The sequence below is a fragment of the Heloderma suspectum genome, chromosome 2, assembly GCF_057233095.1.
Source record: "Heloderma suspectum isolate Gila_16-S chromosome 2, 16-S_ref, whole genome shotgun sequence".
NCBI classification, from domain to species: Eukaryota; Metazoa; Chordata; class Lepidosauria; order Squamata; family Helodermatidae; genus Heloderma; species Heloderma suspectum.
The window spans coordinates 394594284-394702145 of NC_139459.1; the positions used below are offsets into that span (position 1 = coordinate 394594284).

The following is a 107862-nucleotide window of genomic DNA, read 5'->3' on the forward strand; positions in this document are numbered from 1 at the left end:
TCTGTCTTGATCTCTGATCACTCTGTTCTTAAGGGTGCAGTACGATGCATGTTTTGACAGGAAATGGTCCTACAATTCCCAGCATGCTCCAGCCGCACAGGAGGGATGCTGGGAGTGGTGGAGGTTTTTTCTGCCTACACATGCATTGTGCCCTAAATGCTTTGTTAATGCGGGAGGTGTATGACATCTGGTGGAGGAGAAAATCATTGCAGTACGGAAATGTCTTCTGCGCTAAAGAAGGCACTCTGGTGTAAAATCCAATGTAAGTCCTACTTAGAGCAGACCCATTGGGATAAAAGGGGCTTAAGTTAGGCACGACTAACGTAACTCCCATTCACGTTAATGGGTCTGCACTAAGTAGGACTTGCATTGGCTTTTACGCCTGGTTTCCCCCAGATGTTTTGTACAAGTCCCGGGCAGCAGAACCAATAGTTAGGGATAATGGGAGCTGTAATCCAGAGCATGGGGCGGGGGTACCATTTTGCCGACCCATGTTCTAAAATGTAATCCTGGAGAAGGTGAATACACGAGTGAGCTGTGTGCAAAGCAACCCCTGAAATACGAATGTTGTATAGTCAGAAATTTAGTCTTAATCTCTACTACTCTTTGTGTTAACAGTGTGTTCTATAGTATGACAAGGAAGACAGTCTTAACACCCATCTCAGTCAGGCATTGGTCCAAATATTTACTAAAGGATAGATTGGTTTTGAAAATGTATTACTCTGTTTATGGCTAGCTGTAATTGTATGAGATTGAGACATCAATAAAATTATATATTATTTAAGTGTGCAAGGCCTTCTTAAATGAACAATGCAAAGAAATCGAGGAAAACAACAGAATGGGAAAGACTAGAGATCTCTTCAAGAAAATCGGAGATCTCAAGGGAACGTTTTGTGCAAAGACGGGCATGATAAAGGACAAAGAAGGCAGGGACCTAACAGAAGCAGATGAGATTAAGAAGAGGTGGCAAGAATACACAGAAGAACTATACAGGAAAGATCTGAATGTCCCTGATAGCCATGAGAGTGCGGTCACTGAACTTGAGCCGGACATCCTCGAGAGTGAAGTCAAGTGGGCCTTAGGAAGCATTAGTAACAACAAAGCTAGCGGAGATGACAGTATTCCAGCCGAACTATTTAAAATCCTAAAAGATGATGCTGTTAAAGTGCTGCATTCAATATGCCAACAAATCTGGAACACTCAACAGTGGCCACAAGACTGGAAAAGGTCAGTTTACATTCCAATTCCAAAGAAGGGCAACGCCAAAGAGTGTTCAAACTACCGCACCATTGCGCTCATTTCACATGCCAGCAAGGTGATGCTCAAAATCCTACAAGCTAGGCTTCAGCAGTATGCGAACCGAGATCTACCGGAAGTACAAGCTGGGTTTAGAAGAGGCAGAGGAACTAGAGATCAAATCGCCAACATTCGCTGCATCATGGAGAAAGCAAGAGAATTCCAGAAAAACGTCTATTTCTGCTTCATTGACTATGCTAAAGCCTTTGATCGTGTGGATCACAACAAACTGTGGCAAATTCTTAAAGTGATGGGAGTACCAGACCACCTTACCTGTCTCCTGAGAAACCTGTACGAAGGTCAAGAAGCAACAGTAAGAACCAGACATGGAACAACTGAGTGGTTCAAAATTGGGAAAGGAGTACGACAAGGCTGCATATTGTCACCCTGCTTATTTAACTTATATGCAGAGTACATCATGAGAAATGCCGGGTTGGATGAATCAGAGGTCGGAATTAAGATTGCTGGGAGAATTATCAACAACCTCCGATATGCAGACGATACCACCCTAATGGCAGAAAGCGAAGAGGATCTAAAGAGCCTCTTGTTGAGGGTGAAAGAGGAGAGTGCAAAAGCTGGTTTGAAACTCAACATTAAAAAAACGAAGATCATGGCATCTGGCCCTATCACTTCCTGGCATATAGAAGGGGAAGAAATGGAAGCAGTGACAGATTTTACTTTCTTGGGCTCCAAGATCACCGCAGACGGTGACTGTAGCCATGAAATTAAAAGACGCTTGCTCCTTGGGAGGAAAGCTATGGCCAACCTAGACAGCATAGTAAGAAGCAGAGACATCACCTTGCCGACAAAGGTCCGTCTAATCAAAGCTATGGTTTTCCCAGTAGTGATGTATGGCTGTGAGAGCTGGACTATAAGGAAGGCTGAGCGCCGAAGAATTGATGCTTTCGAACTGTGGTGCTGGAGAAGACTCTTACGAGTCCCCTGGACTGCAAGGAGGTCAAATCAGTCCATCCTAAAGGAAATCAACCCTGAGTGCTCCTTGGAAGGACAGATACTGAAGCTGAAGCTGAAATATTTTGGCCACCTAATGCGAAGAGAAAACTCTCTGGAAAAGACCCTGATGCTGGGAAAGACTGAAGGCAAAAGGAGAAGGGGACGGCAGAGGATGAGATGGCTAGATAGCATCATCTATAGCTAGATAGGGGCTTTGGAAGCTCTGGCTATATAAGCCTTCCGTTTCAGCCTAATAAGTGCTAGAAAAATATCATTTTTTTTGGCTCCAGTGTCTTGTATCCTTGAGTGTGCTTTGTGAGTGAACCTTTGTACTACTGACCTGAAAGGCGGCCAAGAAATATTTTAAATACATAAATACAATAAATAAAAGGGTGCTGATCCAGCAGCAAAGTGGGCCCCAAACAGCTGCATAGTTTCCATTGCATGATCCTGTTTGGAGCCCCCCTCCCTTGCTGAGATCAACCCAGTCCCTGTGGCAGGGATGGGGTATGTGTACCCCACCCCAGACTGGACTTTAATTCCCATCAGCCCCAGGCAGCATGACGGGGGCTGCTGTCCATTGACAACTGAGGGAGGGGGGACACATTCCCCCTTCCCTGGACATGGGAGATGGAGTGAGACAGAATGGCATGTTCCAGCTACTGGAACCCTCCTCCTCAAAGGAAGGGCTAAAGTGCCCAGGGACAAACAGCACCCTTGAACAGCCCATGTCAGAAGAACAGGAGGAACCTGGGTCCTCAGGGGAGATGGCCGCAGGCCAATCCTTGCAAGTGTGTGTGGGGGGGGTCTCCACCTGTGAGGCAGGCCAGTAGGGCTCCTTTGAGGAGGAGTACTCGAGGACAAAGGAGGACTCCTCAAGAGGAAAGGGCTTCTCATGAGCAAGGTCCTCACAAGTAGGACTTTTGCCAGATGCCTGTAATGAACTGCAGCTGAACCCTAGGTGGGGCTTTGGAAGCTCTGGCTATATAAGCCTTCCGTTTCAGCCTAATAAGTGCTAGAAAAATATCATTTTTTTTTGGCTCCAGTGTCTTGTATCCTTGAGTGTGCTTTGTGAGTGAACCTTTGTACTACTGACCTTTGGACCTCTGCTTCTTGGACTGTGCATTCTATCCAAAAACTTATCTGCGCTTGGATCTTGGCTGCACCTCAGCCTCCTCTTCTGTAAACCAACTACTTGCCTGGTGATACTGTGCTTGATCGTCTGCCTGCTTAACTGACTTGTCTATTGGAGTTGCCCATGGATTTGCCTAGCATAGGGACTGACCCAGCCATAGCAGGACACAGAGCACCTTGATGTATGAGTGGGGTGGGGGGAGAAAGAGCTTCCTCAGAAGATAGGAGGCCCCCCCCAGAAACCCACCTAATCCAGTTGCAAAGTGGTCCCCAAAGGGATTTGGTTGTGCATTCAATTGCAAAATCATCTTGCCATCCCTTTTCAGTCTCCATGGGTGACCTGGTGCAGAGGAAATAACCGTGTGTGTGTGTGGGGGGGGGGGTAGTTGTGCTACTTTGCTGTCCCTGGTCTGGAGGACAGATGACTTTGAATTCCCTAATCCTGAAAGGAGTCTGGTAAGTTTCCCTACTCCTGGGGCAGTTTGAAACTGACCAGGCTCTTCTTTGCCTTGTAAAGTAGAAGTGTCAAGGCAGAGTCTGGAGGAAATAAATAAATGGCCCTCCTTTGCTGGATTTGCTGGTGCTGAGCGGGAAGGGGCCGATCTCCGGCCATCCTCCCGAGACTTTGGCTGGATTCTCTGCTGTGGAGGTGGAGAAGATGAAAGCCACCAGACGGATCTTCCTTCCTCAGGGAGATTGGCAGCTAAGTGTTGCTGATGCTGTAGGGTCTCCTGGTTTCTCACAGCAGTTACCCAATGGGTGAGTGGGTGTCGCAGGGTGCACTGAGGGGAGAGTGCTGCAATTTGGCTTGGGGAAACGCTTTCACTTGAAGCTAATAGAAGGGCTTCTAAAAACTTAATCGCTGGGGGGTGGCAGGGTGGACCGATGGGAAGTCTGTGCATGCCAGAGGTTCCTGTGCCATAGGTTAGCATGCTTGGTTTATTATGGCTGGGAAGATAAAAGGCCAGGGATCATGTTTGCCACCCCGATCTCTCTGGAGGGAGGTCTGGATAAAAACATAATCAATAAATGACAAATGCATTATCTCATTCATCCAAACAGCAACCCTGTCAGATGGGTGAGAAACTTGTTAAAGCCTCTCAAATTGTATATTAGGCATTCTCCTTAGAGAAGCAGTCAGGTTTGAGCTAATTGTGTATTTTATTTTCAATGCGTGTGTGTGAAAGTGTTTTTATTATCACTGTGCATTAATTAAAAGATTAGAAAGTGGTTTTCCCAATAGCTGTTTGGAAGAATTAGGAAGTGTGATCAGTGGTGATATTCATCATAACTGGCTGCATTTATGTGAAGCTTCCTTATGTTTTGAATTCATTCCTAAGTTGCTCTGTCCTGAGGAATGGGTCAAGCTAAAAGGGCCATTTTGACATACAGCATTTTTGGCTTTACAGTCTTGAAACAAGATCACTCAATTTTTTTTAGAAGGATGATGCATGAGAGCATTGCTAGAGTCACATCCCATAAATTGTGCTGTTTCATCATAGACTAAGTAGATAATTTTAACAAAGTAATTCCACAGACATAATTTAGTAACGCTCTCTTGGACATCTCTCTGTGAATGCAAGCGAGTGTGTGAGTGATATTTCTATACTGCCCCATAGCAGAAACTCTCTGGGCAATTTACAACAATTCATAAAAAATATAACAGTATGACTAAAAACAGTTTAAAAGTTTTATGTAAATGACCCCCAGTCTATACCCCTTTTGGTGATTAAGAAATTCAAAAACACAAAAGACAACAACTCCCCTTCCCCCTCCCTCCTCTCCCTAACCCCACCCTGATAGATGGCGAGTGTGGGTGCAGGGGCGAGAGAGTTGGGCCAAACCTTCCACCCACTTCCTCCCAGCCACCCCCCATCTATCAAGGTTTTAAATGGTTGTAATAATTTTAAAGGTTTTAATTCTTTATGTTTAGTATCATGATTTTTTATTGTTCATCACTCGGATATTTTATTGGACGTAGAGCAGGATATAAATCTTGTTGTTGTTCAGTCGTTCAGTTGTGTCTGACTCTTCGTGACCCCATGGACCATGGCACGCCAGGCCTTCCTGTCCTCCGCTCTCTCCCGGAGTGTGCTCAAATTCATATTCATTGCATCGGTGATGCTATCTAGCCATCTCATCCTCTGCGGTCCCCTTCTCCTTTTGCCATCAATCTTTCCCAGCATCAGGGTCTTTTCCAGTGACTTTTCTCTTCGCATTAGGTGGCCAAAATATTTGAGCTTCAGCTTCAGTATCTGTCCTTCCAATGAGCACTCAGGGTTGAATATAAATCTTGCAAGTAAATAATAACATGGGAAACTGAATAGCCCTTTATGTGGTCCTTTTACCACTCTCATAAAACACAAGGCAGCTTATAATCAAAGCGGAATGGAACCCATATATGTACAAGGGGTGAAAATCTTCCCAGTCTCTCCCACACTTCTCAGCTACCCCCAGACCCAGGTTGCCCTCCCTTTACCATGCATACTGGCATCTAAGGCCCTCCTCTGGGTGCCACCTCTGAGGGAGGCTTGGAAGGCAGGAAAAAGGGGCAGGGCCTTCTCAGTGGTGCCCCTCCAATTGTGGAATGATGTCCCCAATGAACCCTGCCTGGTGCAACTTTGTTATCTTTTTGGCACCAGGTTAAGACCTTTCTCTTTTCTCAAGCATTTGGCAGCATACAGTGAGTTTTATGGTCCTAGATTTGTTTTATGGTTGTTTGCTTAAAATTGTTTTTAGGTATAGGTTGTCTTTGTGTACTGTCCGTTTGTGTGTTTTTATGTAAATGGGTTTAAAAAAAAAAAAAAAAAAAGCTTTGTATACTGTAAATTTACTGGGTAAATTTAATCCTTGTAAAGTGCCCAGAAAGGTTCAGCTATGGGGCAGTATAAAATGTAAAAATAAGAAAAAGAGGTGATAGAAGGTGATAGTCATAGGAGCCTAGGGCCATGTTTCCATGACAATGGGAGGAGAAGCTAATGGAGGAGTACCGGATTTTTCAAAAGGAATCAGCTTTGCTGCGAGCAGGACTCCAAGAGCAGATTCTCTGGAACAGTAAAAATCGTTTCACAGAACATACTTCCTGGTGGGAGTGGGGGCCGGAGAGAACATCATCTGACTGGCAGGGGCTGCTCAACCAATAAGAGCCCCCCCCCCACTCTCCACCCCTTTCTCCTTTCCCCTGTTACACACCCTGCATGGTTTTTGCATGACAAATTAGTTAATCTCGAAGGTTAGACATGCAATGTTTCTTTCTTAGGCCACATAATGATGCGCCTTCTTGTACCCTTGATCCACATCTTGCAACGGAGGGATGCAAGCAGTGGGGTTCTCTGAGGATCTGTATTGGGAGAGGTGCTTTTAAATTTGCTCATAGAAGACCTAGCATTAGGGGTGGGCAGTGAGGTGGTTGGCAAATGTGACCCCGTCAAGTTGCTCTGGGTGGTTAAAGCACAAAGGGATCGCAAAGAGCTCCAAAAGGATCTTTCCAAACGGGTGGAATGGGTGTCAATGTGGCAAATGCCTTGCAGAGTTGGCAAATGTAACATGATGCACGTTGGGGCCAAAAATCTTAACTCCACATTTAAGTTGATAGCGGACCGTGTCTGCTGAACAAAGGGACCTTGGACAGTGCAAGTAAAATGCCAACCCATTTTAATCATAGCCAAAACTCATACTGCAACTGCCCTCACACAAATCTGTGATGTACTTCTTCACATAGTGCATAACTATAAAATTTGCTACCACGGGATGAAGTGATGGCCACCCATTTGGATGGCTTTAAAAGGGGGTTGGACAAATTCCTGGAGGAGAAGGCTATCGATGTCTACTAGTCCTGATGGCTGTATGATATCTCCAGTATCAGACGCAGTATGTCTCTGTACACAAGTTGCTGGGGAACATGGGCAGGAGGGTGCTGTTGCGCTCCTGTCTTGCTTGTGGGTTTCCCACGGGGAGCTGGTTGGCCACTGTGTGAAGAGAGTGTTGGACTAGATGGACCCTTGGTCAGATCCAGGATGGCTCTTCTTATGTTCATATCAGTACTGCCTCCACCAGAAGCAGGCCTTTTGTAAGGCTAATGGATCTTAGTTGCCAGCTCAAGACCAGGCTACCCCCAAATACTTTGCATCACAACTGGGAGTGATATATTTTGGCTGGGGAAATTCATTTACCCCCAGCCACCGTGAGGGCTGCAGCTAAGCACAGAGAAAACAGGGAATTCCGACATCAGCGTCCGTGCTAACAAAAAGGCGCTGGCGCTGCATCAGCCTTCACTCCGCTACAGCCCGGTGCCTGCTGTGCGCAGTAAACGCAAAGTTGCTGGCAGAAAGTGGCCGAACTGATAGGATCATTTGGGCGCCAGGGAAGAGGGGGCTCTGGGCTTCCCCACATGACCGGTTTATCCCACCACTGTACTGCCGTTTCTCATTCCTGTTCAAGCATGGGCCCTGTACACTGGCTGCATTATTAGTATTATTTACATGTATATCCTGTCCTTTTTCCTCCTTTAGGAACCCAAGGCAGCATACATATTCCTCCTCCATTTTATCCTCACAACAACAACCCTGCGAGGTGGGTTGGGCTGAGAGTCTGTGACTGGCCTGAAGTCACTCAGTGAGCTTTCATGGCTGAGTGGGCACTAGAACCCGAATCTCCTGACTCCCAGTCCAGCACTCTCGCCCCTACACCACACTGGCTCTCTTTTTATCTTGCTACATTTTGCTTATCTTTTCTTGGGCGGGGGGGGGGGAGCCTCTCATAAACATCGCTACTCTTGCATGACAAAAGCTTACACGTGGCGGGGGCATAACACAATTTCCTCCAGGGTATCTACCTGTTTCCCTCTCCTTGCAGATTACGGGTTGGTGGGTTGAGATTGACACAGCAATCCACACACACACACACACACACACACACACACGGCTTTTGGTTGCCCAGCAAACCACCAGAATGCCACCATGCCAGCCATTCCGTGTTGTGCCAAATTTGGGTGTTTCATGACCATGGCATGGCGGCATCGGCATGCTGCTCTGCCGCTCTTACGGACTTGCACCACATTGTACTGTGCCAGTAAACAATATGGAATGATGAAGAGGCGGAAGAGTGCAGGTGTGGCGGGTGACACTCCTACCCCATTGTCATCACTGCTGTCATCATAACCACACAGCCCACAACCGCCCACGCAGAGCGGCTCATTTTGCCATGGAGGAAGTACACAGGCTGGTGCTTCCATGGTGTGACCAGAGAAAATACCACATCTTCCCTGTTCTGAAATAGCGCTGGATAAACAGGGGGAAAGTGCGGCAAAACAACTGAAAGAAAAGGACGTCTTGTAAAACGGCCGGAAAATTCCTTGCTTGAGGAATGACGAATGCATAACAACACCCAAATGTAGAGACACCCTCTATCAACAAGGCCTGGAGTTGGCTCCTGGTTGCCACCAGTTCCATATTCAACACAGAGCTGCACGAGCAGCCTGAAGGATGAGCAGAGGTTTATACACCACCTCCTCTCAACTGTCTTGGCTGTATTTTTTCCTGCACGAGTCTCTGCATGTTGAGGACAGATGGGGCAGGATGTCGTGGTTTCCTCTCCCCACTTCAGCCACTCTGGTTATGTGAAAATAAAAATGCCATGGAGCGTGTACTGGAAACGAAATCCCCCCCCCCCATATTCCATCATGTCTGTTGTGTTGCCTTCTCACTTCCTCAGCCAGGGTTCATGGCTTTCGACCAGGGCCCTTTGAGAGGAAGGCATCATCTGACTGTGCCTGGCAGGATCCCCTTTTGTTAGGGATGGCGGAGAATTTCTCCCCGAAACTTCGGGGGGCTGAGCGCCAACCTGTTCGGCCTTCCAAACAAGTTTCGGGGGGAAATTCTCTGCCCCCCCCGCCCCTGCACCCCCCCCCGGGACGGGACTTACCTTTGCCGAATGTCCCTCCCGGTGGCTGGTTCGGCGGGTGTTCGTCCGGGGCGGGAGCAGCAGCCGGTCTTTCGACCAGCTGCCGCTGCCGCCGTTGCAATAAAAGAAAAAAAAAAAACGCCCCCGTGATAGGCTACGTGACGATTAATGTAGCGTATCACGGCTAGATCTGCAAAGTCAGCCGTGATAGGCTACGTTAATCGTCACGTAGCCTATCACGGGTGACTTTAAAAAAAAAAAAGCCCGTACGGATAATGGCGGCCTCCATAGGGCCATAACGCAAATAGCGTTGCCCTTATTTTCGCCGTAGTCTACGTAAATCTTTACGTAGACTACAGCGACCAAATAAGGAACGGGAATGGCGGCTCCCTATGGGGGCTGCCATTTGCGTACGCGCTTTTTTAAAAAAAAAATTAAGTCACCCGTGATAGGCTACGTGACGATTAACGTAGCCTATCACGGCTGACTTTGCAGATCTAGCCGTGATAGGCTACGTTAATCGTCACGTAGCCTATCATGGGGGCGTTTTTTTGTGTTTTTTTTAACTTTGGAGTTCGCGGCCAGGCGAGGCGCCTCCTCCCCAGCCTGAATTTCGGCCGGGCGAGGCGGGAAGCCTCCCCCCCCCCGGCCTGAACTTCGCGGGGGGAGCAGCGAAGCGCCTCCCCCCACCGCGAACAAGCTTCGAGGACAGGTAAGTGACTTTCGTCCACCCCTACCTTTTGTCCCTGCTGAACTTCATAAGCCAAATCAAAACACAGACAACTTAGGCTTCTATCCACGGCTCTTTAATCCTTTACTTCTATGGGTCATACAGATGCAAATTGTCAGTCACTCACAGTCTACAAAGGAAAAGCCTTCAGGGAGTTCAAGGGGAAGCTCCCACTGTTGAAAGTTGCCCACCGTTTTAGAAAAGGTGGGCAGGCTATCCTAACTTAAGGGGTGAGGGGGAATCTCCCTCTACTCATGAGGTCTCTACAAGTAGCTGCTCCAGCTGGCCCAATCAGGCAGCTCGACTAAGCTCCCCCCCCCCCGCCATCTCTCTCTTGGCTCTGCGTCTGCTCCTGGCATCTAAGAATTCAGGCTCTCCAAGCCCCAGCTCTCCCTGTTCGCTATCTCTCACAGGGGTGTGTGAAGAGAATCCCTCTCCTTCCAGCTGGACTGTTGAAACCTGAGGAGTCTGTCTCTCCCTGCCTGCAAGAGTCTGAGAAAGTTCCTCCCCCATGTTTTGCAGTTCCTCTTTGGAATCTGAGCTACTCTGCCACTGCCCATGCTCAGAGGCACCCCTGACAGCACCCACTAAGCAGAGGGGTTGCCAACTTCACTTCCAGGAAAATGCCTGCGTATTTCACAGCAGCCTGACAGCAGCAGAAATTTGGCACGTTGGCAGAACCATGCGGAACTCATCTCCTGTCTGGGCAGTGGTAACAGTGGCTTCAGAACTGGGCCAAGCGTTGATGCTCAGTAGGCAGAAGAGCAAGTCAGCATGGAAAGTGACAAAATCAATGGTCCAGATAACCAAGGAGTGCTAGAAAATCTGGCAGCCTCAGAGATGGGATTATCAGCTTTTCTGGCAGGGCTCATCTGCAAGGCACACGGAATGGCTGAGAGGCATCATGGGCAGGCTGCATAAGCATCTTCTGATGGAGGTTGCCAACTGACCAGAAAAACCCTAGCGATAGGGATTTCAGTCTGCTAATGCCTGCACACGTGACGCTGCAGGCAAACTCATGTCTTTTGATGCTGGCTTTCCTGAGTGCTTTGCCAGTAAGTTGCTAGCAGGGAAATGTCACCTGTCAAAATCGCACACAGCACACAAGATAGATTTGGCAACGACAGCCCATTTTCAGTTCAATCCAGCAGGTTTTTAAAATCAGCAATAAATGGGTGGATTGCAAAGAGTACCTTCCATCCAAGCCTGCTACCCATTTTTACGTACCTGTGACGGAAGCACACTGTGAACGCTCACACCCTCCACTTTAGGGATGCTGGAGAAATTCGAGATGGACTAAAATGAGTTCTGATTCCATAGACTCACAGAATAGTAGGGTTGGAAGGGGGCCTAAAAGACCATTGAGTCCAATCCGCTTGGATTTCTACGAATCCAACCTGCAGGATCCACTGCAGACTGGCCACCTCAGGCCATGCAGACATTCTGTGGACTTTCTGTGGAAAGACTGTGGACTAGGGATGTCAGAGAATTCCGCCACGGATTTTGGTGAGGCCGAATGCCAGTGCATTCGGCCCCCTGAACTCCGTGGCGGAATGGCCTGCCCCCCCGCCCCCCCGCGGATCCCCCCTGGGACGAGACTTACCTGGGGCAGATGTTCTGGATGGCGGCAGCTCCGGCGGTGGCGGCTGTTCCTCCGACTGGCTATCGCCGCCGCCATTTGCAGTCTGTTCCCCCCCCCTTCGTGATAGGCTACGTAAAGACTTACGTAGCCTATCACATCGGGGTAAAAAAAAACACACACACATACGCAAATGGTGGGGGCTATGGCCGCCGCCATTTGCGTTCCTTATTTTTGGCTGTCTTTGTCTACGTAAATATTTACGTAGACTAAGACGGAGAAAATAAGGGGGAATGCAAATAGCATCCGCTACGCTATTTGCGTTCCCATTTCTTGTCTTCGTCTTAGTCTACATAAATATTTACGTAGACTAAAATGGCCAAAAATAAGGAATGCAAATGGCGGCGGCCATAGCCGCCGCCATTTGCGTACGCGTTTTTTTTTTTTAACCCAGACGTGATAGGCTACGTAAGTCTTTATGTAGCCCATCACGGCTGAATTCAGGGACGCAAACGGCGGCAGCTACAGCCGCTGCCGTTTGCATCCATGCTAGCCAGCGGCCGGATGTCCGGCTGCTGGCAGAGCCGGCCAGCGGCTCCGCGGAATCCCCACGGAGCGGAGCCGTCCAGCGAGGATTCTGAGGGGAGGGACGGAGTGCCTCCCCCACCAGCGGAACCCGGTGGAGCCAGGTAAGCGGGGTTTCGTACATCCCTACTGTGGACTTTCAGATCTTTTCTTCTTTTTTTTACGTTCCTGAAATTTACACAAATGGGGGGGGTTTTATGCGTACCTGCAGTTCATCACACCTTTGAATAAACTTCATGAATGAGACACATTCCCTTCTTCATCCTTTTTATTTCTTTGCCTTAAGGAACAACTAGCCGGCAAGGGGAACCATGTCTGCTCAGAAGTAAATCACATTCTCTTCAATGAGGCTTACTCCTGAGAAAGTCAGCATGTTGCTTTTGGGATGCCTTAAAAAAAATCTCCATTCGTCACAGAGGCTTAGTGAATGTCCCCCCACACACACACAAAAAGAAGGAAGAAAACTTGCTGATGTCCCCAGACTGCTGGAGAGAAGTTATTAACTCATTCCTGCAATGCTGCTCCCCCTGCCTTCCCAATTGTCTCCTTTGTCCTTTTTATTTCTGCCTCAAGGAACAGCTAGCTGAAAATGTGCCAGTAAACATGTATCCTCAGAAGTAAATCACATTCTCTTCGATCAGGCTTACTCCTACAAAAGCCAGCACCGTTGCTTTTGGGATGACTTTAAAAAAAAAAACCTTCCCTCTTTCGCACCAAGCTTAATGATATTTTTTATTTTCTTTTAAGGAAGGAAACTTGTTGATGCATCATTCAGTTGCGAGACTCCACCTACATATGCACAAAATAATGTGGTTTCTCCTGATGTTTGCCTGGTGACAGCAGGTTTTTCCCCACATTAGCTGGCCACGTTTGCCATGGGAGGTGCAAATCTGAAATGATGGAAGTCCACTGTTAAACTGCATTGCCTCAGATTGTGTCTTCCTGTAGACTGGGCCAAAACATAGGAGACCTTCATCCCTGGATGTTTTAGTGGATACACCTTGGCAGGATTTCCTGGGCTATAATATAGCATTGCCAAAGCTATTGCTGTGAGCAAATGGTCTCTTGAAATTCTCCTTCTTACTTGTCGGCAGAGAAATTGGGGAGACAATTTCACTGAATTTGTGCAGGGGGAGGAGAAATTCTCAACCATTTCTCCCAGCCAGGGCTCCCCATTGACAGGGCTTGCAGCACAGCTTCTTTCTTTTTTCCTAAGGGTTGGGGGGGTGTTTCGTGCTGCAACAGCATCAACAGTCTTGGCAGGCCAGCCCCCACTTTGCATCTACCACATTGCAGGTGGGGGCAGTGTGGTATCCGGCCCTAGGGATGAGGCGGAGTTCGTGCCCTGCCAAAATCTGTCCTCCAATTTCCTGACAGTTTTCTCCCCCCATGAAAGAGGCTTCCCTTCTTCTGCCTCATTCAGGATATTTTATAATGTACTTTTGTGGTGTTTTTGAGCTGACCTAATCGCAGGCAGCTGCCCACACATCCTGATCTGAAAAAGCCCCATGGGAGGAATTTACTCTACTGGACTTTAATTGAAGTGTGGGAAGCTGTGGAGGCTACAGGCTGCCAGAGAGATGATTGCATAATGAAAAACAAGACACCTGTGCTCACTCCTAAGTAAGGTAAGCCCAAGAAACCCAAACCTGACCCATGAGAATTTCTCCGAAATTTCTTCACCATTGAATTTCTTTTCAGAAGCAGTTTCTCTTCTATGAAATGGAATGAGAACGGTCGAAAAAAATGTAGGAGAAATGTTCAGCACAGCACCCGCCAAAACCAACTTCTGTGCTTTCTTTAAGTATGGCTCTGAATGAAGATGGCAAGCATTTCACAGTAATATGAATGGAGCAAGCTGTTTTCAAGGGTTATAAATGTTCTGTAACTGGAGATAAATTGGTAGGCACGCAACTAATTTCCTCATGTGTTGAAATAATAACATGAGACTCTCTGGAGTGCTGCCATCTCCTTTGTGGGCACTACAGGGTGGGGTGGGGGTACTTTCTGGCATGACTCAGAGATTATTTCCAGGACAAAATTAGAAAGGCTCCACTTTCTTGAAATTCTCCAGGAAGGAAATTGTATACTACTTCTGTGCAATTTTTTCAAGAAACAAAACCCTCTAGTTTCATTAGTAACCACAGCAAAGGTAGTTAAGTGCTTTGCACATTAAAAGTGTTCTATAAGTTATTAGCAATAAGTCTTTCTAAGGGCATGATCCTATTGGGGATATTCGGCCACCTCCGAACTTGGAGGTGGCTGAGTATCCAATGCAGGATACTCTGCAGGGCAGAGCGTGTAGGGGATCTTCTCCTCCACACTCAGGCCACCCTGCACTCATGGCTAGATGGACGACTTTGGCTGTCTAGCCGTGGGACTTCAGAGTGAGGGGGGGGGAGGCCAGACGATGCATTTAAAGTGTCATACCGGCACGTCCGCACTTCTTGTCCCTCCCCTTCCCCAGGAATGCCCCTTTTGCCCTGCTCCGTGTTGCCTGGATGAATCACCGCAGCCCACTGAAGGTTGTTTTCCCCTCCAACAACCCCTGCCGCCCAGGTTTGGACAACATGGCAACCCCCCCCCCCCACACACACACACACACACACTGGGGGTTGAATATTCAAAATGGCGGGCCAGTGACTGAACTAAGTTCCTCCAATGAGCGTCTACCATTTATTTATTTATTTATTTTTACAATATTTATATACCGCTCCACATCAAAGATTTCGGAGCAGTGAACAGCAAGATAAAAGAATAAAATCCCAGAATTAAAACAATTAAAACATTTTAAAAGAACGGATGAACATAATAAACTGTGGCTGGCCATTCAGGGAAGGCCTCTCAAATAACATCTTCAGGAAGCATCGAAGGCAACACAATGTTGGTGCCTGCCTGACCTCCAAAGGCAGGGGATTCCATAGGAAGGGGGCCACCACGCTGAAGGCTGTCCCTGGTGGACTCCAACCAGGCCAAAGGTCTGTGTGGAACCACCAGGGACATGCCCTCTGATGACCATAGTGGGCCATAGGCCATCCACATATACAAAACAACTAAACATCTAAGGGCACAATCCTGTGAAGGTTTCATAGCTGGCTGGGGAACGCTGGGAGTTGTAGGACTTTTTCCTGTCTGCACCTGCATAGGATTGTGCCCTAAAACATATTAGGGCAGATACAACATGAGGTCAACGTCTAAAATGGTTAATACTAAAACATATTCACAATGCATTATTTAACATTCATTGACATTTGTTTAGAATATACTACTTCCACATTTAAATGGATAATTGTGATCTGAAAATTAAAACCGCTAAAAGACCATTAAAACAAGGCATCCCCCAAACGTTTGACTGCGTTGTCAGAAACTAATTTTGCATGAATTTTCGATGCTGCCAAAGCAAATAGAGAGACCTTGTGAGCTACTCTGGGATGTGTATCAGACAAAAGAGAGAAAATCTATCTATGCATACCTACTTACAATGAGCTTCTATTGTGGAGCAAGGACTTGAACTCTGATCTCCCTAGTTCAGCCTTCCCTCCCCCCCAGATGTGTTGGACCTCAACTCCCATCAGCCCCAGACAGCATGACCAATATGCTGGGAGTTGTAATCCAAAACGTCTGGAGGGCACTGGGTTCGAGGAAGACTGCCTTGTGCAGACGTAGCACGTTTAAAGGCGAACGTATCCCCCTCCGCCAATATTTGCCAGTAGAAACAGTTTTGCAATTGCAAACGAGTACACATTTCATTTCAGAAAAACTGCTTGACAGGAATCACTGAGCTGGGTGAAAGCCGACTCTGGGGATTGGATATCAGGGGCTGCGTGCGGGCAGATACTCTGCAACTGTTTACAAGTGCCACCTGCAGCTTGAAAGAGAAACGTTGCGGCAGGTGACTTTTGCAAGCTCTTCTACCGTTGCGCCAGCTATTTTTGAACTAAGGGGATCAAGATACGGGCAGCCCTTTCTGAGCAACCAAACAGCAACAGAAAAAGAAGATGCCAATGAGGCGCCTTTTCTGGCTGCCTCAGGGCCGCCTCTGCTTTTGCCTCCTACTCTGACGAAAGGACGATATGGTAGTGGGATTCCGGGGGTTGGGGGTAAGGAGAGAGGCCTCTGCGTCTTTGAAACCTTTGGGGCCCCATCCCAAAAGAGGTCCACATGCAACAGTTGTGTTGTGCACAATTAGCGCCACAGCCTTCACTGAAAGATGATTGAAACTGCAATCCTATGCATGTTTAGGTCGAAAGAAGTCCTACAACTCCCAGCATTCCCCAGCCTGGGAGTGGGATACTGTCATCACGTCTCCAAGGCCTCCATCTACAAACCTCTCTGCCTCTCTCAGATTCTCCAGCCCAACGGAAGTAGCATGTTCTCCAAGAGCCAGTAGCTCTCCGTACCGAGCACAAGGCCCATGGCTTAGGTCCAGCAGTCCATACACAACCATTTGCATTGGCCCTTTAAGTAAGGTGAACGTCCGACGTCTGTTTTGTTTGACCTTTTTAACTTCTTTTTTTGTCATTGTCCCTTTTCAACACAGGATTGAGGGGGCTGCGGAAGTACTTGGGAAAAAGTATTTTTTATCATTTCTAATTTCATTTATATCCCACCTTTCTTCCATCATGGAACTCAAGGTGGCTCCCTGTGGCTCCCAGGCAGTCTCCCCTCCAAGCACTGACCAGACCCAGACCTGCTTAGCTTCAGCAAGGTGGCTGTCTCATGTGCCTTCAGACCATGCCTGGGACCACTCCTCAACTGAAACTACTCAACTACTTCAAAATAGTTATAAAAGTAGATCCCATTACTTTTGCTAAAAATTGCCTAGGGAGGTAGTGGGCTCTCCCACACTGGAGGTGTTCAAGACGGGGCTGGACAACCATCTGTCAGGGATGCTCTGACTTGGATTCCTGCATTGAGCAGGGGGTTGGACTCGATGGCCTTGTAGGCCCCTTCCAACCCTCTATGATTCTATGTAGTTAACTGGGAATTACTGTTTCTGCAGTAGCTTGCAGTTGTAACTAAGGGCACAATCCCATGCTGGCTGGGGAATGCTGGGAGTTGTAGGACGTTTTTCTGGCAAAACATGCATAGGATTGGGCCTTACGTTACTTTTAAAGCAGTTGGTGCCCATTAGTGGTTGAATGGATATTCCAGAGCGGCAGGGGGAGCAGATATTCCAGAGCGGGGGAATACATTGAAAGTGTTTCTACTGTGTCTCTCCCGGCATGAACCTACCTGTACACTACGAACTTATGAAATATTCTCCTGGTATCAACTTGAGGAGGAACTCGGAGGAGGGGGCCTTCTCTGTGGTGGCCCCCTGATTGTTGAATGCTCTCCTCAGTGAGGTCCACCTGACGCCAACATCGTTGTCTTTGTGGCACCACGTTAAGACTTTCTCCTACTCTCCAGGCACTTGACAGCACATGATGGGACTCTCTAATGTTCGTGTTTTATCGGGTCCTGGTAGTTGTATTGTTAATTGTTTTTAAGTGCTTCAAACGGTTTTGCATTTTAGTATGTTAAAGGTTTTATATTGTGTTCTTTCATGTTGTGGACCATCCAGAGAGTTTTGGCTATTGGGCGGTATAGAAATGTAAGAAATGAAATGAATTGAAATGAAATGAAGTGGGAATGAGTGACTTCTTTAATGTGGGAAACATCTGTGTGGTGAATAAACTTTAGTGGCTCTGGGCTTCTTATTGCTACTTTAAGATCTTGCAGAATTGCAAATTGGAGTGGAAATTTGGCATATGAGATGAGAGGATTGGTTGTTTTCTCTCTCTCTCTCTCTCTCTCTCTCTCTCTCTCTCTGTGTGTGTGTGTGTGTGTGTGTTGGTGGTGCTTCTATAGAGTTATAGGTTTTTCTACCTGTAATATGTTTATGTGGTTATATGGCAAATGATATGCTTAAAAAGACGTATCACTGCTTAAAGCTTATAGAGCGCTTTTAATCTGCAAAGTGCCAAGCTATCCCTGCAGTGTTTACAAAGGAAGCTGGAGGACTTCCTTCCTCAAAGAGTCGCACAAAACTGGTGCCTTTCCCCTTTTTGCCCTGGAGATAATGGCTGAGCCCGGTGAGAAAGTTTCTCCGTGGTGCCCACAAATGAGTAGGCGTCGTTCCAGAGTCTTTCTCTCTCATGTAACCATTTTAACACATCCATAAAACTGGTAGGCATTCAACTAATCCTCTTTCATGAGAGGTGATACCAGTTGAAAACAGCCTTCAGCATTCATATGAATATTAAATCTTTGCGCTCATTGTACAGAGTCATACTTAAAGAAAACACAGAAGGTGATTGGGGCAATGCCATATGAGAGCCAAGCCGGATTTTAGCGAACTATCCACCAAAACATACCGGGCCAGAGCTCTCCCATTTCAGGACTGGGTCAAGCCATTTCATTGCCTGAGGCAAAGGAGACAACGCTCTCCTCATCCAAGGAGACAATGCTCCCCTCACCCAAGGAGACAATGCTCCCCTCACCCAAGGAGACAATGCTCCCCTCACCCAAGGAGACAACGCTCTCCTCATCCAAGGAGACAACGCTCTCCTCATCCAAGGAGACAATTCTCCCCTCAACCAAGGAGACAACGCTCTCCTCACCCAAGGAGACAACGCTCCCCTCACCCAAGGAGACAACGCTCCCCTCACCCAAGGAGACAACGCTCCCCTCACCCAAGGAGACAACGCTCTCCTCATCCAAGGAGACAATGCTCCCCTCACCCAAGGAGACAACGCTCTCCTCATCCAAGGAGACAATGCTCTCCTCATCCAGGGAGACAACGCTCTCCTCATCCAAGGAGACAACGCTCTCCTCATCCAAGGAGACAACGCTCTCCTCATCCAAGGAGACAACGCTCCCCTCATCCAAGGAGACAACGCTCTCCTCATCCAAGGAGACAACGCTCCCCTCACCCAAGGAGACAACGCTCTCCTCATCCAAGGAGACAACACTCCCCTCACCCAAGGAGACAACACTCTCCTCATCCAAGGAGACAACGCTCTCCTCATCCAAGGAGACAACAATCTCCTCATCCAAGGAGACAATGCTCCCCTCACCCAAGGAGCAATACGACAATGGAACCCATGACCCAGGGAGGTGGTGGGCTCTCCCACACTGGAGGCATTCAAGACTGGACAGCCATCTGTCAGGGATGCTCTGACTTGGATTCCTGCATTGAGCAGGGGGTTGGACTCGATGGCCTTGTAGGCCCCTTCCAACCCTCTATGATTCTATGTAGTTAACTGGGAATTACTGTTTCTGCAGTAGCTTGCAGTTGTAACTAAGGGCACAATCCCATGCTGGCTGGGGAATGCTGGGAGTTGTAGGACGTTTTTCTGGCGAAACATGCATAGGATTGTGCCTTACGTTACTTTTAAAGCAGTTGGTGCCCATTAGTGGTTGAATGGATATTCCAGAGCGGCAGGGGGAGCAGATATTCCAGAGCGGGGGAATACATTGAAAGTGTTTCTACTGTGTCTCTCCCGGCATGAACCTACCTGTACACTACGAACTTATGAAATATTCTCCTGGTATCAACTTGAGGAGGAACTCGGAGGAGGGGGCCTTCTCTGTGGTGGCCCCCTGATTGTTGAATGCTCTCCTCAGTGAGGTCCACCTGACGCCAACATCGTTGTCTTTGTGGCACCACGTTAAGACTTTCTCCTACTCTCCAGACACTTGACAGCACATGATGGGGCTCTCTAATGTTCGTGTTTTATCGGGTCCTGGTAGTTGTATTGTTAATTGTTTTTAAGTGCTTCAAACGGTTTTGCATTTTAGTATGTTAAAGGTTTTATATTGTGTTCTTTCATGTTGTGGACCATCCAGAGAGTTTTGGCTATTGGGCAGTATAGAAATGTAAGAAATGAAATGAATTGAAATGAAATGAAATGAAGTGGGAATGAGTGACTTCTTTAATGTGGGAAACATCTGTGTGGTGAATAAACTTTAGTGGCTCTGGGCTTCTTATTGCTACTTTAAGATCTTGCAGAATTACAAATTGGAGTGGAAATTTGGCATATGAGATGAGAGGATTGGTTTTCTCTCTCTCTCTCTCTCTCTGTGTGTGTGTGTGTGTGTGTGTGTGTGTGTGTTGGTGTTGCTTCTATAGAGTTATAGGTTTTTCTACCTGTAATATGTTTATGTGGTTATATGGCAAATGATATGCTTAAAAAGACGTATCACTGCTTAAAGCTTATAGAGCGCTTTTAATCTGCAAAGTGCCAAGCTATCCCTGCAGTGTTTACAAAGGAAGCTGGAGGACTTCCTTCCTCAAAGAGTCGCACAAAACTGGTGCCTTTCCCCTTTTTGCCCTGGAGATAATGGCTGAGTCCGGTGAGAAAGTTTCTCCGTGGTGCCCACAAATGAGTAGGCGTCGTTCCAGAGTCTTTCTCTCTCATGTAACCATTTTAACACATCCATAAAACTGGTAGGCATTCAACTAATCCTCTTTCATGAGAGAAGGTGATACCAGTTGAAAACAGCCTTCAGCATTCATATGAATATTAAATCTTTGCGCTCATTGTACAGAGTCACACTTAAAGAAAACACAGAAGGTGATTGGGGCAATGCCATATGAGAGCCAAGCCGGATTTTAGCGAACTATCCACCAAAACATACCGGGCCAGAGCTCTCACATTTCAGGACTGGGTCAAGCCATTTCATTGCCTGAGGCAAAGGAGACAACGCTCCCCTCACCCAAGGAGACAACGCTCCCCTCACCCAAGGAGACAACGCTCCCCTCACCCAAGGAGACAACGCTCCCCTCACCCAAGGAGACAATGCTCCCCTCACCCAAGGAGACAACGCTCCCCTCACCCAAGGAGACAACGCTCTCCTCACCCAAGCCCGATGCTTGTGTTCTCCTGTTTGCATGTGGGGCAAAAGTATGTAGGGGGACATGGGCATGCATGTAAGCCCAGCCCCCAATGTCCCTGTGCACCCAGCTTCTCTTTATACCTACACACATTGAGTGCGAAGGTCTCTATAGGGCTCTGTAAGTGTGTTGAGCTTACATCCCACAAACCTTAAATCTTCCCCCACCCCACCCCAGCTCTAATGGATCCAGGAGACTGTTGTCTTGCAGTGTTTCCCAAGGGATTCCTTTACAGTGCTGATGAACAATTCAACAACTAATCCAGTCAGTTTCTGTACATGGAAGGGAGGGATCTTGTCTTTTTTCTCAGCCTGAATCGACACATAGCAGTTATACGATTATCATTCCATTATCATAACTGTTGGTACACATGACACCAGTGGGCAACAATAGTTACAATAATGGTATGACAGTGGTATAACTGCTATGTGTAGATTCAGCCTCAGGCAGCAAAATGGCTTGGGCAGGCCCCGTTCATCTCCTTCTGATTTTGAACAAGTCTATTTTTTAACAAATAGCAGAAACCCTTTGGGCCACTGTGTGTTCCACAGCTCTTTGCCATTTGCAATGTTCATGCAAGGGATGTCTAAAAACCCAGGGAGGAGAGGTTAAAGACAGTATTTATTTATTTATTTATTTATTTATTTATTTATTTCATTTCTATACCGCCCAATAGCCGAAGCTCTCTGGGCGGTTCACAAAAATTAAAACCAAACAACACACAATAAAACAATTTAAAATATATAGAACATTAAAACCACAATATAACAATACAACCACAATAAAACCTAGCAGCAGTACAGGAGTTTAAAATACAGATTTAAAACAGCAAAGATAAAAATTTAGAAAGCTAAAATGCCTGGGAAAATAAAAAGGTCTTCACCTGGCGCCGAAAGGAGTACAATGTAGGCGCCAGGCGAACCTCACTAGGGAGCTCATTCCAGAGCCGGGGTGCCACAACAGAAAAAGCCCTCCTCCTAGTAGCCACCCGCCTCACTTCCTTTGGCAGGGGCTCTCGGAGAAGGGCCGCTGACGATGATCTTAAGGTCCGGGCAGGCACATATGGGAGGAGGCGATCCTTCAGGTAACCTGGCCCCAAGCCGTTAAGGGTTTTAAATGTTAACACCAGCACTTTGAATCGGGCCCGGAAATGGACTGGCAGCCAGTGCAGCTGGAAAAGTACTGGCATAATATGAGCTCGCAGGCCAGTCCCTGTTAACAATCTTGCTGCCCTATTTTGGACCAGCTGAAGTTTCCGGACCATTTTCAAAGGCAGCCCCACGTATAACGCATTGCAGGAATCCAGACGAGAAGTTATCAGAGCATGGATAACTGTAGCAAGGCTATCTCTGTCCAGATAAGGGCGTAGTTGGTATACCAGCCTAAGCTGATAAAAAGTGCTCCGTGCCACTGAGTTCACCTGTGCCTCAAGAGACAGTTCTGGATGTAATTACTTAATTACAAAATTAAGTAATTTTGCTTAATTTTTTTTAATCCACATAGTACTATAATTCAATAATCAAATGCTTCCACATTTCATAATAACCAAAAAGTCCAAAATGATGCAAAAGTACACCAAGGACGTTGCTTCATTGCTTTGAATTTTCAACCCAGATCATTACCCAGTCAGGCTGTGGCTTGCACTGTTTGACCCACAAACAAAAATGGTTTGCCTTCCCAGACGAACACCAGTACAGCTGCCCGTATAGAACCTAGAAGAGGCTCTGTCTCCTTCCATGAGGGCGTCATGCAACATCTAGCTAACTCCATTCATATGAGGTCCTTTTTAATCTTTCCTTAATTGGAACTAGGAATCTTGGTGCCCAGGGCAAACAACATGGAACATGCCTTAAGCCAACCCCATATCTGATGATGTAAAAATTAATAACACTTGCAATAAAATATAACAAAATATTCTAAAATCCTCAGTTTCAAATATTACAATATTCTAGTGAGAAAAAAAGAAAAAGAATAGCTTACACATAAACTTCAGGAAAAGCAGACCAGATATCCGCATATAAGTCCATTTGCAAGTTACGCATATATACCACTCTTTCAAATGTTGCTAACATTGTTAAGTCTTCAATCCACTGCATTATAGGCAGTGATATCAGTCTTCCAGTCTTGTAATATCAGTCTTTTAGCAACCAAAAGGGCACAAAGGATCCATTTACGCTGAGTATGTGTTGCATTCCAAAAAGCAGGTAAGTAATTTAAGAGAACATGTAAAAGAACACATGTTTTTAATTTGGGGGGTTTGTTACTTGTTTTGTTTGCTTTGTTAAAACTCATAATAAAAATTGATTAAAAAAATTAAAACTTGTAATAAAATGATAAACAAATACGTATCATTTCAGTAGTTATTTCAATTGTGGTAACGTTACAATAGCAATTAAGAGAGCAATCCTCAGGCTTCTAGACAGAGTCTGGGGGGATCATAGGATACTTTGGATTCCTGAATCTGAGGCCGGAGGGTGCACTCTGACCCCAGACCCAGGAGTCCGAGCTCCCTTCCCCCTCCCCTTGGAGTCGGTGTGGAGAGAGCCAAGCTGGCTGTCTATCCCAAGTCACAAAGGCAACCTCGGAGGGAAGTGAAAGGGGGGGTGCCGGTGGGCAGAGCAGGGCAGAGCAGGGTGGGTTTACATCATACCCTCAAGACTCCCCAACCTCCTTTCCTCCCCCTCCCCGATGCCTCAGCTAGACAGGCAAAAAGCCCATCTAGCTAAACTGCAGAGTAAGAGACAATGTGAAGGCAAAGATTACCACACCTCTCACTCTGCCCTGGATACTCTCAAGCCTCCGAGTTCGGAGTGGATCCAATAGGATCGCGCCCTAAATCGGGAACATGAAAAAAAAAGCATCATTATTCTAACAAGTATTACATCAGTAGAACATTTGTAAATATAATGTAGACCATTAAATAACATACCATAGTACTGATAGAATAAACTCTAAAATAGAAAATGGGACAAACAAAAAACCAGAGATTGTACTTATTATATCACACAGAATGCTAGAAAAAATAAAGACAAAATTATATTTATAAAAATTCAAATCCTAACATCCTCAAGCATGAACTTATAATGTAACCCTTTGAGTACTAATTGCAGCAACAACGTTGATGACTTGCTCAAAATGTATTTGTTCTGTAGTTTTCAGGAGAAAGGATTGCCATATTTAATAATCTCAGATATGTTTTAATGTTGCTGAAGCTTCTTTCACAATATGGTACTGTAACAAGCATATTTTAATTTTTTATTTATTCAAATATATATACTGCTTTCCACAAGGGTATCAAACAAGGGTATCAAACTTTCCACAAGGGTATCAATCAGCGAACATAAAATGCAATAGCAAAACAATATAAACAAGACAATGCAAATTAATCAGCAAAACCCCCCACAACCCTGCATACTCTGCCGTGTGCTAGAGTCCATACCTGCCTGGGTCACCCTTCAGAGAAAGCCTACGTAAAGAGATAAATTTTAAGGCAACGTCTGAAAGCTGGTACTGTGGGGCCTGGCTAATGTCAACTGGGAAAGTGTCCCAGTTAAAAATATCCTCATTGCTGTTTCCAGGTTTGGATAAGTGAATATTCATGCATATTCCATGAATATTCCATGGATTATTTAATCCATGAAATAATTCATGGATTATTTTCGGGAGGTCTACACTTGTTGCTGACCCCGGAACTGGGAAAACTAACAGCGCCTGGTGCATTTTCAACTTCTCCCATCTTGGGAGGAGGCAAAATTGCTGTGCGATTTGGCCCTGAATCTCTTTTTTTCATCCTGCCCAGGCACGTTCTGCCCAGCAACTGCCACAATGCTTCTTTTCTTTTTTTTCTATTGGTGAAATATTTTCCTCTCAGCCAATCCCAGCCCAGAGGAGGCCCCCGCTCTGCATATATCCTTGCCTGGTTGACAGCACAGCTGTTCAGCTGCCGGAGGAGTGTGGACAGAAGAGCTCGGCTCCAGAACCTTCTCCAGATGCAAACTGGTTTCACGCCTCGGGGGCACCTCTTGCTCCTGTGGGCAGCTGTCTTCCTATTGCTGGGGGACTGCTCTGGTGAGTATGCGGGGGATTTAAACACCCCCATTTCTACAGATGAGGGAGGGCAGAATTTGCGCCCCACCTAATAGAGGGGTGCTTCCAGCATGGGGATGCCAAAATGTGAAGCAGACTTGGACGGAAGAAGCCCTTTGGAATACCTCACCATATTATTATTAATTATTTTGTTATTATTTCATACCACTTACTATATTAAATCCCGAAGTGCTTCACCTTAAAAATATAGAACTGTTTTTAAAAAAAAAAACTGCGGGATTGAGCTGGAAATGGACTCTGACATTAGGGATGTAAGAACTCACCTTAGTCCGGTTTCTCCGGGCACTTCCCAAAGCAGCACTCCTGCTCTCATCCCCCCGGACCTGTGCTGGGGCCACCCACGGGTTCAGTGAGTTCCTCCATTTTCGCGCCTTTGATTTTTGCATAAAACAGGAAGTTAAAAAACGTGCATATTCAAATATGCGCAGTTTGGAGCTGGGAAAGCTAAATAAGCGCAATATTAGAGGGATTGCATTAATAATCCCAATATTAGAGGGATTGCGGTGAGTACTGGGGAGCGCGAGTGGGGGGCGAACAAGGACAGTGTCTCGGCGGGCGCAGGTCGGGGTTGCTGGCAGGGGTTGCCCGACGAATTCCTGAACCCGGTTGGGCACCCGCGACATCCCTATCTGACGTCACAGGGTGTGTGATTTGGGGTGGGGGAAACGTTCATGCTTAGGGTGCTTCCAGATGAGGCTTTTATTACATAACTGCCCTGGCTCATTCACAGAATCTGACAGGCACAGGCAGTCCCAGACATCATCCTCTTCAGTTGGCGGTAGCCCCTTTCTTCCTTACCGGGGGGGGGGGGGAACCCTGTTCAGGAAGAAAAGATGGCATAGCTGCACAATCCCATTTGTTTTGTTGAAATTTACAATTTAAAAAATTAATTAAAATGCCTTTCCATCGGCGGCACTAGGAGCATTTGGTCTGGAGGTCCCCTTTGCATCCCTCGCCCGAAGGTAGGGTGAGGAACCTTTTTCAGCCTGGGGGGCAGATTACCTTGCGGGTGACATTCCAGGGGCCAAATCCAAGCGTGGGCAGGACCGAGGGACCAGGCTCACAAACAGTGGCAGTGCCAGGTTTTTGAAGGTCCTCGGGCAAGGCACCCCCATTGGACCCCCCTCCCTCAGGAGGTCTATTTTCTCACCACCATTTTCGCCAGATGCTTTTGCTGCTGCCCCCCTTTCCCATCCTTGCTACCGCTTGCCTGCTTGACAGGCAGAGAGCCTGGGAGCGAATGGGCCCCGGCGTCTGGCGCTCCTCCTTCTCGCCACCTCTGTTGTCTGGGCCGGAGCGAGAGGCAGGCGAAGAAGCAGGTTGCCATGGAGTGGAGGAGGAGCAGGTCCAGGAGGCTCTCGTCACTGGGCCCCTGCTGGGGTGTGGCCCCTTGGCAGGGGCCCGGCCATGCTTGCCCTTGGCACCAGCCCATACACCCCCTATCATACACATCCACACCTCTGCACGTCCATACACGCACTCACACCCCCATTCACACCCGTATGCTCCTCATGCAGACACACACGTCCCGTCGCCCTATTCTCTGTCACCTCATTTCCCTTCTCAGCCCAGTCTGCCACTGCATTCTCTCTGTCTCCTCGCCCAACATTCACCCTTCCTGCAATGCCAGGGGTTCAACCAGAGGAGGCGCTGGAGAGCCCCTGAGCTGGCAGAGGCCCTCTCAGAAGCCCTGGAGCCCGAAAGCCTGGAGCCTGGACCAGAAATTGCAGACCACAATCCCAGACCCGGCAAGGGGTCTTTGAGAGTGCTAGGCCCCAGGCCAGCCTGCCCCTTTAAGGCCTGCCCCTTTGCAAGGAATGGGGCGGAGCCTGGGAGCGGGCTGTGGACGTCACAGCATAAAAGGCGTCAGTCGGGTCTTGGGGCCTGTGGGAAGGCATGGCTTACAGGAAGCTCTCCTTGGTGCTGCAAGGCCTGGGCCGCCTTCCTTTACTATGCCCTTTGGCTCCTCCTAGGGGCTAGGGACGTTGGGGGAATCTACCTTGGGAGCGAAGTTCGATGAGCTTTCATCAGGTCAGCCCCCCTGGGCTTCAGCTCACTTCCCCGTGAGCTAGTCTGACTCAGTGCAGATGCAGTCGGGCCAGCTCCTGGATTTTCAGTAGGGCCGTGCACCGCTTCAGCCTGAAGACCTCGTTCCGAGTCGAAGCGGGGTGCTTCGGGCTGCTTCGGCCTGCCTCCGAGTCGAGGCAGAGGGGGCACGAAGTGGCACAAAGTGAATCGGGTTGCTCTGAAGTGCTTCAGTCCAATCCGGGGGCCCAGCTGCCATGCTGCCACCCAGCCCCCATCTCCTTACCCAGGTCCTCTGGATGTGAGCCAGCAGCCATCTTATTGTTCCAGGGAATGGGGGGGAGACGTTTTTAAAATGGCAACTCCCTGTATTTCTGGAAATACAGGCAGTCGCCATTTCAAAAAGCCCACCCCCCACCATTCCCCGGAGCAATAAGACGGCTGCCAGCATGCATCCCGAGGGCTTTGGACCTGGCTGTGGCAGCGGATCCCCGGGCGGCTGCCCACCCTCATTACAAATGGCTGCCACTGGCCTGACTTGAGCCTTCACAGGCTCCTCGCAAGCAAGGAACCCACGAAGGCTTGAGCAGAGGCAGGAGTCGTCCTCCGACCAGACACCCTCCTCTCCTTGCCAGGAAGGGTGAGGGCACAGTTGGAGGGCCACTTCTGCCCTCGTGCTTGTCCAGTCTTCATGGAAGGAAGGAGGCCACACAGGCTTGACAGGTGGCCAGTGCCTCCCACCAATCGCCTGCTCTTCGGTCCTTGCAAAGAGGGCAGAACAGGTGGTTGGCGGGCTGCGACGGGCAGCCTTCCTTGGCGGCACCAGCAGCGGCATGTTGGGAGGGGGGACGAAGCAGGATTCAGATGTCCGAATCCTGCTTCAGCTTCATAGGCTGAGGCAAGTCGGGGCGCCCCGAATCAGCCCGAGCTGAATTGGGCCTGCCTTGGCAGCCCTGAAGTGGCTTCCAAGCCGGATCAGGGCATCCATGCACAGGCCTTAATTTTTAGTCTTTCCCCCCCACTCACAAGTTGACATTTACACAAATTGCGGCTGCAATCCGCGCAAATTGCAGCCGTAGCATGCTTAATATTACAGGCACAATTTACACAGATTAAGCATATTATGGCCACAATTTGTGCTCGCTTATTTATTTATTTATGTATTTATGTATTTATTTATTTACGATATTTATATACCGCTCCACATCAAAGATTTCCAAGTGGTGAACAACAAGCTAAAAGAACAGAACACCGCATTAGATCAAGGAAAACATTTTAGAGGAACAGATTCTGAACTTCGTTTGTGCTTGTGCAATTTTGGAAATGCTTGGTAGCCCACAGCTGCCCTTGTCAGTTTGGGGGAGCGCAGAGACAGTTCTGAGCATTGCCGAGGATCAGCGAAGTCCTGCAAGGGATCGCAGCGGCTGGGGAAGTGTTCTGTTCGCTTTCCTCTTCTCTCTGTTGCTGAGCAGAAGTCCTGTTTGGCACCGCCCAGTCACGTCTAAATGACTGATCAGGGCGGGTGCTCGCTGGGACCAGAGAGGGGGGACTGGGAAACGGGGGTCGGAGAGTGGGGGCGTGGTCTAGGTGGAAGGAATGTGGCCTGGGGAGAGCGTGGGGTGGAGTGGGCTGGATTAGGTCCATGTGCCTCAGGTTCCCCTAGCTTTCCCTAAGAGTATTCTGTCTTTCTTTCATGGGCAAGCTCCTGACGTCTTTCACCATCCAAAAAACCAGAACAAACATTTTCTGCTGCACTGCTTCCAGTTCCCCACCCAGGGAGCTGCATAGAGTGTCAATTCGTTTTCCTGGTAGGGCTCCTGTGCTCCTCACTGCACACACAGAAATGTTGCGGATAACGCTTTCCCAGATCTGTGTGCCAGCAGATCACTATGCCGAGCCACTGTCAGGGTGGACACTGAGCCCATAGAATCCCAGAGTAGTTCTGATTCTGAGGAAGAGCTGTTGTTCCTGGGAGAGGAGCGCGCTCCTCTTTCCCAGGGCCCACAGCTGACGGAGATTCCTCCCACCAGCATTCCTAGCTTAGATAGCAGTCCTGGGAGTGACAGAGCGCGGGAAGCAGACTTGATGGACGCGTGACGCCGACGCAGAGAGCGGCTCCAAATGGAGGGCGCAGAAAGGAGGCGTAGTGCCCGGTTGGCGCGCAAACAACGGCTGCGCCCAGAGGATCCAAGGGAAAAGGGGAGGGACTCTCCCTAGCCCTTAAGTTCAGGGGTCTGCCAGTGATTCCCTTTCAAACGGGGACCAACTGTTCCAACTTAGGGCAGAGGTACTCTGCTGCTCAGATCTAGTTGCTACCGGTAGAGTTGTTAAGTTGTAAAAGAGGAATAAAGCTTTGAAAGGAATCCCTTTGTCTGTGTCTGGACTTGGCTACTGGATTAGACTGAGAGAGGCCTCCAAGGAGCCCTTGACAGCCACATGGCTGCAAATCAGGCAGCTGTTCAGTGCACAGGACCACTGCCGGGGGGGGGGAGTTGGCAACCCCAGAATGCAGCGGTGTACAACTGAGCACAGGGAGGTCATCCCTGCCTGTCGAAGGGTGATGGTTGGAAAGCCATGAGCTCTGGCATAGGAAGGGAGGAAGCAAGTCAACAGGGGTGATGTACTTGAGGAGTTGGTTGTGGGCTATTATTTCCTGCAGGAGTTCTTCTCATGCTTGGCATTATTTGTTTCACAAAGTTGAGGATCAGCTGTAATGCAGGGAGAGGAAACTGCGGTATTCTGCAGCGGCTCTCTCCAACGTACTCTGATCAGATGAGTGCGGAGATGTCACTTCCCCGCCTTCTTCAGGCTGCTCCTGCAAGCCTGTGTCAAATAAAGAACGGGCAGCCAGGAAGCAACCGCCTTGTTGACAGAGACCCCTGTTTTCTAGCCTGAGCCCAGCAAATGCAAAGTAATTGGCTGAAGGTTAGCAAATTAAGCAGATCGATTTGCATAATCAGCAAGCCATGTGTGCAATATGCAACTTATGATGCTAGCATTTGGGGGGAGTGGGGTAACCCGGCTTTCCTTTGCAGAGCTTAAATGAGAGCCCCTCGCAGGTGGTTCTATTGGATGGTGGGGAAAATATCCTCTTCCTGTCTTCATGGGAGTTGTGGGGGCCGGAGGGGGGAGGATCATGGTAAGAAAGAAGTGTTCACAGCTGCTTTGGGGTAGAAGAACATTAGAATCATGCTGGGCAGCTCCATCCTATTGAGTGGAGTTCTAATCTCCAAAGAATCAGGACTGAAGGACATAAAGGATGCTGGGAGATGAAAATTCCTAAGGAGAAAAAAACGATCAGGGGTGTGAGTCATCGAAAGCTTACGAATTGTCCTCCAGATTTAGGCCATTGGACTAAGAGTTCTGAGTCTGTAGATCCAGACATTTTCCTTTTTGTCAAGCTTGCCAGCGTCCTACGTTGATTCAATTGGAAGCCATTGTAAATCTGTGAGAGTGGCTGCAGGTGAGTTAAGAGGACTTGCAACAACCATTGAAAGCCATCAAATTGTCACAGACTTACACTGCAAACCTCCAGATTCCCACCTGTTCCTTAACTACAAGTCATGTCATCCAAACTGTTCCAAACTGCCACTTTGGGTATCCATTTAACATAAGAATAGCCCTGCTGGATCAGAGCAAGGGCCCATCTAGTCCAGCTTTCTGTTCACACAGTGGTCAACCAAATGCCCACAGGAAACCCACAAGCAGGGCATGAGCGCAACAGCACCCTTCCACCCATGTTCCACAGCTACATAGGCTCACTGCCTCTGGTACTGGAGGTAGCACATAGCCCTCAGGACTAGTAGCCATCAATAGCTTTCTCCTCCAGGAATTTGTCTAGCCCCCTTTTAAAGCCATCCAAATGGGTGGCCATCACTACATCCTGTGGTAGCGAGTTCCATAGTTTAACTATGTGCTGTGTGAAGGAGTCCTTCCTTTTACCTGTTCTGAGTCTCCCACCAATCAGCTACATGGGATGATGCCATTGGGTTCTAGTATTATGAGAGAAAGAGACAAATATCCCCCTATCCACTTTCTCCACACCATGCATAAAGTTACACACCTCTATCGTGCGTCCTTGATGCAGTTCTCCTCTATCTGCCTCCTCTCTTTTGCCTTGCAGCTGCCTCCTCCTCCTCACACTCCCTGTACTTTTGCATTTCCCTGTGGGAATCCGATGAAGGGCCAGGCCCATTCATCGGCTTGGGGTTCCTGGATGACCAACTCTGGGCAAACTATGACAGCATCAAGAAGCAGTCACTGCCTCGAGTCCCCTGGATAAAGAAGGCTGAAGAGGAGGACCCCATGTTCTGGGAATGGCACACTCAGAGGACGAAGAACCTGGAGCTGAGGTTCAGAGGTAACCTGGGGATGCTGCGGAACCACTTCAATCACAGCAGTGGTGAGTAGAGGGCAGGAGGGTCATGGACCCCCACCACCCCATGTTCTTCTCCCCAGGGGAGAGGGAGGGAAGGAGGAGTTGTGCACTATACCATCCACATCCTCCACCCAACCACAAACCAAAGGATGGGGGTGCCCTGCTATGGCTGAATCAGGCTAGGTGCAAATTCTGGGGCACTCTGGAAGGCAAGGCAACAAAGCAAGCAAGGGGTCATGCACAGACGTTCCAATCCAGTGTGGGACCGGGCAAAGGCAGGAGTGGTCCAGATACAAACAAAGGTCAAAGCACAGTTAAGCAGTAAGCTACCGTACACGATCCAGAAGCAGAGTCAAACGGGAGTCCAAGGGGTCAGTAGCACAGAAGGTCAATCACAAGGCGAGGTCGGGAAAGCACAGCACCGGATGAGCAAAGGGCTGGATGCGCCTGATCTCGTCTGATCTTGGAAGCTAAGCAGGGTTGGCCCTGGTTCATACTTGGATGGGAGACCGCCTGGGAATCAGGCTTCCTGCACTGAGCAGGGGGTTGGACTCCATGGTCTTGTTGGCCCCTTCCAACCCTATGATTCTATGATGTCGAGCAAAGGGCTGGATGCGCCCAATCTTGTCTGATCGTGGAAGCTAAGCAGCGTCAGCCCTGGTTAGTCTTTGGATGGGAGACCACCTGGGAATCAGGCTTCCTGCGCTGAGCAGGGGGTTGGAGTCAATGGTCTTGTTGGCCCCTTCCGACCCTATGATTATATGAGATGATAACCCATCTTGTTCCAGCAGCACTAGACAGGCTAAAACGGAAGGCTTATATAGCCAGAGCTTAGGACTCAACGGCAGTGCATTACAGGCCCTCTGGGAAACATCCTACTTGGAAGGTGGGCCTTGATCCTGAGCAGCCCTCCTTTGTCATCGAGCACTCTTTCTCAGAGGAGCCCTATTGGCCTGCCTCTTGAGGCGGCAATGCTGTCAGGGGCTAAGTGGTTGCCCAGCCTCTGGCTCAGAGGCAGAACTCCCCTCCTCCTGCAGGGATGGACTAGCAGTGGTCTCCTCTGAGGGCCCAGGCTCCCTGAGATCTCCTGACCTGGGTGGTTCCTCGGCATGGTCTGTCTCTGGGAGCTCTAGCTCCTCCTCAGAGGAGGATCCGTCCAGCAGGGGCATGACAGGGGGTCTTATAGTGGAGCAGAGACACATCTTCTCAGGGTTGGTAATGGTGGAATAAGATTTACCCTGAGAAGGCAACTGAGCTGGAGATGGAGCGATAGAAAGAAACCCTGTGGCAGGAAACTTTAGGTACCTTCATGGCTCCTGTATGGCAGAGGTGTTGAACCTCTTTCGTTGTCACATTCCTTCGCAGTCTGCACACTCCAGGAAACAAAGCTTCAATCCAATTGCTTTATTAGCAAATGACCAGCTACTTTAAAGATGCAGATTGTAGGAAACTCTCAGACTGCATAGAACCAGCCAATCCACACATCTACGAATATCAATAGAGGAGACGAAGTGGAAGTTAGAGAAGCTGCCAGCAGCCTGGGCATGAACTTCACGGCCAGACTTGCTTCTCAGGGATGCCTCTCCCTTGGGGTGGCTCCCTCCTACGTTGGCTTCCACGAGTGGCCAACCACTGGTAGAGAGTCTGAGCCGCGCCCCTAACTTTACCCACTTCACTCTACAACGGACCCTGGCATCCCTCAACTCACACCCCTCGCCCTCCTCCTCCTCTCGCTCCGAAACTTGAGTTCTCATGGTGGGGGAATGGGGGAGCCGTTCAGGCTGGGCCATCTGCGTGTCAAGGTCCTGAGAGGAAAGTCTCGCTGTGTCTGGGCTCCCTGGGGAGGTTGCCTCCCTCTGTTCTTGCTGTTCCCATTCCGGTTCTGCATCTGAGCTGCCAGACATCTCCAGGTGCTCAGATTCATTCCTGGCATTCAGCCTGAGATCCAGATTCTGGGGCGTGGAGGCTGAAGGCAAAGGGGGACGGGGCAAAGATACCAGCGTTATTTAGCTTAATGCTCCTACTGCCAGAAACTAACCATCAGGAACGAGATTCCAGTAGTTTAGGGTGAGGAGGGCATGTGCAAAAGCTGGGACACCACCAAGTGAATGGAGGCAGGGGGAGCAGGAACCCCCCAGTGATGTGAGGAAGGGCTGTGGCCCCCCACGGAACTCCAAGTGGGCTGTGTTTGGCTCCAGGGCTTGAGGTTCAACACCCCTGCTGTATGCTCTTGGTCATTTGTTTGTTTGTTTCATGCCTTTCTTATTCCTCCACCTTCAATTTTAAAATGCAGAGTCCTTTCAAAGTATGTAGTAAAACAAGGGAGACAGCAGGAAAATAAGTCTGTAGAGAAATGGTCCCTTTTCAGATCATTCTGGAATGGTAGAGGTCAGGCCAATGTAGATCCACATCTGTTGTTGCATATCCTTTGATCTTATCTTCCGTATGTAAAATGGGCTGTAATCCGTTGTCTAAACGTGCATAGGATTGTACCTTCAGTCATTATTTCTACATTTTTATTGACCTATTTCCTTTATATATATCACCAATATGGAGACTCTATAAATGTATACTCATGAGAATATCATATTAGTAACTACACATGCATCATAAATAGAACAAATATAAATATAGTGACTATGCTCCGAGGTTCGTGGGGCTGTGAATCCATTCTGGGTTTCAGTCAGAACCAGCCAGGGCAGCAGACAAGATAAAAGAATAAAAACACCATGTTGAAATAATTACTATTTTAAAAAAGAAACGGAGTTCTGATAAAACCAAGTTCTGATAAACTGCAGCCGTGGCAGGTGAACCAGCCGAAGCTGGTAAAAGGCGCCCAAACCCACCATGACCACTTGGGCCTCCAGGGACAGTGATGGATCTAGGGGCACCCCCAGACTATGAACCTGATCTTTCAAGGGTAGTGCAATCCCATCCGGAACAGACAATGAGCCCATCTCCCAGACTCGGGAACCACTCCCCCACAGGGCTTCCGTCTTGCCAGGATTCTGCTTCAGTTTATTGGCCCTCATCCAGCCCATGGCCGAGTCTAGGAACTGATCCAGGACTCTCTCTCTCTCTCTCTCTCTCTCTCTCTCTCAATGCAGCCCTGGCACAAGCTCTCTTGGCACACATGGCACCACCACATTGCACCTCTTCCCACCCATCACATCACATGCACCTGACCCCCTTTCCCTTACATTTGCTGCTGCTGCTGCAACCACCACCACCACATCGACTCTATGAAGAACTGTTCGGCCAGAAGAAGTGCCTGCAGAGCTCATACTACAAGGGAAACAGGGCGGGTGGCTGCTCCAGAGAGCTCTGCTGGCCGCTCTCTCACTGCGGCAAAAACACAGTGGGAGAGCAGCTGATGGGGCTCTCTAGAGCACCTGCTGCAGGTTAGAGGGCAGTAGGGATGTCAGAGAAATTAGTTTGGGGAGTAGAGTTTGGTGGGTTTCCCTAAGATTCCCCCCCCCCGACTCCCTTTTGGTTCCCACTGTGGTGTCCAATTCAACCTCAGTGAGTCAGGCCAGTTCACCGATTTTCTGGGAATTTTGAGCTTTGGGGGTGAGGGGAAGGTTCTGAAATGTGCACCAATTTCTGAGCAGTTTGTAGAAATTATGGCCAAATTTCTGCGCATTATGCAAATCACACCCAAATTTGCACCATTTTTGCAAATTCAGCTGTAATTTCTGCAAATTCAGCCATAATTTGCGCACGTTGCTCAGAAATGTCTACAAATTGCAGAACCTTCACCCAAAATGTGCAAAAATGTTCCCGGAGTTCAGGGAACAGCCCACACAGCTCAGCGGATTTCCCAGCAACAGACGTCCCTCTGGGGCATCAGCAAGCCCTCCTGGCAGGGGTGGGAGGGAGCGATGCAATTTGCCCCTCCTCCTGCTCTGCTGCCTGATGTGGACACTTCATCCTGCTCCATAGGAGGGCCAGCTCTGGAGAGATGGCATGTTATGGGCAGGGTTAATCCCACCCTCTCCATGGTCTCAAGGGGCGGGGGGGAAGAAGCATGGCTGCTATTAAATCTAAATTTTCCCATGAAACACATGGATGCAGTGCTTTCTGGCACTGCCCTGGTGCAAAAACACTTATCTGAGGCCATTTAATTAGAGTGAGATACCGCAAATCCATCATCGGTCACTTTTGTGCTCACAAATTGCACAATAACAATAGAAATAGTGGGCTTGGGGTGGCGCACTTTTTTTTACAAATGATTTTTTGTAGGAACATCTTACAAATCCATAGAACCTTGTGAATTTAAATTTAGTCGAAAAATGTAATGCGCCTGCATGTAAAATTCATCACCCACTATGATTATCTATGCCATGGATCTATACTATTGTGTCTCAGTGGCACCACAACGGAAGCCTGTGAAGTTATCCGTGGTCTGGTAATATCTTGGATAGATTACTGCTACATGCTCTGTGTGGGGCTCCCCTTGAAGGCTATCTGGAAGCTGCAGCTAGTGCAGAATGCACTTACATCTATCCTGAAATGACTGTGCTCGGTGCCGATGAGTGAGTGAGCCTAATTTAAGGTCTTGCTTTTGGCATATAAAACCCTTAGCAACCTGGTACTTGAGGGAGGGCTTCTTCCATTAACAGCCAACAAGGGCGCTTTGCTCTCCTGGGCATCCACTGCTAGGGGTGTACGAAACCCCGCTTACCTGGCTCTGCCAGGTTCCGCAGGTGGGGGGAGGCGATCCTCCCCCCGGGATCCTCGACTAGGGGGGTGGTGATCCGTTCCTCCCCCCCAGAATCCTGCTCGTCTGGCTCTGCTCCGCGGCCAGGTCGCAGAGCCGCCAGCCAGGCCAACCCACAGCGGGGCCTCCAGCCGCTGCTGGGCTGGTGCAGACGCAAATGGCGTCCTGTGTAGGGGATGCCATTTGCGTCCCTACGCTGGCCCGTGATAGGCTACACAAATATTTGCATAGCCTATCACGGCTAAAGCAGGGACGCAAGTGGCATTCCCTACGCCATTTGCATTCCCTTTTTTTTTGCCGTGATAGGCTACGTAAATATTTACATAGCCTATCACAGCCATTCCAAAGACATGAATGGCGGCTGCAGATGGGGCCGCCATTCGAGGAGCACCAGAACAGCCGACCAAGGTAGGCTCTGTTCCGGGCCCATTTCACCGTGGCAGAATTCTCCGCCATGCCTATCCACTGCTCGCTTTCCCACCAAACCCCCAAATGAGGTGACGAGGGTGGGGATGCAAGACAGGGCAACTCAGTGGCAGCCCGCCCATCCCATTTTTGGAACTCCCTTCCAGGTTGAGGGGCAATTAGCCCCTAGTCTGAATACTTTTAAACTTAAGGTAAAGACTGTTTGTATTGACAAAAGCATTTGGCACCTGACTTTTCAGTTTTATGTTTTTAGGTTCCATTATGATTATGAGTATAATATTTATTTATACCCCGCCTTTTTCCTAGTACTGGGACACAAGGTGGCTTACAAAATTAAAACATATACAATTAAAACATCTGAAAATATACTTAACGATATAATTAAAATTATATTCAAACATTAAAACAGCATTTTAGCAGCTTACCCCCAGGTTCCAACTATGTCCCAAAGGCCTGCTGGAACAAGAATGTTTTAGCCTGCGTCTGGAAACACATCAAGGAGGGAGCCATCCTCGCCTCCCTGGGAAGGGTGTTCCACAGCTGTGGGGCAGCCACCGAGAAGGCCTTCTCCCGGGTTCCCACCAAATGTGCAAGTGACAGTGGTGGGACTGAGAGAAGGGCCTCCCCAGAAGATCTCAGAACATGGGCAGGTTCATAAGGGAGGATACGGTCTTTCACATAACCTGGACCGGAGCCATATAGGGCTTTATAGGTCATAGCCAGCACTTTGAATTGTGCCCGGGGTGGAAACAGACTGGAAGCCAGTGAAGCTGTTTTAACAAGGGAGTTGTATGCTCCCTGTAACCAGCCCCAGTCAACAGTCTGGCAGAATTTCTTTGAACCACCTGCAGTTTCCGAACACTCTTCATAGGCAGCCCCACGTAGAGCGCGTTGCAGTAATCCAGATGGGAGGTAACTAAGGCATGTGTCACCATGGCCAGATGAGACATCTCCAGGAACGGGCGCACTTGGTGAGGTAGTTTTAACTGTGCAAAAGCACTCCTGGCCACCGCTGAAACCTGAGCATCTAGGCTTAGGGAGCACCCCCAACTGCGAACCTGAGTCTTCAGGGGGAGTGCAACTCATCCAACACAGGCTGAAGCCCTATTCCCTGATCTGCCTTTCGACTGACCAGGAGCACCTTTGTCTTGTCTGGATTAAGTTTCAATTTGTTCTCCCTCATCCAGTCCATTACTGATGCCAAACACTGGTTAAGGACAGAAACAGCTTCCTTGGAATCTGATGGAAAGGAGTCGTAGAGCTGGGTGTCGTCAGCATATTGGTGGCACTGAACTCCAAAACTCTGGACAACCTCTCCCAGAGGTTTCATGTAGATATGAAATAGCATGGGGGACAGAACAGGACCCTGAGGGACCCTGCAAGCTAACGGCCACGGAGTCGAACAGGCATCCCCCAACACCACCTTCTGAGTTTCCCCCGCTAGGAAGGAATGAGCCACTGTAAAACAGTACCCCCAAGTCCCATCCCAGCAAGGTGTCCCAGAAGAATACCATGGTCTTGAATGCCACTGAGAGGTCCAGCAGAACTAACAGGGACACACTCCCCCTGTCCAGTTCCCAGCGTAGGTCAGCCACCAAGACGACCAAAGCTGTCTCCGTCCCATACCCAGGCCTGAAACCAGATTGAAATGGATCAAGTTAATCCATTTCATCCAGGAACCCCTGGATCTGGGAGGTCACTGCATGCTCTAATACCTTGCCCCAAAATGGTACGTTTTGGGGCAAGGTAGGATAGTTATCTAGTATGGTGGAATTCGTATGATTTTGTAGTATGAGACCGGAGGATAGTTATCTAGTATGGTGAAATTCAGGGAAGGCTTCTTCAACAGAGGTCTCACAACAGCCTCTTTTAAACATAATGGAACAATACCTTGTTCCAAAGAAGCATTAACCACTGATTGTTGTGTTTTTAAATTGTTTTGTTGTTACAGTAGGATTTGATTGCTTTTTTCTGGGACATTTTATTAACATCATAAGCGGTTCTGTGCTCCTTTTGGAGGAGAGGCAGGGGATAAGCATTTTAAAATGAACCAAAGTTGAGGAGATGTACGTTTCAGGCCGACGACTTGAAAATACCCCCAACGTGCTCTCCTCTGATGTCAGCTTTTCCTATTCTAGAAGTGGGTAATCGGGAAACAGAAGCCCACCCTGTAAAAATCAGAACAGCCATAGGAGGAGACCTCTCCTGTTCTGTGTGTCTCTTTCAGGATTTCTCACCTGGCAGCAGAAATGTGGCTGTGACCTGAGCAAAGATGGGCACATAAGAGGATATGACCAGTATGGCTACAACGGTAGGGACTTCCTCACCTTCAACATGGAGACCCTCACCTGGACGATGGCTGATGTGAGCGCGCAAGCAATCAAGAGTGAATGGGATGCTAACGTGGTCCGTACTCAGACAAGCAAGAACTTCCTGGAGAAAACCTGCATTGAGTGGCTGAAGAAATATGTCCAGTATGCAAAGGAAACGCTGCTGAGGAAAGGTGAGGGTGACCAAATGTGGGAAGGAGGGCCATTGTTTTGGGGAAGGGTAGCTATTTCTATTCTCTCTCTCTCTCTCTCTCTCTCATGCGTGCACGCGTGCACACACACACACACACACACGGCAGGAATGCTAGAATGAAGAGCAGATGCCCCACGATGATGGTGTTGGAAAGCCTGGTGTGACTTACAGCAGTGTTGCTTTATACAGAGAAAGCGTGGCAACCCAGAATGTAGAACTGGATGCAATAAACACAGCTTAGAGCCACTTTAAATGACATTCAAATCAACTAACTTCATTAGTGCTTTTGTACACATCATCAGAGAAAGCTATCCAATACTGTTTAACTACAGGCACTCCCTCAAGCTGGGTGCATGAGTGTAAGTGAGCAAGGGCGTGAGGTACTTGCTTTCCGGATAGACCGCATGGCGCTTGTTGCAGAGGAGGAAGGAAGAGGAAGGGGGAGGAGCAGGAAAAAGGAACTAATTAGACAAGGGGGATGAACAAGACATTCTCTCTCACCCCCTAGTGTCTGGAAGCATTTATTTATTATTTATTTCATTTATTATTGTTGTTTATTTTATTATTTATTTCTGGAAGCATGTGGAGTTGTTCCTATTATCTGACAGCCAGATGGGAGGGGGCAGTAATTTGTGTGCTGCACCATTTCAGGCTGTAGGTGTCAAGGTCAAATTGAACCCCAGCTACATAAAAAAGCAAAACAAAGCTCCCTGCATCTGTAAGTAGTACATTCCACTCAGCCACCTCTCATTATTACATTTTTATCTCCTCCAGTTTTCTTTGTTGTGTAACCCACCATTGATAATTCAGCATCATGTCCAATTCCCTTGTCACGAATAGCAGATGAACGTAGTTTGGTCTATGTGTTCCACGTAATCTCAGGAAACCTCAGCATCCTTCTGCAGCACAGCAAGGAGCCGTTCTGTGGTGTGGAACGCTTCATGAGATGTTCAGCCATGTCATGTTCCCCCCTTTCTGCTCTTTTTTCATAATCTTAGTAGCTGATGACAGCATAACCTTGTGATTAAGGATCGCTGAGTGTTTAATGAGCAAAATGGATTGAGATATTGCTTGATATTATAACATTATAATCAATGCAAAAGTTTTCTTGGTGCCAAAATGCTGGACTGCGCACACAGAGAGGTCAAGGGACTGGGTGAAGGCAGGATGCTCTCTCTTGCTGTCTCTGTAGCAGGTGTGTGGAACCTGTGGCCCATGGGCCAAATTTGGCCCGCTGAGCTCCCCAATCTGGCCTATGGAGCCTCCTTGAGTTCCTCCCGGGGCGGTATGTGGCCTCCAATCCCTGCCCTCGGACTAATCTTTGGTGTTATCTCTGTTCTCAGATTGGAGATAACAGCGGGGATGCAAGCATAAGAACATAAAAAGAGCCCTGCTGGATCAGACCAAGAGTCTATCTAGTCCAGCATTCAGTTCACACAGTGGCCAACCAGCTGTCGATGGGAAACCTACAAGCAGGACATGAATGCAACAGCACCCTCAGCAGTGTGGGACTCGTCTGGTGCTGGAAAGAGCAGTTGCTCTTCCCAACACTGGCTGAGTCTTCCTTCATGCCTTGTTTATTATTATATTTGTTCAGTTATTTTGGTTTTTAATATTTCTGTTGTAAGCCACTTTGGGAGGTAGAAATGTATTATTTAAAAGAACAAATGGTAATAACAATAAAAACACTGATCTCATTATGCTTTCCCCCTGGTTTAATATCCTCTTGAACTTCTTAGATTTCTGCATTGAGCAGGGGGTTGGACTTGATGGTCTTATAGGCCCCTTCCAACCCTACCTATCAATGATTCTATGATTCTCCCCAGTTCTAACCCTAGAGTTGCCTCCTACCTATGCCTCCTAAAGACCATCACTGACCTTTCCACAGAGCCCCCGGTAGTGAAGTTGTCACACAAGGCGAACTCTGGTGGCCTGGAGACCCTCACCTGCCGTGCCCACGGCTTCTACCCCAAGGAGATCAGCATCACCTGGAGGAAGGATGGGAAACTCTGGGAGCAGGAGACCTTCTCTGGGGGTGTTGTCCCCAACTCAGATGGCACCTACCACACTTGGATCAGTGTCAATATTGACCCCAAGGACAGGGACCACTACCTGTGCCACATGGAACATGTTGGCCTGCTGCAGCCTCTAGATCTGTCCTGGCAAGAGTCTGGTGAGAGCCTGGGAAGCAGGGAGGAAGGTGGCTCCTGTGTGAATTGAGGTGGGTGGATCCTGGGAGGTGAAGAAGGAAAGACTCAGAAAAGTCTCTCAGGCCACAAGACCCAATGGAAACATGCCCGTGCTTTTCAGTGCAGAACAGTGCATGAACCCATGGAAACAGCTTTCCAGTGCATGAACCCATGTGCTCAAGGCAGGTTGGGGAGGGATGTGATGGCTTGCAGGGGTGAGCAACACTGCTCTGGGAAGGATTGGCCCCCAGATTATTGTTTTGGCTTTGGGATGCCGGGAACATCATGCAAATACCCTCTGCTTCGACAGAGACTTTAAATATTTCTTCATAAAATGAGCCATATAATGTGGAGCTCTTGCAAGCTCCCTTGGGAGGAATGGCATAACATTTGGGCTAGGGATGTCCGCCACTGTCGAATCCAGTTCTTTTTTGTCTCGACAGAGTTCCACGGAATGTACAACACTTTGCATCTGTGAGCTGAGCTGCCAACTGTTCCCTGAACTCCGGGAACATTTTTGAGCATTTTGGAGGAGGTGGGGCAAGGTTCTGCAGTTTGCACACATTTCTCACAATCTGCATGGATTTTAGACTGAATGTGCACACAATTCAGCCGTAATTTGTGTAATTTGCACAAATTGCAGAACCTTCAAAAAATGTGCAAAATTCCCAGAACATCCATGAACTGGACCAACTCACTGCAGATCGAGTCGGGCATCACAGCAGGAACAGAAACAAAGTCAGGGGGGTGAGCCTAGGAAAACTTGTCAAACTCCCCCCCCAAAAGGATTTCTCTGACACCCCTAATTTGGTCCTGAAGAATCACAGCTTTATAGCTCCTTCTGTGGCCTTCTCCCTGGGAAGAGCTCTTCAGGAACTCTTGCCAGTCTTTCCACCCATGTGCGGGCCCAACACTGATGGTTGATTCTTTCTTCAGCACTGGCTGAAGCATCCTTGACCGCACTTCAAGGCAGCAGGCTAGCTTAGTGACCACATCACTCTACCTAATGATAGCGCCAGCCCTGATCTCCACGGCTGCTGTATATTGTGTTGTGGTTCCTTGAACCATTCTGTTCTCCTTCCCCCCCCCCAATTTTCCAATTTCAGCCTCAGTGGGACTCATTGCGGGGGTCCTCATGGGGGCTGTGGCTGCCGTCCTGCTGGTCGTTGGGATCATCTTCTTCATCATCAGTAAGTAGATGTTGGTAAGATAAATCTCCTTGGGAATGGGGAGCTAAAGACTCAGCCCAGAAACCATAGAAAAGAGGGTTGCCAAGTCTGGGGAAATGGGCTCCATCCTGATCTGAGTGGGGTTGCTCTCCCTCTGAAAGATTACACTTGCAATCCTGCAGCAATCAAAGATCCAGCTTTGCCACTAGAGTCCCAAGTCACCTCAGTGGCACAGAGTGCTTCTTGCTAGCTTAGGCTGCTGTGCCAGCTGCAACATCTCTTAGACAGTGCTAGTGTAGCCATGGTTGTCCGTGTTCTCCTACCCTCCCATTTGGACTGCTGCAATGTGTTATACGTGGGGCTGCCCTTGAAGACTGCCCAGAAACCACAGCTGGTATAGAATGCAGCAGCTAGAATCTTTACCATGAAATGTGATGGGAACTTACCTCGATATTTTGAAAGGGCTTCACTGGCTGCCAGTTCATTTACGAGCCAAATCCAAGGTGCTGGGGCTTAGCTATAAAGCCATGGGACCCAGGAACTGGAAGGAATCCCTTCTCCCATACCAAGCTGCCCAGATGCTATGGTCATCTGTCACGGCATTCCTCTCGAGGAGGAGGAGGAAGAGGAGGAGGGCTTTGGAAGCGAGCTGTGTGGTGACTAAAGAAGAGACATTCTCAAATGTATGCTGCCCTGAGATCTTAATGATATAGGGCAGGATACAAATGATGATGATAATGATGATGATAATGATGATGATAATGATAATGATGATGATAATGATGATGATGGTGATGACGATAATAGAAATGTGGTGTCCCACTCTGTGGACCTCTCTTCCCGAGGAGGCTCATCTGGCACCTTTGTTGCTGCCCTGTAGGCACACCAAGGAGAAATGTTTTATTCTCCTCGGCCTTTAATTATTTCATACAGCTGCCTTGGTGATCATGCTGCTGCTTGTAGTCCTTTTTAAATGGTGTTTATTTTTTGTGGGTTTCTTTGCTGCTTCATGACTTTAATTTTTGTATACCCCTCTCAGATAATTTGATGAAGTGGTATACGAACATGTAAAGAAGACCAAATAAAAATGTGCCCACAATCCTCTTCCCCTATTAACAAGGGGTGGTGGTGTTTGCATGGATCAGTCATGATAGGAAGGTCATTTAGTCCACCCAGGCCTTTCTAAGTAGGATTGTGCACTGGGTGGCATTAAATCCTCATGCATACTATTCCAGTCTTCAGGGGAGAATGCCCATACTTATGTATTCAAAATGGCATAACCAACATAAGGGCATGTCCACAGATTTTGTGGGGGACCCCAAGGTTTGCGGGAGTACAAAACATATTTAGAAAAATACACCCCCTGCCCCAATAACCCTATGATGACTGAGCATGCTGACTGAGGGGGCAGGGGAACCAGAAAACGAGGTATGAGGAGGAATTGAACTGAGCATCCTCAAAAGGACAGAAGATGAAACACATAGATATAAAAAGGGCAGAAAGTACCCTCTCATTGTCTGGATAGGTCATGTTCTGATTCACCATTTGATAGAAGTTATTTTTAAATGTCCCCAAGGATGGAAGTGAGAACTGCCCATAGACATCACTGGAGAAATTCAAGATTTCAATATTACTGGGGTTAGGTGCCAATATATACCCCCACCCAACAAAAAAATTTGTAGGGAGGGAGATACCCTAAGGGGCAAGAACCAAAACAGCCCAACGAGGCCAAGGATGATCAGTAGACATGGAATGCTGATAATCAATTGGAAGAGGAAAAAACATGGAAAACTGGGGCAAGGGTGGAATGGAATGGAATGGAATGGAGTATCCGGGACAGGGGGCAAGGCAATGGCTGTAATCCTACAGGAGCACTCTACACTACAGCATTTCACGTCCCACTTGTAATGATGATCCAAAAATCCAGATTATTGATATAGTTGGAAAGTACTTAGGGCATACATCTAGTACACACACACACACACACACACACACTCCCTCTCGCATGTCTGATTTTCACCCAGTTCCTACACACACTGAAAAAAATAAGACGAGTTCTGATGGCTCAGACCAATAGCCTATCTAGTCTAGCATTTTCTTTCCCACAGGGCACAACAAGATGCTTAATGGAAGTGTATAAGCTGGACATGATGGTAATGACCTTCTTCTCCTCTTGTTCCCTAGCTACATGCTGCCTATAATCCAAGAAGTAGTATATAGCCATAGCTGTATCTTCCATGAAATTGTCTAATCGCCTTTTAAAGCCAGCATCTCATCTTGTGGTAGCAAATTCCACAATTTCACCATCTGCTGTGTGGAGAAGTCCTTCTTTTTGCCTGTCCTGAACCTCCCACCACTCAGCTTCTAGTAGGATGAGAGAAGGAGAAAAACGTGTCTCAGTCAAAATAAGGCCCAGTGACTTCTGTGGAACTCCCGCCTGGCAAATATTTGTCTTTTTTTGTTTTTAATTGTTCATAACAGCACACATGGAGTGCTTAGTTAGAGTGCAATGGCTGGTGTCGGTTCCCTCTCCCCAGGCAAAAGATCTTACCTCTGAGCAGCAGGTGATCGGAGAGAAGACCTTTTCCCTCCTCAGTGCTGAAAAAAACGGAGTCTCTCTCAGCACTGGGCAAGGAAAATGCCCCTCTCAACTGATCTGAAAAGGTTCGCCACCCATGAATTTCAGCAAAGCCGGTATATACCTGGAAAGACTTCCCATCTCTTCTAATAACAATTACCCAGATTTACTGGATCTCCTATCCTGGGACTTGTTAGCAGGAAACTGGAGGGGCATCAGCTGGTTTGGGGGTGACCCTGCTGATCTCTGGGGTGACTTTCAGTACAACATTTCTGATTTCTGATTCCCTCTCTGCAGGGAAACGGCGGGAGAGCTACGGAGCGACATCAAGTGAGTGACCTCCCCAGGCAACTCCATGGGGCAAATGGCAGCTGGGGGAAGCAAGGTTACACTTTTCAAAAATAAGAGTAAATACGATCACAGATACCCAAATCCACATTCCTTTTGGCTGTTAGATGATCAGAAAGTATGTGTGTGTGTGTGGGGGGGGGGTCCTTGCCCAGCTGGAGCAATGTACTCCCTCTCCTTTCTGACAGGGATAACTGCAAGGGGATCCCATCCCAAAGGGCTGGTTTCATCCTTGCATAGAGACTGTTGGGGGAGAGAGAGACCATCATCGCAAATGAAACACATCCTCAATCCCAGAGGTGCGCAACTTTTGGTCCTCCCAACGTTTTGGCTTATAACTCCCACAGTCCCTCACCATTGGGTATGAGGGCTAAGGCTGATGGGAGTTGCAGGCCAAAACTTCAGGAGGGCCGCAAGGTATCCAGCACTGCTCAAGGCCTTAGGAGATTAAATGCTCTTTCTCTTTCTCTCTCCCTCTCCCCCCACCTCATATCTACACACACACACCATGACCAGAGAGCATGACTCTCCCCTCTTAGTTCAGAGTTCTTTTGGAGCAAGGTAGGCCCTTCTCCCTCGGCTGGGACCTCCAAGCCCATTTACTTATTGCCAGGAGCCAGCCTGGAAACTATTTGAGCTGAAGGGTATCTGGACCCAAAGTACTAAAGACAGTGTAAGCTGGTGGCTCCAGTTTCAGTGGGGCTGTGATTCCATTTTGGGTTTCAGTCAGAACCAGCCAGAACTCTAAAGGAGCTATCCAAGGTGCTGAACCTAGTTTGGGGATAGGGTTCAGCACCTTCTTTATTACGTTTGTATCCCACCTTTTTTCCTCCTCAAGGAACCCAAGGCGGCATACATAATCCTCCTCCTCTCCATTTTATCCCCACAACAACCCTGTGAGGTACATTGGGCTGAGAGTCTGTGACTGGCCCAAAGTGAGCTTCCATGGCCAAGTGAAGACTAGAACCCAGATCTCCTGACTCCCAGTCCAATACTCTAGCCATTACACCACACTGGCTCCCATAGGTTGACTATGTGCCATGTGAAGTCCTTCCTTTTATCTGACCTGAATCTCCCACCCATCAGCTTCATGGGATGACCCCAGTGGGTTCTCGTATTATGGGAGAAAAAAGTCTCCCTGTCCACTTTCTCCACATTATGCATAATGTTGTATACCTCTATCATGTCTCCCCTCACTCACTTTTTTTTGAAGCTGAACAATCCCTTCCAACAGCGATGCAGGATCTAATCAAAGAATGGAAACCCAATGAAAATCCAAAGTGCCGTGATAGCATTGTGTTAACGAAAGAATGAGGAACAAGAGTGCACTGGGCAATGTAAATTACCAAATTAATCAAATGTTGTAATTGATTTTTCTTTCCAGAGGAGGACTATACACATCCCTCCACCACCCTGTGAGAGGGGAGAAGTGAAGAGGACTGAAGAAAGCTGGGGGACTTCAACCGGTCTCATATATGCAACGAGAGCTTCCCACACAGAGGGTGCTTCCAAATGGGAATTGTCTACTGGCCCCCAGTGATTGCTTTTCCGCCTTTGAGTGCATGCCAGACTGCAAAACAACTGTTCACACTGCAGAAAGCATCACATTCCTTTTATGATTTTTTTTCTTCTAGTAGCATCCTGCCCACACCAGTGGGTAGATCCTGTCAGGAAGTATCTCAGGTTCACCTGGATTTTCCCTCCTCTCCCTCTTCCCACCCACAACAAAGTTCTTCCTTCCTGGAAGGAAGGTACATCTGTGCATGATTTTTGTGTGTGTGGATACATCTGTTCATGATTTTTTTTAAAAAAATTACAACAGAAATGTACAATTCTAAAATCTTTAAAATATCTGAAACCTTTCAACATCCACATCTGTTGCATGGATGAATGCATGGAGTACTAATGGCTCCAAATCTAATTTGAAACATTTTGCCCCTGTGAAGTGCAGTTCACGATGGGGAGGCTGGATTCTACAGAGCAGGGTGTGTAATCTCTTTCATACGGAGGGCCAAAGGCCATTTTTGAAGAAGAAATTGGGGACCACATTCCAGGGGTAGGCAGGGCCAAAGCCAAAGGGGGTGTTGAAATATGCCTGAACCTACTCATGTACCCAAATGTATTTGAACCAAAGTGTTGCCATCTTGTGTGTCCTCTCTCCTTTCCTGAATTTTGAACTGTGTATGTGACACAAACAACATGCCAAGAGAGTCAGCAAATAACCTGAGACGTCGCCAAAGTACCAAAGGGCATCGATTGACATGACACGTCCACATACGAGAAGGTCATGTGTACATATGTTGTGTAATCAGGATTTTCCATCAGTATTTTCCATGTCCTATATGACCTACGCATGTGCATTATATTCTGTTGTCAAACGTGTTTGTACTGCTGTATAAAAACCCTGGAAAACCAGCACTCGGGGCTGACTTCTGTCTTTGGAGACAGACAGCCTTTGTTGCAGCAAATAAAATCTTGTTGTACCTTACCCAGGTGTCTACATTGCTGAATCGGGACCCACGCTAGACACAAACTATTGAGTAGCTTTCTACTCTTACTACAGGGGCAGGGCCAACATCTCCCAAATACTAGCACATTTTGGCTTAAAGGTCTTACTGCCAATAACCAAGACTTAGGAGGGCTGGATTCTCCCCGCTTCCCCGCCCCCCGGAAGGGTGAATTTGGCCCCTGGGTCTGAGTTTCTGCACTTCTGCACTAGAAAGATGCCTCTGTATCATGGAGCTTTGTGGCAATATTCTGAGCAGGACAGAACTGGTAGCCAGGAGTGGGAGGCAGATAATGGGGAGTGGGTGTCAATTGTTACAGAGAAAGGGATAGTTTGACTAGGATTGTGTTGGTTACAAAGAAATGTGTAGGTAATGCTATCTGATGCGCTGACATTCATCTTTTGTTGGTGACTGGCTCCTAGAGTACTAAGGGTGCAATCCTATGGGGATAGTTGGCCGCCTCCAAACTTGGAGGTGACCGACTATCCAATGCAGGGAGGGTGACGCGCAGAGGGGATCTTCTCCTCTGTGCTCCGGCCACCCTGCATTTGCAGTTAGACGGCCAATTTCAGCTGTCTAGCCAGGAGGCGGGGAGGCTGGACAGGGCATAGGAAGTGTCATAACGGTGCTTCCGCCATCCACTCCCCTTCTCCCCTTTTCCCCCGCTCCGTGCTGCTCTTCTGAGTGCAGAGCCAGGGACAAACTGCGCTGCCTATGAGGCGGTGGGGGAGGGGGACGGGAGTCAGTTTTCTGGGAACCCTTGCTCGCAGCACGGGCTCTGAGCTCGGTTCCCAGAAAACAAAAATCCTATGGCTATCTAGCCACTGTCTAGCAGCCATAGGAGTGTGCCCTAAGATATTTTGGGAAGAGGGGGTTGAATTTCTCCTTTCAATACAGTATTGGTGTTTTCTCCTAGAAGAACTAGCTCACTTCTAACCTTTAACCATAATTAGCTATTTTGCCTTATTGACCAGTACACTATTGAAATATATATATATATATATATATATATATATATATATATATATAATTTTTTTTTTCAGGAAGCGAAACAATTCAGGAAGTGAAACAACCTTTCAACAATATCCATCATTCATAGAATCATAGAATAGGAGGGTTGGAAGGGGCCTACAAGACCATCAAGTCCAACCCCCTGCCCAATGCAGGAATCCAAGTCAGAGCATCCCTGACAGATGGCTGTCCAGCTTCATCTTGAATGCCTCCATTAGAGTTTGTTATTAGAGTGTGTTACATACCTTAGGAGTTGTCTATAAATGATAAAGAGACATTGGAAATATTCACTCCCTTTATAATTTGATGTGTACCATCCAGTACTTTATTGATAAACATTGTATAAAATGATCTTAGTGGTCTAGTGCAGTTCTGTAAGGTCTCTTGCACCTTGAAAGTTTGTTTTGAGCTGTTCTCGGGAGACTTTGTCTTTTCTTTTTTGCATAGTTCATTTGGTAACACTAACACAAGTTACAGGAAGCCACATTCTGGCTGAACATCAGGAAAAAATTCCTGACTGTTAGAGCAATACGACAATGGAACCCATGACTGAGGGAGGAGGTGGGCTCTCCCACGCTGGAGGCATTCAAGATGAGCCTGGACAGCCACTTGTCAAGGATGCTCTGACTTGGATTCCTGCATTGAGCAGGGGGTTCGACTCGATGGTCTTACAGGCCCCTTCCAACCCTACTATTCTATGATTCTATGATCTTTACACATGCATGCTTACACAAAGATAGAGACTGAGTGTGTGTATATTGTGTGTGAAGAGGGAGGGAGGGAGGTGTAAAGTGGCACAACAGCAAAGCAACAAGGATACTCTGGAACCAGTATGGATGCATTCAGTCTTAAAATATATTAGAAAGACGGACTAACAACAGTAATTTCAAAATATATTTAGAGCTAAATGTTTCCACTTCCACCCTCATCAGTAGCTGTGATGTACTTCCTCCCCAGCTGGATCCTCTCCGCGGCAACTCCATAGAGCCATCGGCCGCAGCCAGCCGCAGCTGGACTTCTGGCCACAGCTGGCTGCAGCCGGACTTCCAGCCACGGCCAGTCTTCAGACACAAATGGCGTCCGGCCTAGTGGATGCCATTTGCATCCCTTCCCCTTCCCGTGATAGGCTACGTAAATATTTATGTAGCCTATCACTGGAAGGGGAAGGGACGCAAATGGCATAGCACATGCCATTTGCGTCCCTTCCCCTTCCCGTGATAGGCTACGTAAATATTTATGTAGCCTATCACTGGAAGGGGAAGGGACGCAAATGGCATAGCACATGCCATTTGCATCCCTTCCCCTTCCCGTGATAGGCTACGTAAATCTTACATAGCCTATCACGGGAAGGGGAAGGGACGCAAATGGCGTAGCACATGCCATTTGCGTCCCTGGTCTTTACCGTGATAGGCTACGTAAAGATTTACGTAGCCTATCACGGGAAGGGGAAAGGATGCAAATGGCATCCGCTAGGCAGGACGTCATTCACGTTCAAAGACTGGCCGTGGATGGACCTGGCCGGACCCAGACCCAGCGGTGCCAGGTAGGATCTGGCTGGGTCGGACTTCACAGGGTGGCTGGGTGGGGTGGTCCGTTCCACCATGGACTCCGGGGGGGGGGATTCCAAGTATCCCCGCCCCAGAGTCTGTGGCAGAATTCTCCGCCATCCCTAATTTTAAATGGATACCAAGAGTGGAAGTCTGGAACACTGGGAGATGAAAATTCCTAAGGAGAGAAAAAAAATCAGAGGTGTGAGTGGCAGAAAGCTTATGAATTCTCCTCCAGATTAAGGCCATTTGGACCAAGAGTTCTGAGTCTGTAGATCCAGACGTTTTCCTTTTTGTCAAGCATGCCAGTGTCCCTTTGTTGTTCACCTAGAAGCAACTGAGAGACTATGGGCAGGTGGGTTAAAATGTCTTGCAACGATATTGAAAGTGATCCAATTGTCAACAGACTTATATTGCAAACCTCCAGATTCCCACCTGTTCCTTAACTACAAGTCATGTCATCTGAAGCATTCCAAACTGCCACTCTTGGTATCCATTTAACATTTAACCCACAAGCAGGGCTTGAGTGCAACAGCACCCTCCCACCCATGTTCCCCAGCAACTGGTGTACATAGGCTCATTGCCTCTGGTTTTGGAGGTAGCACATAGACATAAGACTAGTAGCCATTGATAGCTTTCTCCTCCAGGAATTTGTCCAACCCCCATTTAAAGCCATCCAAATTAGTGGCCATCACTACATCAGAAATAGTAGCCATTGATAGCCTTATCCTGCACAAATTTGCCCACTCCTCATTTAGAGCATCAAAACTGGAGGCCATCACTACATCCAGTGGTAGTGAGTTCCATAGTCTGACAATGCGCTGTGTGAAGAAGTCTTTCCTTTTGTCTGTCCTGAATGTCCCACCAATCACCTTCATGTGGTGACCCCAGTGGGTTCTAGTATTATGAGCTCCCTAGGGAACTCCGTCATGCCCCCTCTTTAATGAGCTTCCGTCGTACATTAAAAACGTGGTTGTTCAGGCAGGCATTTGGGGTGGGTTAGGGTATTTAAAAAAAAAATTATGGTAAAATTTTATTGTTTTAAATTGTTTTATGGTGGGTTGTACATCGCCCAGAGTGGCTGGGTGACCAGTCAGATGGGCAATTAATAAATTAAATAAATAAATAAATAAATAAATAAATAAATAAATAAATGAGAGAGGGAGAAAAAGATCACAGCTACTGATGAGGGTGGAAGCTGAAATAGAAATATATTAGTTTAGCTCTAAATATATTTTGAAATTACCCTGTTAGTCTATGTTCTACACACACACACACACACACAGAGTCACGATCCTACCATGAATATTTTGGGGGTGGGTTTGAAACCCCTTAATGTGAATTCCAGGGGAGACAGACAAGGATTAACAATTTACCAGATCTTATTCATGCCAGAATGAAAAATAAATATCAAGCTAAGTTTGTTGGGGAATGCAATGTCGTATGGACTTATTTTGTCTTACTCCTTTCTTTAAGTGCCAAATCCCAGCTACTCCTTCCCAAACATTTCACCCAACTAAAAAACGTCTCTCTCTTACCCCCTCCTAGCATTTTTTTTCCCATTCCATCTCATCCTCATTTTCCAGAACACAGTTTCAAGTGTGGTGTTGCAGGCTTTGTCCTGCGGAGTGGGGTGTTGTTGTTTTTTGGCTGTGCTTCTTAAACTATTGGTATTGAACCTTTTCCACCCTGCAGGTCAATAACTGTGCCTCAGAAGAGGCATTTCAACCTTCTGGAATGGGGAAAAAACCTGCACAATAGCTGAGAAACCGCCAAACGGTCGGTGGTTGGAGGAAACAAACTGGGAGAGTGGCCTTCTGCACCCCTGAGTTAGATCGTATCTGGAGTACTGTGCCCAGTTCTGGGCACTGCTCTTCAAGAAGGATATCGACAAACAGGAACAAGTTCAAAGAAGGGCAGCAAAGATGATAGCAGTATTGGAAACAGAGAAAACTCATGATAGCGCTTATCTGAAGGGCTGTCACATAGAAGAGGGCAAAGAGTTGTTCTCTACTGCCCCTGAAAGCAGGACTAGATCTAATGGGCTTAAATTACATGAGGCTAGATTTTAGTCAAACATTAGAAGAAAACCATCTTGACAGAAACAGTTCTTGGAAGCAATGGAGAGTGGGCCTCTCCCCCACTGGCGGTCTTCAAGCAGACAGTGGAAAAAGGAAGAAATATCACAGGATGATATTACACAACACTTACGGCACAATCCTACACATGTTTAGACAGACGAAAGTCCTACAACTCCCAGCATTCCCCAGCCAGCAAGGCTGCCAACATAGGACTGCAAAATTAGAAGGGTAAGAACTCACACAACGGCGCTTTAACATACATTCTTAAAACACACGTTTATTCCAATAAAGAAATACTGATGGTTTCAGGAAACTTAGCACTACTCTAAAGATGTCCATAATTCTGAAAAATTGTTTTGTTAATCACAAATCCCACTGGCAGCCCCTTTCCTTTATGGGGTGCAAGGTTGGAGGGTGGTAAAAGCCAAGCAGCAGCACTGTGGTTTTGAGGTAAAAATAAGCAAAATGAAGGAGGAGGTGAAACTACTCTACTTCTACTGCTAAAAGGAGCCAAGACCTATATTGCAAAGAGGCCCCAAACCTACCTCAGACACTCAGGAGAGACATGAGTGAAACCATTCAAAAGTGCCCACTATTTTCAATGAAGACATCACCTTCCTGGGGTGGGTACGTGGGTGGGTTAGATTTCACCAGTTAAGATTTTTCGCTGTTTTCAAGGCCCTCATATTTCCTAGCGGTGGGGGTGTTTAAATCGTTCTAACATGGGTTCTGTCTGAGCAACATTGCACTGTTGGACTTTTCTTAAGAATAGGAGTAGAAGTTATTTTACTAACAGGATCAAAATATTTCAGGTGAACAGGAATTATATAGATCGAGGTAGGCAACCTTTTTGGCCTGTGGGCACATTTGGCATTTTGAGAAGCTGTCCTGGGGCACCACCACAAAATGGCGGCCATGGGAGGCGTGGCAAAGGACAAGTAACGTGCCCAAAAGACTGAGTGGAGGCGGAGCCCCAACACACTAATTAACTCATTTGAGCCCACAGTTCTCTGAGCCCACAAAAACCTGTTTCACAGCAGTTCCAGTTGCTAGTAAGAAAACGTGTTGTTGTTTTAAGTGGGGGTAGCCACCTTGGTAGGTGCCAAGAATGGTGTCCGGGGTCCACTGGTACCCATGGGCATGATGTTGCCTTCTTCTGATGTAGACAACTCAGTATAACAAGAACAGCATAAATAACATATGTTTACAGTAGAATTAATGCTCAGGCTCCTATTTTCCCCCAAACCTTTCATCGCTTTCCCTCCCTCACTCCTCACTGCCCACCTTAATTGCTTTCCTCCCCTGCTTTCTTTCCTGTCTCTTTGGTAATCAGACACGCTCACTCCCATTCTATCCTCGCCCACTGGCCACTCCCGCATTAGATAGGCAACACAGAAGTGTACTTGGCATGTGTGCCGGGACACCTTATGAATTCCATAAGGTAGATTGGGCTGCGAAATTGCATTTTTTAAATAAAAACTACGAACATGTTACTCTACTACTAGGGCAAAGCACATAGTAGACATTCCCCTTGACCTAACACACACACAAAGGTTTCCCAAAGGATGCAGAGCACATGGAAAAAATGGGTGTTAAAATTTTACCCCAGCAAAGTCTATGAGAAAAAAGAAAATACTAGTCAAACTGCTGGAGGTTACTCATCAAACTTTAAATTTCTATAATAAGCCAAGTGTTACCCTTTCTATCTCAAAATTTGCACAGACTATTTCCAAAACTACCTCATCAAGACTGCCAAATTTCAGATCAATTTGTTGAGCTGTTTTATGAATAGAAGCTGTAGAACCTATGGTCTCCCCCAATTTCTGGTTATAATAGCAGAATGCATTTCACTCATCCTTCGCATAGGGCTCTAGTTTGGAATCTCAATGTGCTCTCTGACTGAAACCCTTTCTACACTCCATAGGATGTATAGAGGCTATACATTCATATGGCTTCTTTCCTGCAGTGTAAGGCTCTCTCTATTACTGAAGTCATTTCCACACTAAATTTCTCTTGTATTTTTTTTCATGTAAAGAGTATTGCTCTGACAGAAGCTCCTCTTATGCTCTTCCCTGTTTGAGTTCTTTGATGTAAAATAAAAGATGTCTTCTTAGTGAAGCTTTTTTTACACTCTATACATTTATATGGTTTCTCCCTTCAGTGAATTAACTGATGTGCAGTAAGACATCTGCTATCAGTGAAGCTGTTTCCACACTCCATTCATTTATATGGTTTCTCCTTTGTGTGGGTTCTTTGGTGTTTAGTAATGTTTCCTCTATTCCGAAAGCTCTTTCCACACTCCATGCATTTATATGGTTTCTCTCCTGTGTGCATTCTTTGATGGGAAATAAGGTTACTGTTCTGAATGAAGCGCTTTCCACATTCCATGCATTTATATGGTTTCTCCCCCGTGTGGGTTCTCTGATGTTTATTAACATTTCCTCTATTCCTAAAGCACTTTCCACATTCCATGCATTTATATGGTTTCTCTCCTGTGTGGATACTTTCATGGACAATCAGGTATTGACTCTGACTGAAGCTTTTTCCACACTCCATGCATTTATACGGTTTCTCCCCTGTGTGGGTTCTTTGATGTGAAGTAAGGTTACCACTCTGAATGAAGCTCTTTCCACACTCCATGCATTTGTAGGGTTTCTCCCCTGTGTGGGTTCTTTGATGCGAAGTAAGGGTACTGCTCATACCAAAGCTTTTTCCACACAATACACATCTATATGGTTTCTCCCCTGTGTGGATTCTTTGATGTGAAGTAAGGCTACTGCTCATACTGAAGCTCTTTCCACACACAGTGCATTTGTATGGCTTCTCCCCTGTGTGGGTTCTCCAATGTGAAGTAAGGTTATTGAAGCACTTTCCACACTCTATACATTTATATGGCTTCTCCCCTGTGTGGATTCGCTGATGTCTGTTGAGGTTTCCTCTATTCCTAAAGCTTTTTCCACACTCCAGGCATTTATATGGTTTCTCCCCTGTGTGGATACTTTCATGGACCAGAAGGTGTTGACTCCGATTGAAGCTTTTCCCACACTCCATGCATTTGTATGGTTTCTCCCCTGTGTGGGTTGTACAATGTCTATTTAAGTCCGATTTACGTTTGAATATTTCCCCACACGTTGGACACTTCTCCCTTGTCTTTCCTTTGTGATCTTCTGGGATCAGGAGTTCATGGACATCAGCACCCAGAGAAGGAGAACATTGCTTACTCCTATCCTTCGATTGGTTTCCTTCAGGCCTTTTCGGTCCCCTTTGTTTTCCATATGTCTCTTTTCCTGCTTCATGCTGGGTTGTTTCTGAGGGTACCACGGAGAGCTCCATATAATTCTCAGTGCCCTGCTCATCACCTACTTGGAAAAGAAAGGAAAAAGAAAATCCAGTTAGGAGTTCATGGCAGAACCTAGAATCTCCATTCAGGGATCAAGTAAAGTTAGCTGCTCTTACTTCAGCGTCTCAAAGATTCTTCCCTTTCTTCTCCATGCCCCCGCTGCTGAAACCCAGGTTACTTTTCAAATATGCTCCACTCCCAGACAATAACATGAATTGCGTTTTTGTCAATTCCCCCCTTGATTTTTCTAGGCACGGATGTTTTATCCCCCACCCACCACCCACCCCCATGATAGAGCTGTGGTATCAGTTTCCTCTCTCTGTAGAATGAGAAGTGAGGGGTCTGAACAGCAATAAGTCTACAGAAACAAGAGAAAGACCAATTTTTTTGGGGGGGGGGGATGCAGTGCCTTAGGTTTCTTGTCAATTTGGCTGCAGTAGAGAACATAAGAAGACCCATGCTGGATCAGACCAAGGGTCCATCTAGTCCAGCATTCTGTTCACACAGTGGCCAACCAGCTGTCGACCAGGGACCCACAAGCAGGACACGAGCGCAACAGCACCCTCCCACCCATGTTCCCCAGCAACTGGTGTACACAGGCCCACAGCCTCCGGTAGTGGAGGTAGCACATAGCCATCAAGACTAGTAGCCTTTTCTGCCAGGAATTTGTCCAACCCCCTTTTAAAGCCATCCAAACTGGCGGCAATCACTACATCCTATGGTAGTGAGTTCCATAGTTTAACTCTGCGCTATGTGAAGAAGTCCTTCCTTTCATCTGTCCTGAATCTCCCACCAATCAGCTTCATGGGATGACTCTGGGTTCTAGTATTTTGAGAGAGGGAGAAAAATGCCTCCCTCTCCACATTCTCCACACCATGCATAATTGTATACACCTCTATCATGCCTCCCGTTACCCTCCTTTTTTCCAAGCTTAACAATCCCAGCTGTTGTACCATCTCTCACAAGGGAGATGCTCCAGCCCCTTGACCATTTTAGTTGCCCTTTTCTGCACCTTTTCCAGCTCTACAATATCTTTTTTTAGGTATGGTGACCGGAACTGTATGCAATATTCCCGGTGTGGTCGCACCACAGCTTTGTATAGGGGCAGTATGATATGGGCCGTTTTATTCTCAATTCCTTTTCTAATTTTGCCTAACATGGAGTTTGGCTTTTCTACAGCAGCCGCACGCTGGGTTGACATCTTCATTGAGCTGCCCACCACAACCCCCAGATCTCTTTCCTGGTCGGTCACCGCTAGCTCAGATCCCATCAGGTTACACTTGAAGTTGGGATTTTTTGCCCCAATGTACATCACTTTACACTTGCTTACATTGAACCACATTTTGTATTTCGCCTGCAACCAGTGCACGGTGTTGTGATTAAGGATGTGTGGATTTTGTTAAATCCCTTCTGTCTGTGTTTCACAGATTGTCAGGTATCTTTCTTTCTGTTGTCTGCTCATTGACAGAATTGGATGGGGAGGGGGTATGTACAAGAATTCTGTCACTGTTTGCAAATGTGCATTAGCGCTAATGCACATTAGCACTAATGCTCATTAGAGCAAGTACACATTTGTGCATATGTGCTTTTGTGCAAATCTCCCTGTGAAGGTTTGAGGCCTACAGAGGCAAAGGGGCGAAAGGGTCAGGCTTAGAGGCCTGAGTTATTTTGTTGGGAGGGGGTATCCCTGAGAGGAGTAGTTTCATTTCCCCGTTTAGGTTTAAGTTTCATTTCTTCAGGTTTGAAGTAGTACTTTTGGTTTTGAGGGAGGAGGGTATGAAAAGAGAGAGTCAGAAAGACCAGAGCAGTATGAGCAGAGTTGGGGAGACTAGAGCCTGAAAGAAAGCAGGAAGAAGCAGCCTGGAGAAGTCTAAGTACAGCTAAGGTACAGGAACTTGCGTTTTGCAACTTTTTTCTCTTAAGGCCTTTTGTATCACTCGGCTCTATTGGGTAAATACCTTCAGGTATGATTTGCTTGCTTTAATTGACCAGTAAACTGTTGTGGTTAAACCCTGTGTCTAGAGTGTCAATCACCCCACTCCTACAGCCCCACTGTTTTGGAAAGGGGAAGGTAAAATAAGGAAGGTGGGACTCTTAAGGGGCAAGAGATGAGTTGCTCAGGGGGTCCAGGTCATAAGGGGAACCCTGACACACCCCAAAAGGGGGGGAACAGTCCACAACTCCATGGAATCCATGTGATTTGGAAAAAGCTGGAATCATAGAAATCTGAACTCATTTCAATCTGTTGTGGATTTCTCTGACATCCCTAATCAGGATCACATCACCCCAATATAGAAAGATCTGCACTACTTGCCAACTGTTTTCCGGGCTCAACTGAAGATGTTGGCTTTATCCTAGAGGGAGAAATCCTATGGCCACTAGTCAGCGGCTCAATGGCCATAGGATATGTGCCCACACTCCGAGGTCGGTCCCTGGAGAACCAACTTCCCCCACCCCTTCCACACTGCCTCACAGGCAGTGCAGAAAAGCCCCGTGCTCCGTGTGCAGAAGAGGATCACGGAGCAGCTGAAACGGGGAGTTCCAGGGGTGTTCCAGGGCGGGGAGGGCGTGAAATGCCGGTACGACACACCCTATGTGTCATCCAGCAGCCTCCTCCCCCACTCCGCTGTCCCATGGCTAGACAGCCGAAATCGGATGTCTAGCTGAAAATGCAGGGCAGGAGAAGCGTGGAGGGAATGGTCCCCTCCGTGCTTCTCCTGCCCTGCATTGGATAGGCGGTCGCCTCCGAGTGGCGATTAATCTGGGGGAGGCCCTTTTGGAGAGGCCCTTTTGGAGACACCCTCTCTTTCAGAGGCCTGCTTGTCAGCCACATGGGAAAGGGCTTTGTCCTGCATTGCTCCCAAATTCTTGACTGTGATCCCTCTGGAGCTGCGACTGGTTCCCACTCTCTGTGTGTTCAGGAAAGTGGTCAAGATGCATCTTTTTAACTTGGTTTAGTTGTTATGGGTATTATTAAGATCGTTTTGACGTTTTGCTCTCTTTACTGATGATGGTATTTTTACATTCTGAAATTTTGTAAACCACCCTGGTTTCAGAAAGGCAGCGTAAAAATGCAATCCATCAATCCATCAATCATCTATTAGTCTAATCGGGGCAGGTATTGCATCAGGGTTCAGCAGCTGGGACATCTATGATGAACTTTCCTTCACTAAACTAATTCTCCCTGTTTACTCCTCTCAAGCCTCAGCAAAGGTCAGTTCACAGGCAGGTACGTAGCCCCAAACAGGGAAAGAGAGTAGAAGAGCTGGGGCCGTAGCCCAGTGGTAGAGCACATGCTTGGTATGCAGAAGGTCCCAGGTTCAATTCCCAGTCTGTCCAGGCAGGGCAGAAAAAAATCCTACCTGAAACCCTGGCGAGTCACTGCCAAGTCAATTGTCAACAGTACTGGAGTCTGACACAGTACAAGGCAGCTTCCTGTGTTCCTATGACTTGATTGCTCAGAGGAATAAGTTCAGGGCAGGGTTGGGCAACTAAACTGGGTGGAGGGGAGAGAAGGCGACCCGCACACGCAGACTTCTGCAGGCCAAATGATGTTGGGGGCCTCTTCATGGGCATCCACAGGAATTTTTCCGGGGGCAGCGCTACACAGTCATTTATGCTTGTCATTTGTGCACATAGCGCATGCCGCTACAACGCACCTGTGCGCTTTCCTTGCAGGGATGTGCGGGTGCGCCCCCGTTCAGGTTCTTTGAGTGCCCGCCGAGCCCCTGTTCGCCAGCCCCTGGGCCCCAAGTCGAGCCCTCCCACGCTCAGCGACTGGCTCGAGGCTTTCCGGGACCCGTTCGCCTCCGCGCCGATTGCCACATTTTTAAAAAACATGGCGATTGGCAGTATATGCCCATAGACTTGTACGCAAAATGGAGCCGTGAATCTTGCATATAAGTCTATGTGCCCATAGATCATTCCAGTCTCCCCTTCCCATTCCAGACCGATGTCAGGGTGGACACTGAGCCCATAGAATCCCAGAGTAGTTCTGATTCTGAGGAAGAGGAGTCGCTCCTGGGAGAGGAGCGCGCTCCTCTTTCCCAGGGCCCACAGCTGACGGAGATTCCTCCCACCAGCATTCCTAGCTTAGATAGCAGTCCTGGGAGTGACAGAACGCCGGAAGCAGACTTGATGGACGTACGACGCCAACGCAGAAAGTGGCGCCAAATGGAGGGCACGGAAAGGAGGCATAGTGCCCGGTTGGCACGCAAACAACGGCTGCGTCCAGAGGATCCAAGGGAAAAGGGGAGGGACTCTCCCTAGTCCTTAAGTTCAGGGGTCTGCCAGTAATTCCCTTTCAAACGGGGACCAACTGTTCCAACGTAGGGCATAGGTACTCTGCTGCTCAGATCTAGTTGCTACCGGTAGAGTTGTTAAGTTCTAAAAGAGGAATGAAGCTTTGAAAAGAATCCCTTTGTCTGTGTCTGGACTTGGCTACTGGATTAGACTGAGAGAGGCCTCCAAGGAGCCCTTGACAACCAGCTACACGGGGGCAGCAGTTTGACAAGAGGAGAAAGGCAAGAGGCGTTTCCCTCTTGCCTTCCTCCTCTTGTCAAGCACCTGCCTGCATGTAGCTGGCCCAGGATGGGGCAGGGGGGAGAGACTGGAATGATCCACTCTCCTCCTCTCGTCCCAGCTAGGTGAAAGCAGCGGCTCGACAGGAGGAGGCAGGTGAGAGGAAAGTGCCTCTTGCCTTCCTCCCCCTGTCAAGCCACTGGCCTGGAATGGGAAGGGGAGACTGGAACGATCTATGGACACATAGACTTATACGCAAGATTCACAGCTCTATTTTGCGTATAAGTCTATGGGCACATACTGCCAAATGCCATGTTTTTAAAAAACATGGCGATCGGCACAGAGGCAAATGGGTCCGGGTAAGCCTCGGGCCAGTCACCGAGCACAGGGGGCAGGCGGACTGGGGCCCAGTGAGCTGGGGGGTGGCTCAGCAGGCGCAGCTTGGGGAGTGCGGGCGCCGGCAGTCCAGCAAATTTGCGGACCAAATCGGGCGCCCGCAATAGCCCTATTTCCTTGTGTGTGCTCCTAGTTGCCTGGCGCCACATTCCATGACATTCTGGAGCTGGCAGGGATTGTCCTTACAAACAACCCACCCACCTACCCTGCAGCAACTTCCCAGATGGGTGACGTTCCTGTGTTCTCCCCTGCACATCGACTCAGCTGACGTCACCTGTGGGATGGAAAACGACTCATCGGTTTATTTTAAATTAAAGTGAACTCAGCTAGGGGCCCATGCCAGGTGGGACAGGGTGGGAAGTCAGTAATTTGCGTCCTCACCGTGAGGGAGCTCATCAAACTGCAGCCCATTTGCTTTACGGCGCGGCTGTATTGGCCCCAGGAGCATTGCCCTCTATAGTGTAAGAGGGGCCTAGAGATCCACAATGCTTGCTTAAGTTCATTATTGGTGCAATGTTAGTAAGCCTCTCAGCATGTGCAGATGATTCAAAGGGCCGATAACAGCCTTCTCAGCGCATTCCTTACTAATGAGTAGAAAGCCTTATCAGTCTGGGCCTGAGAAGTGAAGCTGTGTGTTTATGCTGCACTGCAGGTGGCTGTGCTGAGAACGAAACACTTCTAGCCTATGCTGGGAATGAATGCTGGAGGTGCTTGCTAGTGTCGTGCTGCCTCATTGCTAACATGTATGGTATAAAACCCATTGTAACCCATGGCTCTGGGTTCAGAGAAGCTGTCTGATCCAACCATTGGGTATGCCTGTGTGCTGTAAGTTGCCCAATAAAGTCTCCTTGTAAGTAAACCTTTGAATCTGATTTATCACTATCTTGGCACCTCTAACCTAAGAGTTAGTATTGCCCACGGCCGGGGCAATACAGCGGCCTGAATGGGTCTACTAAAAAGCCACCCTCGCCACCTCTTCCAGGTCCATGTTCTACCACTTGCATTGCAGCCCCTCTCAGATGAGCTCGATGGAATCTCGCCCACTCCACCCCTAGGATGAATGTACTGACTTCCCCTGGCTGGGCCTTGCCTGCCTGTGTGGCGGGGAACTGCAGAGTAGAGATAGACGGGGCAGGCGCACCCAGCATGAGGTGCTGTTGCTGCTCTCAGAAGGGAGCTCCTTTGGTGTGGAGGATCCTGCTACCTCTTTTACTGACCTCCTGTCCTGTCCTGAGCCTGGCCCATGTGGCTGTCAGCCGAAAGGAGAAAGGCACAGCCATGCGGCTGTGGTTGCCGCTCTCAGGATGATGTCATGACTGGAATCCGGGGGGCGGGGGGCAGTTTCATGTCACTCTTTTCATTCATTATATTTCTATACCACCCCATAGCTGAAGCTCTCTGGGCGGTTCAGAAAAACTAAACACCGTTAAAACTGCACTATACAAAATGCAAAACCATTTACATAAAGACATCTAAGCAGACAGCACACAGAGAGACAACATACATCTATAAACAATGTTTAAACAAACAACCAAAGACAATCTAGAGCCTGATTTTTTTTTTAAAAAACACCTCATTATATGCTGCCAAATGCCTGGGAGGACGGTTTTAACCTGGCGCCAAAAAGATGACAATGTGGGCACCAGGCAGGCCTCGCCGGGCAGATCATTCCGGGATTGGGGGGCCACCACCGAGAAGGCCCTCTCCATTGTTGGGAGGGAGGAGGCACCTGGAGGAGGGCCTCTGATGCTGAGCTCCTGGTTCATGCCAGGAGAGGCGCTCCATCAGGTATTGTGGTCCCAAACCATGTAAGGCTTTATAGCTCAAATCCAGCACCTTGAATTGGGTTCGGAAATGTACAGGCAGCCAGCAGAACCAGCCAGAATCAGTGTTACACATTAGAAAGTTCTTCTCCCTATAATCAATCTGGCCACCTCATTCTGCACAAGCTGCAGCTTCTGAACCATCTCCAAGGGCAGCCCCACATACAGTGCACTGCAGTAATCTAACTTGGAGGTTACCACCCCCTTGCTCCAATGAGCAGATGCCTGTGGGCAATTATTATCACTTAAAATCTTGCAGAAATTGGACAGTTGTGCTACCACAGGGTATGGGTAAATACACACACACACACCGAAAAATCAGATGGGAAATGGACCAGGAGGGAAGATGTGATTGCCTCAGGCATTAGTCTAGAACAGGAGTCCAGAAGCTCTTTCAGCCTGAGGGCTGAATTCCATTTGGAGAAACTCTCACCAGCCAGGTTCTGAATGCAAATGGGGCAGGGACAAGAAACAAAACAATAACGCTGGCACATCTTGGCTGAAAGCTCTTCCTGCCACTAACAAAGACTTAGGAGAGCCAGTGTAGTGTAGTGGTGAGAGTGACAGACTGGGAGCTGGGAGATCCGGGTTCTAGTCCCCACTCGGCCATGGAAGCTCACTGGGTGACTTTGGGCCAGTCACAGACTCTCAGCCCAACCCACCTCACAGGGCTGTTGTTGTGAGGATACAATGGAGAGGAGGAGGATAATGTATGCCTTCTTGGGTTCCTTGGAGGAAAAAAGGTGGGATTGAAATGCAGTAGATAGATAGATAGATAGATAGATAGATAGATAGATAGATAGATAGAGTACGCCACTTTGGGTTCCTTGCAAGATGAAAAAAGGCGGGATATAAATGCAATAAATGAAATGAATGAATGAATTTCATCCTTTCAGAATGGGCCAAAAACTACACAAAAGCCGTGAAACTACCAAATTATCAGTTGTTGGGGGAAATGGGTGTGGCCTTCTGGGGAACCTCAGAGGGCCAGATTTGGCACCCAAACCAGAGGTTCTGCACACCTGGTCTAGGGCTTCCATGAAGGAAGGTTACAACAGCTAGGACTGTTCAGCTTGGATAAAAGGGGAGACATGACAGAGGTGTACAAAATTATGCATGGTGTGGAGACTGTGGATAGGGAGACACTTTTCTCCCTCTCTCAAAATACTAGAACCCGGGGTCATCCCATGAAGCTGATTGTTGGGAGATTCAGGACAGATAAAAGGAAAGACTTCTTCACACAGCGCATAGATAAACTATGGAACTCGCTACCACAGGATGTAGTGATGGCCACCAATTTGGATGGCTTTAAAAGGGGGTTGGAAAAGACCCTGATGCTGGGAAAGACTGAAGGCAAAGGAGAAGGGGACGGCAGAGGATGAGATGGCTAGATAGCATCACCGATGCAATGAATATGAACTTGAGCACGCTCCGGGAGAGAGCGCAGGACAGGAAGGCCTGGCGTGCTATGGTCCATGGGGTCACGAAGAGTCGGACACGACTGAACGACTGAACAACAACAAAAGGGGGTTGGACAAATTCCCAGAGGAAAAGGCTATCAGTGGCTACTAGTCCTGATGGCTATGTGCTACTTCCAGTACTAGAGGCAGTGAGCCTGTGTATACCAGTTGCTGGGGAACATGGGCAGGAGGGTGATGTTGCACTCAAGCCCTGCTTGTGGGTTCGTGGTCAACAGCTGGTTGGCCACTGTGTGAACAGGATGCTGGACTAGATGGACCCTCGGCCTGATCCAGCAGGGCTCTTCTTATGTTCTTAAAACATAATGATGGCCACCGCTTTGGAGGGCTTTAACAGGGGATTGGACAAATTCAGGGAGAAGGCTATCAATGGCTACAAGTCCTGATGGCTATGTGCTACCTCCATTATCAGGCAGTATGCCTACGTTGCTGGGGAACATGGGTGGGAGGGTGCTATTGCACTCATGCCCTGCCTGTGTGTTTCCCATGGGCAGCTGGTTGGCCATTGTGTGAACAGAATGCTGGACTGGATGGACCTTGGTCTGATGCAGCAGGGCTCTTCTTGTATTCTTATGTTAACAAGCGCCAGGGCGTGGTTAGCCAAATCAGTGCTTTGGTAGGTGTGCTGAGTGCTCGAGGCTTAGCGCAGCTCTGTCTGTGAGGTGAGCAGATGGAACCTGGTTTCCTGGGAGCCAGTTTGAGGGGGGGGAAACCCAAAAAGCCATACAGTCCCCCATCACAATCAACAAAGAGTCTTGTGGAACCCTAAAGACGATCAACTTCGTTATGGCATAAGCCTTCACGGACCATAGTCCACATCATCAGATGCATGGAATTTGATCCTAAGTGGTTCAACAAAGGTGATGCTCTAATAAATTTGTCTTTAGGATGCCATGACACTCTTTGCTCTGCTGCGACACAGACTACCTAGGGAGGTGGTGGGCTCTCCCACACTGGAGGCATTCAAGACGAGGCTGGACAGCCACCTGTCAGGGATGCTCTGACTTGGATTCCTGCATTGAGCAGGGGGTTGGACTCGATGGCCTTGTAGGCCCCTTCCAAACCTACTATTCTATGATTCTATGATACCACGGCTACCCCTCTGGAAATTTCCCATCGGTTTCCCTGAACAATATTGAGTAAGGAATCTTCATACCTGATTTGCATGGTCTCATGCCCGTCTTCTGGACACAGGACCATCACTCTCACTGCCATGAAATTCTCTCTCACTGCCTTTCCTCCTTTTGGATGGGTGGCCATAAAATCTTGAATATATCATCTCTGTTCCAGCAGGGGCCTCCCAGATATAGGGAAGGGTTATTGGGGATGGGGTGCGGGGAAAGATTAATCATGCCTGAATTGCATGGATGGGACCATAAAGGATGGTATCATTTCAGCCTCCACTTCCCGGTTTAGCTCTGATGAAGAAAAGGAACTCTGAAAGGCTTAAGAAAGTATTGCAAGAGCTTGTACACGAGGATCAAAGTGGTTTCCTACCTAGGAGACAGATGAGAGATAATGTTAGAACAGTCTTGAATGTGGTGGAATATCTGGAAAAACATCCAGAAAAACAGGCAGCTCTGATCTTTTTAGATGCAGAGAAAGCATTTGGTAATCTCAATTGGAAATTTTTAATTAAGACTTCAGAAGAATTGGACTTCGGAGAAAACTTTATAAAATGGGTGAAATCGGTATATACTGATCAAAAAGCCCAAATCATTATAAATGGGGACTTGACCAAACCTTGTGAGATACAGAGAGGAACAAGACAAGGCTGCCCATTGTCACCTTTACTGTTTATATTGGTTCTAGAATTATTGAACAGAGATATAAGGCAAGATGATCGAATTACAGGAATAAAGATTTAAAAGGAGAAATATAAACTGAGGGCTTTTGCAGATGACTTGGTGTTCATGCTGGAAGAACCTTTAAAGGGAAATGAAATTTTAATGAAAAAACTAAAAGAATTTGGAGCAGTGGAAGGGTTTAAAGTTTAATAAAAAGAAAATAAAAATCTTAACAAAGAATATGAATGTTCAAGAAAAAAAAAGTTGATGGAAAAGACAGGCTTCCAAATTGAAAAGAAAGTAAAATATTTGGGAATCCTTCTGACAAATATGAATTGTATGCTTTTTCAAAATAACTATGTTAAAGTGTGGAATGAAATCAAACAAGACCTATTAAAATGGGAAAAATTACAGCTATCACTTTTGGGAAGAATTGCAATGATTAAAATGTACTACCTAGAATGTTATTTCTGTTTCAAATGATACCCATTATTACATCGGATTTACCTTTTAAGCAGTGGCAGAGAGACATAACGAAGTTTATATGGCAAGCAAAAAAACCAAGAGTTAAAATAAAAAATTTACAAGATGCAAAAGAAAGAGGTGGTTTGGGATTACCAGACTTGAAAACCTATTTCTCTGCCTGCTGCTTGGTGTGGATGAAAGAATGGGTGACGCTGAAAAGTAGGAGGACATAATTTGAGATATAGATGGCATGGTTATTTGTGGTATGATAAAACAAAAGTGAATGTAGATTTTAATAATCATTATATAAGGTGGGCTATATTAAGAATTTGGAATAAATATAAATTAAGGTTTTATAAAAAAAAAATACCACGTTGGATATCCTCATAAGAAGCAATGCATAGAAGAGAATCTGAAAGCACGCATAAATGGTTAAGATATAATGATTTATTAGAATTGTCACAAGGGGACTATAAATTAAAATTAAGGGAAAATTTATTGGAAGAAGGTCATGTCTGTCAATGGTTTTCATATTTGCAAATTAAGGAAAGGTTCAAAATAGATAAGAAAATTGTGGATTTGAACAAATAGAATCTGAGTTTGAATCAGCATTGTGTACAAATGAACATGTTATTGCTAAACTGTATAAATTATTGTTAAGGTACGAGACAGAGTAAAAGATGTTATGATAAAATGGGTACAAAATGTTGGTCATAATATATTAATGGAAGAATGAGAAACTGTGTGGGGAAAAGATCTAAAATTTACCTCATGTACAAATCTTAAAGAGAATTTCTATACAGATGGTACATGTCACCATGTAAACTGTCTAAAATGTATAAGGGTGTTTCTGGAAAATGCTGGAGATGGACTAAGATGGAACATTTTATCATTATGGTGGACTTGTAAAAAAGCTAAAACATTTTGGAAACGAATACCGGACAGGAAGGCCTGGCGTGCTATGGTCCATGGGGTCACGAAGAGTCGGACACGACTGAACGACTGAACAACAACAACAACAGTCTCTAGTTCAAAGAATATTAAAGACTACCATAGAATTAAAGCCAGAGACTTTTTTTACTGGGACTAATGGACAAACACATAAAAGAGAAGGGGGAACCCTCTTTCTCTACATGACCACGGCTGCAAGGTTATTGTATGCACAAAAGTGGAAGAATGAAATGATACTGACTGCAAATGAGTGGGTCACGAAAATGATGGAGCTGGCAGAGATGGCAAAACTTACTATTATAATTAAAGAAGGATTAATAATTACATTTATGTCAGAATGGAAACCTTTTTTAGAATTTGTACAAGAAATAGAGAAAAATGATATCTATGTATGTGGATTCTGATCTTTGAGATGGTCAACTCTCTTTTTTCTTTGTTAAAAATTAGGAGAGAAATGAGATGATGTCTGCGAACTCAATGTATGATATACAACTATGATAAGTAGAGAACAATAATAAGCATTTGTTGTGTAAGGGGAGCCGAAGTGTATCCCTGTGTGTGTTGTTGTAACGATGTGTATTGAGTGTCTATGTTGCTTCCCACCCCCCTTTTAAAAAAAATAAAATAAAACTATTAATAAATGAAAAGGGAAGGAAAGGAAAGGAAAAGAAAGGAAAAGAGAAGAGAAGAGAAGAGAAGAGAAGAGAAGAGAAGAGAAGAGAAGAGAAGAGAAGAGAAGGAACTCTGGGGAGGGAGGTGTGTTATACATGGGGCTCCTTTGAAAATAGTCCAGAAACTTCAGCTCGTCCAAAATTGGGCAGCGAGCGAGATTGTTAGCAGGAGCTGCCCAATATGATCACATTATGACAGAGTTTTATGATCTGCACCGGCTGGCAGTCAATTTCTGGGGCAAGTTCAAGGGCTGGTATTCACTTACAAAGCCCTTGACAGCTTGGGGCTGGATTATCTGATTGTCTCCTTCCATATATTCCCTAAGTCATCCTCAGAACCCCCTTTTAAAGATGGCTTTAACAGGGGGTTGGACAAATTCCTGGAGGAAAAGGCTATCAGTGGCTACTAGTCCTGATGGCTATGTGCCACCACCAGGACCAGAGGCAGTGAGCCTATGTAGAGCAGTTGCTGGGGAACATGGGTGGGAGGGTGCTGTTGCACTCAAGCCCTGCTTGTGGGTTCCTGGTCAACAGCTGGTTGCTCACTGTGCGAACAGGATGCTGGACTGGACGGACCCTTGGCCTGATCCAGCAGGGCTCTTCTTAAGCCCTTCTCCAGGTGCCCCAGCTGAATGAGGTGAGATGAGGGCCCTTTCAGTGGTGGCTCCAGTGGAGACTGGTGGCTCTGATGTCATTGGGGCAGTGAACCACTCCGGGTTTCAGCCAGAACCAGTCAGAACTCTAAAGGAGCCCCACTGACATCGGAATCACCAGCCTCCACTAGGTAGGCTCCCTAGATGTCGAATTCCCTCCCCAGAGAGGCTCAACTGGCATTACGGTCTTTTTAGCACCAGGTGAAGACTCCCCTGCCCCAGGCTTCCCCCTCCTCCCAGGCTTCCCCCTCCTCCCAGGCTTCCCCCCTTCCCAGGCTTGCGGTATTGGGAGATTCAGTCATTAGACACATAGACAGCTGGGTTTGTAATTGGGTCTGCCTGGCACGAAGGTTGCAGACTTGTGTCCTACTTGTGTTTTACACAAGAACACGAGAAGAGCCCTGCTGGATCAGACCAAGTGTCCATTTCAGCATTCTGTTCACACAGTGGCCAACCAGCTGTCAACAGCAAACCCACAAGCAGGACATGAGTGCAACACCCTTCAGTTTTAGTCCCTCAGTGTTGTGTGTGTGTTTGTGTGTGTGTGTGTTTGTGTGTGTGTGTGTTTTTAGTTCTTTGCACTGCTGCTGGCTTTTCTCTTGGTTACTACTTTGGTTTGTTCTGTTTTAAACTTGGGGTTTCTATATTATGTTTTACTGTGTTACAATATTTTATGGTTCTCAGTTTGTTTTGTGAACCACCCAGAGGGCTTCAGCTAATGGGTGGTATAGAAACATACATACATGCATACATAAATACATACATACATCATTCATAGTCCAGCAGAAATATTCTCCATCTAATGGGTCAGTCTGTCCTCAGTGAGATTAAGCAGAAGCTGAAAAATTCACCCAAGTACCCCGTTAACTCCCAGACACGAAATGGTCCCACCAAACGTCTAAGCAGGTACCTGTTGAACTCTCCCCTTCTTCAGAGCCCTGGTCCAATGGATCTTCTTCCAGCCGGGAGACAAGGTCCGGTTTGCGCATGTCTTTTAAAGAAGGAGAGGGGGTCGTTAGTTCTCAGCTCAAAATATGCAGGTGTTCCAAATCCACCCGCTGCTGCACCGTCCACTAAGATCAGGGAACAATACGATGATATATCTCTTTCCCGTAAATAGGACAGAGGTGTGTGGACCCAGCAGGATCCGCCCAGCGCTTGTGAACAGACTAGACATTAAGCTGAGCTCAGGGGCACTGCATGAGACCCATCAGCTCATTTAATGTGAGGCCCTGTCTCAGCACATGGAAGGGAAACCTCCGACTGGAGACCGAGCCTTCCTCCTCGTAAGAACATAAGCAGTTTCCTGCTGGATCAGCCCAAAGGCCATTCTAATCTATCATTCCCACAGTGGGCAGCCAGAGGCCTCTGGGAATTCCATAAGCAGGGAATTCCAGAAAGCCAGTGAGGTGCAGTGGTGAGAGTGTTGGACTGGGAGCCGGGAGATCTGGGTTTTAGTCCCCACTTGGCCACGGAAGCTCACTGGGTGACTTTGGGCCAGTCACAGCCTCTCAGCCCAACCCACCTCACAGGGTTGTTGTTGTGAGGATAAAGTGGAGAGGAGGAGGATCATGTACGCCGCCTTGAGTTCCTTGCAAGAGGAAAAAGGTGGGATATAAATGCAATAAATAAATAAATAAGCAAGCAAGCAAGCAGGACATCAGTGCAATGGGCCTGCATCTGGAAAACACATCCATGAAAATATTCACATTCACAGCAGGTCAGGAAGGCAACCAGGCTTGGTGCCTGGATAGCTGCTGTCCCTCTATCTGATGCACTACTTCAGACTAGAGCTGTGCTCCAAGGGCCTCTTGAAATTCTCCACCTTACTTGTGGGCAGAAAAATCTGGGAGACAATTTCACTGCATTTCTCCAGGGGGAAGAGAAATTCTCCACAGTTTCTCCCAGCTCGGGCTCCCCACTGGCAGGGCTTGTAGCACAGCTTCGGTCTTTTTTGGCAAGGGTTTTGGGGGTCTTCATGCTTCAACAGCATCAATGGTCTTGGCAGGCCAGCCCCCAGTTTGCATCCACTGCGATGCAAGTGGGGGCAGTGTGGTGTCCAGCTCCCAGGATGCGGTGGAGTTAGTGCTCTGCCAAAATCTGTCCTCCAATTTCCTGAAGGTTTTCTCTCCCCCGCACCCCTCCACCCATGAAACAGCCTTCTGTTGTTCTGCCTCATTCAGGATGTTTTATAATGTGTTTTTTTGTGGTACTTTTGAGCTGACCTAAAGGAAATCAACCCTGAGTGCTCATTGGAAGGACAGATACTGAAGCTGAAGCTCCAATATTTTGGCCACCTAATGCGAAGAGAAAACTCCCTGGAAAAGACCCTGATGCTGGGAAAGACTGAAGGCAAAAGGAGAAGGGGACGGCAGAGGATGAGATGGCTAGATAGCATCACGGATGCAATGAATATGAACTTGAGCACGCTCCGGGAGAGAGCGCAGGACAGGAAGGCCTGGCGTGCTATGGTCCATGGGGTCACGAAGAGTCGGACACGACTGAACGACTGAACAACAACAACAACAATCACACCCAGCCTCCCAGGCTGCCCGCACATCCTGATCTGAAAAAGCCCCATAGGAGGAATTACCCCTACTGGACTGTAATTGAAGTTTGGGCAGCTGAGGAGGCTACAGGCTGCCAGAGAGATGATTATATAATGAAAAACAAGACACCTGTGCTCACTCCTCGGCCACCTCCTAAGTAAGATAAGCCCAAGAAACCCAAACCCAACCCATGAGAATTTCGCCGAAATTTCTTCACCATTGAATTTCTTTTCGGAAGCAATTTCTCTTCTATCAAATGGAATGAGAATGGTTGAAAAAAATGTGGGAGAAATTTTCAGCACAGCACCACTTCAGACCCACTGGGCTCATGAAGCTAGTTGGGCAGCCACAAGGTCTAGAGCCTTTTGGGGTGGTTGCACGCACCTTGTGCGATGCTCTGCCAACAGAGATTCACCACATCCCAACACTTTTTCAGGCCACATGTTAAAAAGTTGGCTCTTGTAACAAGGTGTTCTGTTGAGCATTTTAATTAGTTCTTTTATTTTATTTATTTACAACATTTATATACTGCTCCACTTCTAAACAGACTCCAGAGTGGTGAACAATACACGATAAAATGATAGAAAGATAAAAAGAATAAAAACACCATATTAAAATTATTCTTTTAAAAACAGAGTACCAATAAAAAAATGTGGCTGGTCAGTCAGGGAAGGCTTCCTGGAATAAAGCTGTTTTCAGGAAACAACAGTGTTGGCGCCTGCCTGACCTCCAGAGGCAGGGAGTTCCACAGAAAGGGGGCCACCACACTGAAGGCTCTTCTCCTGGTAGACTCCAATCGGACCACAGGTCCATGCAGAACCAACAGGAACATGACCTCCGATGGCCTCAGTGATCGGGCAGGTTGGTAAGGGAGAAGGTCCTCTCTCAGGTATCCTGTTCCCAAGTTGTTTTGCTCTAGTACCAAAATGTTAAACCTGGCCCAGTAGCGAACAGGCAGCCAGGGCAGTTCCCTCAGCAAAGGAGTTGCAGGCTGAAAAGAGGCAGCTCCTGACAATAGCTGAGCTCCTGCATTCTCATTGCATTGGTTTAAAATTAAGGACCAGCCTTAATTTTAATAGCCCTCGGATGTTTTTAAGCCTGAAAGTTTAACTGCTCTTCCTATATACTTTTGTCATTGTTATTTATTAATATGGGATTTGAAGACTGTTTTAAGTATCACAGAATTTATCTCTTTGCCTTTTTGAATTCCCTCTCTGGGGACTAGGTGAGCTAAAAGTTTTCAAAATACAGTAAATGAATTATTATTATTATTATTATTATTATTATTATTATTATTATACATACTTTTTAACCAGTTTTCTAGGTGCAGGGAGGCTCTCACACCGGCCCACCTTACAGGGTTGTTGTGAGGATTGCTCAGGTATCGTGCTATAGTATTATGAAAACCTTCTCCATGGATATTCTAAGGTGAGGGGTGCCGATGGGCAAGGCTGAAACCAGCAGAAACAAACTGGCAGCCCTGGGAATGCTCAGCTGCTAAACCAGCAGGAGAAGCGAGATCTGGCTGGCAGCCTTTGTCTTCTTTTCCTCCTTTAGCAGTACCCTCAGTAGGATGCCTGGAGATTGCGAGGTCCAGGTGAGGAGAGGCGTTTATTTGTTTTCTCCCATTTTTGCCTCGACACTTGAGCTTTATTTTATTAATTCCTTATTTGTTTGGTTTGATTCGTACCCCATCTTTCTACCAAGAAAAACGGCACTCGGGGCGGCTTACTATCATAAATCACACTCGATCAAAACAAGAGTAAAACCAATGCACCAAAACACCACTGAAAACACAACAATAGCAGGATGAAAGCAGCATCCAACCCGACAGACCCGCTTACACGCCAAAGGCCTGCTTGGATGGAAAACGTCTTTTTGCCTGCTGGCAGAAGGAAGGAGAGAGGGAACGAACATAGCTTCCCTCTGCAGGGAGTTCCACAACCTAGAGGCGGCCACGGAGAAAGCCCTCTAGGAGGCCAAGAAGGGCCTGGTCAGTTTCAGCATCACTCCCATCAGAAAACTGGAAACTGACGAGGCTTTTTGCAGGGGAAGGAAATTCCAACTGGAAACTGGAATTCCAACTGGAAACGGATGAGGCTCGTTGCAGGGGAAGGAAATTCCAACTGGAAACTGGAATTCCAACTGGAAACGGACGAGGCTCTTTGCAGGGGAAGGAAATTCCAACTGGAAACTGGAATTCCAACTGGAAACGGACGAGGCTCTTTGCAGGGGAAGGAAATTCCAACTGGAAACTGGAATTCCAACTGGAAACGGACGAGGCTCTTTGCAGGGGAAGGAAATTCCAACTGGAAACTGGAATTCCAACTGGAAACGGACGAGGCTCTTTGCAGGGGAAGGAAATTCCAACTGGAAACTGGAATTCCAACTGGAAACGGACGAGGCTCTTTGCAGGGGAAGGAAATTCCAACTGGAAACTGGAATTCCAACTGGAAACGGACGAGGCTCTTTGCAGAGGAAGGAAATTCAAGGATGCTGCTTCTCCTCCATCCTGGGTGCAGGTAAACAGCACAGCTGCCCCCCCGCCCCCACTTTCCAGTAACATCTTTTCCTCTGCACCAGCACAACCCACCCACGCTGTCCCCTGGGCACTGGACAGAACTCCAATGGCGAATGGCAGGATGACCGCGCCATTGTCAATACACTGCATGGTGGGTGGGTCCCTGCTCTCTTTTGTGGGGAGAGCTCCTCTTTCTCTCTCTGTTTCCTCTGCACCCAGGGGCCCTCCCTCCAAATGCCACGGGGAATAGGTTGATCTCAGAACCACACAGTTGTTCAGGCCTCGCATTGCAGCTAGATTGCATGCATCGACACCCCTGCCTAGCATTATGAGAAGGGAGTCAGGGAACGGAAGGGTCTTCCTCCTTCCCCCCCAACCCTCCCCGCACAAACAAATTCTAGGCATCCTTCCAGCTCCCGCTTCCCCAACCTTGCACCTTTTTGTCTTGTGCTCTCCATGCACCAGCCTCTGCCTCCTTGCCAAGGGATCTCAGCAGGCCTGAAAGAGGAAGGTGGAGCCTCCAGGATTTTTTTCCTCTCCCACCCCCCCAACACCCAGGCAAACACAGGCACTTTAAAAAATCTCCAGCCTCTCTAGGAACCAGAGCTCAGTTCATTTAACCATTGGAGAACTGAGTGGCAGACGCACTCCCTCTCTCCCTCCCCTCTGGAAACCCCCCTATCCCAAACCCTTTCAGCTGCAGTCTGTGCCGCTTTGAAGCCATGGCAACACTTTGAGAACGTAAGAACCTAAGAAGAGCCCTGCTGGATCAGACCCAGGGTCCATCTAGTCCAGCACTCTGTTCACACAGTGGCCAACCAGCTGTCGGCCAGGAACCCACAAGCAGGAGACGAGCGCAACAGCACCCTCCCGCCCATGTTCCCCAGCAACTGGCGTACATAAGCTCAGTGCCTCTGGTCCTGGAGGTGGCACATAGCCATCAGGACTAGTAGCCATTGATAGCCTTTTCCTCCAGGAATTTGTCTAACCCCCTTTTAAAGCCATCCAAATTGGTGGCCATCACTCCTTCCTGTGGGAGCCGGACCGTGGCCAGTGCAAAGTCATAGGAGGCGGCACCCCAGAGATCTGTGGCTGTAGAACAGCATCTCCCATGCGACATTAGTCCCCATGCTGGAGTTTCAAGGTTCTTTCTTGTCTCTGTGCTCTGTACAGAATGTGCTTGGAATTGGCATCGTGGGTTTCCCAGTGGAGGAGCTGGAGGGAGACAGAAATTAAAGGTGGGACTGGATCTTAGGGCCTACAAATGACCATTCAGAGAGCAGCAGATGATGGGGCCAGTGGCAAACAGGCCCTGCATCAGCACCCGGGCTAGCATGGGCATGCCAGACCCTAGGAGGGCTGATGCTGCATGCTGCATGCTTCATAGAATCATAGAGTAGCAGGGTTGGAAGGGGCCTACAAGACCATCGAGTCCAACCCCTGCTCAATGCAGGAATCCAAGTCAGAGCATCCCTGACAGGTGGCTGTCCAGCCTTGTCTTGAATGCCTCCAGGGTGGGAGAGCCCACCACCTCCCTAGGTCATAGCTTTCATTATCATATTGCTCTAACAGCCAGAAAGTTTTTCCTGATGTCCAGCTGGAATCTGGCTTCCTGTCACTTGAGCCCATTACTCCATGTCCTGCACTCGGGGATGATCGAGAAGAGATCCTGGCCTTCCTCTCTGTGACAACCTTTCAAGTTTCCTTATTTTAAAACATTTTAGAGTTCAAGAGCAGCCAACTAGGCATGTAGCTGCTGCTCATTTTCTTATTTCAATTTAAATGTAAGTCAGGTCTGAGATGGGAGTACCAGACCACCTTACCTGTCTCATGAGAAACCTGTATGAGGGTCAAGAAGCAACAGTAAGAACTGGACATGAAACAACCGATTGGTTCAAAACTGGGAAAGGAGTACGACAAGGCTGTATATTGTCACCCTGCTTATTTAACTTATATGCAGAGTACATCATGAGAAACACCGGGTTGGATGAATCACAGGTCGGAATTAAGATTGCCAGGAGAATTATGAACAACCTCAGATACGCAGACGATACCACCCTAATGGCAGAAAGCAAAGAGGATCTCAAGAGCCTCTTGTTGAGGGTGAAAGTGGAGAGCGCAAAAGCTGGTTTGAAACTTAACATTAAAAAAACGAGGATTATGGCATCTGGCCCCATCACTTCCTGGCATATAGAAGGGGAAGAAATGGAAACAGTGACAGATTTTATTTTCTTGGGCTCCAAGATCACCACAGACGGTGACTGTAGCCATGAAATTAAAAGACGCTTGCTCCTTGGGAGGAAAGCTATGGCAAACCTAGACAGCATAGTAAGAAGCAGAAACATCACCTTGCCGACAAAGGTCCGCATAATCAAAGCTATGGTTTTCCCAATAGCAACATATGGCTGTGAGAGCTGGACTATAAGGAAGGCTGAGCGCCGAAGAACTGATGCTTTCGAACTGTGGTGCTGGAGAAGACTCTTACGTGTCCCCTGGACTGCAAGGAGGTCAGATCAGTCCATCCTAAAGGAAATCAACCCTGAGTGCTCATTGGAAGGACAGATATTGAAGCTGAAGTTCAAATATTTTGGCCACCTAATGCGAAGAGAAAACTTGCTGGAAAAGACCTTGATGCTGGGAAAGATTGAAGGCAAAAGGAGAAGGGGATGGCAGAGGATGAGATGGCTAGATAGCATCACCGATGCAATGAATATGAACTTGAGCACACTCCAGGAGAGAGCGCAGGACAGGAAGGCCTGGCGTGCTATGGTCCATGGGGTCAAGAAGAGTCGGACACGACTTAACGACTGAACAACAACAGGTCAGGTCAACTTTATTGCTTGGAGCCATAGGCCACCACAATATACATAAAAAGAAATCAATAACAGTACAACCACATATTTTTATATACATACATACACATATCCCCCCTATGCCGTTTGGCATTTGGTGTGGATTTTCCTTGCTGCCAAGGCAAATTTTGCTACCTGGACAGTGGTAAAAACAGTATCAGAAAAGAATGCACATCTCTGTTCTAAGAGGGGTCTGTTTGACAGGAACCAGAGAATACTAGCAAGAAATATATGCCTAAGATGGTCATAGAGGGGACATCTTAGTAAATAGTGGGAAATATCCTCAACTCCCCAGACCCACAAATACAAAGTGGAGTGATGGGCTGGAGCATTATCGAATCTCCCTTCCAAAAAGGCAGAAGGCATACATTGAAAGGGTAATGCTGTGAATGATTTTCTTGGGGGTGCGGGGCACAGTGAGAGTTATAAAGTAGCTCTCCAGACCAAATGACATGTAAGGGGTACCAACAAGAATAAGACATCTGTTTGATTGTAACCAGATCCAACTGCTTAGAATAAAGATACATTTAAATATACATATAGTATCCTTTTCTACAGCCGAATGCTGCTTAATCCCAAATTGTATTTTCGATCAGGGCGGTAGAAGCAGACTACATTTTATGTAGTCACAATAGCGCTATAGAATATACAGTTGGAAGGGGCCTCCAAGACCATCGAGTCCAACCCCCTGCTCGATGCAGGAAGCCTGACTCCCAGGCAGTCTCCCATCCAAGTACTAACTAGGGCTGACCCTGCTTAGCTTCCGAGATCAGACGAGATCGATTTAACTAAGTTTAAAATGCAAAACTGCACATGCCCAGCGTACTTTTTGGTTTTTAATCAGGGTTGGTAAGCAGGATTGGTTTTTGTTTTGTTTTTTGCTCTAACATGTCAGGAATATAGAACCAGTTTGGTAGCATGGAATGGCAGGGAAAGGAGAATAGCAATGTTAGTTGTGTGCGTAGGAACTGAAGAAATATATATGCCCGTGTAAAGGGGGACCTATAAGACCCTTATGTCCAGAGTCTAAAATTACCTAGCTGCACCACTGCTGAGTGGTCCTTTTTCAGAGCAAGGTGTTGGCAGAGAGACGGCCCTGGAGAGTGGGTTTGTTGTTTATTCGCTCAGTCGCTTCCGACTTTTCGTGACTTCATGGACCAGCCCTGCCAGAGCTTCCTGTCAGCCTTCACCACCCGCAGCTCCCCCAGGGTTGAGCCCGTCACCTCCATAATATCATCCATCCACCTTGCCCTTGCTCGGCCCCTCTTCCTTTTGCCTTCCACTTTCCCTAGCATCAGCCTCTTCTCCAGGGTGTCCTGTCTTCTCATGATGTGGCCAAAGTACTTCAGTTTTGCCTTTCATATCCTTCCCTCAAGTGAGCAGTCTGGCTTTCTTTCCTGGAGGATGGACTGGTTTGATCTTCTTGCAGTCCAAGGCACTCTCAGGATTTTCCTCCAGCACCACAGTTCAAAAGCATCTATCTTCCTTCGCTCAGCCTTCCTTATGGTCCAGCTCTCGCAGCCATAGCTTACGGATACATCTGGGATGTCCCTTTTCTACAGCAAAATGATGGTTATTCCCAAATAAACAAACTCAGGAGAAACAGACCCCATTTCATTCCTGTCCTCGTGACAGTGCTATGATTTTGACGGGTTCTGACTGAATCCCAGAGCAGATGAACTGACATGGGAGCCACCAGCTTCCACTGGCCACAGCTAATCACAGGTCCTCTATTTCTCTACTGTTTCCTATGAGCAGCTGTCAGGAAAATTGTGAGGAAATCCAGCTTGTCAGTCCAGATTCTATGTTGGGTCCAAGCCGGTTGGGCATTTACTACCTTTTCTGGGAAATTAGGTGAACTTTTTAAAAGGGCCCTTCCAACCTTGGACACCAGAGGGAGTTGCTCACCAGTGAAACCATTAATTGTCCAGACAACTGGTGGAGCTATGAACATGAAAACATATGGAGTGGCACACTGAGCATTGCCTGGGTTGATTTGGAATGGTCACATGGTGCTTTGTTTGAGGCCAGAGGGCAGTGCAGCTGCATGCAAGACAATGGAGCCTGATGCTTCTGCATGCAATGGAGTGCAGGATTTGGATCTCTGAGGGGGAAATTTAAGTATATTCCCCTTTGGTGCAAACTGAAGTGTGTTTGTGTGTGTGTGTGTGTGTGTGTGTGTGTGGGATTCAGGGATGGAAGCCCAAACTAGCCACAGTCAGAAATGAATCAAATTTGGGACACTATGAGTATATATAAACTTACTCAGCAAGGGCAATAAGCAAGGGATTCTAATTTTAAGGGAGTTTTTATGGCACCATGGTTTGCATTTATTTCCTACATTAAAGCTAGTCAAACTTTTGATAAAATTCCAACCAAGTACAACAAACTATATTTTTTTCAGATTAATACACATTTACACACACAATGATGTACTCTCACACACTCTTTCTATATGTTGTACAACTTGCATTTTTACTTTCATTAGGTACTGAACTCCTACTTATGCCATTTTACTGTAAATATTCTATAAGCATTGTTGTTGTTTATTTGTTCAGTCGCTTCTGACTCTTTGTGACTGTATGGACCAGCCCACGCCAGAGCTTCCTGTTGGCCGTCGCCACCCCCAGCTCCCCCAAGCTCGAGCCCGTCACCTCCAAAATATCATCCATCCACCTTGCCCTTGCTCGGCCCCTCTTCCTTTTGCCTTCCACTTTCCCTAGCATCAGCATCTTCTCCAGGGTGTCCTGTCTTCTCATTATGTGGCCAAAGTACTTCAGTTTTGCCTTTCACATCATTCCCTCAAGTGAGCAGTCTGGCTTTATTTCCGGGCGGATGGACTGGTTTGATTTTCTTGCTGTCCAAGGCACTCTCAGAATTTTCCTCCAACACCACAGTTCAAAAGCATCTATCTTCCTTTGCTCAGCCTTCCTTATGGATATCATTTGTTTGTTTGTTTGTTTGTTTGTTTGTTTCATTTCTATACCGCCCAATAGCCGATGCTCTCTGGGCGGTTCACAAAAATTAAAACCAAATGGCACACAATAAAACAATATAAAATATATAGAACATTAAAAACACAATATAACAATACAACCACAATAAAATCTAGGAGCAGTGCAGGAATTTGAAACACAGATTTAAAACAGCAAAGCAAAAGTCTAGAAAGCTAAAATGCTAAAATGCCTGGGAAAATAAAAAGGTCTTCACCTGGCGCCGGAAGGAATGCAATGTAGGTGCCAGGCGAACCTCCCTAGGGAGCTCATTCCACAGCCGGGGTGCCAGAGCAGAAAAGGCCCTCCTCCTAGTAGCCACCTGCCTCACTTCCTTTGGCAGGGGCTCACAGAGAAGGGCTGCTGAGGATGATCTTAAGGTCCAGGCAGGAACATATGGGAGGAGGCAATCCTTCAGATAACCTGGCCCCAAGCCATTAAGGGCTTTAATTGTTAATACTAGCACTTTGAATCAGGCCCGGAAATGGACTGGCAGCCAGTGCAGCTGAAAAAGTACTGGAGTAGTATGAACTCTTTTCTGCCAACCTAGCAGTTCGAAAGCAAGAAATTGCAAGTAGATAAATAGGTACCGCCTCAGCGGGAAAGGTAACAGCGTTCCGTGCACCTCGGTGTTCAGTCATGCCGGCCACATGACCACGGAAGCGTCTTCGGACAGCGCTGGCTCTTCGGCTTAGAAACGGGGATGAGCACCGCACCCTAGAGTCAGACATGACTGGTTGGGGACACCTTTACCTTTTTACTTTAATATGAACTCGTTGGCCAGTCCCTGTTAACAATCTTGCTGGCCCTATTTTGGACCAGCTGAAGTTTCCGGACTGTTTTCAAAGGCAGCCCCACGTATAACGCATTGCAGTAATCCAGACGAGAAGTTATCAGAGCATGGATAACTGTAGCTAGGCTATCTCTGTCCAGATAAGGGCGTAGTTGGTATACCAGCCTAAGCTGATAAAAAGTGCTCCGTGCCACTGAGTTCATCTGTGCCTCAAGTGACAGTTCTGGATCCAAGAGCACCCCCAAACTACGAACCTGATCCTTTAGGGGGAGTGCAACCTCCTCCAGAACAGGTTGAATATCACCTAGCCAGGCAGATGAACCACCCACTAGCAGTACCTATGTGTTGTCTGGATTGAGTTTCAGTTTATTGGCCCTCATCCAGTCCATTACCGTGCCCAGGCACTGATTCAGAACAGCCACTGCCTCACCTGGGTTTGATAAGAAAGAGGGGTAGAGCTGGGTGTCATCCGCATATTGATGGCACATCAGCCCACACCTCCGGATAACCTCCCCCAGTGGTTTCATGTAGATGTTAAACAGCATGGTTATTGACTGAGATTTATAATTAGTGAATTCCTCTGTTTCTTCAGTCATTTTGGTTTATTATTATGTACATTCTTCTTTTTGTTGCCTTTGTTTGTTAACTTTGTTTGGAAATAAAATACAATTTCATGGTAAATAGAAAGGTTGTCACAGAGAGGAAGGCCAGGATGTGAGATTTGCCAGCGAGTTGGGTCCCCACGAGATCATCCAAAAGCACCCCTCCAACCATTGCCAGTTTTGGGGGACCCCTTTGAGAAAGCGGAATAGATAATATGGGACCTTTTCACCACCATCCAGACCAGGAAGAAGTTTATTTTAACTATTGTAGATTTTGCCACCAGATATGCAGAAGCCATGCCTTTGACTTCGGTTACCTCCATTCAACTTGCTAAAGCTTTGTTATGTGTTTTGGCTCGATTAGGAATGCCACGGACTTTGGTGAGTGACTTGGGCTCCAGTTTCATGTCACAATTAATGAAGAGACTATGGGAATTAGCAGAAGTTCAACATTGCACATCCTCAGCATACCGTCATGAGGGCAATGGATTAGTAGAGAAATTTAATCAGACTCTGGCAAAAATGTTAAAGACTTATGCCTTAGCACATAATACTGACTGGGATCAAGCACTGCCTTTCTTGCTGTTTGCATACAGAGACTTGCCCCAGGACAGCTTGGGCTAGTCCTCAAACAAACTCATGTTTGGCAGAGAACTCCAGGGAGCACTGGCTTTGCTCAAAGAAGAGTGGGAGGGGCGGTCGGCCTTGGCTCCCACCTCTGTGGTGTTGTATGTGCAGTGGCTACAAAATACACTGCGGGGGGGGGGGATATTGCATGGATTCATTTGAGGGCAGCCCAGGGCCGTCACAAGGCCTTCTATGATGCCAAAGCCAGGGAAAGGGTGTTCCAGCCAGGGGATAACGTTTTGGTACTGAAGCTGACTAAACCGGGCAAGCTGTCGGTGAGGTGGGAGGGCCTTCTGGTGGCAGAACAATGCTTGAACTTTGTGAATTGCCTGCTGAAACCTCCTGACTCGTCCAGGAGGGCTAAAGTCTACCATGTAAATATGATAAAGCCGTTTCAAGAGCCTGGAAGGGTGGTGATGACAATTGGGGCAGATGCCAAGGAGATGGGACCTGTGGTGGACTTGCTGGAGGAGTACCGGCAGGGAGGAGGGGTGGCTGAGATACCCCTGCCTGAGACTCTAGGAGCCAGACAAAGGTCTCAACTACAAGAATTATTAGATGAATTCCAAGACTTGTTTTCTAGAGCTCCAGGATGGATTTCTTTGGCCCGCCACTCGATCCCCACGGGAGACCACCTGCCCATTCAGTCTACCCCTCTATAGAGCTACGGGACACCACATGGAGGTCGTGGCTAAGGAATTGCAAGAAATCTTGGCTCTGGGGGTGATTAAGGAGAGTCAAAGCCCCTGGTCTTCCCTGATTCTATTGGTAAACCAAAAGGAGGAGGGGGGTGAGATTCTATGTCTATTACAGTTCTATCAGCCGTGTTACTCAGGCAGCTAGTTACCCCATGCCTCGTGTGGATAATTTGATAGAACTGCTGACTGGGGCAAAATACATCTCTACTTTTGATTTGACTAAAGGGTACTGGCAGTCTCCATTGGATGAAGATGCTTCACTAAAATCCGCATTTAGCACCCACCTAGACTTGTTCCTCCTTTCATGGATCACTGCCTTGTTGTGGCGAAGGGGCTTGCGTAATTCAGTGAAGCCATAAGCAATGCCGTGCAGGGCCACCAAAGACGGACAGGTCATGGCACAGAGTTCTGACAAAATGTGGTCCACTGGAGAAGGAAATGGCAACCCACTCCAGTATTCTTGCCAAGAAAACCCCATGGAACGTATCACAAGGCTAAAAGATATGATACCGGAAGATGAGCCCCTCAGGTCGGAAGGTGTCCAATAGACTACTGGAGAAGAGCAGAGGGAATTTCCAAGGAGTGCCAGAAAGAGTGAAGTGGCTGGGCCAAAGCCGAAAGGACACTCAGCTGTGGATGTGTCTGGTGGTGAAAAGAAAATCCGATGCTGTAAAGAACAATATTGTTTAGGAACCTGAAATGTCCGATCAATGAATCAAGGTAAGCTGCAGGTGGTCAAACATGAGATGGCAAGATTGAACATCGACATCTTGGGAATTTCAACAACAATTTCGGGGGGCCAAATGCATTGGCATTCGGCCCCCCCAAGATTTGTGGAGAAATTCACAGCCATCCCTAGTAAGGGGGTGGTTCCTGTTGCCTTGAAAGAGGCTGTGGTGCACCCTCTCCTGAAGAGGCCCTCCCTGGACCCAGAGGTGTGTGAGAACTATTGCCCCATTGCCAATATCCCCTTTTTGGGTAAGGTGCTTGAGCATGTGGTGGCTAGGCAGCTTCAGATGCTCTTGGAGGAAACTGATTATCAGGACCCATTTCATTCTGGCTTCAGGCCAGGGTAAGGCACTGAAATGGCCTTGCCTGCTCTGACTGGTGACCAGGGATGGCAGAGAATTCCGCCACGGATCACGGTGAGGCCGAATGCCAGTGCATTCGGCTCCCTGAACTCCATGGCGGAACGGCCTACCACCCCCCTGCCCCCCCGCAGATCCCTCCCCGGGACAAGAATCACCTGGGGCGGATCTTCCGGGCGGTGGCAGCGGCAGCGGCGGTGGCAGCTGGTCTTCCGACTGGCTGCCGCCGCTTCCATTTCCACTCTTGTAAAAAAAAAAAAAAAAACGACATGATAGGCTACATAAATCTTTACATAGCCTATCATGGCTGGGTGGGTTTAAAAAAACAAACAAACCGCGTACGCAAATGGCGGCGGCTACAGCCGCCACCATTTGCTTTCCTTATTTTTGCCCATCTTAGTCTACGTGAATATTTACGTAGACTATGACGACGAAAATAAAAGGGAACGCAAATAGCGTAGCGGGAGCTATTTGCATCCCTTTTTGATTCCCCGTTTTAGCCTATGTAAATATTTACGTAGGCTAAAACGGGGAATCAAAAAGGGACGCAAATAACGCCCGCTATGCTATTTGCGTTCCCCTTTATTTTTGCCATCATAGTCTATGTAAATATTTATGTAAATTAAGGGCAAAAATAACACGGTTTGTTTGTTTGTTTTTTTAAACCCAGAGCCCTCCGTTGCCATTTTTAACCCAGAGCCCTCCACGGACGGAAATCTGGCTGAGGACGGCTCTGGCCTGGCTGGGCCTGGCCGGCTGCTCCACTCAGCTGCCGCGGAGCACAGCCGGCCCTGGAGGATTCCGGGGGGGAGGAACAGAGCGCCTCCCCTCCCCATCAACATAATCCGCGAAAGGGAAGACAAACTCCAGATTCTACCACAAGCTGAAACAAATTTTTCACCCTTCCCTATTTCGGAGTGCTTAACTCCACTGGGGAAACCAATCTGGGCTGCCTTGGTTAACTCTCCAATGAGATTCCGTGACTGTTTCCCAGTCAAACGAACTGGCAACCAGATGCTGCAGCCCGCTACTCATCGGGCCCATCACTTACCGCTGGAATATGCAGGCGATGATTTCAAGCTGTTGGGAATGTCAGCTGTACAGTTGCGGGGTGTCTTGGAAACAGTTGCTATGCAAAACATTCCAAGGTACAGTTTACTGTCATGCTTAATAATAGATGAAGGTTTTAGAATTTCTGATGCTTAACATTTTAAGCCATTTGACATTGTCAGCCTATGTTCAATGAAAATAACAGACACTATTCCTTGAATTCCATGGACTGGCTCTGGCAATATAAATTTGTGGATTTTACTCTTTGAATTATACTCATGCGAGCTCAGATCCAGAAGCACAATAGCTGATCCCCACAGAATGTGTCACATGTGTGTGAGTGTGTGTCCAAGAGGGGGGCAGCCACGTTACCTAGTAAATAGGAACTAGCATCTTAAAAAGGAAAGAAAATAGGAACTAGCATCTTAAAAAGTTCCCCACCTCCAGAGAACGAAATGGGTATAAAGACACAGGCGGAGTGGATAAGAAGCAATCAGCTTTGAAACAGAAAGTGAATCAGCAAATATACAAAACATACACCTGCTATTACCATGTTTTGAGCTGACTAAGCATCTATAGTCTGGCCCTTCCTTGATCAGTGGCGCAAACCAGAAAGGCACCATGAGCGGGAATGACCTGAGGTGCACAGTAAGGTGGAAAATTTGGGGTCAGTACCAGTGTTGGGGGCCTATTAGGAAGGCCCTGGCTATGGACAGAGCCTGAATGTCTTATGCAGTCTCTTTTGTGTCCCGCATTTGCAATTTCAAAGGTTGTCCTGGACTGGAGGAGAAAAATCACTCTGCAATTCTTGGAGGAAAACGTTCTCTCCAAATTAAAGTTCACCCAGCTATGCAGGACAGACCTGCTCTCCATTACAGGAGTGGAGTCCAGTCATTCCTTTTGTCTCCCTGGGTGACCTGTCCTCTCCCCACGCATATTGGGAGGGCTGTTGTAGACCTCAGAAACTCATTCCAAAACCTTACTCCAACTTGGACCCAGAAAAAATCACCCCCTATTCTCACGCAACTGTGCACACCTCCCACGTTGCGCTTACCTGAAGTCTCCTCTCTGCCTGCTCTAGGCTGCGTGGACAGAGGGCTCCTTCACACTGGGCTTTTACCCCGCGATTGAGATTGCTCCTTCATGGAAGTTTGTGGGCTCTTTACATGATGCAGTGACCCTGCCGTGACCCTCCTGAACTAAATGCCCTTTGTTCCATTTTTAAACAGATCGCAGAGAACGAGCTATCAAATTACCCCAGTTCAGTTCCACATCAGTTTCCTCCGTCAAACGAGTTAAAGCAGCAAGAAGGGACAAAAGTTTAATAACAGATCGTGGAAGACTCAGATAAGGGGAGGAGGAGGGGGGAAGGGGAAGGGAAAAAGCACATGCAAAGGGAGTCCGTTGTGATCCTGCATTTACAGCAGAAGCAGAAAGCCCCGTTTTAAATGCAGGATTTTAGGCTGGTGTAGAGATGCCCTTAGTCTGCTTTGCAGTTGTATGTCAAACAGGTTTACTCCTAGACTAGCATTACTAGATATAGTTGTTTCCTTCTGTTTGGCATCAACATTTTTTTCCTTCATTTGATTTTCTGAAAGTTTCTGAATTTGCTCATACTTACAAACACAGTCAGCAACATTTATGATCACATGTCTTAGAAGCACACATGGAAGCCAATGGTATTTTGTGATATTTGGATTCATTTCTAATTGTGCAGATTAAGAACAGATGGCAGCATATTTTAAACACTGCTACAGACAGCCACAGCGACTGCAGTACTTCAGAACCCAGAGGGAGAGGGAGAGAGAGAGAGAGAGAGAGAGAGAAGCAGCACCTGAAACCATCACTTGCAACTCTGCCAGGATTATTAAAGGAGACTCCAGTGGGACTCCAGTCCAAAATCCCACCCTTACAACATTATGTTCCTATCATATTTTAAGCACCAGTCATATACTCACATACCTGCAAGCAAGGCCCATTTAACTAAATGGCATTAACTTCTGAATGGACATACATAGGATTGCACTGTAAAGAACCTAAACAGACCGGAGCGGATGAAATAGCATACATGCCCAATATGAGTTCCCAGTGTTCTGGGACGGCTTTGATGCTGTCCCAAAATTGGAGGGGTGGGGCGGAGAGAAGAGGGGCAAAATGGCTGAACTAAGTTACCAAACACAGGACCAGAAGCCGATGTCATCATCCTGGAGCCTATGAGGTTAGGTTCAGATGTTGTAGCATTACATCAGTGCATACAAAAGGACCTACCCCCAAACTCTGGTGAGCGGAGACATATAGAAGATGGGTGGTTTCAGCAAAACAGGTACTGTACTGCAGATATGACCCCGCTAATGTGGTAGTCTCCTGGCCTGTACCAGTTCAATGGCTCATTGGGATCCCTCATCAAAGACAAGAGGCATTTTGCCTTCAGCATCCCAGACGCTGCATGGGGCAGAAGCAGCAGCAGCAACAGCAGGGGCGGTACCAGGCTCATCCTGCGTCTTCCTGCTGCCACCATCTCCCTTGGGACTGCTATCAGCAACAAAACCAGCTAAGTATTAGAAGCCGAAGCCCTCTTGATGGCCCAGGCTGCAGGGATCATGATTAAATGAATGGTTTTCTCTCAAGAACCCGGCTGCTCAGATCACTCAATCCTGCGGAGGGAGCCGAGGATTGAGGGCTTCATATCCAAAGGGGATTCAATTAAACTGCACATCAGCACATCCGCTACCTACCCTCAACCTCTGTCCAGGCTCTCAGTGGCACAGGGCAGAATATTTATATTCTACTCCCTCCAAACACAGTTTCAAGGTATTGCCTCGTGTTTCTCTTGATGTTTATGTCATTACACTCAAAGATGACCTTTGGGAACAGGGGAAATCCCTTTGGTTATGGCAAGGAGAAGAAGAAGAGGAAGAGGAAGAGGAAGAGGAAGAGGAAGAAGAAGAAGAAGAAGAAGAAGAAGAAGAAGAAGAAGAAGAAGAAGGAATCATTATTTAGATAATTGCAAGCAGGAAAATCACCTCTGCAACCCTTTGGCCTCTCTGTATGGCTCCAGGAACAGAGTTGGAGGAAAACATGGCTTCGAGAACTTACCAATGAGGTTCCAGATTCTGACATGGGACAGTGGGGGGGCAGGGGAGCTTGGCCTGACCTGTCCTATACCACCCTGGGAGACAGGATCAGGACTAATCCCACAACATACTTAGTTAGTCTTGAAGAATATAAATCAAACAAGCGGTGTCTAGCAGCTCACCCCATTGATGAGGGAGAAATTGAATGAGAACGCGCCCTTACCGTGGCAGGAGAAGTCATTGCTCCCAATTTCCCACATTTATCATGTTTTTGTTGAATCCACAGTGTCTTCATGGTCCAAGGAAATGGCTTCATCTTTCTTCATCCAGCAAAGACAACTGTGTCCATGTAACAAATTCACCCCTACGATGCACACCATACATTGGATCCAGACTAAGTTAGTTGTGCTTCTTTGAAATCAAAGGGACTGAAGACATGAGTAATGTGTCCCATTGATTCCAGTGGGCATTAAATGCAACCCAATCTCTTTAAGCGCACAAACACTTCCTGCAGGATGTGGGCTCCAGCTTAGACCTCCATTTCCTGTATGAGGGGTTTGAAATGGACCGCTATACAGGGGAGTCAACTAGAGGTATTGCTGGGCTGTGGGAGACTGACTTGCTCCCAAACAGCCCCAGAAAACCTCCCCACCACATGAGCACAGTAAAGCTTTACACACGTGCAGACGATGACAGCGAGCAAGGACGATGGTCAGGGGTTGTCATGTGTGGTCCAGGCCCAACTCTGGTGACCTCTTCATCTGATGATAACTCAGACATTGGAGACACCAACGGCCTTCTAGGGCAGGTGAAAGTCCCCAGATTCCTGCACTGCTGTGGCCAACCCCAGTAGAGCAGAAGTTGCCCTGTCAGGTCTGTCAACAGAGGACAATGTAGATAGACCTGCAGAAGGGTTGCCCAACGCCCCTGTGGATCATGTCCCCCCTTTGGAGGGAGAGGTCGAGCCATTTTTAACCACCCAAGCATATTGTTGCCAGAAGGTGCAGGTGCTTTTAGCCAGCCAGAGGTAAAGCAGATGCCTCAAGGCCCAAAGCAACTGGCTCTTCATGAGTCAAAGACTACTCAAGAGTAAGGGACTCTTGAGTACTCTCCTGCCTGTTAGAGCAATACGGCAATGGAGCCAATCATGTAGGGTGGTGGTGGGCTCTCCCACCCTGGAGGCATTGAAGACGTGGCTGGGCAGCCATCTGTCGGAGATGCTCTGATTTGGATTCCTGCATTGAGCAGGGGGTTGGACCCGATGGTCTTATAGGCCCTTTCCAACTCTACTATTCTATGATTTTGTGATTCTAACTGTTTTCTGATGTCTGTGGTTTTTTGGAAACTTTTGTTGCTTTCTGTATTTTATAAACTGTAAAACCCCATGGGTGCCTCCCTACTCTTCCAGACACAATATGTTCTCTGGGATCAGTCCCAGTCAGGACTTTAGCTGCCATAACATAGCTTGTACAGTGCTTTGAGAAGATACCACCCCTAAGGGGGCCCAGAAGAAATGGTAGATAGATGGATAGATAGATCTACTGATCATGATATATGGCAAAGGCAAAGTTGTTGAAATCCAGACGCACCACCTCACGAAATAAAATCTTCTGAAACTTCTCCAAGAGCCCCAAGGAAAAGCTTGGTTGAAAGTGTAACTGTGATGAGGAAAGAAACGGAAACAGAATGTGGTGGAGACCCAAGGGGGCTGGTAGCTGGTGCTTCTGGAGTGAATGAGCCATTCAGGGTGAGATATAGCTAAGCTCATTGCGGGAGTTTTGCCTCCATCAAGTACTGTGCCCTTCTATTTTCTTCCAGATATGTGAAAAGTTGCAATTCAGGAAGTAGGACATTTGTGATTTTGTCTGGGCACTAATCCCTTCCATTCCTTTCTAGGTCGGTTACAGTTTTGTATCTCGTGCTCTTAGTGATAAAACTCAGTTCCCTTTCATCTACCGGATGGTTCCCGAAGAAGAAGCCCAGTACCTGAGGATTGTCAGCTGCTCCTGCATTTTGGATGGACCTGGATTGGTGTCTTTGCTGCAGAGAGTGACAATGGAGAGAGGTTCCTGAAGACCTTCACACCTGCTCTCATCAGGAATTCCATCTGTGCTGCCTTCTCACAGCACATCCCAGCAGTGACACTGGAAAGAACTTTTCTGCCCCTTGAAATCGTCCCCAAGTGGAACAAAGTCAACATATCCGTCTACTATGGGGGGACTCATTCTTTCTATAGTACAGTAGTCCTCTTGCAAAGAATGGCTGATACGTATGTAAAACCCATCAGGGGGAAGGTCTGGATCACAACAGCTTTGTGGGACCTCACCTTGACCTTGACATATGACCTTCCCAGCATGTCCGTGGCTTTTTTTCCTTCTTAATCCATATAAACCAAAGGCCAAAATATGACAGTTTGGAAACATTTTTTGATGCTATGGGGTGGTTTGGAGAGAATGCCTTTGAGTGTTCATATTTAAAGCATGCTTTGTCTCTCAAAGAGAGGAAAAGGTGCAGAGAGGAGATGACCCTGCCGCCCTTGCCCAAAGATGTGGTTGGAAAAATTCCGTCTCTGGACAGCTACAGTATCGACTAAAACCTTGTCCAGGCTGTGGCACGTGCCTTAAACGCTGCTCATTCATCCCGACCCAAGCGGACTATTTAGGTTAGAGAAAAGACAAGAAAGACAGGACATGACTGAAGTTTATACAACGATGCATGGTGCAGAGAAAGATTTTTTCACCTCTCTCCTCAATGATAGCAAAAGCAATGAAGTCTTCCAAAGAAAGCGAATTGTGGGACGTTCAAGATGGACTGAAGAATTCAGGGCTTCTTCACCCAGCCGACAGCTAAATTATGGAATGTGCTTGCAGAAGACGTGCTTACGGTCTCCAGCTTCAATGGCTTGAAAAGTGTATTAGCCAAAATCATGGAGCAGAAAGCTCTCAATGGCTACTAATCAGGAAGGCTAATGGCCATACATCACCTCCAGGATCAGACCTCCGAATTACAGTTGCTGGGGAGCAGCAGGGGGAGACCACAATTGTTCTCATGTCCTGCTTTGGGGCTTCCTGGAGGTATCTGGTTTGCTATGAATATTTAGGGAAGTGAAACCCCTGTCTCAGACCCCTTTCAGCCCTCTGAAACATGATTATCTCTCTCTATGTCCACTGCTCCCCTTCCGTCCTCTCCAGTGAAATCCACTCAGCTAACTCCCCTCACACCATTCCTGCCTGTGGGATTTTGTAGATGCTCAATGTGGATAAACCACCTTGGATTCCTAGGTGGAAAGGTAGGAGAGAAATAAAATAAACAAATAGCTGCGCTTGACCTTGGCTTTCCCTCCCCTCCTGCTTTGGTCTCACCTCTTCTGCACCAGTAGCACAGACTTTCTGACCTCTGTTTGCCTTTCGACCTTGAGATATGTAGTTGACTATAGACTGCAGATATGCAATGGCTAAAACGTAGGCTCACGTCTGAAGTGGTACGAAAGGCGTGTGTGTGTGTGTGTGAAATAATGAGGAATTAGGCTGAGGAGACAGGACACCCCATCCCAGCATGCACCTAATAATACTGAAACCCTCCTATTTTTTCCTCCTGTGCAGTATGACCCGGGGTGTCACGTTTCCCTTTGCCGCTGCTGTAAACTTCAAAACCCAGATCAAAACAGACAAGAGACTTCAAATCCAAGGCTTTTTAATCCACTTAATTAATTCAATGGGTCATTCAGATGCTAATTGTCAGTGACCCACAGTCTACCTCTATCTCGTGAGGACTCTAAGCGCAGCTGTTCCCGCCGGCCCAATCAGGAAGATCGCCTAAGCTCTGCCCCTGCCATTTCTCTCTTGTCTCTGCATCTGCCTCTAGTGTCTAAGAATTCAGGCTCTACCAGCCCCCCTTCTCCCTGTTCACTATCTCTCACCGGGATGGGTGAAGAGGGGCCCTCTCCATCCAGCTGTGCCTTTGAAGCTGGAGGAGTAGGCCTATCCATCTCTGTCCAGGCCTGGGAAGTTTTCTCCCTCATGTTTTGCGGTTCCTCTTCAGACTCTGAGCTACTCTACAAATCGCTGCAGTCAGAAGCAACCCTGCACGGGGCGGCTGGGAGCTTTACGACAATGGAATGACAAGCACATTCAAGCAGTATCTGGATCTTCATGGAGTCGGCTTTGGTCCATCAGGAACACACAAAGCGAGAACAGCCCAGTGTACCGTACCTTTAAAATCCAGTTTGCAGGGGTCACAGAGTGCTTGAAAGGAGCATACTTCTGGGTTGGGTGGGGGGAGTAGAACTGAATGTCATCGAACTGGCAGGGGCTGCTCAACCAATGAGAGAGCCTTGTTTCCCACCCCTGTCTGGGCTCCCCCCCCCCTTTACATGAAGCAGCCAAAATCCCTGATTCTCCAGTGAAGCAGTGGAAGGCTCGCTGTGAGAACAGCCCACCACCACAATTTCAACCCATTCCAGCAAACTGCCACAGATTCCTTGCTCCCACCCCATTTTTCCCAGCATACGCACTTTTCCCTGGAGAAGCCAAAATGCCCAATTCTCCAATGTAGCATCTGAAGTCTCGTATGACAGCGTCCCACCCCATTCCCCATTTCGCCCCTTTCCAGCAAACTGCCATGGAGTTATTGCTTCCAGCACTACCCTTTCTCCTTCTCGGGTCACTTTCTCCCTGCTTGCAATGACAGGTTCCCGAAACCTTGCCAGATCAGAGAAGTGCCTTCACATAGCATCAAAAAAGTGACTTTGCACTATGTCGGAGATGTGATTTAACGCAAAAGTGGAAAAGCAAAGCAAACATCAAAGACGTGCATCATCAGGGGGGCTAATTACTGATGAAACAGGCACGCAGGGCAATTCTGAAGGCTGGAAAGTCTAATTGAGGTCATGGCAGTTGAAAGACACACCTCAGGGCAGGGCTGCAAGGCTGAAAAAATGTGGAGGTTGGGGCACACAGCACCAGAAGCACAAAGAACCCAAATTAAAGAAATCGAATGGAGTAAAGACTCCTTGAGGGAGAATTCAGGGTGATGAGCAAGCACCTCAGAGATGGGGAATCTTCCAACAGATCCTGAGCGGAATGTGGTATTTCCAATAACAGTCGCTCAAAGTGTTTGCTGAACCTTCTTGCCGGGAGGATTTTAGGAGGACAGAGGAGGAACATCAGCTGGTGGGGAGCGGGGTTTACAGTCTCACAGTTCTGTCCCACAGATGGGGGGACTGGATGAGCTCAAGATGTGCTTTTCAGCTGTAATTCATTGATTCTGGTTCTGCAGGAGAACTGCAAGAGGCCGGCCAGGCAGTATCAAGTGGTAGGACCAGGTACAGCATCCCCTACACCCCTCCCCGTGTGCATAAGCATTGATCATCCCTACAGCTGCTGCTGTGTGGAACTCTGTCCCTCTTGGAACAGGAGATGCAGGAGGATCTATTCACGGGGCGATTTGTTTTGTTGAAGCACTTCTTCCTTTTTCTGATAGGGACCAAACAAAGGAGAACACTTCATTCAAGGACTAAGACTCTGTGCAAATCACTGATCCGTGTTATGTAAAAGGAGGCAAACAAAACATGAACAAAAAACACTCTGAACTAATCTCTGAACTAAAAATTTGGGCAACTGCACACACACACACCTGCATCCACGCACACACATACTCCACTCATTTTCTCCAGAAACTGGAATGCACAGGCTGAATTGAACACCAGGAATACCAGTGAAAATGGATCTGTAAAGGACAGGCAAATGTTTTCAACAAGTGATCACATATCCAAAGAACAGGGAATTGAAGACCAAAAAAACAGCAAAGGACTTTTCGAGTGACAGGTTTTAGCGTGATCATAACTGGGCAAAACCCATTTCCACAGAGCAAGCGCAGTGGTGTGAGTGACAAAAACGTGAACTTTGAAAGGTATGTGTGAAACGTGAGACACAAATGACCTTCAGTCTCATTTTTCATCACGTATAGTGACACACACGTACTGGGAATCAGGCTAAAAGAAAACAATACAGGAAAACCATCCAGCACAATGGCCTGTGGCCAACACAGTCTTTATGCATTCACTTTCATCATTAATTGTTTATGTGAAGGAATTTGTTCGAACAGCATTATATAAGGGGCTACTTTCCCAAGATGTATTCATGGGTTTTATTACTTCTATGCTGCACATGAATTCTCAACATTTGCAGGAGTATTCTATGAATCAGATGCCATCTTTAGTTTTTGCTGTTAAATGCTCCTTTGTATTCAGATTAGGCCTCACTACAATGATGTAGCACTTGGGCATGAAGATGCAGCCCAGTAGCCCAGCACTGGAGGCCAAAATAGAGAAGACCTGCACAGCTACCATGTATTTCCCCTTTGTGCTCTGGTAGGTGGGCACAAAGGACACCCAAACACTGCAGAAGACCAGCATGCTGAAGGTGATCAGCTTGGCTTCATTGAAGGCCCCAGGAAGCTTCCTGGCTAGGAAAGCCACCATGAAGCAGATGGCAGCCAGGAAGCCCATGTAGCCAAGGGCACTATAGAACATGGCGACAGACTCTTCATTGCATTGCAGGATAATCTGTCCAGGCTGGGAGTGCATGTCAGCGTCAGGGAAGGGTGGAGAGATGCCCAGCCAGATGGAGCAGATGACAACTTGGACAGCAGAACAAGAAATGACAATGCAGTTGGCCAAACTCTTCCCCAGCCATCTCTTCACCCTGTTCCCTGGCTTTGTGGCCAGGAAGGCCAGCACCACAGTGATCGTTTTGGCCAACACAGAAGACACAGCAACGGAGAAGATGATGCTGAAGGCCATTTGTCGGAGAAGGCAGGTCGCTTTTCTTGGATGGCCAATGAACAGGAAGGAGGTCAAGAAGGAAAGCAGGAGGGAGACGAGGAGAATGTAGGAGAGGTCCCGGTTGTTGGCTTTGACGATGGGAGTTTCTCGGTATTTAATGAAGATTCCTAACACAAAGCCTGTGGCTGAGGACAAGAATAGAGCAAAGGAAGCCAGGATGACCCCAAAGTATTCTTCACAGGAGAGAAAGGTTATATCCTTAGGGACACATTGATTTTTCTCCTGATTTGGATGCTGATCTTCAGGACATCTGATGCAATGGTCAGCATCTGAAGAGCAGTAGGAGGAAAACAACATTGAAATCGGTATCACTTCCAAAACGGTAAACTGTACTGTTTGAATTTGTACTAACCTAGGCTTGAGGTGCAATGTTTCACAAAAACGGTCACATCAAGGCTGGGGGATGATTGGTTACTGAAAGGGGGTAGCAGGAAATCTACTGCTCCACAGAGCCTGTGGTCAAAGCATTTGAAGTCTCTCAAAACTCTCTGATTATGCCAGAGTACCCAGCTACCACAAATGCTGCCATTTATCCAAAGACACCCACCTTCCTGAGTTGAGACAGTCTCTTCTGTGCACAAAGAACAGGCATAGCAGCAAAGTGGTTGTCCTTCCTGGACCACCTTGGCAGATCCTGAGCGGCAGCCTTCAGTACACCTGGAAGGAGGAAGGGTCTTGCCAGAAAGACAGGGACCATGAAGCAAAGACTGTTAGTTGCTGTCCGTGGAAATGAGCCATAGCATGCTAGGGTCAGGCTCAGGAAACATGACACTGGTCTTTAACTGGGAACCTTTATCTGTGATTTTAGGCTGGAACCCGGTCCCCTAAGCTGCAGGGATCGTGCAACCATAGGCCTCATAGGATCCTTTCTGAAAGGAACAGGGGTGTGCAACATCAGTCCTTGGGAATCTGAATATCCTGAAGCATCTGGGTTGGTGAAGCCCCATCTAAATCCTAAGAGCCTGGCTTCCTTCTGCCCTGGCCAGTTGAACAGAGCAGTACCTGCAAGGTGGGTTGGGTGTGGATGCCCTGACGTGGTCATGATGCCACCATAATCTACCCATTTTTCGGTATCCATGTGTCCTACTATACTATCCCTTGCCTTAACTGCATTAATCCCTCTGTGTGTGTGTGTGTGTGTCTGTCTGTCTGTCTGTCTGTCTCTGTCTCTGTCTCTGTGTGTGTGTGTGTGTGTGTGTGTGTGTGTGTGTGTGTGTGTGAGGGAGGGAGGGAGTCTGTGTGATTCTTACCCACCTGGTTGAACTGTCTGGACCATGTAATGACATCTTGTTCAAGGATGAATTTCACACCCAACGAGTCCTGTCTCTTTATACTTCCAAACTTCACTGCCCCAAAAGACTTATTTGGAAATGCCACCCAGTTCATACTGTCAAACCTGGCTGTCAGTTCCCCCTTCTCATCCAAATACACTCCCTCTAAGGAAGTATTGTAAAAGTGGGGGTTTCCCAGGAAAGGGTGTAACTAGAAGAGCAGAGAAAACACCAGCACTGAGAAAGCAGGAAATTCAGCTGGGTAGCCCTGCCATATGCACTGGGGTTCTAATCTCCAAAGACACAGAATTAAGACAATTTAGGGTCATGAGAACATAAGATGAGCCATGCTGGATCAGACCAAGGTTCCATCTAGTCCAGCATTCTCTTTACACAAGGGCCAACTGGCTGCCCATGGGAAACGCACGAGCTGGACATGAGTGCAATGGTACCCTCCCACCCATGTTCCACAGCAACTGGTGTTCATAGGCATACTGCCGCTGATACTAGAAGTAGCATAGGGCCCTCAGGACCTGTAGCCACTGATAGCCCTCTCTTTTATGAATTTGTCCAATGCTCTTTTAAAGCCTTTCAAAATGGTGGCCATCACTACATCCTGTGGGAGTGAATTCTGTAGCTTGACTCTGTGCTGTGTGAAGAAAGACTTCCTTTTATCTGTCCTGAATCTCCCATCACTCAGTTTTATGGGATGACCCCAGATTTTATGGGAATTATAAGAGAGAGAGAAAAATGTCTTCCTATCTACTTTCTCCACACCATGCATAACTGTGTACACCTCTATCATGTCTCCCCTCACTCACCTTTTTCCTAAGCTAAACAATCCCAGATGTTGTAACCTTTCCCCTTAGAAAGTTGCTCCAGCCCTTTCATCATTTTAGTTGCCTTTTTTTGCACTTTGCCCAATTCTACAATAGTTCCCCCCCCCTTTTCTTTTTGTACTGGTGACCAGAACTGTACGCACTAAGTGTGGACACCACAGAATTGTGTACCAGGAGTATGATCTTGCCAGTTTTATTCTCAATTCCTTTCCAGACCCGGAGGTGAGTGTGGCTGGTCTGCCGTGGACTCCAGAGGTCGGATTCTGTGGAATCTGGCCTCATTTGAGTCCAGGGTGGATTTCTTCAACATCAGTAGCTCAGATCCCATCAATGTATACTTGAAGTTGGATGTTTTGCCCCAAATGTGCATCAATTTATACTTGCAATGAACTGTCTTGATAGCCATTAGAGAGATTCTTTTTGAACTGCTCACAATCCCTTTTTGTTTTAACTGGCCTAAATAATTTGGCATCATCAGCAAACGTGGCCACTTCCCTGCTCACTCCTAATTCTAGATTATTTATGTATCAGCTGAAAAGCATTGGTCCCAATACAGATCCCTGCGGGACCCCACTCTTTACATCCCTCCATTGGCAGAATGTACCATTTATTCCTACTCTCTCCTTTCCATTCTTTAACCTGTTACTGATCCATAAGAGGACGTCTCCTCTGATTCCATGACTGCTGAGTTTGCTCGGGAATCTTTGGTGAGGGACATTGTCAAAAAGCTTCTTAGAACTCCAGGTGAGAAATATTAAGCTACTCTCTGTGATAATCAAAGCTGGCTGATGAAGACCAGAAGTAAATAGCAGATGGTATGCCAAGAGGCTGCCCGGAGATCTTAAGAAGTGTACACAAGCAGGCATTAAAAATCAGATAAACTGTCCAAGCACCCAGTAGTTCATCAAATGATGCTTTGGCATCAGAGGAAGAACACACACAACAGCTGGACCTGGCTGAGGGAATATATCTGGCTGGGATGAAAGACAGAGAATTTGGCCTGAGGTCAAAGAAGGCTTTAAGAGGCTTGTATGCACCACAGCGTCTGTTGAGTCCTTAAGAAATGTCAGCAAACCACAAAATACACCATCGTATTCCCTTATGTACAAAGGATCCCTTTCATGAACCCCCTGTTTAATAGTGTATTTTCTCTACAGTGGTGGACCCCATCTCTTGCCCAAGCCTCTTAAGCCAAGCTACTAGGAGGATTTAAAAGCATTTTAAAAACACTGAGGGTAGCAGAGAAGGGTCAGCTGCTGTATCTCTCAGTTATTCTGGCAAGGAGTTCCTGAAATATAAGCATTCATTAAAGAAAAACAAGAAACACAGTAGCTGAGATCCTCCACTGAAGGAACAGTTTCCCCATACGTAATAACTCCATCTATAATATAATATAATAATAACTGGCTGTCACATTTAGTAGAGATACCTGTGAGGGAAATGGAATACCTGCCATGCCTGTAGCCTTTGCAGTCCCAGCCTGTCTCCACCCTCCATCATGCTCCGCTTAGGTCTGGATGAATGAGCAGCATTTAAGGCTCGTGCCACAGCCTGGATGAGGTTGTAGAAACTGTAGCTGTCTAGAGACAGAGTTTTCTCAACCACCTCTCTGGGCAAGGCTGCCAGGGTCTCCTTCTCTCGGCACCTTTTCCTCTCTTTAACAGACAAGACGTGCCTTAAATATGAACACTCAAATGCTTTCTCCCCAAACTCCTCCATAGCAACAAAAAATGTTTCCAAACTGTCATATTTTGGCCTTCGGTTTATATGGATTAAGAAGGAAAAAAAGCCACAGACGTGCTGGGAAGACAGAAGGTCATATGTCAATGTCAAGGTGAGGTCCCACAAAGCTGTTGTGATCCAGACCTTCCCCATGATGGGTTTTACATACATATCAGCCATTCTTTGCAAGAGGACTACTGTACTATAGAAGGAACGAGTCTCCCCATAGTAGACGGATACGTTGACTTTGTTCCACTTGGGGACTATTTCAAGGGGCAGGAAAGTTCTTTCCAGCGTCACTGCTGGGATGCGCTGTGAGAAGGCAGCACAGATGGAATTCCTGATGAGTGCAGGTGTGAAGGTCTTCACGAACCTCTCTCCATTGTCACTCTCTGCAGCAAAGACACCGATCCAGGTCCATCCAAAATGCAGGAGCAGCTGGACAATCCCCAGGTACTGGGCTTCTTCTTCGGGAACCATCCGGTAGATGAAAGGGAACTGAGTTTTATCACTAAGAGCACGAGATACAAAACCATAACTGACCTAGAAAGGAATGGAAGGGATTAGTGCCCAGACAAAATCACAAATGTCCTACTTCCTGAATTGCAACTTTTCACATATCTGGAAGAAAATAGAAGGGCACAGCACTTGATGGAGGCAAAACTCCCGCAATGAGCTTAGCTTTATCTCACCCTGAATGGCTCATTCACTCCAGAAGCACCAGCTACCAGCCCCCCTGGGTCTCCACCACATTCTGTTTCCGCTTCTTTCCTCATCACGGTTACACTTTGACCAAGCTTTTCCTTGGGGCTCTTGGAGAAGTTTCAGAAGATTTTATTTTGTGACGTGATGCGTCTGGATTCCTACCCTTTGCCTTTGCCATAGACCATGATCAGTAGATCTATCTATCCATCTATCTACCATTTCTTCTGGGCCCCCTTAGGGGGTGGTATCTTCTCAACGCACTGTACAAACTATGTTATGGCAGCTAAAGTCCTGACTGCGACTGATCTCAGAGAACATATTGTGTCTGTTTTCAAACACTGACTCCATGACAGTCAATCCATTTCTGGTCAACCTTCAAATTCCTGATGCTTGCCTTGAAACATTCATACCCAAATTGGACAGCGACCTACATTAACAGTTGCAAACGACAGAGTTGCTAAGGCCACGACTACCACCTATTTAGTGGCAAGGCTGTTGCTCAAATCTGTGGCAATAGAAAAACACATCCACAATGTTAAACTCAAGCATTGACCTTACAGCAAATTTCACTCACTTGTATAGATGTATCTAGGTTTTGCTTATCACGAGCTCACAGCCTTTGTTTCAAAGCACATAATTTTTCCTTTGCTTTGTTTTGCAATTATTTTGGGGGGGGCACTTGTGGGATCTTTTGGAAAGTTGATTTTCCTATGTCTGCTCATCTATATTTTATATGCCACTTTTTCATCTACTTTGGTATTGGATCTATTTTATTAGCTTGGGATGTAGGTACATAAAGAACTGCCTTCTGTTGCATGTATCTGCCTAAATATTGATATCATCATTGCACACCCTTCTCTGTGCCCTCTCCTCCCATCTTTAAGGAAATTAACTTCCATTTAATTTACAGTTCATGATACAGCTGTAATGAGTCAGTTTTGGTTCGAGAAAAGACAAGAAAGAGGGGAGATGATTGAAGTTTATACAATGATGCATGGTGCAGAGAAAGATTTTTTTCCCCTCTCTCCTCAATGATAGCAAAACCAACGGAGTCTTCCAAAGAAAGTGAATTGTGGGAGGTTCAAGATGGACTGAAGAATTCAGGGCTTCTTCACCCAGCCAACAGCTAAATTATGGAATGTGCTTGCAGAAGACATGCTTATGGCCTCCAGCTTCAATGGCTCGAAAAGTGTATTAGCCAAAATCATGGAGCAGAAAGCTCTCAATGGCTACTAATCAGGAAGGCTAATGGCCATACATCACCTCCAGGATCAGACCCAGTGTGCACCTCCGAATTACAGTTGCTGGGGAGCAGCAGGGGGAGACCACGATTGTTCTCATGTCCTGCTTTGGGGCTTCCTGGAGGTATCTGGTTTGCCATGAATATTTAGGGAAGCGAAATCCCTGTCTCAGACCCCTTTCAGCCCTCTGAAACATGATTATCTCTCTCTATGTCCACTGCTCCCCTTCCGTCCTCTCCGGTGAAATCCACTCAGCTAACTCCCCTCACACCATTCCTGCCTGTGGGATTTTGTAGATGCTCGACATGGCTGAAATGTCTTTGGAAATGTCCGATTCGGCCCCTTCAATAACAGCCAAGAGTTTATTCCATCGTCCGCAGTAATAGTTTGGAACATTCGCCTGCCCGGAGGAGAGCAGGTCTACCATGGCACCGTAAGTCATTCTTGCGCTGTAGAAGTTGTCATAGATGTTGTAGCCCAGGGAGATGTTTTGTAAGAGCCTGGGGTTCTGGTTGACCTCCTGGATGGCAAACAAGAAGGACAAGATGTGCCAGTATGATATGGGTCCTATCCTGCAAAAACACATGTGTGACATTGTCAGCCTATGTTCAATGAAAATAACAGACACCATTCCTTGAATGCCAGGGACTGGCCCTGGCAATATAAATTTGTGGATTTTACTCTTTGAATTATACTCATGCGAGCTCAGATCCAGAAGCACAATAACTGATCCCCACAGAATGTGTCACATGTGTGTGAGTGTGAGTGTGTGTCCAAGAGGGGGGCAGCCATGTTACCTAGTAAATAGGAACTAGCATCTTAAAAAGTTCCCCACCTCCAGAGAATGAAATGGGTATAAAGACACAGGCGGAGTGGATAAGAAGCAATCAGCTTTGAAACAGGAAGTGAATCAGCAAATATACAAAACATACACTTTCTATTACCATGTTTTGAGCTGACTAAGCATCTATAGTCTGGCCCTTCCTTGATCAGTGGCGCCAACCAGAAAGGCACCATGAGTGGGAATGACCTGAGGTGCACAGTAAGGTGGAAAATTTGGGGTCACTACCAGTGTTGGGGGCCTAATAGGAAGGCCCTGGCTATGGACAGAGCCTGAATGTCTTATGCAGTCTCTTTTGTGTCCCCCATTTGCAATTTCAAAGGTTGTCCTGGAGTGGAGGAGAAAAATCACTTTGCAATTCTTGGAGGAAAACGTTCTCTCCAAATTAAAGTTCACCCAGCTATGCAGGACAGACCTGCTCTCCATTACAGAAGGAGAGGAGTCCAGTCATTCCTTTTGTCTCCCTGGGTGACCTGTCCTCTCCCCCTCGTATTGTGAGGGTGTTGTAGACCTCAGAAACTCATTCCAAAACCTTACTCCAACTTGGACCCAGAAAAAATCACCCCCTATTCTCATGCAACTGTGCACACCTCCCATGTTGCGCTTACCTGAAGTCTCCTCTTTGCCTGCTCTATGCTGCGTGGACAGAGGGCTCCTTCACACTGGGCTTTTACCCCGCGATTGAGATTGCTCCTTCATGGAAGTTTGTGGGCTCTTTACATGATGCAGTGACCCTGCCGTGACCCTCCTGAACTAAATGCCCTTTGTTCCGTTTTTAAACAGATCGCAGAGAACGAGCTATCAAATTACCACAGTTCAGTTCCACATCAGTTTCCTCCGTCAAAAGAGTTAAAGCAGCAAGAAGGGACAAAAGTTTAATGACAGATCGTGGAAGACTCAGATAAGGGGAGGAGGAGGGGGGAAGGGGAAGGGAAAAAGCACATGCAAAGGGAGTCCGTTGTGATCCTGCATTTACAGCAGAAGCAGAAAGCCCCGTTTTAAATGCAGGATTTTCGGCTGGTGTAGAGATGCCCTTAGTCTGCTTTGCAGTTGTATGTCAAACAGGTTTACTCCTAGACTAGTATTACTAGATATAGTTGTTTCCCTCTGTTCAGCATAAACATTTTTTTTCTTCACTTGATTTTATTAATTTTTCTGAATTTGCTCATATTCAGCAACATGGAAGCCAATGGTGTTTCATAATATTTGGATTCATTTTTAATTGTGCAGATTGAGAACTGCTACAGACAGCCACAGCTACTGCAATGCATCAGACCCCAGAGAGAGAGAGAGAGAGAGAGAGAGAGAAGCAGCACCTGAAACCATCACTTGCAACTCTGCCAGGATTATTAAGGGAGACTCCAGTGGGACTCCAGCCCAAACTCCCCCTCTTACAACACTATGTTCCCATAATATTTTAAGCACCAGTCTTAAACTCACATACCTGCAAGCAAGGCCCATTTAACTAAATGGCACTAACGTCTGAGTGGACATACATAGGATTGAACTGTATATTAACCAAACCACACTGGAGTGGATGAAATAGCAGACTGTGCCCAAGATGAGTTCCCAGTGTTCATAAAGCCTTGATGCCATCCCAAAATTGGGGGGGGGGCAGAGAGAAGAGGGGCAAAATGGCTGAACTAAGTTACCGAACACAGAACCAGAAGCCAATGTCATCAGCCTGGAGTCAATGAGGTTAGGTTCAGATGTTGTAGCATTACATCTATGCATACAAAATGACCTACCCCAAAACTCTGGTGAACGGAGACATATAGAAGATGGGTGGTTTCAGCAAAACAGGTACTGCAGATATGACCCCGCTAATGTGGTAGTCTCCTGGCCTGTACCAGTTCAATGGCTCACCGGGATCCCTTCTCAAAGACAAGGAGCATTTTCCCTTCAGCATCCCAGATGCTGCATGGGGCAGAAGCAGCAGCAGCAACAGCAGGGGCGGCACCAGGCTCATCCTGCGTCTTCCTGCTGCCACCATCTCCCTTGGGACGGCTATCAGCAACAAATCCAGCTAAGTATTAGAAGCCAAAGCCTCTTGATGGCCCAGGCTGCAGGGATCATGATTAAATGAATGGTTTTCTCACAAGAACCCGGCTGCTCAGATCACTCAATCCTGCGGAGGGAGCCGAGGATTGAGGGCTTCATATCCAAAGGGGATTCAATTAAACTGCACATCAGCATGGCCCCTACCTACCCTCAACCTCTGTCCAGGCTCTCAGTGGCACAGGGCAGAATATTTATATTCCACTCCCTCCAAACACAGTTTCAAGGCATTGCCTCGTGTTTCTCCTGAAGTGTATGTCATTTCACTCAAAGATTATTGGGGACTGGGGGGAATCCCTTGGGATATGGCAAGAAGAAGAAGAAGAAATAACTATTATTTAGATAATTATAAGGGTTAGAAACACCTCTGCAACCTCTTGGCCTCTCTGTATGGCTCCAGGAGCAGAACTGGAGGAAAACATGTTTCTGAGAACTTAACAATGAGGTTCCAGATTCTGACATGGGACAGTGAGGGGGCAGGGGAGCTTGGCCTGACCTGTCCTATACCACCCTGAGAGACAGGATCAGGACTAATCCCACAACATACTTAGTTAGACTTGAAGAATATGAATCTAACAAGCGGTGTCTAGCAGCTTACACCATTGACGAGAGAGAAATGGAATGAGAACGCGCCCTTACCGTGGCAGGAGGAGTCACTGCTCCCAATTTCCCACATTTATCATGTTTTTGTTGAATCCACAGTGTGTTCATGGTCCAAGGAAATGGCTCATCTTTCTTCAGCCAGCAGAAAAACTGTGTCCAAGTAACAAATTCACCCTTACGATGCACACCATACATTGGATCCAGACTGAGTTAGTTGTGCTTCCTTGAAATCAAAGGGACTGAAGTCATGAGTAATGTGTCCCATTGATTCCAATGGGTACTAAATGCAACCCAATCTCTTCAAGTGCACAAACACTTCCTGCAGTGGGCTCCACCTTAGACCTCCATGTCCTGCATGAGGGGTTCGAAATGGACCACTATATGGGGGAGTCAACGAGAGGTATTGCTGGGCTGTGGGAGACTGACTTGCCCCCAAACAGCCCCAGAAAACCTCCCCACCACATAAGCACAGTAAAACTTTACACACGTGCAGACGACGACAGCGAGCAGGGACGATGGTCAGGGGGTAGCATGTGTGGTCCAGGCCCAACTCTGGTGACCTCTTCATCTGATGATAACTCAGACACTGCAGACACCAACAGCCTTCTAGGGCAGGTGAAGGTCCCCAAATTCCTGCACTGCTGTGGCCAACCCCAGTAGAGCAGACGGCGTCCTGTCAGGTCTGTCAACAGAGGTCAATGAAGACAGACCTGCAGAAGGGTTGCCCAGTACCCTTGCGGATCATGTCCTCCTTTTGCAGGGCGAGGCCGAGCCATTTCTCCACCCCCAAGCGTATAGTTGCCAGAAGGCGCAGGTGCTTGTAGCCAGCCAGAGGTAAAGCAGATGCCTCGAGGCCCAAAGCAACTGGCTCTTCATGGGTCAAAAACTACTCAAGAGTAAGGGTTTGCCATTGGCTCCTGCAGGGACCATTGATGACCTGGAAGTATGGTTGGGGTAGCCCTTCCCCCACATTTTCTGGGGCCACTTATGACCAGAGTGTCCTGAGACATGGCAGAAGAGAAGCCCAGGTGGGGAAACTCATGCCATCATCTCCCAAAGAGGATGCAGACAAACTGGGAAGGGTTCAGAGGAGGGAAACAAGGATGATCAGGGGTCTGGAAACAAAACCCTCTGGGGAGAGACTGAAAGAAATGGGCATGTTTAGCCTTGAAAAGAGAAGACTGAGGGGAGATAGGGTAGCGTTCTACAAGTACTTGAAAGGCTGTCACAGAGAGGAAGGCCAGGACCTCTTCTTGATCATCCCAGAGTGCAGGACACGGAATAATGGGCTCAAGTGACAGGAAGCCAGATTCCGGCTGAACATCACGAAAAACTTCCTGACTATTCGAGCAATACGACAATGGAACCCACGACCAAGGGAGGTGGTGGGCTCTCCCACGTTGGAGGCATTCAAGATGAGGCTGGACAGCCATCTGTCAGGGATACTTTGACTTGGATTCCTGCATTGAGCAGGAGGTTGCACCCGATGGTCTTATAGGCCCCTTCCAACCCTACTATTCTATGGTTCTGTGATTCTAACTGTTTCCTGGTGTCTCTGGGTTTTTGGAAACTATTGTCAGTTTCCGTATTTATACACTGTAAAATCCCATGCGTGCCTCCCTGCTCTCCCTGCCTCTGACCATATAGCTGGTCTTTTAGTAACTTTACCATGGAGTAACTTAACTCTGAACCATCACTACCGTCTTTACTGCTCTAGCATGAGAGTCCTGCACTGCAACGTGAGGACAGGGGCCAACTGACAAGGGGGTCTTGCAACTGCTGCCTGCCTGACTTGTGTCTGGATGATGACGCGACAGGGCTTGGGGAGGGTGATCCTGGGGTTTTCTTGATAACATGCCTTTGTTTCTGAATTTAAAAACGCTAAACCGCCTGGGGTGCCCAGGGGGAAAGGTAGGAGAGAAATGTATTGAATAAAATAAACAAATAGCTGGGCTTGACCTCAGCTTTCCCTCCCCTCCTGCTTTGGACGCACCTCTTCTGCACCAGTAGCACAGACTTTCTGACCTCTGTTTGCCTTTTGACCTTGAGATATGTAGTTGACCATAGACTGCAGATATGCCAGGGCTAAAACGTGGGCTCACGTCTGAAGTGGTATGGAAGGCGTGTTTGCGTGTGTGTGAAATAATGAGGAATTAGGCTGAGGAGACAGGACGCCCCATCCCAGCATGCACCTAACATTACTGAAACCCTCCTCTTTTTTTTCCTTCTTTGCAGTATGACCCAGGGGTGGGGGGACTTCATGACAACAGAACAAGAAGCACAATTGAGCAGTATCTGGATCTTCCTGGAGTCGGCTTTGGTCCATCAGGAACACACAAAGCGAGAAGAGCCCAGTGTACCGTACTTTTAAAATCCAGTTTGCAGGGGTCACAGAGTGCTTGAAAGGAACATACTTCTGGGTTGACTGTGGGGAGTAGAACTGAATGTCATCGACCTGGCAGGGGCTGAGAGAGGCTCCCCCCCACTTTACATGAAGCAGCCAAAATCCCTGATTCCCCAGCAAAGCATTGGAAGGCTCCCTGTGAGAACAGCCCAACACCACTATTTCGACCCATTCCAGCCAACTGCCGCAGATTCCTTGCTCCCACCCCATTTTTCCCAGTGTATACACTTTTGCCTGGAGAAGACAGAATGCCCGATTACTGATGAAGCAGGCGTGCAGGGTGATTCTGAAGGCTGGAAAGTCTCACTGAGGTCATGGCAGCTGGAAGACACACCTCAGGGCAGGGCTGCAAGGGTGAAAAAATGTGGAGGTTGGGGCACACAGCACCAGAAGCACGAAGAACCCAAATTAAAGAAATTGAATGAAGTAAAAGCTCCTCGAGGGAGGATTCAGGGCACGTGAGGTGATGAGCAAGCACCTCAGAGTTTGGGAGTCTTGCAACAGACTCTGTGCGGAATGTGGTATTTCCAATAACAGTCGCTCAAAGTGTTTGCTGGACCTTCTTGCTGGGAGGATTTTAGGAGGACAGAGGAGGAACATCAGCTGGTGGGGAGCGGGGCTTACAGTCTCACAGCCCTGTCTCACAGATGGGGGGATTGGATGAGCTCAAGATGTGCTTTCAGCTGTGATTCATTGATTCTGGTTCTGCAGGAGAACTGCAAGAGGCCAGCCAGGCAGTATCAAGTGGTAGGACCAGGACAGCATCCCCTACAGCCCTCCCCGAGTGCATAAGCATTGATCATCCCTACAGCTGCTGCTGTGTGGAACTCTGTCCCTCTTGGAACAGGAGATGCAGGAGGATCTACTCACAGGATGATATATTTTGTTGAAGCCCTTCTTCCTTTTTCTGATAGGGACCAAACAAAGGAGAACACTTCATTCAACAACTAAGACTCTGTGCAAATCAGTCAAACAAAACATGAACAAAAAACACAGCATGAACCTTTCTTTTTTCCTGAACCAGAACAGAATTTGAACTTTTCTCTATTGAACCTGAACCAGAAGAGAAAAAAAAGGGGGGTGCAGTGCAGGAAAAGCCTCAAAGAAACAACAGAAAACCTGATTGAAAATGTCGTACACTCACTGGATCCACCACAACCAGGATCAGAACGAGTGCATAAAATAGTGCTAGTATATGGGAGGATTTCTATTTGGGGTTTTGGTGTACTCCTCTCCTCGAAGGGCTGGGCCTGGGAAGAATTAGGCAGGGGCTGGACTTGAGGCCCACTTCCCTTTTGCAAACAGTCAACACAGAAGCTACAACATGGAATAGATGAACACTTGTTCTACAGGCCTGGTTCGAACATAAGGAATGTCATGGTTTGTTTAGCCCCTGAATTGTCAGGGCTGCTTGAACCAAGGGAGACTGCAGTGTCTGGTCCACTTGCCACTTCTCCTGTGAACGGGGTTTCTCAAACAAAGGCCTGTGTTTTTCGGTTGTTTCATGTGACATCCAAACCTGCCACTCTAGCGTGAAGGACAAACAATCCAGAGTTTTAATGCAACAAGAAACGATGCTTTCAAAGTTAAGGTTGCTTGTCCCTCGACAACCCAGAGTTCCAGTTTACACATCGCACCAAACAAGCTAGGGATGGGGCATTCCTGGATTGTCTGAGAAAAGGAATGAAAAGCAGAAGCTGTGGGTGGGTGAGAAGCAGTGTGCTCTTTTGCTC

General features: G+C 47.4%; 3 protein-coding genes across 6 annotated transcripts; 1 reads left to right on the forward strand and 2 right to left on the reverse strand.

The window, feature by feature from the left end:
- Positions 1-24996: 24996 nt before the first annotated feature.
- LOC146356494 (major histocompatibility complex class I-related protein 1-like) lies at positions 24997-48011 on the forward strand. 2 transcript variants are annotated; one of them, XM_084841230.1, is made up of 8 exons: positions 24997-25128; positions 31316-31594; positions 38944-39219; positions 41128-41412; positions 42535-42618; positions 44706-44750; positions 45473-45505; positions 46908-48010. In XM_084841230.1, exons 1-6 carry the CDS (start codon positions 25050-25052, stop codon positions 44735-44737), a joined length of 1035 nt encoding a protein of 344 aa, XP_084697356.1. In that variant the 5' UTR covers positions 24997-25049; the 3' UTR covers positions 44738-44750; positions 45473-45505; positions 46908-48010. The 2 variants fall into 2 exon arrangements, with proteins under 2 accessions (XP_084697356.1, XP_084697355.1); XM_084841229.1 differs by lacking the exon at positions 44706-44750 and having other exon boundaries at positions 46908-48011.
- Positions 48012-52928: 4917 nt separating this feature from the next.
- On the reverse strand, positions 52929-74373 carry LOC146356495 (uncharacterized). 3 transcript variants are annotated; one of them, XM_084841202.1, is made up of 4 exons: positions 74261-74373; positions 69665-69745; positions 61132-61200; positions 52929-56028 (listed from the first exon to the last, which is right to left on the reverse strand). In XM_084841202.1, the coding sequence occupies exon 4, from the start codon at positions 56000-56002 to the stop codon at positions 54890-54892; it is 1113 nt and encodes a 370-aa protein (XP_084697328.1). In that variant the 5' UTR covers positions 56003-56028; positions 61132-61200; positions 69665-69745; positions 74261-74373; the 3' UTR covers positions 52929-54889. The 3 variants fall into 3 exon arrangements, with proteins under 3 accessions (XP_084697328.1, XP_084697327.1, XP_084697326.1); XM_084841201.1 differs by lacking the exon at positions 61132-61200 and having other exon boundaries at positions 74261-74366; XM_084841200.1 differs by lacking the exon at positions 61132-61200 and having other exon boundaries at positions 52929-56031; positions 74261-74366.
- Positions 74374-88720: 14347 nt separating this feature from the next.
- On the reverse strand, positions 88721-100776 carry LOC146356496 (vomeronasal type-2 receptor 26-like). Its single transcript, XM_084830149.1, has 6 exons — positions 100504-100776; positions 98005-98820; positions 95700-95927; positions 94993-95119; positions 93812-94714; positions 88721-88836 (listed from the first exon to the last, which is right to left on the reverse strand). Exons 1-6 carry the CDS (start codon positions 100663-100665, stop codon positions 88721-88723), a joined length of 2352 nt encoding a protein of 783 aa, XP_084686275.1. The 5' UTR covers positions 100666-100776.
- Between the last annotated feature and the right edge of the window lie 7086 nt (positions 100777-107862).

What these genes read in the sequence shown, in the direction of transcription:
- LOC146356494 (XM_084841229.1), top strand. Translation starts at nt 25,050, where the DNA reads ATGCAAACTGGTTTCACGCCTCGGGGGCACCTCTTGCTCCTGTGGGCA. An exon ending in ATTGCTGGGGGACTGCTCTG is followed by an intron (nt 25,129 to 31,315) that starts GTGAGTATGCGG and finishes TTTGCCTTGCAG; the next exon opens with CTGCCTCCTCCTCCTCACAC. An exon ending in GGAAACGCTGCTGAGGAAAG is followed by an intron (nt 39,220 to 41,127) that starts GTGAGGGTGACC and finishes ACCTTTCCACAG; the next exon opens with AGCCCCCGGTAGTGAAGTTG.
- LOC146356495 (XM_084841200.1), bottom strand. Translation starts at nt 74,282, where the DNA reads ATGGAGAGCACAAGACAAAAAG. An exon ending in GGAGAGCACAAGACAAAAAG is followed by an intron (nt 69,746 to 74,260) that starts GTGCAAGGTTGG and finishes CTTCTTTAAAAG; the next exon opens with ACATGCGCAAACCGGACCTT. An exon ending in AGAAGGGGAGAGTTCAACAG is followed by an intron (nt 56,032 to 69,664) that starts GTACCTGCTTAG and finishes TTCTTTTCCAAG; the next exon opens with TAGGTGATGAGCAGGGCACT.
- LOC146356496 (XM_084830149.1), bottom strand. Translation starts at nt 100,665, where the DNA reads ATGACTTACGGTGCCATGGTAGACCTGCTCTCCTCCGGGCAGGCGAAT. An exon ending in GACTGTCTCAACTCAGGAAG is followed by an intron (nt 94,715 to 94,992) that starts GTGGGTGTCTTT and finishes ACTGCTCTTCAG; the next exon opens with ATGCTGACCATTGCATCAGA. An exon ending in AACAGCAAAAACTAAAGATG is followed by an intron (nt 88,837 to 93,811) that starts GCATCTGATTCA and finishes TGCTCAATGCAG; the next exon opens with GAATCCAAATCAGAGCATCT.